The 103223-nt window shown below is 48.9% G+C and overlaps 2 protein-coding genes across 2 annotated transcripts; one reads left to right on the top strand and one right to left on the bottom strand.

The window, feature by feature from the left end:
• Positions 1-9829: 9829 nt before the first annotated feature.
• Positions 9830-24733, bottom strand: LOC132582813 (cytochrome c oxidase subunit 4 isoform 1, mitochondrial). The gene is made up of 5 exons (XM_060254535.1): positions 24534-24733; positions 19954-20033; positions 17786-17950; positions 14045-14176; positions 9830-10144 (listed from the first exon to the last, which is right to left on the bottom strand). Exons 2-5 carry the CDS (start codon positions 20030-20032, stop codon positions 10008-10010), a joined length of 513 nt encoding a protein of 170 aa, XP_060110518.1. The 5' UTR covers position 20033; positions 24534-24733; the 3' UTR covers positions 9830-10007.
• A 3903-nt stretch (positions 24734-28636) lies between these two features.
• Positions 28637-93530, top strand: ZDHHC7 (zinc finger DHHC-type palmitoyltransferase 7). The gene is made up of 8 exons (XM_060254376.1): positions 28637-28853; positions 45419-45518; positions 61635-61957; positions 66177-66301; positions 81863-81959; positions 82835-82916; positions 87637-87767; positions 92934-93530. Exons 3-8 carry the CDS (start codon positions 61652-61654, stop codon positions 93108-93110), a joined length of 918 nt encoding a protein of 305 aa, XP_060110359.1. The 5' UTR covers positions 28637-28853; positions 45419-45518; positions 61635-61651; the 3' UTR covers positions 93111-93530.
• Positions 93531-103223: the final 9693 nt, after the last annotated feature.

The following is a 103223-nucleotide window of genomic DNA, read 5'->3' as shown; positions in this document are numbered from 1 at the left end:
CCATGAACTCTAATGTACCTGTGTGTTTTCCTAATCAATTATTGTCATGATTGTGTGTGATTTATAGATCAATTCTTGTTATTTATCTGGTTTAAATGGCAGTAATGATTTTATGAACTCAACTTTTATTTCAATGATTGTAACCCTGTGTTTTAATACTGTATGCCCTACAATGTTGCCAATGCCTGTTACCCCTGCATCGTAGTATTCAAAGGAAGGAACCTTTGGCCTATTGGGATATTTTTCCAAATTGATTTTTGAATAGTTTAGATAGTGGCTCCAACCTTTTTAGATAGACGGTACACCCCGGTAGACCCCTGAAGCTACGTGGACTCGCTGCCTGTCAACTACAGATATGGACATTGTGTTATTGCAAGACCTCGCCACCAGATGGTGACATAGGTCTTGAGGGGGGGAACTGTGAGGAAAAGCCCCCCTACTTTTCATACATGTGAACATCATGATCACCAGCGTGGTTGCCAGGGTGCCTGGAGATTTGACTCTCACACATCTGCTCTAAAAAGTGGACTTTGCTTACAGTTTCTAAGGCTTATATGGCAGCCTTTGCATTCTACATCTCTGAAGGGTGTGAGCCAGAACTACAGACCTGCTCCAGCTGCTTCTTGTGTGCCCAGTCTTGGCCACTGCAGTAGAAGAAGCCAGGCCACCATGTTTCCAGCCTGGCTCCATGGACCTAAAGCTAACAACAGCAGAATCCATCTTGCTTTCCTGATCCAAGCATACCCTGCCAGGCTAGACTCATCCCTTCTTAGTGGGAAAGTCACACGTACACACCCTGAGCCTGCAAGCAACCCATCTGTTTTATGAATGGATTAATAGCTCAACTGTTGATCCTAATTGCTCAGCAATACCAGAACAATAAATCTTGCCCAGCAGAAGATGAGATAAGAGGAAGGACATCTCCTGTCTTCATCAAGTCTTTTGTCTAACTCGGGTGGTACCTAGGCCAGCATTTTCCCCTATTGTCACCTTCCCAGCTAATCCCATTTAATCTTAAGTATCCAGCCATTCCCATTCTCACCCCAGTCTAATACCTTGGAGCCGCCCCAGGCAGCATCGCAGCTTGGAAATTTCCAGCTTCACCAGACTAAGGTGAAGTTCATTGGTCAAAACTGGCATCCAATTAGGTGTCAGCAAGGGATGTCCAGCCTCCTTGGTCATCATAGAGCCTCCCCCTGCTCCTCCCCTAGACCTCCCAGTCCCTTAGGGTCTGAGGAAGCCTATTTAACCTCTGACCCAACTCCACTCATGTGTGCTTCTATTCAGCAACCCACCTTCCGCTGTCTAGATCCATCCCCAATTCTGGCCACAGTGTTGGGTCCATTTCCCCTGTCCTCTTAAGTCGCCATTGGAAACCTTCCTGGAAGACTACGATGGTAAATATGACCCTGTTTGTCTACCCATATATGTTCCCCTATCAATCTATCTGTGTTTCCTAGACCTGTGTGAATGTGTGAGTGTTTTGTATTTTTACCTTGTATGAAAGAAACATTATTCTAAATAAATCACAATTGGTTTTCATTAAATTAGAGTCCCTTTATTGAGCATTGACTCTCTGATCGGTTGAGCCTCGTATACACAGATAATAAAAGATTCCTTTTTAGGGCCAGCTGTCTCTCAATCTAATTCCCCAATCTCATTTTGAGAGCAGTTTCCCTAACAAAATTTGCTGCCTCTACCTCAAAAAATAGCCCCTCTAGATACCTGTGCATCAATTCTCCCTTATACCCTATGGGGATTAGTCTCCATAGGGAATAATGGAGTGCCCAGCAGACATTGAACCCCCCACCTGCTTTCCGAAAGGTATTGTGGCCATCACATTTAAAAGGCCATGCTCCTTTTATTTATTTCAAAGTTTTATTAGTTTTCTGGAGAGTTGTAGGAAACGGGTAAGGGGAAATAGAAGATTATAGTTACAGATAACAATATTATTATAATCTGATCTGCATGTAGTATACTTTCTTAAAATACAGATATTGTCACATATTATTACCTAAATAATATGTTTTAATTATTGTAAGTCTTCTTGTCGAAATGTCTATTTAAGCTTACGTTTCCAATAAAAGTATATTATAATAAAGAGTACAGGAGAAAGGAGATATGTTCACACCAAAGAATCAAGGGTCTTGAGTGTCTAGCCACGCATATAGTTTCACCCAATATTTTCTTGCTTCTTCCTTAGATTTCCCAGCCAGCAACTGGGATAAATAGTCCAGCTCAACCGTTTCCAGAATTTTCCCCACCAAGTCTCCCGAAGTTTCTATCTCTGTGCCAAGAGAATCCCGGCAGCTGTATTAATCTGTGCTAGCATATGTCTCATCTCTTTGGAATAGTCACCAGGATATATGTTCAATAAAAATAGTTCTGGTTTGAATTGGATCTGTGTCTTCAAAATTTTCTGTGATAGTTCATGGACCATCTTCCAATGTTCTTTCACCACCCCACAGGTCCACCACATATGACAGAAGGACCCAACATGTTTAGTACATTTCCAACATTTGTTAGACATGTTAGTATACATCTTACACAATTTCTGCGGAGTTATGTACCATCTATAGAACATCTTATACAGATTTTCTTTAAAGGTCACTGACTTAGTAAGTTTGATACTGAATTTCCACAGCATCTCCCATTCTTCTAGCATAATATTACGCCCCAACTTTTTCGCCCATTGGACCATACAATCTTTTACTATCTCATGGCCATGCTCGTTTTAAATGCCTTCCCTACATTTGGAATAATGAAGGATAGGGGAACCTTCTTTGGGGGCTGATAGAACTGGATTTCCTGGTCCAATCTTTTTGAAACTTGGGGGGTGTTTTGAGGAGAGGCGCCAGACGCTATGCTGAAAATTTGGTGCATCTACCTCAAAGAACAGCCCCCTCCCCCAGAGCCCCAGATACCCATGGATCAATTTTCCATTGTACCCTATGGGGATTGCTCTCCATAGAGAATAATGGAGTGCCCAACATATGAACATATGAATCTGCCTTATACTGACTCAGACCCTCGGTCCATCAAAGTCAGTATTGTCTACTCAGACTGGCAGCGGCTCTCCAGGGTCTCAAGCTGAGGTTTTTCACACCTACTTGCCTGGACCCTTTTTAGTTGGAGATGCCGAGGATTGAACCTAGGACCTTCTGCTTACCAAGCAGATGCTCTACCACTGAGCCACCGTCCCTCCCCAAAGTTCTAGGTCTTGAACGTATGAATCTGCCTTATACTGACTCAGACCCTCGGCATCAAAGTATTGTCTACTCAGACTGGCAGCGGCTCTCCAGGGTCTCAAGCTGAGGTTTTTCACACCTACTTGCCTGGATCCTTTTTAGTTGGAGATGCTGGGGATTGAACCTGGGACCTTCTGCTTACCAAGCAGATGCTCTAACACTGAACCACCGTCCCTCCCCTAAAGTCAGTCTTGTCTACTCATACTGGCAGCCGCTCTCCAGGGTCTCAAGCTGAGGTTTTTCATGCCTATTTGCCTGGACCCTTTTTTAGTAGGAGAGGCCGGGGATTGAACCTGGGACCTTCTGCTTACTAAGCAGATGCTCTACCACTGAACCACCATCCCTCCCCTAAAGTCAGTCTTGTCTACTCAGACTGGCAGCGGCTTTCCAGGATCTCAAGATGAGGTTTTGCACGCCTAATTGCCTGGACCCTTTTTAGTTGGAGATGCCGGGGATTGAACCTAGGACCTTCTGCTTACCAAGCAGCTGCTCTACCACCGAGCCACCATCCCTCCCCTAAAGTCAGTCTTGTCTACTCAGACTGGCAGCGGCTTTCCAGGGTCTCAAGATGAGGTTTTGCACGCCTAATTGCCTGGACCCTTTTTAGTTGGAGATGCCGGGGATTGAACCTAGGACCTTCTGCTTACCAAGCAGCTGCTCTACCACCGAGCCACCATCCCTAAACAGACATTTCCCTCCCCCCTCTCCACTTTCTCATGACCCTGAAGTGGGGAGGGGGGGAGGGCTTCTAAACCAGCTGCCTCATCTTGGAGAAGTGACTTAAAGAGAGAAATGCCTTCTCCAAGCTGGCCAGCGGTGGTGGAGGCTCCAAGAGCCGCACAATATGTATGAAAGAGCCACATGTGGCCCCTGAGCCACAGTTTGGCCACCTCTGCACTACATCAGACTGGTTCTCTAGAAAGCGAAGAATGAGGCTTCGCTCCCCCTCCCTTCCAGAATAGGACGGACACACAAGAGAGGACATGTCCTCTAAAAAGGGGGCCATCTGGTAACCCTAATATAATAATAACAATGCACCCTAAGAGCAGAAAGATTAAGATATCGGAGGGGGGTGGGTGGGTTCTGATAGAAAATGCCCCAGGTAGGCAAAAAAAAAAAGACTTTGTGAATGAACTCCTTTGCATATTAGGCCACACACCTCTATGGAGCCAATCCTTACAGTAGGCCCTGTAAGAAGAGTCCTGTAAACTCTTGGAGGATAGGCTACACCAAGGGGGTGTAGCCTAATATGCAAAGGAGTTCCTGCTACAAAAAAAGTCCTGAACATACATACATACATATATGCCCCGTGGCGCAGAGTGTAAAAGCTGCAGTATTGCAATTGGAGCCCTCTGCTCATGACCTGAGTTCAATCCCGGCAGAAGCTGGTTCAGGTAGCCGGCTCCAGGTTGACTCAGCCTTCCATCCTTCCGAGGTCGGTAAAATGACTCCCCAGCTTGCTGGGGGGAAAGCATAGATGACTGGGGAAGGCAATGGCAAACCACCCCGTAAAAAGTCTGCCGTGAAAAGGTTGCGAAAGCAACGTCACCCCAGAGTCGAAAACGACTGGTGCTTGCAAAGGGGACTTTTCCTTTCCTATCTACACTGAAGGAGCCCGGTGGCACAGAGTGGTAAAGCTGCAGTACTACAGTCGGAGCCCTCTGCTCACGACCTGAGTTTGAACCCAGAGGAAGCTGGTTCAGGTAGCTGGCTCCAGGTTGACTCAGCCTTCCATCCTTCCAAGGTCGGTCAAATGAGGACCCAGCTTGCTGGGGGGGAAGCGGAGATGACCGGGGAAGGCAATGGCAAACCACCTTGTAAAAAGTCTGCCGTGAAAACATTGTGAAAGCAACGTCACCCCAGAGTCGAAAACGACTGGTGTTTGCACAGGGACTACCTCTACTTTATATATATATATAATTTTAAATGCATCTTTCACTGTACAAACGTTGTTTTTTGTTGGGGGTGGGGGTTGTGTGTTCACCCCGATTGGGTGGGAAAGCAGCATAAAGTGTTTTAAGCACATTCTAAAGGGCCTTTGCAGAATAAGTTACGAATGAATGCAATTTCAAGCAGCGCCAGTCACCTGACTAGGTTTGCTTTAGCTGCATAGCTTAGCAACAAGCGGTGAACTTTGAGCGAAGGCGGCACGCCCAGCGCCTTCAACCACCCACGCAGAAAAAACCACAAGCAAGATTGTGCCGGCATCCTGGAAGCCACATGGCGGCTGACTTGCTGCCAGACACTGCTACTGTCTGAATGTAAGTGAAACCATGATAGATCAGATCCCAGTGGGAAGCCGTGTTGGTCTGAAGCAGTAGAACAAAGCAGCAGCCAAGTGGCACCTTTAAGACCAACCAAGTTTTATTCAGAACGTAAGCTTTCGCGTGCTCCGAGCACACTTCATCAGATGAGGAATCCGGTACAGTGAGCAGAGCTACAGATAGCTAGAAGGCAGTGGTTTAGAGTGCAAAATGGTAAATTTTGTCATTGAAGAAGAAGAAGATATTGGATTTATATCCCGCCCTCCACTCCGAAGAGTCTCAGAGCGGCTCACAATCTCCTTTACCTTCCTCCCCCACAACAGACACCCTGTGAGGTGGGTGGGGCTGGAGAGGGCTCTCACAGCAGCTGCCCTTTCAAGGACAACCTCTGCCAGGGCTATGGCTGACCCAAGGCCATTCCAGCAGGTGCAAGTGCAGGAGTGGGGAATCAAACCCAGTTCTCCCAGATAAGAGTCTGCACACTTCACCACTACACCAAACTGGCTCTTTCAGCCACCCTTTCAAGGACAACCTCTGCCAGAGCTATGGCTGACCCAAGGCCATTCCAGCAGGTGCAAGTGGAGGAGTGGGGAATCAAACCCGGTTCTCCCAGATAAGAGTCCACACACTTAACCACTACACCAAACTGGCTCTCCATTGGATCTTAAATTTGTACCATTTTGCATTCTGAACCACTGCCTGCTAGCTATATGTAGCTCTGCTCATTTTACCTGATTCCGCGTCTGATGAAGTGTGCTTGGAGCACACGAAAGCTTGTTCTGAATAAAACTTGGTTGGTCTTAAAGGTGAACTTGACTCCTACTTTGTTCTACGTGATTGATCAGGTCAGAGGCCCATCCATGCCAACACTCTGCATCACACAGCTTATGGAAGAACATTGCTACATTGGATTCCAAGCAACCAGGATTGATTTCTTATAAGAGCTACTGAAGTGGATTTCCTACCGGGCTTATGGAGACAATATCTGAAGTTGGACTGCATTTTTGAACTGGAAAAAAAGGACCGAGCAGAAAGTGATTTATATACACAGCGATTTATGTGGAGTGCTGGATATTTATGAATTCTGTGTAAATCTTGTCGGTTGGTGTGAATTCTATTGTATATTATGTGTATTTCTATGATTAGTGTGTACATTTCAATTATCTGAATATGGGCTTGCACGGTTTACTTCTTTACTTCAACCGAGCTGCAGGAGGAGGAAGCAGACATCGTACTGGACCTTTCTCAGCAGGGCAGTCACTCCGACCGACCAGCAAATATACTGCCAGGACTGCTATTTGTGTTCAAATGTCTGAACGTAAGTGAAGCCATGGTGGATCAGGTCAGTGGCCCATCCAGGCCAACCCTCTGTGTCACACAGTGGCCAAACCCCAGGTACCATCAGGAGGTCCAACAACAGGGCCAGAACTCCAGAAGCCCTCCCACTGTGCCCAAGCACCAAGAATACCTGTCCTAGTGGCCCATCCAGGCCAACCCTCTGTGTCACGCAATGGCCAAAACCCAGGCACCATCAGGAGATCCATCAGCGGGGCCAGAACTCCAGAAGACCTCCCACTCTTGGCTCTCCAGGCACCAAGAATACAGAGCATCACTGTCCCAAACATAAGAGAAGCCATGCTGGATCAGGCCAGTGGCCCATCCAGTCCAATACTGTGTCACACCGTGGCCAAAACCCAGGCACCATCAGATGATCCATCAGCGGGCTCAGAACTCCAGACGCCCTCCCACTCTTGGCCTCCCAAACACCAAAAACGCAGCGCACCCCTGCCCCAGATAAGTGTTCCGTCTAGACCTTGTGGCTATGGACCTCTGCTCCAAATGTTTATCCGATCCCCTCTCGAAGCTGTCTACGTCTATAGCTGCCACCACTTCCTGCAGCAGTGAATTCCATGTGTTAATCACTCTTTGGGGGAAGAAGTCCTTCGCCTGTTCTAAGCCTACTGCGCCTTAATTTCATTTCCGCAAATGAGCATGTCTGGTGTGAAATGAGAAAAGATTATTTTTAACCTGCTGCTGTCCGCAGCGGGAACCCCACGGTGGCTTACATTGTTAGACCGAGAAATCCCTTACTGAGAAATCCATTGCCGAGTAGGGATTTGAACTTGAGTTTCTCAGAACCTAGCCCAGCATTTTAAACACTACACCTCATTGGCTCTCGCCAGCTGGCTCAGCCTATGGTGCTACGTTGACACAGCAGTCCCGCCTCACAGGTGTCCGTCCGTCACGGAAAGCTAGAGATTATTTACCGGGACAGTTTTTTGCTAAGTTCTTGGGCTCCGGAATCCAAAATGCTGACAGCTAAATTAAAATCCATCTTTTTTATGCAAGAGCCAGTGTGGTGCAGTGGTTAAGAGCAGCGGATTGTAATCTGGAGAACTGGGCTTTTTTTTTTTGTTTGGCATTTCAAAAATAATTTTATTGAATAATCAATAATTACAGCAATAAGAAACGGTGGGTAAATACATACAGATGCTAAAACGTTCAGGAAAAATAGCAAAATACAATGAAGAGGGGGGGGGGGAACCCAGATTTTAAAAGGAAAAGAAAGGTCCCCTGTGCAAGCGCCAGTCGTTTCCGACTCTGGGGTGACGCCGCTTTCACAACGTTTTCGCGGCAGATTTTTTACGGGGTGGTTTGCCATTGCCTTCCCCAGTCCTCTACGCTTTCCCCCCAGCAAGCTGGGGACTCATTTGACCGACCTCGGAAGGATGGAAGGCTGAGTCAACCTCGAGCCGGCTACCTGAAAAGCCAGCTTCCGCCGGGGATCGAACTCGGGTAGCGAGCAGAGCTTAGGACTGCGGTACTGCAGCTTTTACACCGTGCGCCACGGGGCTCTTACCAGTTTTTTTAAAAGCAGCAACAATAATAATAAAAAAGAAACAATTCCTCCAACACGTAAAGCCTGTTAGGTGACCTTGGGCCAGTCACCGTTCTCTCGGAATTCTCTCAGCCCCACCTGCCTCACAGGGTGTCTGTCGTGGGGAGAGGAAAGCAAGGCGATCGTAAGCTGTTCCGAGACTCCTCAGATAGAGAAAAGCAGAGTATAAAAATCAAACTGTCTTATTTAAAATACATCCAACATCAATAGAAGAGCTGGTTTTTATACCACACCCTTCACGATCCAGGAGCCTTGGGAGTGGCTTAGCGTCGCCTTCCCTTCCTCTCCCCCTGTAGATCAAATAAATGCGCTTGATCTTCTGCCGCTTCAGCAGATAATAAAAAATGCTCAGCCCATAATGAATCATAGAAACATCGAGTTGGAAGGGACCTCCACGGTCATCTAGTCCAAGCCCCTGCACAATGCAGAAAACACACGAATACCTCCCCCTAAATTCACAGGGAAGAGCCCTGTGGCGCAGAGTGGTAAAGCTGCAGTACTGTAGTCCAAACTCTCTGCTCACGACCCGAGTTTGATCCCGGCGGAAGCTGGTTTCAGGTCGCCAGCTCCAGGTTGACTCAGCCTTCCATCCTTCCGAGGTCGGTCAAATGAGTACCCAGTTTGCTGGGGGGGAGGGGGAAGTGTAAAAGACTGGGTAAGGCCATGGCAAACCACCCCGTAAAAAGTCTGCCATGAAAAAGTGAAAGCAACGTCACCCCTGAGTCGGAAACGACTGGTGCTTGCACAGGGGACTACCTTTACCTTTTTAAAGTCACAAGATCTTTAGGGTTTGTAGAATCTTTCGGGATCAAGTGCCGTGTTCTACTGGAGAAAGTTTTCCTTCCAGACGTTTCGTTCTCAGCTGCGGAGAACATCCTCAGTGGCGTTGCAGCCGGAGCAGGCGCTCAGACCTCAATGCACAGCAGCCAAGAAGGTCTGAGCGCCTGCTCCGGCTGCAACGCCACTGAGGATGTTCTCCGCAGCTGAGAACGAAACGTCTGGAAGGAAAACTTTCTCCAGTAGAACACGGCACTTGATCCCGAAAGATTCTACAAACCCTAATGATGTTACCAGCCGTGAAAACCTGAAATCTTTGATCACAAGATCTTCATTGCTGTCGGATGGCCATCTAGGCTCTATTTAAAAACCTCCAAGAAAGGGGAGCCCACCCCCTCCTGAGGAAGCAGAGGATCGCACTGTGGGTCTTTTTAAAACGCAGCTTTTAATCTCGCGGCGTGTGTTTTGCGCCTAAAGCCGGCAAACACAGGATTTCTACCCCCTCTGACCCATTCCCGAGTACGACTCCACATCAGCCTACCTGAGCCTTGCAACCAGTGTTTCAAAACTGTGCGACTTGCGCTAGCTGTTACAGCCTCGACACACCGAAAGCGTTTTAGAACAAACAGAAGACCCAGAGGTTTTGTTTTTTTTCAAGTAAACCAGACGTTTATTAAGGTTTAAATTCCAATGGAGGGCTTTCGTTTTTGTGTTTTTTTCCCCCTCGCCAAGCACAGAAGCAGCAAAGTCGCGCAAAGACAATGGAACTGTTTCAGAAATGTCAAACCGGGGCAGGGAATAAAATGGCCGGACTGCTGTTCATTTCTTCCACTCGTTCTTCTCGTAGTCCCATTTGGAAGAGATGCCTTCGATCGGGTTCACTCTCATATCCAGCATTCTTTTGGTCTGCATGGCCAGCCATTCGTCCGAAAAAGTGTGGGGTATTTCCCCCAAGACTGGAAGGAGAGAAGCCCCATACAATCAGTAGGACCCACAGCCCTGTCCCCGGGCGAACTAGGCTAGCCTGGTCCCGCCAGATCGCGGGAGCTAAGCGGGGTTGGCCCCAGCTAGGACTTGGATGGGAGACCCACAAGGGAAGGACACTGATTACCAGGACTTTTGATGTAGCAGGAGCTCCTTTACACATTAGGCCACAACCCCCCTGATGCAGCCAATCCTCCAAGAGTTTGCAGGGCTCTTTTTTTGTAAGCTTCAGGAGGATTGGCTACATTGGGGGGGGGGGGGGTGGCCTAGTATGCAAAGGAGCTCCTGCTAGAATTCCACTCCTGGAAGTTACCTTCTACTAAATCAGGCCGCTGGTCCAACCAGGGATGGCCCAAGGTTTTTGGGTCCCCCGTGCAAACTATACCCTGAACCAGATGGCAGAGGAGACCCTGATCTCGTCGGATCTGGGAAGCCAAACCGGGACGGCCCTGCTTGGTGCTTGGAGGGGAGACCACCAAGGAAGCCCAGGGTGGCTGTGCAGAGGAAGGGGAGGGCAAACCCCAGAATGCCTCTTGCATCCAAAACGTCATACGTTGGCTATGACTTGATGCTGCTTTCCAGGCTTTTGATGTAGCAGCTCCCGTGCATATTAGGCCACATCCCCCGGATGTAGCCAATCCTCCAAGAGCTTACAGGGCTCTTCGTACAGGGCCTACTGAGAGCTCCAGCAGGATTGGCTACATCAGGGGTGGAATTCTAGCAGCAGCTCCTTTGCATATTAGGCCACACCCCTCTTATGTAGCCAATCCTCCAAGAGCTTACAGGGCTCTTAGTACAGGGCCTACTGTAAGCTCCAGGAGGATTGGCTACATCAGGGGGTGGGGCCTAATATGCAAAGGAGGTCCTGCTAGAATTCCTTACAGGGCTCTTCTTACAGGGCCTACTGTAAGCTCCAGGAGGATTGGCTACATCAGGGGGTGGGGCCTAATATGCAAAGGAGGTCCTGCTAGAATTCCTTACAGGGCTCTTCGTACAGGGCCTACTGAAAGCTCCAGGAGGATTGGCTACATCAGGGGGTGGGGCCTAATAGGCAAAGGAGGTCCTGCTAGAATTCCTTACAGGGCTCTTCGTACAGGGCCTGCTGGAAGCTCCAGGAGGATTGGCTACATCAGGGCTGTGTGGCCTAATAGGCAAAGGAGATCCCACTAGAATTCCTTACAGGGCTCTTCGTACAGGGCCTGCTGGAAGCTCCAGGAGGATTGGCTCCATCAGGGGGTGGGGCCTAATAGGCAAAGGAGGTCCTGCTAGAATTCCTTACAAGGCTCTTCGTACAGGGCCTGCTGGAAGCTCCAGGAGGATTGGCTACATCAGGGGGTGGGGCCTAATAGGCAAAGGAGGTCCTGCTAGAATTCCTTACAGGGCTCTTCGTACAGGGCCTACTGGAAGCTCTAGGAGGATTGGCTACATCAGGGGGTGGGGCCTAATATGCAAAGGAGGTCCTGCTAGAATTCCTTACAGGGCTCTTCGTACAGGGCCTACTGGAAGCTCTAGGAGGATTGGCTACATCAGGGGGTGGGGCCTAATATGCAAAGGAGGTCCTGCTAGAATTCCTTACAGGGCTCTTCGTACAGGGCCTACTGGAAGCTCCAGGAGGATTGGCTACATCAGGGGGTGGGGCCTAATAGGCAAAGGAGGTCCTGCTAGAATTCCTTACAGGGCTCTTCTTACAGGGCCTACTGGAAGCTCCAGGAGGATTGGCTACATCAGGGGGTGGGGCCTAATATGCAAAGGAGGTCCTGCTAGAATTCTTTACAGGGCTCTTCGTACAGGGCCTACTGGAAGCTCTAGGAGGATTGGCTACATCAGGGGGTGGGGCCTAATATGCAAAGGAGGTCCTGCTAGTATTCCTTACAGGGCTCTTTGTACAGGGCCTACTGGAAGCTCCAGGAGGATTGGCTACATCAGGGGGTGGGGCCTAATATGCAAAGGAGGTCCTGCTAGAATTCCTTACAGGGCTCTTCTTACAGGGCCTACTGTAAGCTCCAGGAGGATTGGCTACATCAGGGGTGTGTGGCCTAATAGGCAAAGGAGGTCCTGCTAGAATTCCTTACACGGCTCTTCGTACAGGGCCTACTGTAAGCTCCAGGAGGATTGGCTACATCAGGGCTGTGTGGCCTAATAGGCAAAGGAGGTCCTGCTAGAATTCCTTACAGGGCTCTTCGTACAGGGCCTACTGTAAGCTCCAGGAGGATTGGCTACATCAGGGCTGTGTGGCCTAATAGGCAAAGGTGGTCCTGCTAGAATTCCTTACAGGGCTCTTCGTACAGGGCCTACTGTAAGCTCCAGGAGGATTGGCTACATCAGGGCTGTGTGGCCTAATATGCAAAGGAGGTCCTGCTAGAATTCCTTACAGGGCTCTTCGTACAGGGCCTACTGGAAGCTCCAGGAGGATTGGCTACATCAGGGGTGTGTGGTTTAATAGGCAAAGGAGTTCCTGCTAAAAAAGAAAGAGCCCTGATGAAGACACCCAACTGTATCTGTTGATGGGGCAGCTGGCCAGTTACTACCCCACTAAATTTGGCTGACGGGCTGGGGGCTGTGATGGGATGGCCAACTGAATCCTGCTAAGATGGGGGTTCTGGGGCTGGGTGGGACTTGGGCTTGGAAGGGGGCAACTCCCTGCTTTTGAACGTAAGAGAAGCCATGTTGGATCAGGCCAATGGCCCACCCAGTTCAACACTCTGTGTCACAGAAGACCATAAGAGAAGCCACGCTGGGTCAGGCCAATGGCCCATCCAGTCCAACACTCTGTGTCACACAGTGGCCAAAAAAGCCAGGTGTCATCAGGAGGTCCATCAGTGAGGGACAGGACACTAGAAGCCCTCCTACCCCCCCCTCCACACCCAAGCACCAAGACGACAGAGCATCACTGCCCCAGAAAGAGAGTTCCAACAATACCCTGTGGCTAATAGCCACTGATGTATGTCTGCTCCATATGTTTTTCCAATCCCCTCTTCAAGCTGGCTATACTTGTGGCCGCCGCCACCTCCTGTGGCCGTGAATTCCACGTGTTAAATCACCCTTTGGGTGAGGAAGTACTTCTTTTTATCTGTTTTAACCCGACTGCTCAGCAATTTCATTGAACGTTCACGAGTTCTCGGATTGTCAGAAAGGGAGAAAAGTCCATCTTTCTCTACCTTCTCTGTCCCATCCATAGTCTTCTAAATCTCTATCATGTCACCCCTCAGTTGGTCAGATGAGACTCCAGCTTGCTGGGGGGAAAGCGTAGATGACTGGGAAAGGCAATGGCAAACCACCCCGTAAAAAGTCTGCCGTGAAAACGTTGTGAAAGCAACGTCACCCCAGAGTCGAAAACGACTGGTGCTTGCACAGGGGACTACCTTTACTTTTAGAAAGAAAGCAACTTTAACTTTAAATGCATTCTCAAAGCTGATGGCTGGGCTTTGAGAAGTGATTTTAAAAGAGAGAAACGCTTTCTCCAAGCTGGCCGACGGGGGCTTTGAGAGCCACGCAATATGTATGAAAGAGCCACATGTGGCTCCTGAGCCACAGTTTGGCCATCCCTGGTCTGAAGCAAAGGTACTACTGGACTCCTACTCTTTTCTAGGAGAGTAAGTACTCCCCGTTCACGAGCTTTGAGGTTTGAGGAGTGGACGGGCAGGCCGGCCAATATCAATTGACCGTGTGATATTTTTGGCCGCAGAAGAAGTTGCCTTCGTTACCCGAGTATGCTAAAAGGCCACTCTTCAAAAAAAAAAAAAAAACCCGCTTCCCCTCCTCCCCGCTGGCTTCCTCAGCGCACGGCCACAAACTTTAAACTGTCCCTCCCCCTCCTTCGCTGATGCCACTCCGCTGGCGAAGGGGGTCCTCGTGGACGGCCGACTACTCACCGTACTTTTTTTGCCAAATTAAAATCAAGCCCGAGAAGGCGAGAAAGAAGAGTACTCCAGCCGTGGCGGTCTTCCATTCATTCGATCCCTTGCTCATTTCGGCGTAAGAATCGTTGAATTTGATGCGGTACACTGAAGAAGCGAGAGAGAGGGAGAGGGTTTCTAGTGCTTTGAGATGCACAAGACGTATAACAAGAGGAAGACTGCAGATTTATACCCCGCCCTTCTCTCTGAATCAGAGACTCCGAGCAGCTTATAAGCTCCTATATCTTCTCCCTCCACAAGACACCCTGTGAGGTGGGTAGGGCGGAGAGGGCTCTCACAGCAGCTGCCCTTTCAAGGACAGAGCCTCAGAGCGGCCTACAATCTCCTTTCCCTTCCTTCCCCACAACAGACACCCTGTGAGGTGGGTGGGGCTGGAGAGGGCTCTCACAGCAGCTGCCCTTTCAAGGACAGAGCCTCAGAGCGGCCTACAATCTCCTTTCCCTTCCTCCCCCACAACAGACACCCTGTGAGGTGGGTGGGGCTGGACAGGGCTCTCACAGCAGCTGCCCCTTCAAGGACAACCTCTGCCAGAACTATGGCTGACCCAAGGCCATTCCAGCAGGTGCAAGTGGAGGAGTGGGGAATCAAACCCGGTTCTCCCAGATAAGAGTCCGCGCACTTCACCACTACACGAAACTGGCTCCAGCTAAAGCAGACAGATGGAAAGCTTCCTCATGCTGCTGTGGCCACAGAGGAGAAAATAGCGCGGCTCTTCTTTTGGTCTCAATGGAAGTTTCCTACTCGTTTCCTGCATCCCACTTTTTCGACGCTCCTTCTGCAGGCACAGCCCTTCCCTGAGGTCACAGCAAACTAGCCAATGATCTTTTAAATGCTAACTCCACCCCACCCCACCCCCCACATTTTTGAACTTTGCTTGAATGAAGAACAAGGCAGGAGCGGGGGGAGGAGAGAGAAAGAAGAAGAATTGCAGATTTATACTCCGCCCTTCTCTCTGAATCAATCTCCTATAAAGAAGCAAGAGAGAGAGAGAAAGGTTTTCTAGTGCTTTGAGATGCACAAGACATACAACAAGATGAAGACTGCAGATTTATACCCCGCCCTTCTCTCTGCATCAGAGACTCAGAGCGGCTCACAATCTCCTTTATCTTCTTCCCGCACAACAGACACCCTGTGAGGTGGGTGGGGCTGGAGAGGGCTCTCATAGCAGCTACCCTTTCAAGGACAACCTCTGCCAGAGCTATGGCTGACCCAAGGCCATTCCAGCAGCTGCAAGTGGAGGAGCGGGGAATCAAACCCCGGTTCTCCCAGATAAGAGTCCGCACACTTAACCACCACACCAAACTGGCTCTGAGCACTGAGCCCAAAGCGATCCATTATGACTTTAAAAATTAAAATTCTGACCTTCAGTGGTCATCTTTGCCATTAGCTCCGTAAAACAGGTCCACAGCTGCAGGGCCCCCTCCTCACAGCCCTTCCTCCCCGCCGCCCCCACCCGAGGGCCACAACCTCCCTCCCCAGCAGCAAGGGAGATGGGCGGGCGCCTTGTGAGAGGTTGGTTCTGCCTGCTCCCAAGAAGGTCCCTGCAAATGCTCCTGCCCAGGCCGCGGTGCCTGGTTTATTTACTTCTTTTATTTCCTTTTCACATTTATATCCCGCCCTCCCCGCCGAAGCAGGCCCGGGGCGGCTAACAGCATCATCATGTCAAGAATAAAACAATTAAAAACAACCACAATCACAAGTCCATGAAAAGTTAAAACAGGTTGCAATTTAAAATTGTTAGCGCCGTTTTAAAACAACAGTTGGGTGCTAACCTCGTGCCGTTCTTCAGCAATGTTGGGCATTTACACACTTTGGCTGACGGCCGTTCGAAATAACGTCGTTTCACAGGCCTTGCGGAACCGGGTAAGGTCCTGCAAGGCTCTAACGTCGTCTGGGAGTTGGTTCCACCAGTGGGGGGCCGCAATAGAGAAGGCTCTTTCTCTAGTAGCCTTCAGTTTCGCCTCTCTCGGCCCGGGGATTACTAATAGATTGTGCGATCCGGATCGAAGTACCCGGTTGAGGAAAGATGAGGCAATGCTGCTGCTGCTTGGGGAGGGGAGGGTGTAGAGCTGGGGGTGTCTGGAGCGCGGCAGCCAGGCTCCCCCTTGGCTCTGGGGCCCGGCAAGAGAGCCGCAGCCCCAATGGCCTGAAGCTTTGCAAGCCCCAAACGTGGCAGCCAAGTTCGCCTGGCTGCCTGCGCGTCTCGTCTGAGAGCCAGCCGGGTCTCCCCGCCCAAGTGTGGCTTGCGAAGGCAGCCCCTTCGGCTGACCGGCCGCAGAGCTTGCCGAGGAGGTGGCGGCAAGGGGAGGAGGACAAGGCAGGACGGACTGCGGGCGGCGGAGCCTGGGATGCGCCAGAAGCGCAGGCGGCAGGGAGCGGGCACTGGAGAGGGAAAGAGGGGCGGAAGTTGCGGTGAAAGGGTGGCTCTTCTCCTTCGGTCTTTTTTTCTACCTGTTCAGAGACCTTGGGGGAAGCGGGGGGAGACGGCACTTCGGAAAGTAAGGAAGCCCCCCCCCACCCCCCCCGTGCCCCGCTGTTCCCAAGGGTAGCCCCGCAGAGGCCAGACAGCCAGAGCGTCAGCGTAGAGTTCCCGGGCAAGAATTAAAATAATTAACTTCTAACCCCTTGAGAAATTAATCCCCCCCCCCCCCCCCATTTGAAATCCTGGCTATGGGCCTGCTGCAGAGTAGGCTAGAGAGCTGGTTTGGTGTAGTGGTTAAGTGTGCGGACTCTTCTCTGGGAGAACCGGGTTTGATTCCCCACTCCTCCACTTGCACCTGCTAGCATGGCCTTTGGTCAGCCAGAGCTCTCTTATCTGGGAGAACCGGGTTCGATTCCCCACTCCTCCACTTGCAACTGCTGGAATGGTCTTGGGTCAGCCATAGCTCTGGCAGAGGTTGTCTTTGAAAGGGCAGCTGCTGTGAGAGCCCTCTCAGCCCCACCCAACTCACAGGGTGTCTGTTGTGGGGGAGGAAGGGAAAGGAGATTGTGAGCCGCTCTGAGACTCTTCGGAGTGGAGGGCGGGATATAAATCCAATATCATCTTCTTCTTCTTCTAGACCAGCCCTATAGCCAGAAATCTTTGGGGTGGAGGAGCCCTGGTTCCAAAAAATGTGGAGGGGGGGCGGGGCATGGAGCTTGGCTGCCCGGCCCCAGGTCTCTCTTGCACACTCTCTCTGGCTGTTGCTCTCCTGCTCGCCTTCGTCGCTCTCTCGCTGCCCCCCCCCCTCTCGCTGCCACTCTTCCCCTTGCTGTCGCTCTCTCGTTCTTGTGCTCTCTCTCTCTCCCCCCCTCAGTCGCGTGCTCTCTCCCCCTCTCTCTGCCGCTCTCCTGTTCTCTCTCTCTGTCTGCCCCTCTCCCTTTCACTGCCCCCGTCTCTCGTTCTCTCACTGCCGTTCTTTCTCCCTCGCGCTGCTACGCTCTCGCTGCTCTCTCTCTCTCCCTCCAATGGAGAGGCCCTACACAGGGAAGCGCCCCCCCCCCCCCAAGTTACAAGCCTGGGCTAGACGAAAAGATTGCGCCTTCCCTAAGACCACCCAGAGAGCTTCATGGATGCATGGGGATTAGCACCCAGATCTTCCTGGTCGTCACTCTAACCGCTGTCTCTCACTGATTTGTGGACTGAGGCTAACCCCTCTGCTCTCCTGCCCCTCTGTCCCCCACCCCCATACGCAGCCACCACCAAAGAACACCTACAGGCAACCTTCTCATCGGCAGAAAGGTCAGCCCAGGATGCCTTCTCCTTTTCCTTCAGGGCCTTCTGATCAGAAGAGAGTTTTTTCGTAAAGTCAGCTGGGGGCAGAGGAACACTGCGACAATCGTAATACGCAGGCACGCTGAAATCCTCCGCTTTCACAAGCCCTGTTCGACAGAGAGAGAGAAAGAATCCCATTATGGTCACTGCACCTCCAAAAAGACATTGTAGCAATGGAAAAAGTGCAGAAAAGGGCAACTAAAATGATTAAAAGGTTGGAACGCTTTCCCTACGAAGAAAGGTTAAAAGGCTTGGGGCTCTTTAGCTTGGAGAAACGTCGCCTGCGGGGTGACGTGATAAGAGGTTTATAAGATTACGCTTGGGACAAAGAAGGCAGAGAAAGAAATACTTTTCTCCCTTCCTCACAATACCAGAAGTCGTGGGCACTCAATAAACTTGCTGAGCAGTCAGGCTACAATGGATAAAAGGAAGTTCTTCTTCACCCAAAGGGTGATTAACACACGGAATTCACTGCCACAGAAGGTGGCTGCGGCTACAAGCATAGCCAGCTTCAAGAGGGGATTGGATAAACATATGGTACAGAGGTCTGTCAGTGGCTATTAGCCACAATGCTCTGTATTCTTGGTGCTTGGGGGGGGGCACAGTGGGAGGGCTTCTAGTGTCCTGGCCCCACTGATGGACCTCCTGATGGCACCTGGGTTTCTTTGGCTACTGTGTGACACAGCTACAGTCAGCCACAGCTACGTTACTGCCTGGAATTGTGTCCTCAAGAGTTACCACCAGTCGGTGATGTGGGGTAGAAAATTCTCCAGTGCTCTATTTTATTTTATTGCATGGAAGATTTTCCACCCCACATATGTAAAGACAGCCTGACTATAGTTGTGTCGGGGCTGCTGGGCTGCAAATCAGTCACACTACGTGAATAAAACGTAGCCTACGAAGCAGGGATAAACCCCAGCGCTTGTATTCCCCTTATTCTCCTAACGTTATTTTATTGGCTGTTGAGTCACAACTGACTTACGGCAACTTTATAGGGTTTTCAAGGCAAGAGACATCCAGGGGCGGTTTGTCCCATTGCCTGCCTCCGCGTAGCAACCCTGGTATTCCTCAGTGGTCGCCCATCCAAGCGCTAAACAGGGCTGACCCTGCTTAGCTTCTGAGATCAGGCTAGCCTGGGCTACCCAAGTCAGGTCAGGTGTGCTAAAGGTTGATACGAAGCATGGACAAACCCTAGAGCTTGCCCATGATGCACTTGCTATATTCTCCTAACATTTAAATTTTATTCTTGGTGCTTGGGAGGGGCAACAGCGGGAGGGCTTCTAGTGTCCTGGCCCCATGGGTGGACCTCCTGATGGCACCTGGGGTTTTTTGCCACCTTGTGACACAGAGTGTTGGACTGGATGGGCCACTGGCCTGATCCAACATGGCTTCTCTTACGTTCTTCTGTGACACAGAGCGTTGGACTGGATGGGCCATTGGCCTGATCCAACATGGCTTCTCTTACGTTCTTCTGTGACACAGAGTGCTGTTGGACTGGATGGGCCATTGGCCTGACCCAACATGGCTTCTCTTATGTTCTTCTGTGACACAGAGTGTTGGACTAGATGCGCCATTGGCCTCATCCAACATGGCTTCTCTTAAGTCCTTATGTCTGGGGCAAGTGATGTTCTGTATTCTTGGTGCTTGGGGGGACAACAGTGGGAGGGCTTCTAGTGCCTAGGCCCTACTGGTGGACCTCCTGATGGCACCTGGTTTTTTGGCCACCGTGTGACACAGAGTGTTGGACTGGATGGGCCATTGGCCTCATCCAACATGGCTTCTCTTAAGTCCTTATGTCTGGGGCAGTGATGCTCTGTATTCTGGGTGCTTGGGAGCAGTAACGGTGGGAGGGCTTCTAGTGTCCTGGCCCCACAGGTGGACCTCCTGATGGCACCTGGGTTTCTTGGCCACTATGAGACACAGGTACATTAAATTAAAAGATTTAAATTTGAATGGGAAAAGTTTCCAGAAAACCCACAGCGCTGCTCCTGACAAAGGCAAAGGAAAAGTCCCTGTTGGGATGAACAGCTGGAAAATACTTCGTACAATGAAGGTCCAACAAACTGGAGGGGAGTTTAAGAGCAGAAGGGGACATTAGCCCCAGACCTACCATGCCCGTGAGCCCTCAGGCAGACTGAAGTGGAAATGGCCCGTTTGCCAATAAGGCTGCATGCCCTAGAAGCCAACATCCTGAAAGGGAAGAGGTATAAATTAATGCATCAGGAATTCTCAGAAACTTGCTGGAGAGCCAGTTTGGTGTAGTGGTAAAGTGCACAGATCCTTATCTGGGAGAACCAGGTTTGATTCCCCACTCCTCCACTTGCACCTGCTGGAATAGCCTTGAGTCAGCCACAGCTCTCACAGAGCTGTCCTTGAAAGGGCAGCTTCTGTGAGAGCTCTTTTGCCCCATCCCCCTCACAGGGTGTCTGTTGTCGGGAAGGTAAAGGAGACTGTAAGCCACTCTGAGACTCTGAGATTCAGAGTGAAGGGTGGGGCATAAATCCAATATCTTCTTCTAAGGTACAAGAGCAATTTGCTGCTACTTGAAACGCATGGACAGAGAAGACTCACAGATCCGGTAACTCTGCAGCTCAGAGAAGTACCGTCAGGCAAGGAAACAGATTCAACAACCGCAAGACTCCACAACAGGCTGTCGACTTCTGTCTCCTGCTGCAATACAGGTCTAGCTACCTACCAGCTGGGAGCTCTCTCACCCCACCTGCAAAACTAAGGGGCAAAGGCAGACAGGACTGTCACAGAGCAAATAACTCCGGATTCAAGAGGGAAAAAAAATGAAGTTGTAGGTACATCCATGCACAATATACCGGCATATTCCTTACGCAGCCAAACTTTAGTGCCTCAGCATTCGCTTAAGCTTGAAGCCCTACTGCGCTCAATGATGCAAATAGAAATGCCAAAAAACTACAGTCTTCGAAAGGCTCCTTTCCAAAAGCCCCTGGATAGAAACCCACCAGGCTCCCCCTCCCATTGAATGCCCCCTGCAGAAACCACTCTCACGGCCATTCATCTTAAAACCTTGAATGACATTTATTTAAGTCTGCACAGGACCTGCTAGGACACCTCCTGGTCGACCGAGACACTCAGCAGAAAAAAAAGGTTTTAGGTGCGCCTGTGGGGTGGGCAACGGATAGCATTATACGTCCAATGGAGGCCTCCCGACGGTGCTTTATGATACCTGTTGAGATTTTTTTTATTACGTTCTGCCATTTTATCACGCTTTTGTAAGCTCAGCCTATATCGGGCAATAACAAGACACGGAGCCCATGACGCTGCCTCGTACTGAACCAGACCATCAGTCCAAGTCAGTCTTGTCTACTGAGACTGGCAGTGGCTCTCCAGGGTCTCAGGCGAAAGCCTTTTGCATCACCTGCTGCCCGGTCCTTTCACTGGAGATGTCAGGGATAGGGCCTTCTGTCTGCCCATCAGATGCGTTACCACCGAGCTTCAAGCCCTTCCCCAATACAAACACGCAAAGCTGCATTCTACCGAATCAGACCATCAAGATCAGCTCTTCACTGCCTCAGGCAGGAGGTCTTTCACATCACCTACGGTTTGGTCCTTTTCTCAGGAGATGCCGGGGACTGAGCCTGGGACCTTCTGCACACCAAGCAGATGCTCTGCCTCTGAACTATGGCTCTCCCCCACGGTGGCTCTTGGTGTCTCTCGCTAGCAGCGCAGGTGTTCGAGACAGCTCTCATCTCGTGTTTGGCGCTTTTTTTTGGTAGCAGGAGCTCCTTTGCATATTAGGCCACACCCTCCTGATGTAGCCAATCTGCCAAGAGCTTACAGGACTCTTAGTGCAGGGCCTACTGGAAGCTCCAGGAGGATTGGCTGCATCAGGGTGTGTGGCCTAATATGCAAAGGAGGTCCTGCTAGAATTCCTTACAGGGCTCTTCGTACAGGGCCTGCTGAGAGCTCCAGGAGGATTGGCTACATCAGGGGGGTGGGGCCTAATATGCAAAGGAGGTCCTGCTAGAATTCCTTACAGGGCTCTTCGTACAGGGCCTACTGGAAGCTCCAGGAGGATTGGCTACATCAGGGGGGTGGGGCCTAATAGACAAAGGAGGTCCTGCTAGAATTCCTTACAGGGCTCTTAGTGCAGGGCCTACTGTAAGCTCCAGGAAGACTGGCTACATAAGAGGCGTGGCCTAATAGGCAAAGGAGTCCCTGCTACAAAAAAAAAGCCCTGAATGTACACATAATGGAGTTTGCTTGCTTGCCCGTGCTTTCGAGCTTGACCAAGATCAATATGCACAGAGTATGCACGGCCAGCAGAATGGTGCAGTTTTCATGGCTTATTGATGAAGTTATCCTCTGTCTGCAAACGAAAAGGCCTCTGAGAGCCACATGCCCATCTTCTTGGCCTATTCCTTCCGCCAAACCAATTTTCTTCTTTCCTAACGCCCAGGCTTGCTCACCAACTTGTGATCTCAGGAGCAATTGCTAATACACAGACATTGTTGGTTTTTCTAACAGCCAAACAAAAACGTTTACAGTTCTGTACTTACTGTTATTATTGCCATCTTTGGTTTTGACTGTCTTTTGTCATTACTGGAACCAAAGATGCTATATGGTAAACACTTCAGAGGGAGGTTAACAGCTAAGGCTAAACTTACCGACCTTTGATGATAAGAGAGGCAGCCTATTGCAGTGTCAGACTGCTGGGCCACGAATGGGGATAACCAGATTAGAGCTGTGAAGGCCCACAGGGGGAAACACACATACACCCCAAAAACCTAAGTTTTTTTGGGGGGGGGGGGAGGGAGTACTTTTTTCCCCTAGAGTTTTTTTTTAATTTCCAACAGAAAAACTGGAAAATTTAGAAAACCACTTTTTAAAAATCTTCTATGAAATATTATATCCTTTAGATCGAGACAAACCTTCTCTTACAAGCATTTCAGCTCTTACAAGTAACTCTTTAAGGGCTTTCTTGATTTTTCCAAATGGGGAAATTTGAGGGACCACTGGGAAAAACAAAACAAAACCTTCTTATACTACAGATAGCACTTCCAGAAATTTTTGTTTCGTTTTAAGTAATTTTGGCAACCATTAACACCCTATAAAGACATTATTAAGAAATTCACTGTTTTCAACATTGCAAAGTTTACTCAGTAGTCCTACCAACTGTAACTTGGGTCTTACTCAGTTCCGCAGGGCCTGTAAGACAACCCTCTTCCAGTTAGCTTATGCCGACTAGATAAATGTAGCTTATCAGATTTTAGTGAAATATACTGGATAGTTTTAATGTTAAGATTTTAATGTTTTTAGGTTTTTTAAATGTTTTGACTTTTAAATGTATTAACTTTGTACCTTGTTTTATTGTTTTGTCGTTGTTGTGAGCCGCCCTGAGCCACTCTGTGGGAAGGGCGGGATATAAATTATAGAATAAATAAATAAATAAAATAAACTCTGAGAAAAGTTTGTTTTTTGTTTACTACATAATTTCTGGATTCTTTTTTTTAAAAAAACTATCATGATACTATTATTATTTATTGAATCTTATTAGTTATAATCTTATTAAATATGGTGCTGGAGAAGACTCTTGAGAGTCTCTTGGACTGCAAGAAGATCAAATCAGTCAGTCCTAAGGGAAATCAACCCAGACTGTTCGCTGGGAGGTCAGATGCTGAAGCTCAAATACTTTGAGCACTCCCTGGAAAAGATCCTGATGCTAGGAAAGACAGAAGGCAAAAGAAGAAGGGAACGGCAAAAGATGAGATGGCTGGACAGTGTTACTAATGTAACAAACATGAATTTGGGCAGACTTTGGAGGATGGTGGAAGACAGGAGGGCCGGGCGTGACTTTGTCCATGGGGTCGCAAAGAGTCGGACTCGACTGTGCGACTGAACAACAACATTAGTTATTAAATTGCTACAGAAGAGAAAAAAATATTTTGTTTACTACAGAACTTGTTTTCTACCTTCTGCATCCCCCTCCTCTCAAAGGGCAGAAATCAGGATTACCAACTCCAGGTTGGGAATTTCCTGGAGATTGGTGGGGGGCATGGTCTGGGGAGGGCAGAGACCTCAGTGGGGTACATCACCACAGAGCCCATTCTGAAGTAGCCGTTTTCTCCAGCGGCGCCGATTTCTGCAGTCTGGAGACCAGCTGTAATTCTGGAAGATCTCCAGGCCACACTTGGGAGGTTGGAAACCCTACGCCAACAATAGCAGTTCGCTCTTTCCCAAGTCCAAACGTCTCCAGCACCACCATACACAAAACACGAGGGCCACAGTTATCAAAAGAATCCAACCAAGACCTTCAAAATCATCAAACCCAATAAAGATAACCAGAATGGTATTTGTGCAGTTATGATGTTGGATTACAGTTGAACAAAACAATCACACAAATACGACACACACACACACACATATGGGGTGGGGGCTTTAAGAAAGAAAGAGTACAATAAAATTTAGAGGTTCTGGAGCTCCTGCCCAAAAATAAAGCCTGCATTGAAGTATTTCGTGCGCCTCCACCACAGAAGCTCTCTTTGCAGGACCCTCGCCAGCCTCCGTAGCGTTTCCAGCCTCTCCACAGGGCCTACCTGGCAGGGCTGTTGTGAAACGGCCACAGAAAAGACCTTTAGGGCACCGCCCCCCTTGCAGAAGGAGACCCTCCCCACAAGGCTGCCCCCTTCCCCGGCCACCTGGGGCTCGGGCCCGCCTCACCTGCCGCCGCCAACCGCCCTCGGAGCCCGCTCGTGCCCTCTAAGGCCGCACTCGGAGGACGGAAAGAGGAAAAAAGGCGAAACCGGAAACGCGGGGCACGATGGGAAGGAGGTAGGGCGGAAGCGCCTCAGCGCGCTCCGGACGAGAGAGCCACTGAAGCGGAAGGGCTAGAGCGGCCCCGTTTGGCAGCTTAGCGGGAGAAGAGCCGGCTGGAAGGACGTTGCGCTTTATTGCAGCCCGGGTTTCCAATCCCCAGGTGGGGGCAGGGATCTCCCGGTTTGGAGGCCCTCCCTTCACTTCAGGGTCATTAGAAAGCCTTGGGGGGGGGGGGAGGGAATGCCTGCTGCACACTCCATTGTTTCCTATGGAGACCCGATTCCCATAGGGAATAATGAAGCATTGATCTGCGGGTATCTCGGCTCTCAGGAGGCTGTGTTTTGAGGTAGAGGCACCGAATTCCCACCATAGCATCCAGTGCCTCTCCTCAAAACACCCTCCAAGTTGCAATTAGATTGGACCAGGGGGGTCCAATTCTAGGAGCCTCAAAAGAAGGTGCCCCTATCCTTCATTTATTCCAGTGGAGTGAAGGCATTTAAAAAGCGTCCAGTCCCTTTAGATGTGATGACCACAACTCCCTTTGGAGTTCAGTTATGCTTGTTATGACCTTGCTTCTGGCTCCATCCCCAAGGCTCCTGGCTCCACCCCCCAAAGTCCCCCGATATTTCTTGAATTGGACTTGGCCACCCTAATTGCAGCTGGAGAAGGGTGGGTGGGATTTGAGCCGTTTTCAGAGGACTGCCTAGAGGTGGGAATCCTGTGGATGCAATGCCGAAAGGAGTCCTCGCAGCAAAAAGAAGCTAGCTAGCTTCTCTTTTTGTTACTAATTTTTTATTATGAATTTTCAGTAGGGATACAGAAGGCAAAAGGGGAATGGGGAAAAATATATAATACAGGGGGTGGCAAACTTGCTTAATGTAAGAGCCATGTAGATGTTTGAGAGCCGCAAGATGTGAACGTCAGATGTTTGAGGGAAGGAAGGAAGGCAAGTAAATGGGGGGAGAGATAGGTGGGGGGGAAAGCATCTGTAACTTTAAATGCATTCTCCAAGCCCCTGGCTGAGTTGGAGAAGTGATACAAAGAGATAAATGCCTTCTCCAAGCCAGCCAATGGGCTGGACATTGAGCTTTATTGCAGCTGGAGAGGGGTGGGTGGAATTGAGTCCTTCAGCGGACTGCTCAGAAGTGGGGAAGCCTGTGGATGCAATGCCCAAAGCAGTCCTTGCGGCAAAAAGAAGATAACTAGGGTTTCTTGCTTTCTTTTTTGCTGTTAGTAAATTTTTATTATGAATTTTCAGTAGGGATACAGAAGGAAAAAAAGAGGAATGGGGAAAAGGATGGGGGGAAACATATAATATATGTGCAGTTTTACTAACATGAATACTGAGGATATTACTTATTCAGTGTACAAATATGTAAGAATAGTTTGGTCCAAATATATTAGCATAACAATCTAGCTAGGTTTTCTTGATGGCTGCTTCTTTCTGCTCTGCGAGCTAGTGGCATTAAAGTTGTGAGCTGCTACATAAATTAGTGTGCTCTGGGGTCATTCTTCCTGAGCTAAGACAAAAATGTGGGAGCTGGAGGCTAAAAATCCGTGTGTTAGCTCATGCCAACTCAGCTTAGAGGGAATACTGATCTAGATGTGCATTCCCGTGAAGTCGTGCTCAAAAAGCTTAGCCCAGTGCATTAATTGCCCCTGCAGAATATCTGAATGCAGTGGGCCATCACGTCCTGCTTTTGTGCATTGTCCATTTTCCGCATGGTTTTACTACAATGGCTTTAGGGTTGCCAGCCTCCAGGTGGGGCCTGGAGATATCCCACATTTACAGGTGATCTTCAGCTGGCAGAGATCAGCTTCCATGGAGAAAACAGCTGCTTTGAAGAGTAGACTCTAGGGCATTGTACCATGCTGAGGCCCCTCCCCTCCCCAAAACCTGCCCTCTCCTGGATCCACCCCCAAAGTCTTCAGGTATTTTCTAACACAGATCAGGCAACCCTAGTTTGGAGCCCAGTTCAGTGCCTGTTGCTCCAGAGTCAGGGCTCTGCCAGGGACTCTCTGTTGTAACTGCATGTGAGAGGAGCTGGGAGGGAAGGGAAAGAAAAGGAATTTGGTACACACTTGGCAGCTGGCCCAGCCTTCTCATCAGTTAGCTGGTCTTTGCTTGCCTTCTGTTTCATCACATATCGGACCTCTATTCTTTCTAACCTGAGCTTGCTGCTGTGGCGAGTTAACATTTTTGAAGTTAATCTGTTCACAATAAGTATGTCTATGTGAATAGGTAATGTAAGATGTGCTTCTATTTTTGTAAATAAAATCTATTTCTCTTGTTACTACTGAAGTCAAGTCATCGAAGAAGACTGTAGATTTATACCCCGCCCTTCTCCCTGAATCAGAGTCTCGGAGCGGCTTACAATCTCTTGTATCTTCTTCCCCCACAACAGACACCCTGTGAGGTAGGTGGGGCTGAGACAACTCCCGTGATAGCTATGGCTAACCCAAGGCCATTCCAGCAGCTGCAAGTGGAGGAGTGGGGAATCAAACCTGGCTCTCCCAGATAAGAGTGCACACTTAACCACTATACCAAACTGGCTCCCTGTGATTTGCTTAAAGTGTCTTCCCCTTAACCAGGAAACATAGAGGATCCGGGATACTGTGAAAGAGCTTCTGTGCTTTCAAGGCAAATGATCCTCCTCCACCACCTTCATTTAACCCAATTCTGCCCCTCAACACCCTCTCTGATTCTCTCTCTGTGGCAGGGGTGGAATTCTAGCAAGAGCTCCTTTGCATATTAGACCACATACCCCTGATGCAGCCAATCCTCCAAGAGTTTACAGTAGGCCTTGTACTAAGAGCCCTGTAAGCTCTTGGAGGATTGGCTACATCAGGGGTGTGTGGCCTTTGCATATTAGGCCACCCCCCCCATGTAGCCAATCCTCCTGGAGCTTACAGTAGGCCCTGTAAGAAGAGCCCTGTAAGCTCTTGAAGGATTGGCTACATCAGGGGTGTGTGGCCTAATATTCAAAGGAGCTCCTGCTAGAATTCCACCGCAGCCTGAGTTTACAGACAGGGTTGCCAGTCTCCGTGCGGTACCTGCCTACAGGCTACAAAGATCAATTCCTATGGAGAAAATGGCTCTTTTAGAGAGGGCTCTATGGCAGGGGTGGCCAACGGTAGCTCTCCAGATGTTTTTTGCCTGCAACTCCCATCAGCCCCAGCCAGCATAGCCAATGGCTAGGGCTGATGGGAGTTGTAGGCAAAAAAAAAAGATCTGGAGAGCTACCGTTGGCCACCCTGCTCTATGGCATTGGACCCTGCTGAGGTCTCGCCTCTCCCCAAACTCTGTTATCCTGGCTCCACCCCCAAAGTCCCCAGATATTTCTTAAACTGGACATGGCATCCCTAGTGTGGTCCCTTTGTCATGCTTCTTGTGGCTGTACTGTTCTCTGCCGCATCAAAGGCCTTCTGCTGTGCATCATCAATATATATTCCTTTGCTTATTTTGCTGAAGGATATCGTTTGGTCAAGACCATGAGAAAGCTGGGCAGGGGGATCCGTAATTTCCGGCTGATGTTGGTGTGCTTTTGTTTAAAAATATGCCTTGACCACCAATAAACAACAAAAAAGTGCGTTCCATTTACTACGCATGCGCTAACCGTAGCCGGCCGCTGTCACCAGCGGCGCTCCAGAGGTAGAATTCGATCATAACACGCGCAACACATTTCCGGTTTCCGTTTGAGCACGGCCATTTGCGGGGCAGAACTCCTATGCCGCAGTGAAAGAGCAGCTTTTCGCCGCTTTCTCGCTCTATGCCATGCCGAGCTGCGATTCCACTTTATGACAGAATGCACGCTGCTAGTTTGAAAAGTGCTCGTTTGCATTCGTTTTGGGCGAGTCCAGAGCTACCAGGCAAATCAGCTAGAATTCTCCCGCTGTGCGTACAGCCAGTTGCCCTCGACTCTCCTTTGGAAAACAGCGGGGCGGGGGGGGGGGGCAACACGCATGCGCACAACAGCGCCCTTCAGGCCGGGCCCCGCCTCGCGCCGGGCGCATGCGCCCTGGCCCAAGGCTAGCTTCCTCAGCTGCCGCTAGCTCAGCCTCTCTCACGACGGTGCCTCACGCGGCCTCCGGCGGGGCCCCGCGAGGACTCTCCTCGCCCCGGGAATGGGCTCGGCCCCGGCATGCCCCTCCGCCGAAGTCCGTCCGGACCGTTGTCAGCAAGGTCAGCGCCGCCCGGCGAGCCCTGAAGGGGACGGAGAGACGGTGAGTCCGCTGAGGGAGGGGAGGCCACGCCCCTCGCCCCGCAAGCCACGCCCATGGGCTCGCGGGAGCGCCTCAAGCCCCGCCCCTCGGTCTTCCCTTCTGCTGCCTTTCCAGAGCGCTGCAGGAACTGGCCTCCTTGGTTGCCCCTTGGAGACTGTGCTTCTTGCTCCTTCTCTGCGCCCCAGACCTTATTCCCTCCCCCCAAAAGCCCCCTTCCCTATTGGGAGCTGCTTGCTTGCCCCTCTGCTGATTGCAGCTGCTGCCTTGATCCTCTCCCTTTTTCTCCCACAAAAGTGCAATACAATCAAGGGGCGTTTTGTAGGAAAATAGGTGGTGGAGCTCATTAGCATAACTCATTAGCATATCCCTCTCCCCCCCCACGCCAAAAGCAGCCTGATGCAAGAAAGGAGAGCCCCGGGCAAGCGAGGCCTGCTTGAGCTGGCTAGAGATCCAGCCAGCCCAAGCAGGCCTTGCTCGTCTGGGGCTCTCCGAGTGGCCGCTCTTCCCACAGTCAAAAGGCCAACAAACCACCCACCACCCAAAATCACATGAGAAGCGGAGAAAGGGTGATGTGGGTTTCTCCAGGGGTTAATGAGGGCTGCTGGGGGTGTGGCACAGCCCCTGCTGGCTGGCTGCTGGTTCTCCTAACCCAGGGATTGTTATGCAGCTGCACCTACTATTCAATGGACAAGGTAGGTGGGGACGAAGAGGGGGAAAACTCAGAAAGGTTGAGCTGCGCTTCTGTGAGCTCCTGCTGAATCTGAGGCCTGAAACGATGAACATCTGGAGCAGAGGTCCATCACTGGCTATTAGCCGCAGCGTGTTGTTGGAACTCTCTGTCTGGGGCAGTGATGCTCTGTATTCTTGGTGCTTGGGGGGGGGGGGGCGGTCACAGTGGGAGGACTTCTAGTGTCCTGGCCCCACTGGTGGACCTCCTGATGATCCCCTGGGTTTTTTTGGTCACTGTGTGACATGGAGTGTTGGACTGGATGGGCCATTGGCTTGATCCAACGTGGCTTCTCTTACATTCTTATGATTACAAGTAAATATTTGCATGCATATAAGCAGGGCCCTTGGCCCTGAGAGCCAGGTCAGTTTCTACCTTGCTATACTGTAATCACGGAGCAGAATTCTCTATCTCTTGAGCATCCTCATGCTTCGAGCTGAGTACTTTTCAAGGGGATTGGATCTACATCTGGAGCAGAGGTACATCAGTGTATCTTAGTCACAGTGTATTGATGGAATTCTGTGTCTGGGGCAGTCATGCTCTGTATTCTTGATGCTTGGGAGGGGGGGCACAGTGGGAGGACTTCTGGTGTCCTGGCCCCACTGATAGACCTCCTGATGGCGCCTGGCTTTTTTCAGCCACTGTGTGACACAGAGTGTTGGACTGGATGGACCACTGGCCTGATCCAGCATGGCTTCTTTTATGTTCTTATGAATCAGGGGCTGTTCTCTGACCCTGCTCCCCTCCCTGCCCGTTCTCGTGCCAACCCCTTCACTTAGCATCTTTCTCGTCCCCATTCAGTTTTCTCTCTCCCCCTTCCTGCCCCTTTGGCTCCCATCTGCTTCCCGCTGCTTTACCTGCTTTCCTAGGTATGTTACTTGGGCCGGATTCCAGAAAGCCAATCGCATTAGTGCTTTTCTGTATTTTATTTTCTTCGTTTAGCCCACCTCTCGCCCCAATGTGGCTTACCTCATTCTCCTCACCTCTATTTTATCTCCACAATATAAAAAGTGGGTTAGTCCGAGAGTGTGTGACTGTAGTAATCTGTTGGCATTTAAAAAAAAAAAAAAAAAACCCTGTTAAGCTTTAAGATGCTATAAGACGTTTGGTTTTCATCGACTGGGATTGGGGAGTAAACCTTGCAGAATACATATGAATAGGTTCAGGCTGGGGTTTTCTCATCAACCTGCCTTCACTTCAGTGGTTTTCCCTTCTCCTGCACCCTCTTTCCATCTTTCATGTATTTTAATCCGTACTTCCAAGTAACGTGCATAGGATTGCAGCCTTTAGGTAAATACTAGCGCCCTGCTCAAAGACCTCTGTCTCCCGGGTGCTTACTTTTACAGAGGTAGTCATATGAACATATGAAGCTGCCTTATCCTGAATCAGATCCTGGGTCCATCAAAGTCAGTATTGTCTACTCATACTGGCAGCGGCTCTCCAGGGCCTATATGCCTAGACCCTTTATAGTTGGAGATGCATGCTGTTAGTTTGTAAAGTGGATTGAACCTGGGATCTTCTGCTCATCAAGCAGATTCTCTACCACTGAGCCACCGTCCCTCCCTTAGTCACCTCTGTTTGAACTGTTCCTGTACAAATTGAAGTGGAGACTGACAGGAATAAATGCTCCTTCTCGCAAATCGTCATCATCCTCTGATTTTAGAAAACTAGCAAGTCAGAAAAGAAGGATCCTAGCCTTGCCTTCTTCCTGAAATAGTGATTTCTGTGTGTGCTGGGAATAATAATAAAAATTATTATTATTCCATGAGTAGTCTACATAGTATTCCACGAGTAATCTACATAGCCGGCCCCTCTGCAAATGCGTTGAACCTGTACAGCTTCTAGAACAGGGTTGGCCAAACTTGCTTGATGTAAGAGCTACATAGAATAAACATCAGATGTCCGAGAGGGACGGTGGCTCAGTGGTAGAGCATCTGCTTGGGAAGCAGAAGGTCCCAGGTTCAATCCCCGGAGTCTCCACAAAAAGGGTCCAGGCAAATAGGTGTGAAAAACCTCCGCTTGAGACCCTGGAGAGCCGCTGCCAGTCTGAGAAGACAAGACTGACTTTGATGGACCAAGTGTCTGATTCAGTAGAAGGCAGCTTCATATGTTCATATGAGAGTGGAAGGGAAGGAAGGAAGGCAAATAGATGAGGGAGGGAGAGGTGGAAAGAAAGCAACTTTAAATTTAAATGCATTCTCCAAGCCACTGGTTGGCTTCTTGGAGAATTGGCTTAAAGTGGTGGGGGCCGCACAATGTTTGTGAAAGAGCCGCACAATGTTTGTGAAAGAGCCACATGTGGCTCCCGAGCCACAATTCGGCCACCCGTGTTCTAGGACGTGCTTTTCCTACCCTGCTGCAGACCTTGTGCTCACTCCAGTATAATATAATCCCAAGATTTAACTTTCCACTTTGGGACTGGGGTTGGAACTCATTATTTCCCTGATTTTTTAGGTGGTGTCACAGTTTTTTAGGCGTCCCAGTGATTGTGAGAAGAGCCAGAGCTTTGCACGCTCTTGTGTGCCTCGGACCCAGGTTGGAAGAATGCTGGGTTTAATCAATGCCTCGTCTGGGACAATTTGCCTTTTGGTCTGATGTGTCTGTACAAAAATCATTTCATTTATAGCCACTTTGTCAAGGGGGGGGGCATTCCCAATGCTGAGCCAGGAACTGATGCTCTTGTTGGCTGCTTTCTTTTCTAGCAGAGAAACAAAAGTACATAGTCATTGATTTCATTCCTTCGTCTCTGTTTAAGAAAGACTACTCTGGAAACCGCTTCAGGATGACTCAGAGGTTTGCTCCATCCCCTCTCTTGGGCAGCAATTCTCTTGAATATTTTGCTTGGAAAGACCATGCTCTCTCCTCTTATTCCTACCCTCACCCATTGTCTTCATTTTGGCCACTGTGTGGCACAGAGTGTTGGACTGGATGGGCCATTAGCATAAGAACATAAGAGAAGCCATGTTGGATCAGGCCAATGGCCCATCCAGTCCAACACTCTGTGTCACACAGTGGCCAAAAAAGAAAGGAGGTTCACAAATGGAGCTAGAAGCCCTTCCACTTTGCCCCCCCCCCCCCCAAGCACCGAGAATACAGAGCATCACTGCCCCAGACAGTTCCAATAATATACTGTGGCTAATAGCCGCTGATGGACCTCTGCTCCATGTTTTTATCCAAACCCCTCTTGAAGCTGGCTATGCTTGTAGCTGCCACCACCTCCAGTGGCAGTGAATTCCACATGTTAATCACCTTTTGGGTGAAGAAGGACTTCCTTTTATCCGTTCTAACCCGACTGCTCAGCGATTTCATTGAACGCCCACGAGTTCTTGTATTGTGAGAAAGGGAGAAAAGTACTTGTTGGCCTGATCCAACATGGCTTCTCTTATGTTCTTATGTTCCTGTGAACCCGTGGCTATTTGCTGGCCCTGCTTCCTTTTTCTGGCATTCTCCCTCTCACCCAAAACTAGCTAATTAATGTATCTTGGCCATCCGTAGCCCAAAGAGCATCCCGCTTGCCTCGACCAGGGCCAGAGTTTCTTCAGCCCTGGCCCCAGCCTGGTGGAATCAGGTCCCCATGGAGATTCGGGCCATTCCGGATTTGCTACCATCCCGTAGGGCCTGCAAGACACAGCTATTGTGCCAGGCTGCTCTCCTGTACAATGGCTTATCAATTTACCATCTCGAGTATTATATTTTGGGCTGATATCTTATGTTTTAATCTGCAGTATGTGCCCATGTCTCCTATGTTGCATTTTATCTTCTTGTGCTTGTTTTGATTGTTGTATTTGTTTTATCGTTGGGTTTTAACTGTTGTTTATTATGTCTGTAATCCACCTGCGCCCGCTATGGGAAAGGGCGGAATATAAATCGACTAAAATAAACTAAATAAATAAATTTGAAATTAGTTAGATATTCATAATCCAGTTTTCTCCACGGTGGGGACCCAAAGCAGTGTACAGCATCTTTCTCCATTTTATCTTCAAAATTCCAGCCCTGCGAGGTAGGTTAAGCTGAGTGACTAGCCCAAGGTTACCCAGCACGCTTCTGTGGCACGAGTGGGGATTTGAACCTGGTTCTTCCGGGTTGTTAGAGTCTGCATCTCTTTGTCACTCTCGCCAGTGCACTACACTGTTTGTAGAATAAGGAGGAACTGAAAGCGGGTGTTGAAAATAAAGTTTAGAGAAGGAAGGACTTTGCGCAAACATGATCCTGTATGGTCTGCATATGTTACACTTGTTTCAGAAAGATAAACATTTCAGCTGGTAGTCTTGATTGTTGAGAAAGTCTGAAAACATTAAGGTAAGGCAGCTTCAAGAGGGGATTGGATAAACATATGGACCAGAAGTCCATCAGTGGCTATTAGCCACAGCGTATTGTTGGAACTCTCTGCCTGGGGCAGTGATGTTCTGTATTCTTGGTGCTTGGGGGGTGCACAGTGGGAGGGCTTCTGGTGTCCTGGCCCCACTGATGGACCTCCTGATGGACCTGGGTATTTTTTGGTCACTGTGTGACACAGTGTGTTGGACTGGATGGGCCACTGGTCTGATCCAACATGGCTTCTCTAATGTTCTTATGTCTGGGGCAGTGATGCTCTGCATTCTTGGTGCTTGGGGGTGCACAGTGGGAGGGCTTCTGGTGTCCTGGCCCCACTGATGGACCTCCTGATGGTGCCTGGTTTTTTTTGGCCACTGTGTGACACAGAGTGTTGGACTGGAAGGGCCATTGGCCTGATCCAGCGGTCCCCAACCTTTTTGGCACCAGGGACCGGTTTTGTGGAAGACAATTTTTCCACGGTCCGGGAGGGGGCGGTGTGGGGCATGATTTTGGGATTATACAATTGTGCACTTTGGTGTGGTTTTGGCATGGTGGTTAAGTGTGTAGACTCTTATCTGGGATAACTAGGTTTGATTTCTCTCTCAGTTTGCAGTTGCTGGAATGGCCTTGGGTCAGCCATAGCTATCACAGAGCTTGTCCTTGAAAGGGCAGCTGCTGTGAGAGCTTTCTCAGCCTCATCCACCTCCAAGGGTGTGTGTTGTGGGGGAGGAAGATAAAGGAGATTATGAGCCACTGTGACATTCGGAGTGGAAGGCAGGATATAAATCCAATGTCATCGTCTTATTACTACATTGCAATATATAATGAAATAATTATACAACTCACAGCCCGGTTGCTAACAGGCCATCGACCGGTACTGGTCCATGGCCCACGGGTTGGGGACCCCTGGCCTGATCCAACATAACTTCTCTTATGTTTTGACTGACATATGAATTTTGAACAAATTCATGAACATGAACATGAATTTTGAACATGAACAAGTTTGACTGACATATGAATTTACTACGTATACATCCTGATTTTATCCTCACAACACCGCTGTGAGGTAGGTGAGATTGAGAGAGTGTGACTGGCCTAGGTCACCCAGTGAGCTTCCCTGACAGAGCCAGCATTTGAACCTGGGTGTCCCACGTCCTAGTATGACCAGGGGTGGAATTCTAGCAGGAGCTCCTTTGCATATTAGGCCACACACCTCTGATGTAGCCAGTCCTCCTGGAGCTTACAAAAAAGAGCCTTGTAAGCTCTCAGAGGATTGGCTACATCAGGGAGGGGGTGAGGCCTAATATGCAAAGGAGCTCCTGCTAGAATTCCACCCCTGAGTATGACACTGCACTGGATCCTGAACATAGGTGCCTGGGGAGTTCGTCAGAGAGTGTATAGACTTGAGAAATGTTCTCATTACCGTCGCGGAGTTGAAAATTGGCTCCGTGGAACAGTCTCTGCTTGGCGTGCAGAGTTCAATCCCTGGTATCATCAGTTAAAAGGCAGTAGGCGATTTGAATGACCTCCAATGGAGACCCCACAGAGCTGCTGCCAGTCTAACTAGGCCAGGGGTGTCAAACATGTGGCCCGGGGGCCAAATCAGGCCCCCGGAGGGCTCCTATCAGGCCTGTGAGCAACTCACTGTTGTCTGCTTCTTTCTCCCTCTTTTGCTTCCTTCTGCATCACAGCTTGCTTTGCCGGGCTTGCTCAGTCGCACAGAAGCTACAGAGCAAAGCTCCTCCCTTGAGGCGGAAGTGGGGGAAGGAGAACCAACTTTGCCAGGCTCTCTCAGTCTCACAGCAGAGCTACTGTACCAAGCCCCTATTCCTTCTGTTGAGTGAGGCTCAACAAGCCAGTGACGTGGATTAGGCCGAGTGTGTGTGCCTGTGTCCTTTATAAAGTTTTTATCTCCCCTACCCGGCATTGCATTTTGTGACACACATGGCCCGGTCCAACAAGGTCAAGATCCAGGCCTCATAACAAATGAGTTTGACACCGCTGGACTAGACAGTGTGGACCATGATCATCCGGGGTCTGATTCGGTATAAGGCAGTGTCTTGCGTGGGTGTCCAGCCAGTCTAAACTGTGGCCACAAGGTTGTGTTATTTTGCTCTCTGCAGATCCTTCACATCAGATTGATGTATTCTGCAATCCATCAGCAGATGCACTGCAAGAATTTGTCTGCAGCTCAAACAGTTCCCGTTGGCTGAAGCAAATCAGTCATGAACTGCAGGGAGGAGACTTAAAGCCCCTGAAGACAGCTGGTCAGCCTTGCCCAGTAAGGGGGGGGGGGAGTTCCTCCTCTTAAAAATATGCAGTAAGTCCACACACTCGAGAAACTCTTTCAGCTGCTGCTTATCTGTCCACTTCAGGTTTTTAATGATTTTTTTCCCCAGATCATACGGATTGGTTGTTGACAGTTGAGTATTGCAGCTGAAGGAAGAGAACAGCAAATTCTTTCCAAGTTTCATTAAGACAGTAAGCTGCAGAATATGAGATGTTGTGAGTTGCAGGTAGGAGTAGCGTGTCATGCCATGCGATGCGCCCCAGTTCATAGGGTGCCTCTTCATTCCTGGTTTGCCTTGACAAATCATGGTTTTATTGCTCTTTTTCTGTAGCTTGGGAGTATCTGTGGGCAGTGCTAGGGAATCCAGGCCATTGCCTTCGGATCACAGTTTCAGATCATGGTTCGACCGACCCCGGTATGTATAGATAACGGTGTGGCCTGCATCACCAACCAACAGTAGTTAGCTTAGTTCAGGGGTGGCCAAACTGTGATTTGGTGGCCACTTGTGGCTCTTCCACACATATTATGTGGCTCTTGCCCCATCGGCCAGCTTGGAAAAGGCATTTGTCTCTTTAAATCACTTCTCCAGCCAAGGCAGCTGGCAGCTTGGAGAATGCATTTAAAGTTAAAGTTGCTTGCTTTCCACCTCTCCCTCCCTCCTCCATCTATTTTCCTTCCTTCCTTCCTTCCTTCCTTCCTTCCTTCCTTCCTTCCTTCCTTCCTTCCTTCCTTCCTTCCTTCCCTCCCTCAAACATCTGATGTTTATTTTGTGTGGCTCTTACGTTAACCAAGTTTGGCCACCCCTGTGCCAGAACAAAAAATCTTACTTGCATAAGATGAAAAGGAGATGAGAAGAGCTAATGGTGGCATAACGCTTTTTGAAGCGTTTTTCCTTCAGGATCGCCCGGGATATTTGGTTGCAGAAAATCCATCCCTAGCTGTCATAGAGCAACTGTGACCTTGAGAGCGGCCTACGTGGAATACATAATCAAGAGGGGGTTAATTGGGCGCTCGGAGGTAGATGGGGCCGGGTGCAGCTGCTGTTGCCACAGAAGAGCCTTTCCTGGAACAGAGAATAATGAAATAATGCAACTGGCTTCCTTATGTGAGATGAGATGCTGACTTGTTACTTAGCTGAGACAGTGTTTGAAGAGGATTTAAAAAAAAACAACTATAGCAGCCTTGCTTGCGCTGAAAATGTCAGAAGGGCCCATATCCAGAGCCTTCTGTGAATGCAGCTTCTTTTGTGTCCAAGTGCGACGGCCATAATGAATTTTCCCTGGTTACATCTGCTGTCACAGGATCATGTACGAGTTCTCTGGAGGCGCTAGAAGTTGTGGCGTTACTCCCAAGAGTCTCCTCCAGTTGTCGTCTCACCCTGGCCAAGTCTTACTGTCCTTGTAATGATCATAGATCGGGGGTGGCCAAACGCAGAATAAATGTCCAGTGTTTGAGAGCCGCAGGAAGTGAACGTCAGATGTTTGAGAGCTGTAAATAGAGGGGGAGAGGTTGAAAGAAAGCAACTTCAAATGCATCCTCCAAGCTTCCAGCTGTCTTGGCTTAGAGAAGCGATTTAAAGACGAGAAACGCCGTCTCCAAGGTGATGGGGCCCCCAAGAGCCGCACAATATGCACGAAAGAGCCAGATGTGGCTCCCGAGCCGCAGTTTGGCCATCCCTGTCATAGATCAAGATGTGTTAGTCTGGCTAATAATAATAAACTAGATTAAAGACTGTGTGGAGCAGTAGAAGAGACCCAGAGTCCACTAGCACCTTAATGACTTTAACAAAATTTGTGGCAGGGTAGGAGCTTTTGCCAGCCGGCTCATACCCTGCCATGAATTTGGTTGGTCTTTAAGGTGCAGCTGGGCTCTTGCTCTTTTCTGCTTGCGACGATCAGTAGAAGGTGACTATTCGATCTGAAGGTTCAGCAAGGACGTTGTGTTTAATGTGTTATCAGTGGTTCTGGTTTGTTGCCAGCTACGGTTAAGATCCCAAACATGCACAAGAGCATGCGCAATTATTTATGTTATCTGTTTACATCATTTATAGGCCAAGGTGGATTCCACAGTGTTCAGCCAATGCACTCAATAGGATGAGACAACTAGTGTACGGACTCTTCTCTGGGAGAACCAGGTTTGATTCCCCGTTCCTCCACATGCAACTGCTGGAGTGACCTTGGGTCAGTCAGAACTCTCTCAGATCTGATCTGCTCAAGACCAGTTCTCAAAAGAGCTCTTTCAGCCACCACCTACCTTACGGGGAGCGTCCCCTCTAAATTGAGATAGCGTGAGCTAGCTCACAGTTTCTTAGCCTCCAGCTCACCCATTTTTGTCTTAGCTCATGAAGGAGGACCTCAGAGCACACTAATTTATGCAGCAGCTCACAACTTCAATGCCAGTAGCTCACAAAGTAGAATTTTTGCTCACAAGACTCTGAAGCTTAGAGGGAACGTTGCTTACAGGATGTCTGTTGTGAGGAGGGGGAGGGAAAGGAAAATGTAAACTATTCTGAGTGAAGGGTAAGGTATAAATCCAATCTCCTCCTTCTCCTGCTCCTCGAGAGCCAGTTTGGTGTAGTGGTTAAGTGTGCGGACTCTTATCTGGGAGAACCGGGTTTGATTCCCCACTCCTCCACTTGCAGCTGCTGGGATGGACTTGGGTCAGCCGTAGCTCTCGCAGGAGTTGTCCTTGAAAGGGCAACTGCTGTGAGAGCCCTCTCAGCCCCACTCACCTCACAGGGTGAGGAAGATAAAGAAGATTGTGAGCAGCTCTGAGACTCGGAGTGGAAGGCTGGATATAAATCCAATATCATCATTGTCGTCATCGTCATCTCCTCCTCCTCGTGCTGCTGCTGACTGGGATGGCAGAAGTCAGAAGTAAAGCTGAACAAAACTCGAACACAGCCAGTTAAACAAGCAGTAAACGGTATTATATAAGCAGAAATACACTGACAGTAGAAGGTAGAAATGCAGCAAGGACAAGAGAATGAATCCAAGCGTCTCCAGCAAAAGCTGCTTGGCTGGCTGGCTGGCACCTTGCAACCTGAGAGAGGCTGGAGAGATGGAAAATCTGGCTTAACCCTTTCTTTGATGCAGATAGTTTCGGAGGGTAGCCATGTAGGTATGCAGTAAAACTGTTAGGTTCAAGTCCAGTAGCACCAGGGGTGGAATTCTAGCAGGAGCTCCTTTGCATATTAGGCCACACACCCTCTGATGTAGCCAATCCTTCAAGAGCTTACGAGGCTGCATCGGGGGGAGTGGCCTAATATGCAAAGGAGCTCCTGCTAGAATTCCACCCCTGAGTAGCACCTTAAGAAACTGACAAATTTATGCCCTGAAACTCTTGTTGGTATCTTATGGCACTGCAGGATTGTTTCGATGCAGTTGCGATGCATCATGCCGGTTAATACAAACCCGTGGTTTTAAATCCTCCCCAGGGTTCTGCTGTTTGGGCAAATGTTTAACCGAGGCTGAGAAAGCATGCTGTGGTTGTGTCATTTGGCTGTTAGCTTAGGTTTCTCCGTGGTTCAAGCAAGGGTTGGAAGTTAGTGTCTGGCACCTCAAACTTCAGTGGAGATACGGCTTTCTGTGTCTGTCAAAGTCTGCTTAGGATTGCGCTAGAAGAGAATAGGAACTCCCAGTAAAGTCTAAGTATTTTTTTTATTGTAGCCGTAGGCCATAACGACCCACAAAACCCCCAAAGTATACAGTTTGCTTCTAAAAGTTAAAACATATTTAAAAAATACATATCAAAATACAGTACTATGAGCAAGATTCAAAGCATATATGATAAAACTGCATGACAGAATGAGGCTATAACTTGGCCAAAATTCTTGTATGGGGGTCTGTAATTATCTTCTTTCTTATTGCTAAAAAGAGGAAAGTGGCCACCTTAAGGGGTAACATCTGGAATGGCATCAGCCAATAACTCCCAGTAATATCTGAGTCTAGGCCAGGGGTGGCCAAACTTGCTTAAAGTAGGAGCCACACAGAAAATAAATGTCAGATGTCTGAGAGCCTCAAGACATGAACAGCAGATGTTTGAGAGCTGCAAGACAGGGAGGGAGGGAAGAAGGAAGGAGGGAGGGAGAGGGAGGTGGAAAGAAAGCAACTTTAACTTTAAATGCATTCTCCAAGCCAGCCAACAGGGCAGTGGAGGCTTTGAGAGCCGCAATTTGGCCACCCCTGGTCTAGGCATTTGCTTCTCCCTTCTGCATAGTGTCTGATTTTACATTCTAAGCCAACCTTGTATCCCTATAAGGTAGAAAGGCTGCTAATAAATAAATGAATACTAATAACCTGTGCAGAAATTTGCATTGAAATTAGCAATTTTGCTTCGCTCTTTCCCTAGGCGGCGAAGCGGAGTTATATAACATGTTTGTTGTTAATGTGCTCAGTCTGTTACCCTTTTAATTTTGCTTAGAATCTGGGAGGGAAAAGTCGGATCAGTGTTTTGAGTATTGCGCGTACGGATGTGCAGTTGTTTTTCAGGTGGAAGGAAGGGCCAAAGTAGCATCTGCTTTTTTGGTTCAGAGGCCTCTTCATATTGTCTGATCTGTATTCTGGCAAAAGGAAATGTGACAGATCTTATACGCTCTCATGACTTGGCACACTTATCAGCGAGTAAGCCCCACGAAACTCGATGGGACTTCTCTCCGAGTAAACCAGCTTATGTTGCATGAGGTTTGAGGTGCAAGCTTTTAAATCAGTAATAATATAGACACTTTGGTCTGAGGAACAGCGAGAGAGAGCAGTTTTAAGCCTTCTTTAGGTATCTGGTTGTGAGCTTTAAGGGTAACATAAAGGGACTAAAGCTGCAAATTAGAAACCAATAAACGCATTAGAGATGCAGGCACAGTGGTTTGCATTTTGTTCTCTTAAACGCAGAGGGTTGGATCTTCTGTTTGCAAAAATCTTCTGCTCACAGAACGTCTTGTTTTATGCTGGTGTTGTGTGCCGCAAAGCAAGAGGAAATTTGCAGGTTCTTCCGCTTGCGCCGGAGGAAAACATGGAAGCATGTAGAATTCATCTCTCGTGCTTTGTGGAGGAGCATGCTCATCTGTTTTCCTTCCACTCACAGTTCTTTGGATCCAGTTCAGCAAGTGGGATCCAAAAGGCTGCTTTAGGGAATCATCCAAATAGGCAGCCGTGTCACTCTGAAGTAGTAGAACAAAATAGGAGTCGATTGCACCTTTAAGAACAACTTCGTTTTATTCGGAACGTAAGCTTTCATGTGCATGCACACTTCTTCAGATGTGGAATGAGGTACAGTAAGCAGAGCCACATATAGCTGGTGGGGTTTGGAATGCAAAGTGGCACAAAGTTAAAATCCAATAGCAGAATAGTAAAATTAACAAATTCAGAAAACCTTCGATCTGGGTTGCACTTGCGTTGGAAACCATAAAATAGTAACATGTCAGAATGCCACTTTGCATTCCAAACCCCACCAGCTATATGTGGCTCTGCTTAATGTACCTCATTCCTTGCCTGAAGAAGTGTGCATGCACACGAAAGCTTACGTTCTGAATAAAACTAAGTTGGTCTTAAAGGTGCAATCGACTCCTATTTTGTTTTAGGGAATCATGTATATCAGCGGTCCTCAACCTTTTTGGCACTAGGGACCAGTTTTGTGGAAGTTAATTTTTCCACGGACTGCGGGGGAGGGCGCAGTGGTTTCAGGATGACACAATTGTGCACTTTATCTCTATTAGTTTGGTGTAGTGGTTAAGAGTGCAGACTCTTATCTGGGAGAACTGAGTTTGATTCCCTACTCCTCCACTTGTAGCTGCTAGAATGGCCATGGGTCAGCCATAGCTCTCATAGGAGTTGTCCTTGAAAGGGCAGTTTCTGTCAGAGCTCTCTCAGCCCCACCTGCCTCACAGAGTGTCTGTTGTAGAGGAGGAAGATAAAGGAGATTGTGAGCCACTCTGAGATTCAGAGTGGAGGGCGGGATGTCTTCTTCTTCCTCTTACATTGTAATATATAATGAAATAATCATACAACTCACGGCTCAGTCGCTAACAGACCATGGACCGGGACCGGTCCACGAACTGGGACCGGTCCACGGACCGGGGGTTTGGGACCTCTGATGTATGTCACCACTGTGTTGTAATGCTCCCCATCCAGTGTCACAACTTGCTTATTGAACTTTTCTGTTTCTCTAGCATAGAGTCTCCAGCATGGTACCTGCGTTTCCTGGCACCTGCTTGCTTCTTGAGTCTTGTGGATAAAACACAGAGGAGGTCGAACAGAGCACAGAGGGGGGAACCAAGGTTGCTGGGTTGCTCCCTGGCTGACTAGCAAAGAGCCAGTTTGGTGTAGTGGTTAAGTGTGCGGTCTCTTATCTGGGAGAACCGGGTTTGATTCCCCACTCCTCCACGTGCACCTGCTGGGATGGCCTTGGGTCAGCCAGAGCTGTGGCAGAGGTTGTCCTTGAACGGGCAGCTGCTGTGCGAGCCCTCTCCAGCCCCACGCACCACACAGGGTGTCTGTTGTGGGGGAGAAAAGGAAAGGAGATTGTGAGCCGCTCTGAGACTCTTCGGAGTGAAAGGTGGGATATAAATCCAATATCATCTTCTTCAGTCAGGCCGTTCAGAAGACATTGGAAGAAGAAGAAGAAGAAGAAGAAGAAGAAGAAGAAGAAGAAGAAGAAGAAGAAGAAGAAGAAGAAGAAGAAGAAGAAGAAGAAGAAGAAGAAGAAGAAGAAGACGACGACATTGGATTTATATTCCGCCCTCCACTCAAGAGTCTCAGAGCGGCTCACAATCTCCTTTATCTCCCTCCCCCACAACAGACACCCTGTGAGGTGGGTGGGGCTGAGAGGACTCTCACAGCAGCTGCCCTTTCAAGGACAACCTCTGCCAGAGCTATGGCTGACCCAAGGCCATGCCAGCAGATGCAAGTGGAGGAGTGGCGAATCAAACCTGGTTCTCCCAGATAAGAGTCCACACACTTAACCACTACACCAAACTGGACAAAACAATACACCTAACTCACACCCACACACCCTCATGTCACCATAAATGCAGGTTATCTTATGTCTTTGGGCTTGGAAAATAAAACAGAAGTCTAGTTGCACCTTAAAGACAAAGCACATTTGTTCTAGCAAGAGTTTCCACGAGCCGGAACTTGTTTCTTCAGAGCTAGGAGAACTCTTTGTGTGGGGAAACCCCCCCCCCTTTTTTTGTGGAAACTAGAATGCACTCCTGCAAAGAGTCAATTCTGCCCCTGTGGCAGCTAATCTGTGTTGGCCCCTGCTACCCATTCTCAGGATTCCAAAAAGGCCCATAGTATCAATCAGGCCATAATAAATACAGGGATCCCTATGTCTTTGGGCTTGGAAAATAGAGATTTAGTTGCATGCTAAAGACCAGGGGTGGCCAACGGTAGCTCTCTGGATGTTTTTTTGCCTACAACTCCCATCGGCCCCAGCCATTGGCCATGCTGGCTGGGGCCAATGGGAGTTGTAGGCAAAAAAACATCTGGAGAGCTACCGTTGGCCACCCCTGCTAAAGACTAAGAGCATTTGTTCCAGCTTGAGTTTTTGGGAGGCAGAACTGAAAGCTTGGAGAACTCTCTCTGTGGCCATGCGGGAAATACCTGCCCCTCACCTTTCTTTGGAAACTGGAATGTACCACTGCAAAGAGCTAATCCTGTCCCTATACAGAAAGAGATGGCTATAGAGAAAGTGATATTGTAACAAAAGGGGGGGGGGAACTGTATAAAAGTAACAACTGTTGATACAGGTCTTGGCTTGCTACTCTATATTTTGAAACAAAACAATTTATTATCAATATTATTGGCAGAAAAACACGACACACTAGATGCCGGATTTTAGCAACATTGGCAAAATTACAATAGAAGGTTGATGTTACAGTAGTAGCAGTGGCTGGCCTAGGCAACTATCCATTTCATTCGCCTTCTTCAGGCTGCAGTGCAGTCGGTAAAGCCTTGAATTCAATAATGGAATGCTCAATATTTCCTTCAAATTTATATTTAGACACTTTCCAGCTTTTACAATTGTTGTATAGACGGTTGCAGTTGGACCCTCAGAGATCCAACAGTCTTCCATTAGGGGTTACACTTTGACAGATTCAAAATGTCTCTGTGCTAAGCATTGGGGATTCCATTACCGAACTCAAGGCTTTACCTCGTGTACTGCAGCCTGAAGAAGGCGAATGAAATGGATAGTTGCGTAGGTTATCCATTGCTGCTGCAGTCGCTGTAACATCAACCTTCTATTGTAATTTTGCCAGTGTTGTTAAAATCTGGCATCTAGTGTGTCGTGTCTGTCAGTAATATTGACAATAAATTGTTTGTTTCAAAATATAGAGTAGCAAGCCAAGACTTGGATCAACAGTTGTTACTTTTATACAGCCCCCCCCCCCTTTTGTTACAGTTCTGTCCCTATGGCAGGTAATTTGTGGTAGCCTCTGCTGTCCTTTCTCAGGATCCTAAAAGAGAGCCAGTTTGATGTAATGTTAAGTGTGCGGACTCTTATCTGAGAGAACCAGGTTTGATTCCCCACTCCTCCACTTGTACCTCCTGGAATGGCCTTGGGACAGCCATAGATCTGTCTGAGGTTGTCCTTGAAAAGGCAGCTGCTGTAAGAGCCTGCTAAGCCCCACCTCCCTCACAGGGTGTCTGTTGTTGGGGAGGAAGATAAAGGAGATGGTGAGCCGCGCTGAGATTCGGAGTGGAGGGCGGGATATAAATCCAATTTCTTCTTCTTTTTAAAAGTGCCAGTGGCATCAATGAAGTTAGTGTTCCTGCTCTAGCAGTTTGGGAAGCACAAAGCTTTTGTGCAGGCACAACTCAATGAGGCAGGGTGGCTTCTAGCCGCTAACATTTGTGTTTCCCAGATGCAGAATTGCTCTTGGGAGAGAGGAGCATGGAGGAAAAGGAGGCTGACAGCCGGACAACAGATGGGGAGGGCAAATGGTTTGAGCCTCAGATTTCATGAAGCAGTTGGCAGCAAGTAACTCATAACACCAAGAGCAATCAGGAAAATGAAGAGGCCCCTCAGTCTGTTCTTCTAGAGGTTCAACCTTTCAGAGGAGGACAGTTGACATTTGCGTTCTGTCAGTGAACCGGAGGCCGGAACCGAAGCCATCACAAAATCAAGCCCACGTTTTCGTGTTCTGAAGATGTGCTGTGCTTTCATCCCAAACGATGACTCGCCGGCCATTATCTCTCACGGTCGTGGCTAACGTGTCCCTTTGTTCCGTCTCTGCAGGTTACATCCACTATGCAGGCTACATCGGCTATGACAGCGTGCATCGCGGAAGCCCAAAGGAAAGGCGGGATGTCAGAGTAGCGCTCTCAGTCCTCATCAGGTATGTGTTGGTTTGAACGCTTGACTCAGGCTAGCCCCTGGAGGCTTGGGGCAGGAAATGCAAATGTTTAAATACCTTTACGCCTCTCTAACGGCGAGTCTTTAACCCGAGGCAAGTTCTTTTCAGGATTACTTGAACAAATCAGCAGATGAAGGTGGCAGGAGGGGAGGGCGGGGGGGGGGGGGGAATGCCCTTGAACAAGTCTCAGCAGAACACCTGAAAACGTCCCAGTAGGGAGGCCCTGCTGTAAGCAAGCAGCTTGTGCGCAGCCGCTCAGCGCATGAACTGTGCCGCTCCACAGCACTGGCAGCCTGACCGACACCAGTATACGGATCTGTAAAAGCGCTAAAGAACGCCTAGTAACAACCATGACTGTAGCGCCAAAACAACAACTAGTAACGTCAACGCGCATCTTTACGGAGAGCACCTAGCTGGAAGAGCAAGTCGGCACACTTAAGAACATAGCGCCTGAAATGAAATGTCAGTTTCTATGTTTTAAATTGTTTTTACTGTTTTTACTGTTTTGATGTTTTGTTGTATGTTTATAGCGGCCCCCGTGGCGCAGAGTGGTAAAGCAGTCGTACTGCAGTACTGTGATCTGAACTCTCTGCTCACGACCTGAGTTCTATCCCAGTGAAAGCTGGTTCAGGTAGCCGGCCCAAGGTTGACTCAGCCTTCAGTCCTTCTGAGGTCAGTCAAAGGAGTACCCAGCTTGCTGGGGGGGGGGGGGGAAGTGTAGAGGACTGGGGAAGGCAATGGCAAACCACCCTGTAAAAAGTCTGCCGTGAAAACAAAGCAACGTCACCCCAGAGTTGCAAGCGACTGGTGCTTGCACAGGGGACCTTTCCTTTCCTGTATGTTTATATTCATGCATGTGCATGACCATTTAAGCTGCCCTGAGCCTGCCTCGGCAGGGAGGGCGGGGCACAAATCGAATTAAATAAATAAATAGATAAAAACCGGCCATCGCTTCTGTGTCATCCCGAAGTGGTGGTCCAGCGGACACTGCTGGATGGGGCTGGCAGGCCCACCCCCTAGCAGCGACAGCTCGGTTGCGCTTTCAGCAACTGCCGTGTTGCAGCCTACCAGCTCTGCGGTTTGTTCGTTTTGAAATCCCATTCCGAAATGGCATGCAGCTTAGGCGGATAAAAGTATAACTGGCGTTCGCTGGACATTTTGTATTATTCGTGGGATCTTGAGTCCTCCCCCACCCCCCCTCCAGCAGTCTTTCTGTACATCTATATTGAATTGTGGTACGTCGAGCTGTTTGTGCCCAAAACGCTTTCAGGCTGCGGCTGCTGCGTCTTACGCCAGCTGAGCGTCTGCCTCTTTTGCATTCTCTCTCTCTCTCCTGCGTATGCACATGTATACACGTGCATACAGTTTCGGAGGGCAGCCTTGTTGGCTTGCGGTTGAAGAGCTAGATTCGAGTCGGGTGGCGCTTTGCAGACCAGCCAGATTTTTCAGGAATGAGCTTTCGAGCTTTAACTCAAAAGCCGATACCTCGGAAATCTTGTTGGTCCCTGCAACTGGACTCGACTCTAGCTTAGAGAGCCAGGTTGGTGTAGTGGTGAAGTGTGCGGACTCTTATCTGGGAGAACCGGGTTTGATTCCCCACTCCTCCACTTGCACCTGCTGGAATGGCCTTGGGTCAGCCATAGCTCTTGCCAGAGTTGTCCTTGAAAGAGCAGCTTCTGGGAGAGTTCTCTCAGCCCCACTCACGTCACAGGGTGTCTGTTGTGGGGGAAGGAGATAAAGGAGATCGTAAGCAGCTCTGAGTCTCTGATTCAGAGAGAAGGGCGGGGTATAAATCTGCAGTCTTCTCCTCCGCCTCCTCACAGAATAAACCACACCTCTCTCACCCCTCATCCCCCTGATCTTGTGAATGAAGTTTTGTATGAAGTAGGTTACAGAAAGCTGCCTATGCTAGTTCATGTTGCTTATTGCTGGGTTGGCTGCGTGGCTGAGACACAGGTTGAGGAACCAGGAAGTTCCTGGTTCAGATCTCTCCTCCTCCTAGGTTTGTGAACTCTGGCTTGAGAAATTCCTGGAGATTTGGGGAATGGAGCCAAGGGAGGGTGGAGTTAGGAGAGGTGAGGGACCTTAGCAGGATGTAATGCCATGCAGCCCACCCTCCGAAGCAACCTCTCCAGGGACAGTTATCTCTGTCGCCTGGAGAACAGTTATAATCAGTGCTCCTTCTAAGCTGTGGAGTCTTGTGAGCAAAACTTCTGCTTTGTGAGCTGCTGCATAGATTAGTTTGCTCTACGACCGTCCTTCCCGAGCTAAGACAAAAATTGTGTGAGCCTGAGGCTAAAAAACTGTGAGCTAGCTCACGCTAACGCAGCTTAGGGGAGGGGTGTCAAACTCATTTGTTATAAGGGCCGGATCTGACATAAAGGAGACCTCGTTGGGACAGACCGTGCTGTGTCGGGCCAGGTAGCAGAGATATAACCTTTTTAAAAGACACAGACAAACGACTAAATTTAAAAAAAAAAAAACAAAACCCTTAAAGCATGCTTAGAACATTAGGACTTATTGGTCTTAAAGCTGCTTTCTTTGTATTTCTCCCATGGGATCCAGAGAACTAGGAAGCTCTGGCTCTTTCCCTCCCTCCCCAAGGGACCAGGAAGGGGAGGAGCCTCAGCCAATGGAGAAAATGGAGGTTTTCCTCTGTAGCTCTTGTGCCATTGAACAAGCCTTGCAAAGCAAGCTGTGGCGCGGAAGAAAGTAAGAGAGATGGAGAAGGAAGCAGACGAGCCAGTTGCTCAGGGGCCTGATAGGAGCCCTCCAGGGGCCTGATTTGGCCCCCGGGCCACATGTTTGACACTCCTGGCTTAGAGGGAACACTGGTTTTTAATTCCAGGAGATCTCCAGGCCCCAACCTGGATGTCGGGAACCTCCATCAGCTCACTAGGCAGCCTTAGGCAGGCTTCTCCCTCTCAACCCCACTCCCATCTGAAGATAACAGTGATGATTGCCTTGTGAGGCCATTGTGAAGCTTACTGGAAAGTATGCAGTGATGGCCACAGCGGTTCAATGGCTTTAAAAGGGGATGAGACGAATGCATGAAGGAGAGCGAGGTCTGTCAGTGCCAACTAGTCCTGGTGATTAAAGGGCAGTCGACCTCTGAATGCCAGTGCATTCCAGTGGAGTGCCAGTGGAGTTTGTGGATTATTAATGGTCATTGCTCCAGTGAAACTTTGCACTTACAAAGGTAATAAAGACGAGATGTTGTTGAGCAGAGGTGGCCAAACTTGCTTAACATAAGAGCCACAGAGAATAAACATCAGATGTCTGAGAGCCGCAAGACGTGAATGTCAGATGTCTGAGAGCCGCAAGACGTGAATGTCAGATGTCTGAGAGCCGCAAGACGTGAATGTCAGATGTCTGAGAGCCGCAAGACGTGAATGTCAGATGTCTGAGAGCCGCAAGACGTGAATGTCAGATGTCTGAGAGCCGCAAGACGTGAATGTCAGATGTCTGAGAGCCGCAAGACGTGAATGTCAGATGTCTGAGAACCACAAGAATGGGCATTCGGCCGGTGCTCCACAGTCTGCACTGGCTGCCCATTGAGTACCAGATCCGCTTCAAGGTTTTAGTTCTAACATTTAAAGCCTTACGCGGCCTGGGACCAACATACTTGTGGGACTGTCTCCTTCCATATACGTCCAGGAGGTTGTTACGTTCGGCCTCCCAACATCTGTTGGCCATACCCGACCCAAGAGATGCCCGCCTCACCTCAACCAGGGCCAGGGCTTTTTCAGTCCTGGCCCTGACCTGGTGGAATCAGCTCCCTATTGAGATCCAGGCCCTACCTGGAGAACCTCTTGTTGAGAGTGAAAGAGGAGAGCACAAAAGTAGGCTTGAAATTCAACATCAAAAAAACCCTAAGATCATGGCATCTGGCCCCATCAAACCTTGCCAAATAGAAGGGGAAGACATGGAAGTCATGACAGACTTCACATTTCTGCGATCCAGGATCACGGCAGATGGTGACTATAGCCATGAAATTAAAAGACGTTTGCTCCTTGGGAGGACAGCTACGGCGAACCTGGGCAGTATAATAAAAAGCAGAGACATCACCCTGCCAACAAAAGTACGTATAGTTAAAGCGATGGTATTCCCAGTAGTAATGTTTGGCTGTGAGAGCTGGACCATAAGGAAGGCCGAGCACAGAAGGACAGATGCTTTTGTGCTGTGGTGCCGGAGAAGACTCTTGAGAGTCCCTTGGACTGCAAGAAGATCCAGTCTGTCCTAAGGGAAGTCAACCCAGACTGTTCCATGGAAGGTCAGATGCTGAAGCTCAAATACTTAGGCCACCAAATGAGAAGGGAGCACTCCCTGGAGAAGACCCTGATGCTGGGAAAGTCAGAAGGCAAAAGAAGAAGAGGATGGCAAAAGATGAGATAGCTGGACAGCGTTACTGATGTAATAAATATGAATTTGAGCAGACTTCGGAGGATGGTAGAAGACAGGAGGGCCTGGCGTGACTTTGTCCATGGGGTCGCAAAGCGTCGGACTCGACTGTGCGACTGAACAACAGGAAAGGACCTGTAAACAGAGCTGTTCCTCCAGGCTTTTAGCTGAGGCTGCGGGCATCTATTCTTGATCAGGTTGGCCTCCCCGGCCAGCACTGTCATCTGCGCTAGGAAATGGAATAAAAACTGCAATCTCTGTGAGATACCATGACGTGAGACGGCTAGGCTGGGTGATATGTGATGACATGGTAATGTGAGTGCTGTTGAGTTGTCTGTTTATAGAATGTTTCTATTGTATTTTATTGTTTTATCATACGTTGTACTCCGCCCTGAGCCCTACGGGGAATGGGTGGAATAGAAATATACTAAAATAAAGAAATGAAATAAGAAAGGTGGGAAGAAAGCAAATAGATAGGAGAGAGGAGGGAGGAAGAGGTGGGAAGAAAGCAACTTCAAAGCCAGCTGGCTTGGCTTGGGGAAGTGATTTAAAGAGACAAGTTCCTTCAGTCAACAGGGCAGTGGGGGCTTCAAGAGCCACACAATATGTGTGAAAGAGCCACAATTCAGCCGCCCCCCGTTGTAGAGGGTGGCCTGTTGTTCGGCTGCCTAAGCACAAGTGTGTGTGATCCTGAGCTGAAGCTCCTGCCGCCACAGTTCATCCTAAGCACGTTTCTCAGGTCAGCACATTTCAGCCTCGAGCGGTGCGTGTGGAATTTGTTTTGTGAAGAGTTTGTACCTGTTTATATTATGCGCTGTTGTGGTTTGTAAGTCTGCATAGGCGTTTGTTCTCTGTCCAAAAACCGTTGATATTCAGCGGTTACTGACCGCATTTCTGACTCCCCTTTCTGAAGTGTAGTCTCATTTCTTGAAGAAGGAACAATCTGAAACCGTCGATATAGAACAGGGGTGTCAAATTCATTTGTTACAAGGGCCAGATCGGACATGAATGAGACCTTGTTGGGCCAGGCTGTATTTGTCGTAAAATGTAATGCCAGGTAGTAGAAATATAAACTTTATAAAGGACACAGACAAACACAAAAATTTATTTTTAAAAAAATACTTAAAATATACTTAAAACGTTAGCACTCGTTGGCCTTAAAGGTGCTTTCTTTTAAAGGTGCTTTCTTTGTACCTCTCCCGTGTGGTCCAAGAAATCCAGGCTCTGAGCTTCAGAAGTTCAGTGCCTCTGAATGTGCAGGTTCCCCTCAGTCACTATGGCTAGTAGCCACCGATTGACTTCTTTTCCATGAATCTGTCTAATCCCCTTTTAAAGCTGCCTTTTCCTGCGGCTGTCACTACATTCTCCGGCAGTGAATCCCACATTTTTATCACTCTCTGGGATTAAACACTGATGATTTACACGCATCTTCAACTGTGTTCCCTAGGGGTAACTTCTCTGTTGCACCAACGCATGGCAGAGTCTTCCAGTGGGATGTATGGGTTGCTTAATGGGTGGAACAGTCGGCCGAAGCCTTTCACGCCGTGGACGTCGATATAACCTAACCGCCCATTTGTCCTCTGTAGCAGGGACAGGATGTTTTTCTCCTTCAGGCAGCGGGCAATCTCCTATGCCTCCCAAGGGCTAGCAACGTCCTTCTCCCATTTCTATCTCAAGCAAGCCCTATATGACAGAATGTACAATTCAAACGTTTCTGAAGGATGCGTCTCAAGGATGCGTCTGAAGGAGGCTTGAGAGTTGCCATATTTCAAGGAAAGGGTATCAAAGCAAGAGTTTCCCCCCTTGTGAAGCTGCTGAGTTGGAGATAATTTGCAATTTGACACTCCTGCGCTTGGCTTCATAAGGGACTTGGAGGGTGTAGCTCACCGCAGAAATTGTTCCTCTTTGTGCATTATTTCATATATATGAATATACAGGGGTCGTTTTGTAGAAAAAAAACAGGTGGTGGAGCTCGTTAGCATAACTCATTAGCATATGCCCCCCCCGCCAAAAGCAACCCAACAAGAAAGGAGAGCCCCGGGCGAGCGAGGCCTGCTTGAGCTGGCTAGAGATCCAGCCAGCCCAAGCAGGTCTCGCTCACCCGGGGCTCTCCTTGGCTGCTTCTCCCCCCCCCCCCCCCGCGGTCAAAAGGCCAGCAAGCCACCCACCACCCAAAATCACATAAGAAGTGGAGAAAGGGTGGTGTGGGATTCTCCAGGGGTTAATGAGGGCTGCTGGGGGCATGGCAAAGCCCCTGGTGGCTGGCTGGCTGCCCACTCTCCTAATCCAGGAATTGTTATGCAGCTGCACCTGCTATTCAATGGACAAGGTAGGTGGGAGGAGGAGGGGGAACCCTCAGAAAGGTTCAGGAGCAGCGCTCCTCTGAGCTCCTGCTGAATCCATCATTTTGCTTTGTCAGCGTATCCTCAGTTTGGAGTGTGTCACATCTGTTCCCCTGTTGTCGTTTTTTTTTCAAAAAATCTTTTTGATTGGAACTAATTTTCATGTGTGTTCTGACATACCTAGTACTGTTTTTGTTCTCATTTTGTAATAAAAGCAGCCCTATTCCATTAACGTCCTATATTATAGGTATATCTGCTGACTGAGAGTAATATGCTTCATGGATCTGGTGACTATGGCAGAAGCTTGCATCGCAATAGACCTATTAGTCTGTAATGCGCTCCCTCGTCGTTTCGGCAAGCATTCAACATTGCTGAAGAGCCCCGTGGCGCAGAGTGTTAAAACTGCAGTACTGCAGTCCTAAGCTCCGCTCGTGACCTGAGTTTTATCCCTGGCGGAAGCTGGGTTTTCAGGTAGCCAACTCCTGAAACCGTCCATCCTTCCGAGGTCGGTCAAATGAGTACCCAGCTTGCTGCGGGGGGGAGTGTAGATGACTGGGGAAGGCAATGGCAAACCACCCCATAAAAAGTCTGCCGTGAAAACGTTGGGAAAGCGACATCACCCCAGAGTCGGAAACGACTGGTGCTTGCATGGGGGACCTTTTCTCCTCCTCCTGCATCACAATAGACCTATTAGTCTGTAATGCACTCCCTCGTCTTTCAGCAAGCACTCAACATTGCTGAAGAGCCGCGTGGCGCAGAGTGTTAAAACTGGAGTACTGCAGTCCTAAGCTCCGCTCACAACCTGAGTTCAGTCCCCGGCAGAAGCTGGGTTTTCAGGTAACCAGCTCAAGGTTGACTCAGCCATCCATCCTTCCGAGGTCAGTCAAAGAAGTCCCCAGCTTGCTGGGGGGAAAGTGTAGATGACTGGGGAAGGCAATGGCAAAACCACCCCGTAAAAAGTCTGCCGTGAAAACGTTGTGAAAGCAACGTCACCCCAGAGTCGGAGACGACTGGTGCTTGCACAGGGGACCTTTTCTCCTCCGCCTGCATCACAATAGACCTATTAGTCTGTAATGTGCTCTCTCGTCGTTTCAGCCGGCACTCAGGGCCACAAGGCACCTGCTTGGACGTTGCCAAATCAATGAAGCGCTTTCAGGCGTTTAACAGCACAGGATCAATAGCGATTTCAGGACAGAGTGCGCTTCTAGGGTTTCATACTATTCTTGGCACTTCAGGAGGGCTGGCTGCTGACCCGCCTATAATATACCCTGATTTCTGATCCTCTGTCTAGATAGAAAATGTCGAGACAGTGTGTGACTGCAATAAAAAAAAAGACCAATGCTATGCTGGGAATTATTAGGAAGGAATTTGAAAACAAATCAGCCAGTATCGTGATGCCCCTGTATAAATCGATGGTGCGGCCTCATTTGGAGTACTGTGTACAATTTTGGTTACCGCACCTCAAAAAGGATATTATAGCATTGGAAAAAGTCCAGAAAAGGGGCAACTAGAATGATTAAAGGGTTGGAACACTTTTCCTAGGAAGAAAGGTGAAAACGCTTGCGGCTCTTTAGCTTGGAGAAACGTGGACTGACGGGTGACGTGATAGAGGTTGACAAGATCATGCATGCGATAGAGAAGGTAGAGAAAGAAGTACTTTTCTCCCTTTCTCACAATACAAGAATTTGTGGGCACTCAGTGAAATTGCTGAGCAGTCAGGTTAGAATGGATAAAAGGAAGTACTTCTTCACCCAAAGGGTGATTAACATGTGGAATTCACTGCCACAGGAGGTGGTGGCGGCTGCAAGCTTAGACAGCTTCAAGAAGGGGTTGGATAAAAATATGGAGCAGAGGTCCATCAGTGACTATTAGCCACAGCATATTGTTGGAACACTCTGTCTGGGGCAGTGATGCTCTGTATTCTTGGTGCCTGGGGTGGGCACGGTAGGAGGGCTTCTAGTGTCCTGGCCTCACTGATGGACCTCCTGATGGCATCTGGTTATTTTTTGGCCACTGTGTGACACAGAGTGTTGGACTAGATGGGCCATTGGTCCGATCCAACATGGCTTCTCTTATGTTCTTCTGTCTGGGGCAGTGATGCTCTGTATTCTTGGTGCTTGGCGGGGGGGCACAGTAGGAGGGCTTCTAGTGTCCTGGCCTCACTGATGGACCTCCTGATGGCATCTGGGTATTTTTTGGCCACTGTGTGATGCAGAGTGTTGGACTGGATGGGCCATTGGCCTGATCCAACATGGCTTTTCTTGTTATCTTAGATAAGACAAAAATGTGCCTTTCTCTGTCTGCTTCTGCAATTTGATTTTAACAAGGCAATATGCAACTGAGCCTGTTGTAGCAGCACAAAAGGCACTAAATGTAGTTCAGAGATCCTGCCAGCAAATTGGGGGGGGGGGGGGCGGTGAGGAGTACATTTGTTGGAAGAAGCCCTGTTTTGCAGTCTGCAGAAGTCAGGCCACCTGGATCTATAAAAATTGGCAATTAAAAACTTATTTTTAAATATTATGGTCTTTACTGGTAAAAATACTTTTTATGTAGAAGGTGCTCAGTTTGCAACAAGCAATTATGCTAAAGCTTGCAGTGGTCATGTGAACATATGAAGCTGCCTTCTACTGAATCAGACACTCCTTGGTCCATGAAAGTCAGTCTTGTCTACTCGGACTGGCAGCGGCTCTCCAGGGTCTCAAGCTGAGGTTTTTCACACCTATTTGCCTGGACCCTTTTTAGTTGGAGATGCCGGGGATTGAACCTGGGACCTTCTTCTTACGAAGCAGATGCTCAACCACTGAGCCACCGTCCCTCCCCTTGAAAGTGATGCATGAACTTCTATCAAAGATACTGAGACATAGAATCATAGAGTTGGAAGGGACCTCCAGGGTGATCAAGTCCAGCCCCTTGCACAATCCAGGAAATTCACAAGTTATCTTCCCCCCTATGCACACGCCCAGTGACCCCCTGCTAAGTCCTGAAGATGGCAAGCACACACACACACCTCAAGGATCCCTGGCAAAACTGGCCGGGGGGGAAATTGCTGACTGATCCCATGTGCAAAAGAGAGAGCCATGGTGGAAATGTTAAAGGTTTTATGTGATGTCTGAACTTCTCTTTTCATAGAATCTCTTTTCATAGAATCATAGAGTTGGAAGGGACCTCCAGGGCCATCTAGTCCAACCCCCTGCACAATGCAGGAAACTCACAAATACTGCCCCCTAAATTTACAGGATCTTCATCACTGTCAGATGGCCATCTAGCCTTTGTTTAAAAACCTCCAAGGAAGGAGAGCCCACCACCTCCCGAGGAAGCCTGTTCCACTGAGGAACCACTTTAATGGTCAGGAAGTTCTTCCTAATGTTGAGCCGGAAACTCTTTTGATTGAATTTCAACCCTTTGGTTCTGGGCCTACCTTCTGGGGCCACAGCAAACAATTCTGCACCATCCTCTAGATGACAGCCCTTCAAGTTCTTGAAGATGGTGATCCTATCACCTCTCAGCTGCCAAATTGAGAGTCAGGTTGGTATAGTGGTTAAGTGCACGGACTCTTACCTGGGAGAACCGGGTTTGATTCCCCACGCCTTCACCTGCACCTGCTGGAATGGCCTTGGGTCAGCCATATCTCTGGCAGAGGTTGTCCTTGAAAGGGTGGTTGAAAGAGCCAGTATGGTGTAGTGGTTAAGTGAGTGGTCTCTTATCTGGGAGAACCGGGTTTGAATCCCCACTCCTCCACTTGCACCTGCTGGGTGGTCTTGGGTCAGCCATAGCTTTCATAGGAGTTGTCCTTGAAAGGGCAGCTGCTGTAAGAGCTCTCTTAGCCCCACCTACTTCACAGGGTGCCTGTTGTGGGGGAGGAAGGTAAAGGAGATTGTAAGCCGCTCTGAGACGCTGAGATTCAGAGTAAAGGGCGGGATATAAATCCAATATCATCATCTTCTTCTAGCTGGTATAATTCGTCATGCAAAAAACATGTGGGCCACCTTGCAAAGGGGTTTTTGGATTCTGCTCTTTGCTTGTATAAAGGTTCTGCTTACTAGCAACAATAGTCCTTATGGTTTATCGCCGTCAGTTATTCTACTGTTTGGTAAATAAAATGAATATCGAAACAGGAAGCTCGGCGTAAATCACTCTTAGCTGTCGAGGTGGTTGTTTTCAGCGATTTAAGCGATTGGTTTGATTTAAGCCATTCAGCCCAAGAAGTAGCATCATACCAGCGTTGTGTGTGTGTCGTAAGCAGTTCTTCCTCCAGAAGGCGGAGAAGAAGCGACCACCTCCACCAAGCGCTGCGCTTTTGAAGGACCAAATGTGAGAACATCTGTTACCAGGATTAAATTGCTAGCTGAAATCACCGAGGGGCTTGCGGGAGATTTTGCTGCTGCTGCGTCTCCAGCTCCTTGGCCTTTTTCTGCTGAGTCATTGTGTAAATTGAGACCTTTTTTTTGTTCTTGTTCTTGGCTGTGCCGTACATTAGCAACTGGGCTTGCCAGTGCCATATGGGGTCAGCTGCATTCCCTCCTCTTTCAGCGCCACCGAAGTACATTTTGCAATCAGAATGCAATCGTATTTTGCATTGACTTCGGCATTTTTGAATAGTCAAAGCCTTCACGTGGTGGTGGAAAGGGTTGTCACGTAGCCGCTGATTGAAGGTGAATCCCATAGGGGTTGATGGACAGACAATTTGAAAATAGTCACGGGACTTCGTTTTTTATATATCGTTACAGCGGCAAGGTTACGTCTGTACCCGAGGTGGCCAGACTGTGGCTCGGGAGCCGCGTGTGGCTCTTTCACACATATTGTGTGGCTCTCAAAGTCCCCGCCACCATTTTGGCCAGCTTGGAGATAGCATTTCTCTCCGTAAATCTCTTTGGAGGCCAGTGTGGTGTAGTGGTTAAGTGTGCGGACTCTTATCTGGGAGAACCGGGTTTGATTCCCCACTCCTCCACTTGCACCTGCTGGCATGGCCTTGGGTCAGCCATAGTTCTGGAGAGGTTGTCCTTGAAAGGGCAGCTGCTGTGAGAGCCCTCTCCAGCCCCACCCACCTCACAGGGTCTCTGTTGTGGGGGAGGAAGGTAAAGGAGATTGTGAGCCGCTCTGAGACTCTTCGGAGTGGAGGGCGGGATATAAATCCAATATCTTCTTCTTCTCCAAGCTAAGCCTGCCAGTAGCTTGGAGAATGCATTTAAAGTTAAAGTTGCTTTCTTTCCATCTCTCTCCCCCCCAAATCTATTTTCCTTCCTGCCTGCCTGCCTTCTCTCGAACATCTGACGTTTGTTCTGTGTGGCTCTTATGTTAAGTAAGTTTGGCCACTCCTGCTCTATGTACAGAACTGGAAAGCTATTAAAATACCGACAGTAGAAGAATGGTGGTTGGAGATGTTAGGAGGCTAGGTTGCGTTCGATGTGAGCTAGGGCCTTCTCGGTGGTAGCACCAGAATTGTGGAATGCTCTCCCGGAGGCCATAAGGGCCCTGCGGGATCTCTCCATTTTCCGCAGGGCCTGTAAGACCAAATTGTTTTGACAGGCCTTTGATATCTAACCGGGAGAGAACTGCCACCCGACATCATATAGTACTCTAGGTGATCACCGTCAGAAAAGAACAACTCGCTTATATTGTAGTGATACAGCGCCACGAAATGGTTTTCCCAAGTTTAAATTGTACTTATGTTTTATTGGTTTTTATTGGTTTTAACTTATGAATACGAATGTTGTCAGCAGCCTTGAGTCCGCTTGCGGAGAGGGCGGGATAGAAATTTAAAGTAATAAATATATAAATAAATAAATAATGTTGGAATGAGCAGAAATGGCTAAACTCACTGCTTTAATTAAAGCAAAAGACGTTATCTACCTTAATTGCTTAGTTGCAAGCCCCTAATTGACTTTCTGAACGCTAAAGAAAAAAATGACTTGGTGATATGTGGATTTGAAGCGTAAGGGTTTGTAATGAAGCGTATAGAGGGAAAAGGTTGGGTGAAATATGAGTAAGAGGAATAAGTTGGACTTTGATAGTAAATGATTGTATATTGCTTTGCTGCCAAGCTCTTTTTTCGATTTGGTTAAACTGTAAAGGTGTGCTTCTCTGCTTTACTTTCCTCCCCCCCCCTTCTTTCTATTTTTGTTTTTAATGTTTTTATAATTTTCTCCCCAATTTCTCTTGCTATGGAGCCTTGTGAGCAAAAATTGTACTTTGTGAGCGACTGGCTTGAAAGTTGTGAACTACATTAGTTTGCTCTAGGGCAGGGGTGTCGAACTCATTTGTCACGAGGGCCAGATCTGACATAAATGAGACCTTGTCGGGCTGGGTCATATGTGTGTTTATTTAAGATTAAATACCAGAGATATAAACTTTATAAAGGACACAAACAAACACAATTAAATATTTTTTTTTAAGTATAATATTCTTAAAACAGTAGCAATCATTGGTCTTAAAGGTGCTTTCTCCCAGGGGATCCAGGGAACTGGGTAAAGGAAGCTCTGGCTCCCTTCCTTCCTTCCTTCCTTCCTTCCTTCCTTCCTTCCTTCCTTCCTTCCTTCCTTCCTTCCTTCCTTCCTTCCTTCCTTCCTTCCTTCCTTCCTTCCCCAGGGGGCCAGGATAGGGAGGAGCCTCATCCAACAGAAGGAAGAGAGGCTTGGCTCAGTAGCTCTGGTGTGCGACTGTAATAGCCTGGCAAAGCAAGCTCTTCCTCCCCCCCCTTCCTCCCCAAGGGGGGAGCCTCAGCCAGTGGGGAAAATAAAGGTGTGATTGAGCAAGCCTTGCAAAGCAAGCTGTTACACAGAAGGAAGCAAGCGAGAGGGAGAAAGAAGCAGACGACAGCCAGTTGCTCGGGGGCCTGATAAGAGCCCTCCAGGGGTCTGATTCGGCCCCCGGGCCAGATGATTGACACCCCTGCTCTAGGGGCCATTTTCCCTGCGCTAAGACAAACATGTGTGTGCCAGAGGCTAAAAACCCGTGAGCTAGCTCAAACTAATTCAGCTTCGAGGGGACACTGGTGCCGACCCTTTGCAGCTTCCAAGAAATTGCAGAATCAGGCTAGACTGGGCCATCCAAGTAATTCTTACTCCGCTAATTCTTACAGCAGCTTGTAAGGTGGGTAAATAGGAGCAGCCCCGTCTCGCGAACATGCGGCCGAGTTGAAGGAACCCTCCCTGTTAGTTCACGGCAGGAGGAGATTCAAACGGGGGGCTTCCTCCTCCATACTTCATTGCCGTCGCCGTTGCGTTACTGTGGACGTCCAACTCGACACTTAATTTCTTAGCTTTGCCTCGAAGGCGGGAGAAAATCTTTGCTGCTCCCGGGATCCTAAAAATTGGAAGCAGTTCTGTGCGCTATATCCTGCAGGTTGCGGCGGTAGGAACAAGAGGGGAAGAACGGAGAATCCCATTTAAGAGTTAAGGGAGGAGGAGGAAGAAACACAGTTTTGGATGTTGCTCAGTGATAAACTTCTCCACTAACAGAAAACAGCAAAACTGGCACAGTGTAGTTCAGGGGTGTCAGACTCATTTGTTATGAGGGCCGGATCTTCACCTTGTTAGGCTGGGCCATGTGTGTCATAAAATATAATGTCAAGCAGGGGAGATATAAACTTTATAAGGAACACAAACACACACACTCAGCCTAATCCACCTCGCTGGCTTGTTGAGCCTCAGCCAACAGAAGGAAGAGAGGCTTGGCTCAGTAGCTCTGCTGTGCGATTGAGAGAGCCTGGCAAAGCTAGCTCTCCTTCCCCCACTTTCTCCCCAAGGGAGGAGCTTTGCTGTGTTGCTCCTGTGCAATTGAGCAAGCCCGGCAAAGCAAGTCGTGTTGCAGAAGGAAGCAAGAGATGGAGAAGGAAGCAGACGACAGTGAGTTGCTTGCGAGCTCAATAGGAGCCCTCTGGGGCCTGATTCGGCCCCTGGGCCACATGTTTAACACCCCTGGAAGTTGAAGTCTTTCTCTGTGCTATGCCAGTTTTCTGTTTGTAGGGAGAATGTTTGCGGGCATGTTCTTACATCACTGGCTGTCATCGTACTGTTCTGTAGTAACCATTTGCAACTGGATTAAGAAGACTGCAGATTTATACCCCACCCTTCTCTCTGAATCAGAATCTCAGAGTGGCTTACAATCTCCTTTATCTTCTTCCCCCACAACAGGCACCCCATGAGGTGGGTGGGGCAGAGAGAGCTCTCACAGACACAGCAGCTACCCTTTCAAGGACAACCTCAGGTGCAAGCAGAGGAGTGGGGAATCAAACCCGGTTCTCCCAGATAAGAGTCTGCACACTTAACCACTACACCAAACTGGCTCTTTTAGTTGTGAACTACTGCATAAATTAGTTCGCTCTAGGGGCCATTTTTCCTGAGCTGAGGAGAGGAACGGTGGCTCAGCGGTAGAGCATCTGCTCGGTAAGCAGAAGGTCCCAGGTTCAGTCTCCGGCATCTCCAACTAAAAAGGGTTCAGGCAAGTAGGCGTGAAAAACCTCAGCTGGAGAGCCGCTGCCAGTCTGAGTAGACAAGACTGACTTGGATGGATCACAGGTTTGATTCAGTAGAAGGCAGCTGCATATGTTCATAAACATGTGTGATCCGGAGGCTAAAATTAGTTTATCATATGAGCATATGGCAGTGCATGAAGCTGCACTGTGCGCTCAGGCTGGCAGCAGCTTTCCAGGGTCTCAGGTAGAAGTCTTTTGCATCAATTACTGCCTCGCCCTTTGAACTGGAAGTGCCAGGGATTGAACCTGGAACCTGCTGCATGCAAAGCAAAAGCTTTTCTACTGAGCCACAACCCCTCCCCTCCACACAGGATAATCCAGTTGCAAATAATTGCTATAACACAACAAAAGCCCAACATCCAGCTGTGTGCAATTGCAGCCTGTGTTGCCATTTTAATAAGGGGGTTTGTTTGTTAAAATCCTCTCCCCCCCCCCTCACTCTGTGCCCTGCAGCTTCTTCTTTCCCTAAAGTCTTTCTGCCTCTTTTTTCCTCTCTTTGCCGTTAGGTTCTCTGTACAGTGCACACTCTTGCTTTCCCAAGGTCAGTGCAGCGATGTTGTCTCTCTCAATCTGTAAGAAACGTGCAGGTGGCTCTTGGACCGATTTGAATTGCGCTCCGCTGTGCTTAGCCGCACATGTGTCCCGATGACAGTGACAAATTATGCGCGTGTGTGGGAGAGAAAGGGAAGAGGCGAGACGTCGGGACCGCTGCAGTTGGAAGTTCGGAGTCTTTATGTTAGTCTGTCTCCAAGCAAAGCTTGCAACAAGGAGATAACCTCTGCGCAGAGAATCTCTCGCATCCCCCCCCCCGTAACAAAACGTGACATCTGCTCTCAAAATGCCACAGCGCATCACTGCCCTCTTGTTATTTTTTTCCTCCAGGGCCCGTCCAGAGAATCATGCAGTCATCTGGGCACAGGTTCCGCGACGTCGAGCATCACCCGCTGCTTGCCGAAAATGACAGCTATGATTCGTCGTCCTCGGAGGCCGACATGGCCGACAGGGTTTGGTTCATCCGGGATGGTTGCGGGATGGTCTGCGCAGTCATGACGTGGCTCCTCGTGGTCTATGCAGATTTTGTAGTGACGTTTGTCATGCTGCTGCCGTCCAAAGACTTCTGGTACTCCCTCATCAACGGGGTTCTCTTCAACTGCTTGGCGGTGCTGGCGTTATCCTCTCACCTGAGGACGATGCTGACAGATCCCGTGAGTAGAGGCTTTCCTCTTGCGTCGCTTTACCCTCTGGTGCGTGTTGAGCCCCTGGCAGAGCTGGGAATTCCTTATAGGCAGAACGATTTAACACAGGGGTGTCAAACTCATGAGGGTTGGATTTGACATAGATGAGACCTTGTTGGGCCAGGCCATGTGTGTTCCTATTTAAGATTAGGTAGCAGAGGTAGGTAGAAACTTTATAAAGGACACAAACAAACACAATTAAAGATTTTTTTTAAAAAAAAACCTTAAACTAAAACATGCTCAAAACATTAGCACTTGTTGGTCTTAAAGGTGCTTTCTTTGTATTTCTCCCATGGGATCCAGGGAACTGGGCAAAGGAAGCTTTGACTCTTTCCTTCCTTCCCCAGGGGACCAGGAGGGGGAGGAGCCTCAGCCAATAGAAGGAAGAGAGGCTTGGTTCATTAGCTCTGCTGTGTGATTGAGAGAGCCTGACAAAGCAAGCTCTGCCTCCCCCCCCCTTCCTCCTCGAGGGAGGAGCCTCATCCAATGGAGAAAATAGAGGCTTTGCTCTGTAGCTCCTGTGTGATTGAGCAAGCCCGACAAAGCAAGCTGTGATGCAGAAGGAAGCAAGAGAAAGGGAGAAGGAAGCAGATGACAGCCACTTGCTCAGGGGCCTGATTGGAGCCTTCCGGGGGACTGATTTGGCCCCCAGGCCGCATGTTTGACACACCTGATTTAACACTTCTACAACAGTACAAACACCTTCCCAAGGGAGCAACAACCTGATTAAAGAATAAAACATAGACACATTAAGGAAACGGAATGGAAATTGCACATTTCAAGCATGTTTCTTACTTGTTTGTGAGACCTTTTCCTTGTAACTTACCATTTCCCCCAAACATTCTTATACAGTCTTTGATGTCTTCAGTTATGGGAAAGGTCTATAACTCAGTGGTAGAATGCATACTTTACATTGTTGAAGATCCTAGGTTCAGTTCCTGGGACCTCCCTTTAAATGGCTTTTGAGTAGGAGGTTCAACACCACTCTTACCTTTAAGGAACTTTTCCTAAAACTTGTTTTATTAGCCAGTTTGGTATAGTGGTTAAGTGTGCAGACTCTTATCCTGGAGAGCTGGATTTGATTCCCCACTCCTCCACTTGCACCTGCTGGAATGGCCTTGGGCTAGCCAAAGCTCTCGTAGGAGTTGTCCTTGAAAGGGCAGCTGCTGTGAGAGCTCTCTCAGACCCACCCACCTCACAGGGTGTCTGTTGTGAGTGGGGTGGGGGGAAGGTAAAGGAAATTGTGACCGCTCTGAGATTCAGAGTGGAGGGCGGGATATAAATCCAGTGTCGTTGTCTTCTTCTCCCTCCTCCCTCCTCCTCCTGCTGTCCTCCTACCTTAGGAGAAGATTCCCCGTAGGTCCTAATGCCCACCAGTCTGTTTTTTCCTGGCTCTTTGCTCAGAGCTTTCCGTATTGTGAACTTGGTTGGCAGCTCACTTTGGGATCAAGGGAGCCGATTTACATGCACACCAAGGCTCTGTGCTGGCAGATGAGAAAACAGCTTAGCTGTGCACTCCGTGCGTGCGTTCTCCTGACTCGGGGTCACTTTTTCAGCTGCCAGGGACCGAAGCAGGAGAGCACAACGTTTGTGGCTGGACTTCCAAGAAGCTTCTTCATTATGCAGCTCTGTGCGAGCCCCCTACAGCCGCATCATAAAACCCTTCAAGCACCAATCTTCATTCCTGGCTCATGGGCAGTATATGCACTCTTAAACAAATTGATAAGAATCTGTCCCTTCAAAAAAAAAAATAACGTTTGCAGATCAGCAACATCGTTAAAAAACGTCAAAGCATTGGCCTGAAACGGTAGCTTTGGGGTTTAATAATTGAGGGAATGACTGCTGGAGCAAACTGTAGTTTGTGACTCGCAAATGGAGCAGATTCTTCTCTTTCTTTGCATTTCTGTCTCTAGGCCAATCTCCTATTCCCTGCCTTCAAAGCCCTTCCTTGGCGTGGCCCATCAGACTCCACTGCATCCCTTTCTGTGATCTTTCCTGCCTTGTCTCTGCAACCCACAACAGACTGTGTTCTCCTTTGCTGATTTTTATGCCTGTGAATCGCTTCTTGACCCTTAGCGTGCTGCTCCATTTCTCCCTTCTTCTGTTGTTGGGCTAAATGTTAAAAAAAAGAGTTGGCTTGGAAGCACAAACGCTTTGATCCTCCCTGTTTCCTGGTTATGAGAGAAACTTGGTACTGTTCAACCAAAGTACCAAGAGGATCTGACTCCAATGGTAACAAGAAAAAGGAAGTTTACTTATAAAAACAGAAGCACATCTTACATGACATATTCATGTCAGCACCAACGTTCCCTCTAAGCTGCAGGACCTTGTGAGCAATAATCCTACTTTGTGTGCTACTGGCACTAAAGCTGCGAGCTGCTGCATAAATTATTGTGCTCTGGGGTCATCCTTCCTGAGCTAAGACAAAAATCTCTGAGCTGGAGGATAGAAATTTGTGAGCTAGCTCAAGCTAACTCAGCTTAGAGGGAACACTGGTCAGTGCATTTAACTTGTGAACAGATGAACTTCAACTTGCTACTGCTCCGAGCCCAGGTGTAAGAGAGAGAAGAGGAGAGGTCTTACATAAGGTAAAATGGAAGGAAGCCAAAGAGGTTCAGCATCTAACCATGAGAGGGCGGGGCCAACTGCCAAGTGTACTTCAGGGAGACAATTATGTTAACCCTTTCCCTCCCAGATCCTCTTGCATGCAGAGTTACAATAGCCAGTGAATGTACTTTTTTGTGTGTGCACCTACCTTGTCCTAGCTTTATGTTCATGCACCGTAGAACGTTTTGCTCCTGTCTCCCATCTCCGTATCTCCCCCACTTCTTTTATAACTGTAAAAATTACGTAATAGAATCTGACTTTTTTTTTTAAAGGAATTTTATTGGACGAATGATTTCATTTCATTACAGTCAACATAAAAATATATATCAGGTTATGATAGACAGGATTTTGTAGCAAAATATCATTATTCATAAGATGAGTCACAACTGGAAACTAAGGCATCACAACCTTTTCTTTCCCAAAAGGTTGAGGAGAACAATTTGAAGAATAATGCGCCGTTTTTGTTAAAATGAAATAATCCCATATTTTATCTTTCCAATTACTCAAAGATGGAGGTTTTTTATCTTTCCATTTCGCAGCTAGTTCAGTCTTAGCTATGGATAACAATATAGATATAACATCTCTTTTTACTATTTTCAACCTCATAGTCAATCCAACGATCAAGCAATACCAAAACAGGGTCAATAGGTAAATTAACACTCAGTGGCCCTGTTCAGATGCACAGTATAATCAAATGTCACTGCCTTTTCATTCCGGATTTAAAGTGGCTGATCAGACAGCAACATCTGCCTCCCGGTATTAACTCGTGGTAGCACCCCCCCCCCCCCAGTCCTTCTCAGAACCGGATTATTTTGTTACCTGCTCCTTTGCGGTGTTTTTTGAGTTCTCCGGTTTCACCTCCTAGTTTTCTCCATCTAGATAGTTCTGCTGCGATATTGAACATATGAAGCTGCCTTATACTGAATCAGACCCTTGGTCCATCAAAGTCAGTATTGTCTTCTCAGACTGGCAGCGGCTCTCCAGGGTCTCAAGCTGAGGTTTTTCACACCTATTTGCCTGGACCCTTTTTTGGAGATGCCAGGGATTGAACCTGGGACCTTCTGCTTCCCAAGCAGATGCTCTACCACTGAGCCACCATCTTCCTTTATTAACCAACTTCCGGATGTCTGAAGGCTGTTCCAGAGCAAAAGGAGCCTCAGACATCCGGTTTACGGTCGCCAATTTTTTTTACTACTTAGCGATGTGCGCATAACCGCATAACGTTTTAACCTACGTGCATATGCGCATAATAGCGGAGGGAAAAAGAACTGCATGGTGCCGTCGTGTGGACGGCAGAAGACGGTTCACTGCAGAGTGATTCGAATTGTACTATGGTAGTCGGATCGATAATATCCGGAACAAAGATATTCAGAACAACCGGGTCAGGTTAACCCGGACTCAACACGCTGTGTGAACAGGGCCAACATTTGATTTAACACTGAAGTAGAATCCGACTTGTCGTGAGCTGTGTACAATAGCATAGACTGCAGTCCATACTCATTTATCCAACTTACTTTGTAAAACACTTTGTACAGTGCAACCCTATTGAATCGCTGTCTGTCTTCCCTCCGATGTGCCGCAGGGGGCTGTTCCCAAAGGAAACGCCACAAAAGAGTACATGGAGAGTTTGCAACTGAAGCCCGGCGAGGTGATCTACAAATGCCCCAAGTGCTGCAGCATCAAACCGGAGCGCGCCCACCACTGCAGGTACAGACTGCCGCTGCCTTTGGACTCCAGGGTGCTCTAAAAAACTTTGGAAGCGTCTGCCTGGAAGATATTTCCCTGAAGTGTGCATTTCTTTTGTTTCTCTTGTCGGAGCAGTTCGAGCTGCCCGTTGTTCCCTGCTGCCCGCACCAGCGTGAACATCTGAAGCTGCCTTCTACTGAATCAGACCCTCGCTCAGTCCATCAAAGTCAGTATTGTCCACTCAGACTGGCAGCGGCTCTCCAGGGTCTCAAGCTGAGGTTTTTCGTGCCTACTTGCCTGGACCCTTTTTAGTTGGAGATGCTAGGGATTGAACCTGGGACCTTCTGCTTACTGAGCAGATGCTCTACCACTGAGCCACCGTCCTTCCCCTAAAGTCAGTCTTGTCTACTCAGACTGGCAGCCGCTCTCCAGGGTCTCAAGCTGAGGCTTTTCATGCCTACTTACCTGGACTCTTTTTAGTTGGAGATGCCGGGGATTGAACCTGGGACCTTCTGCTTACCGAGCAGATGCTCTACCACTGAGCCACCGTCCCTCCCCTAAAGTCAGTCTTGTCTACTCAGACTGGCAGCCGCTCTCCAGGGTCTCAAGCTGAGGTTTTTCATGCCTATTTGCCTGGACCCTTTTTTAGTAGGAGAGGCCGGGGATTGAACCTGGGACCTTCTTACCAAGCAGATGCTCTACCCACTGAGCTACCATCCCTCCCCACAATGAAAGATAGGGCCCTTGCAATTCAACTGGTTTTTGTCAGCAGAGCTGGGCATGATCCTGAAAGGTTGTTTCCCTTGGAGCCCACCTTGTGAGTGCAGCTGCTGCTTCAACTTGGCCTAGCCCCCCCCCCCTCTCCTTTCCAATTCCAAGCACTTTTTCTCTTGGAAAGCTAAAGGGGAGCTCCTCCGCACTTACAAGGCCCAGATTCAGTTTTGCTCAGCCTTTTTAGCAAGAGGAGCATCTGTGGTGCGTGCACAGATGGTCATGCTCTCAGCCCCAGTCTGTGCAGCTGTTCATGGAGGATGGTCTCTCTTTTCCCTTTTTATTATGGAACAGAGGTCCATCAGTGACTATTAGCCACAGGGTATTGATGGAACTCTCTGTCTGGGACAGTGATGCTCTGCATTCTTGGTGCTGGGGTGGAGTGAGGGGGGGGACAGTGGGAGGGTTTCTGGTGTCCTGGCCCCACTAATGGACCTCCTGATGGCGCCTGGGTTTTTTTGGCTGCTGTGTGACAGGGTGTTGGACTGCCTGATCCAACAGGGCTTCTCTGATGTTCTTATGGAACATCAGGGGTGGCCATACTTGCTTAACATAAGAGACACGTAGAGTAAATGCCAGATGTTTGAAAGCCATAAGGGAGGGAGGGAGAGGGGATGAATAGAAGGAAGAGAGGGAGGGAGAGAGAGAATGAAGGGAGGGAGGGAGGAAGATGTAGAAAGAAAGCAAATTTATCTTTAAATGCATTCTCCAAGCCAACCGATGGGGTGGGGTGGGGACTTCAAGAGCCACACAGTATGTGTAAACGAGGTCTGATTTGTTATAAGGCCACCTTCCTATGTCTGTTGAAGCTAATCTGCTTTCCTGCTGGGATTTTAAGAAAGCCCCTTGCCACTTGCGAGTAATGAGGATCTTCTCAGCCTGTCTGAATTAGGGGATCAGTGATCATCTTCGTGGTCTCTGAGCCTCACACTCATGGGATAGAGCGCCTGCACCAATCCCTGAATCGGTACCTAGAAAGCCCGGGATTTTTTGCACCTGACACCCAGTGAGCATGCGCAGAAGCCCCAGCATGCATGTTCACGAGGGCCAGCATGAGGATTCCGCCAGTTCTTTCTTGACCGCTGCGTTGGAAGGATCTCTTCTTCACTGCTCCAGTCGGTACTTACCCGTTCTTTTCTTCTCCCGGTTTAGCTGCCCGTTACTCGTCTCCGTTTTTCTTCCACTTCGTTTCCTGTGGGGGGGGGGGAGAGAAAGATTTTAGTTTGGACTTCGCCCTTCAGGGCATTCCATCCCACCACCCCCATTCCTACTGGCGCGCTCTGCTCCGACTTCCTATGGAAAAACATTGGGGATTCTTTAAACGGTGCTTGAAGTGCGGAAGCAAAATTGCACCTCTGGACGGTCACTTTCTCTGCCTTTTGTGTCTGGGCGAGGAATACCGCGTTGACTTGTGCCAGCATTGCTCAAAATTTGCCGAGCAAACACGGAAAAATCGAGCGGCCGGGCTGTTGGCGACCTTAGTCGAATTGGCCCTTTTACCGCCCAAAATGGTTAAGGCTTTTCGGCATCAATGGGCAACCCTACCCAGTCTCGGTATCTACTGTCCTGATGGGATTGTCGACCAAAACCTTGGCTGCTACTCCCGCTGATTGCGATCGTGCTGTGAAGTGGGCAACTGACACTCTGACTGAATCCACCCCGACGAAGCATCGGGATGATTCGGGAGCCAAGTCGAAGCACAAGTCAAAGCACAAGTCGAAGGAAAAGCGCAAGAGACAGGATAGACTCTCTTGCACACCATCTCCATGTCGGGATGCCTTGACGCTGGATCCGGCGGCGGTGCGAGCTGCCCCACCGCAAAAGTTACTAGCTTCACCTGGCAGTCGGAGAAGCCCATTGGCATTGGGGAGACTTGACTGGATCGGAGCACAAGATTGATCTGACCCAGCAAACGCCTTCCTCTCGTTTGCGATCTCATCGGCGAAGTGACAGCGATTGGTATTGGAAGTCGAGGCATCCGCATCGGCCGAATCAGTGGTCCTGCTTCTGAATAAGAGACAAATACAAGATAGAGGGATGGAACTGAGAACTCCTCTCTGTAGACCCCTGCCATCTCCTGTTTGGGAACAGTGACCATGGCCATACTTTTATGGAACTTATCCATATCATTCGCCATACCCATGGTATCCCCCCCCCCCGTGACCCGCCGGACTGGTATCAATGATCAGAAGTTGCTCACTTCTTGAGAGTCTCGCACCACTCATCAGTGTGTCATGCACCGTCGGCATCGGTATCGATCCCGCTGGATCGACGCAAGGAGCAAGCTAGGGATCCCCAGATAACCCCATTGGCATCAATGCGCCTTCCTGATCGCGCTTCTACCCCGCAGTTGTCAGAGCATTCTGATGTGGGAGGGGCATCCTCAACGTTGGACTCTGACGCCAGTGATGATGACTTGGACAAAACACAGACTGAAATGTCGCCTGCCCCTCATATCGCAGATGACCTCCCTATATCCCCCTCGGAGGACTTTAAATCATATAGGAATCTAGTGAAGCACATGGCACAAGCCCTCTTCCTCACAGTGGTACAGCCGCAGCATTTGACATCATGCAGCGGGATACGTCAACAGCTGTAGCGCTCCCCCAGGTTATTTTACAGGCGGTAAAGGAGCCATGCTCGAAGCCCGAATCCACGCCAATTTCCTCACGCTGTTTAGACCATATGTACCGCATCCAAGAAACTGAGGCTGAGTTTCTCTTTACCCACCCCAAGCCTAATTCTGTGGTGGTCTCCTGCTCTTCAAAGGCGCGTAAACCCCACTCCTCTCCTCCGTACAAGGAGGCAAAGAAGATAGACAATGCTGGCAGACGTTTTTATTCTGCTGGGGCTCTAGGAGTTAAAATCTCCAACTATGCTGCCTGTATGGCACGTTATCAGTATTCCATCTGGGAACAGCTCACGTCCATAATAAGAGGACAAGCGATCCGTGGCTCGAAAGCTGCAGAAAGAGGGATTCACTCTAGCCTAAGCAACAGTTAGTCGCATCCAAACATATGATGGATGCGTCCGCTGAGACGCTTATCTCTGCCATCTCGCTACGCCGTCATTCCTGGTTACAGTCAATGACACTAGAGCCTGACACTAGAGCCTAAGTGGAGGATCTTCCTTTTGAAGGAGGTCTATTCAATTCAACTACTGACAGTGTCTTACAAGAAATGGACAAAAGCATTAAAACCTCTTGGAATCTTGGGGTTCTTCCTCTTCTCGTTCAGCCAAATCAAAACCCTGGCACAAGCCATGGCCTAAGAGGCCATATCAAAAATACTCACCTGACAAATCCTGGAGACCTCGTTCTTCACAAACTGACAGCAGGTCACCCTATAGAGGAAACAAGTCAAAGTTCACTTCGGCTTCTGCCAATTCGAGCAAACCCAAGGGGTCCCATCCTCCTAAACAGGGCCTTTGACTTTCCCGATTTGCCCACCAAGTGTCCCCTCCTCGCTTCTGGACCCACCTGTCTCCATCCTTACTTATCTGCATGGAGGTCCATCACCAAAGACAAATGGGCCCTCTCCATAATAGAGGAGGGGTACACGATAGAATTCAATCGGGTTCCAACGCATTCAATCTTTGTCATCACACCTCCCTCCCCTCCTCTGGTGGAGGAAGTGCGCAATCTTCTGGAAAAGCGAGCAATAGAACCAGTCCCCCTCACAGCCAGGAACAAGGGATTCTACTCCCGATATCTTCTGGTCCCCAAACGGGACAGGGGCCTGAGACCAATTATGGATCTGCGGAACCTGAACAAATTCATCATGTACCAAAAGTTTCGAATGTCCACTCTACAAGCAATTTTACCTCTCATCAACAAAGGGGATTGGATGGCCACCCTGGACCTGAAGGATGCCTACTTCCATGTCAGCATCCACTCATCTAGCAGGCAGTACTTCAGGTTTGCGATTGGCTCCAGTCATTTCCAATACAAAGCTCTCCCGTTCAGGCTTTGTACTGTGCCGAGGGTGTTTACCAAGATGATGGTCATTGTAGCCGCCCACCTAAGGCTCCAGGGCATAGTCGTCTTTATTGACGACTGGCTTCTGGTTGTGGATTCCGAAGATCGTCTTTCATACCACATTTCTGTTACGCTTCAACTCCTCCGAACCCTCGGCCTGCAAGTCAACGCAAAAAAGTCACATTTGCTCCCATCGAGGAACCGTGCAGTTTATAGGGTCACTCCTAGATACGAAGCTACATCGTGCTTTTCTGCCCCAGCAGAGAGTGACAAACATTATAACTCTCATCCACCTTCTCCGACTCCGGAAGTGGGGCACGGCACAACAGCTGCAGAGACTATTGGGATTGATGGCAGCAACTACCAATGTGCTGCTGTTTGTGAAGCTTCGCATGCGAGTGCTCCAGATTTGGTTCCTCAAGCGGTTTCGTCCCTTACAGGACTTACCTCGGAAGAGGTTCAGGATCCCCCCCTCAATACTGCAGTCTTTGGAATGGTGGACATCAGGGGACAACATCTGTCAGGTAGCCCCCTTCCACCTACCAGTGACAACAGACACGATCACCACGGATGCTTCCCTTTGGGGGTGGGGTGTGCACTTGGATACCCTGTGTATGGGTGGACCTTGGCCCCCACCACTGACTTCCTGCCATATAAACTATCTGGAGCTGCTGGCAATCCATTTTGCACTCTGTTCCTTTCGTCCACTGATAGTGGGCAAAGCTGTGGCAGTCCTCACAGACAATACTACGGCCCTCTGCTATGTCAGCAGACAAGGCGGGACGGTCTCCCGCAAACTGTGTGCCCTAGCGATCGAATTGTGGATGGAGTGCCTGGACCTAGACATCTACGTGAATGCATCCCATCTTCCGAGGGTACTCAACTTGCAAGCAGACTCCCTGAGCAGGGGCGCTGCATCTCTGCACAAATGGGAGATCCAATAGTGTTATCTCCAACCGGTATCTCTGCAATGGGGACATCCCCAGGTCGACGTCTTTGCAACAGCTCTAAATGGAAAATGCCACCCATTTTGCACCAGGGGAGGGATGGACCCCCCTTCTCTGGGAGATGGCCTGCTGTTTCCCTGGAAAAACCTTTTTCTGTACATGTTCCCACCTCTTCCACTTCTGACGAAGGTAGTCAACAAGCTTCAGAGGGAACGGCCAGAATGGATACTGATAACACCACGGTGGCCCCGTCAGGACTGGTTCCCAATTCTGCTCGAGCTAGCACCGGGAGTTTTCTATCACTTTCCAGCGGAGTCGGACCTCCTCTCAGCTCAGGAGGGTCAACCACCACAATGTTCCTCACCTCAAGTTGACGGCTTGGTTCATCGATCCATAGAGTTTTCAGAGAGGGTTCAGCAGGTTCTCCTGAACAGCAGGAAGTTGTCTACTTGTCTGTCCTATGAGAGGAAGTGGACAAGATTTGTCAAGTTTCTGAGGGGAAAAGACGTTCCGCCCCAGTTGGCAGGCTTATCTGTAATTTTTCATTTTCTCCTGTCTCTCACTGATGCTGGTCTAACTCTTTCTTCAATTAGAGTTTACTTGTCAGCTATATCTGCTCAAGATGTGCCAATTGAGGGTCATTTGGTCTTCGTGCACCCTCATACAAAGCGATTTTTGAAGGGACTTCTCAGATTACATCCCCCATCTAAATCGCCTCCAGTTTTGTGGGACTTACCATTAGTGCTGAATAGGTTGACCAGGCGACCGTTTGAACTGATGGCGACCTGTTCCCTACAACTACTATCATGGAAGACGGCATTTTTGGTTGCGATTTTTGGTCTGCACTGAGGGTGGGTGAACTCACGGCTATGCGTTGCAATCCCCCATAGTTGGCTTTTCATGAGTCTGGTGTGTCCTTGACTCCAGACGTTTCCTTTCTCCCTAAGGTGGTTTCCCAGTTTCACCTTAATCTGGAGGTATGGTTTTCCACGTTTTATCCTCCACCTACCTCGGAAGAGGAGCGACAACTGCATGCACTGGATGTTAAGCACGCGCTTCTCTTCTACTCGAGTCGCTCCAAGAGTTTTCGAAAGGATCCACATCTTTTTGTGTCTTATGCTGCTCCTAGGTTGGGCTGCAGGATTTCCTCCCAAAGACTCTCAAAGTAGCTCACTGAGACTATCAAACTTTGTTATCTGTTAGTGAAGAGGCCATTGCCTGGATGCGTCTGTGGGCACTCTACTAGGGTTATGGCAAGTCGACGGCATTCCTGAAGGGTGTCTCCTTGCAAGATATTTGCAAAGCAGCCACGCGGTCCTCTCCTCACGCCTTCATGCGGCATTATGCTTTGGATGTGCGTACGCAGCAGAGGACTCGCTTGGGAGCTGTGGTGTTGCAAGCTGTTTCTTCTAGTTGACCGTCTGCTCCCACCTAGCTTGCTAATCTCCCACGAGTGTGAGGCACAAAGGCCACAAAGAAGATAATCAGGTTGCTTACCTGTAACTGGTGATCTTGGAGTGGTCATCTGTGCATTCACACTACCCTCCTTCCCCACTGCGGATGGTCTCCCTATTTTAGGGGCTTCCAGCGGTCAAGAAGGAACTGGTGGGATCCTCGTGTTGGCCCTCGTGAGCATGTGTACTGGGGCTTCTGCACATGCTCGCTGGGTGCCAGGCGCAAAAAATCCCAGGCTTTCTAGGTACTGATTCGGGGAATTGGCGCAGGGGCTGTATCCCATGAGTGTGAATGCACAGATGACCACTCGAAGATCATCAGTTACAGGTAAGCAACCTGTTTTTCTCTTGCTCGCCTACCCTTTGCAGTTGTAAGTAGGACAGCCAGATTGGCTGGCAGTTCAAAATAGACATTCATGAAAACACTCATCGGCGTTTTAAGTCCTGTAAGGAAATCAGAATCTGCAAAAAGTGCCAGGAAGTCAGAGGTTTCCTTCATAGTTCTATGACAACTGAGGATTTTTTACTTAAGGAGAAATCTGGCCTGCCTGGCTGCGGTGTTCCCTCTAAGCTGAGTTAGCGTGAGCTAGCTCACAGATTTTTAGCCTCCAGCTCACATATTTTTGTTCTAGCTCTGGAACAGTGCCCCCAGAGCACAAGAATTTCCGCAGCAGCTCACAACTTTCATGCCAGTAGCTCACAACTTTAATACCAGTAGCTCACAAAGTAGAAGTTTTGCTCACAAGACACTGCAGCTTAGAGGGAACGTTGCCTAGCAGTATCTTAGTGTGGCAGTTTTCTGGAAGGAGAACAGTTTTCTGTGCGAGAAGTTTTGTTGGCAGGTTACGCAAGGGTAAACAAATCCTGCTTCCACCGTGACTGTTATAAAAACCACGAAATAAGCTTAGCAGACACAACCCCCGAGGAACACAAAAGCAGGCCTCTTGCTGTGCGATATGAAAAGAACTATTGTGCTTGGATTGTATTGACCATTCCAGCGTAAGACCTTCCCCCACCAGTAGCACTTCCATTTAGGGGGGATTCCATGTCCATTTATTAGCTTGCATCCATCTCAAAGACGCCTCCGGTTCATGGCTTCCTGGGGTTTGCTGGAAGTGCAGCATAGAGCTGAATATTGTCTGCATAGTGGTGACAGCCCAGCTGAAACCTCCTGACAGTATCCTGAGCGGTTTCATGTGTGCAAGTTTAGTGTAGTGTAGTGGTTAAGTGCGCTGACTCTGATCCGTGAGAACCGGTTTGATCCCCCACTCCTCCACTTGCACCTGCTGGAATGGCCTTGGGTCAGCCCTAGCTTGCATAGGAGTTGTCCTTGAAAGGGCAGCTGCTGTAAAAGCTCTCTCAGCCCCACCTACCTTGCAGGGTGTCTGTTGTGGGGAGGGGGGAAGGTAAAAGGAGATTGTTACCATTCTGAGACACTGAGATTCAGAGTATAGGGCGGGATATAAATCCATTATCTTCTTCTGTGTGTTAAAAACTTTGGGAGCAGAATGGAATCCAGTGAGACCCACAGCCAGGGAGTCAGGAGCGGAACAGCAGTCCCTCAGCACCACCATCTGAAACTTGCCTTCCTACCTGAAACCTTATGGGAGTCAAGGGCAAGAAGGATATATCATCGTTTACCTGCTGGAGACATATTTTTTAACATCCTTTAACGTCAGTGGGCTATCTGCAGCATACATTAATTTCCAGAAGTAACGTTTAAGAGGCTGTTTTGGCGTTCGTTAAGGAGCTCCGTGGCGCAGAGCGGTAAAGCTGCAGTACCACAGTCCGAGCTCTTTTACTCATGACCTGAGTTCGATCCTGGCAGAACATAAGAACATAAGAGAAGCCATGTTGGATCAGGCCAATGACCCATCCAGTCCAGCACTCTGTGTCACAGAAGAACATAAGAGAAGCCATGTTGGATCAGGCCAATGGCCCATCCAGTCCAACACTCTGTGTCACAGAAGAACATAAGAGAAGCCATGATGGATCAGGCCAGTGGCCCATCCAGTCCAACACTCTGTGTCACATAAGAACATAAGAGAAGCCCTGTTGAATCAGGCCAGTGGCCCATCCAGTCCAACACTCGCTGTCACAGAAGAACATAAGAGAAGCCATGTTGGATCAGGCCAGTGGCCCCTCCAGTCCAACACTCTGTGTCACATAAGAACATAAGAGAAGCCATGTTGGATCAGGCCTATGGCCCATCCAGTCCAGCACTCTGTGTCACAGAAGAACATAAGAGAAGCCATGTTGGATCAGGCCAATAGCCCATCCAGTCCAGCACTCTGTGTCACAGAAGAACATAAGAGAAGACATGTTGTATCAGGCCAATGGCCCATCTAGTCCAACACTCTGTGTCACACAGTGGCCAAAAAAAATTATATATACACACACACACACACACACTGTGGTTAACAGCCACTGATGGACCTCTGCTCCATATTTTTATCTAACCCCCTCTTAAGGCTGGCTATGCTTGTAGCTGCCACCACCTCCTGTGGCAGTGAATTCCACATGTCAATCACCCTTTGGGTGAAGAAGTACTTCCTTTTATCTGTTCTAACCTGACTGCTCAGCAATTTCATTGAATGCCCACGAGTTCTTGTATTGTGAGAAAAGGAGAAAAGGAGATCTTTCGCTACTTTCTCCATCCCATGCATTATCTTGTAAACCTCTATCATGTCACCCCACAGTCGACGTTTCTCCAAGCTAAAGAGCCCCAGAACAGAAGCTGGGTCAGGGTCGACTCGGCCTTCCATCCTTCCGAGATTGGTCAAATGAGTCCCCAGCTTGCTGGGGGGGAAAGTGTAGATGACTGGGGAAGGCAGGGGCAAACCACCCCGTAAAAAGCCTGCCGTGAAAATGTCGTGATGCAACGTCACGCTAAAGTCGGAAACGACTGGCGCTTGCACACTTTTATTTGGTGTTCTGTATAAACCCAGGACGTGCTGCAGTTTCAAAATCTGCCGTCCTTCTCTTTTCTGCTTTGGGAAACATGTCTTGACTGTTTGGATTGTAAATATTTTAATTTTGTTATTTATTTATTTAATTAATAGCCTTATATGCCGCCTTTTCCCGTAAACGGGCTCAAGGCGGATCTCTCTCTCTCTCTCTCTCTCGGCTTGGCTTTGCGAACGAAGATTTAAGAAGGGTGCAATAGTCCACGTTTGCTGCAGGCTCGCTGGTGGCTGACAAGACCAATGCGGGACAGGCAGATCCAGCCACAGTGGCTGCAGGGAAAAGTCTGATTTAGGGTTGGTCCTGTAGCAGTGCGATTCTTCCTCAATCTCCTTTTGTCCTCAAGACCAGCTATGCGTGCATTCTCAAAGGAAGAGACAGCCTGGTGGATGGTGTGCCTCCATGCTTTGCGATCTGAGGCTAGGTCAGACCACTGGTGATGGTTGATGTGACAGGTGCTAAGGGATTTCTTCAAGGAGTCCTTGTACCTCTTCTTTGGTGCCCCTCTATTTCGATGGCCGGTGGAGAGTTCGCCATACAGGGCAATCTTGGGAAGGCGGTGGTTTTCCATCCTAGAAATATGCCCTGCCCAGCGCAGCTGCGTCTTCAACAGCAGTGCCTCAATGCTGGTAACCTCTGCCCGCTTGAGGACTTCAGTGTTGGTCACAAAGTCACTCCAGTGGATGTTGAGGATGGTGCGAAGGCAGCGCTGATGAAAGCGCTCAAGGAGTCGCAGGTGATGACGGTATAAAACCCACGATTCGGAGCCATAGATGAGGGTTGTCATCACAACCGCTTTGTAAACATTGATCTTTGTGCCTTTTTTCAGATGCTTGTTGCTCCACACTCTTTTGTGCAGTCGGTTTGCCTTTGCCAGCCTGTTGTCAATCTCCTTGTCGATCTTGGCATCTGAGGAGATGATGCACCCCAGGTAGCTGAACTGCTGGACTGTCTTCAGAACTGATTCACCCACAGTGATGCAGGGAGGGTGATAATCTTCCTGGGGTGCAGGCTGGTGGAGAACTTCTGTCTTCTTCAGACTAACTTCTAGGCCGAATAGCTTGGCAGCCTCTGCAAAGCAGGACGTCATATGCTGCAGAGCTGATACCGAGTGGGAGACGAGTGCAGCATCATCAGCAAACAGTAGCTCTCGGATGAGTTTTTCCATTGTCTTGGAGTGTGCCTTTAGTCGCCTCAGGTTGAACAGGCTGCCATCGGTGCGATAGCGGATGTAGACACCATCGTCCTCATCTAGATCTACTGCGGCTCTTTGAAGCATCATGCTAAAGAAGATCGTAAAGAGAGTTGGCGCGAGAACGCAGCCTTGCTTTACACCTGTGCCTATTGGGAAGGGCTCCGAGAGGTCGTTGCAGTGTCTGACTTGGCCTCGCTGGTCTTCGTGTAGCTGGATGATCATGCTGAGGAACCTTGGGGGACATCCTAAACGTTCCAAGATTTGCCACAGGCCTTTCCTGCTAACGGTATCGAAAGCTTTGGTAAGGTCGACAAAAGTCACATACAGAGCCTTGTTCTGTTCCCTGCATTTCTCTTGGAGCTGCCTGAGAACAAATACCATGTCGGTGGTGCTCCTGTTAGCTCTGAAGCCGCACTGGCTCTCTGGGAGGAGTTCTTCTGCAATGGTGGGCACCAGTCTGTTCAGGAGTATTCTGGCAAGGATTTTGCCTGCGATGGAGAGCAGGGTTATCCCCCGGTAGTTGGAGCAGTCTGACTTTTCCCCTTTGTTCTTGTATAGGGTGATGATGATTGCATCGCGAAAGTCCTGTGGTAATTTGCCTTGTTCCCAGCAGGTGACAAGTACTTTGTGAAGTGAGCTATGTAGTACTGTGCCCCCATGCTTCCAGATCTCTGGTGGAATTCCATCAACTCCTGCTGCCTTGCCACTTTTCAGTTGCTTGATGGCTTTAACAGTCTCTTCTAGGGTGGGGATCTCATCCAACTCTGTTTTCACCGGTTGAAGTGGGGTGAGGTGGATTGCTGAATCTTGAACTACGCGGTTGGCACTGAAGAGAACCTGAAAATACTCCGACCACCGGTTCAATATGGCTGCCTTGTCTGTGAGGAGCACTTGGCCGTCTGCACTATGCAAGGGACTCTGAGCCTGATATGATGGACCATATACTGCCTTCAGGGCTTCGTAGAACCCTCTTAAATCACCAGTGTCTGCACACAGCTGGGTTCTCTCTGCAAGCTTGGTCCACCACTCGTTCTGAATGTCTCGAAGCTTGCGCTGGAGGTTGCTACATGCAGCGCGAAAGGTTGCTTTTTTCCCAGGACAGGAGGGCTGAGCAAGATGTGCTTGGTAGGCAGATCTCTTTTTTGCCAGTAATTCTTGGATCTCTTGATTGTTCTCATCAAACCAGTCCTTGTTCTTCCTTGTGGAGAACCCGAGGACTTCTTCAGAGATCTGCAGGACGGTAGTTTTTAGGTGTTCCTAGAGTGCTTCTGGAGAAGGGTCTGTGGGGCAACTGAGGTCCTCAATTCTTGACTGGAGTTTTGCCTGGAAGGCAGCTTTAACTTCGGCTGACTGGAGGCTGCCAACCTGAAACTTCCTCCGAGGGATACCTCCTCTCCTGGGTGTGGGTTTAAAGTGAAGACGGAGATTGCAGCGTACAAGACGATGATCCGTATGACATTCTGCGCTGGGCATTACTCGGGTGTGTAAGACATCTCGAAGGTCTCTCTGGCGCACCAGAATGTAGTCGATAAGGTGCCAATGCTTGGACCGTGGGTGCATCCAGGTTGTCTTCAGACTGTTCTTCTGCTGGAAGATAGTGTTGGTGATGGTGAGCTGGTGCTCCATGCAGAATTCTAGCAGGAGGCGCCCGTTGTCATTGCAGTTGCCAATGCCGTGTTTGCCAAGTACTCCTTTCCAGGCTTCCGAGTCTTTACCTACTCTGGCATTGAAGTCGCCAAGGATGATCACCTTGTCCTCTGTAGGAGTCTTCCGTACGAGGTTGCGTAGATCAGCATAGAACTTGTTCTTTTCTGCAGGATCTGCTTGGAGGGTTGGGGCATACACACTGAAGAGTGTTGCATGCTGCTTGTTTTGAAGTGGGAGGCGCATGGACATGATGCGATCTGAGTGACCTGTTGGAAGGTTTTCGAGTTTGGAGGCAATGGAGTTCCTGACCATGAAGCCAACGCCAGAAAGGCGGCTCTCAGCCTTTGACTTACCCGACCAGTAGAGGGTATAGCCAGCACCGTGTTCTTGAAGACTACCTTCCTCAGGGAAACGGACCTCACTGAGAGCTGCTATGTCGATATTCAACCTGAGAAGTTCGTGGGCAACTAGAGCAGAGCGTCGTTCAGGGCGACCACTGCCTACTGTGTCAAGCATGGTTCTGATGTTCCAACACGCAAGCTTTAGTCTATGCACACTTTGTGAGGCAGGTGCATGCCTTTTCTTTGTTGTTATTTTTCGACCGCAAGTAAGGATGCCCGTTGACCGCGGCTAGCCAACTGGGGTGGGGGAGACGAGCTTTGTTTAGGCCACCTTTTCTAGGCCCCTCTCCGTGTGGAGCAAGCAGTGCTGTCCCTAGATAAGGCTGCTTGGTCGTTCAGGGTGCTGCCGAAAGATGCTTTCGTCTCCAGGTTAGCATCAGGCGACCAATATCCTGAACCGCCTACATGCAGGATCGGGACTGCGGCTTCCAGTGGCACCTTCCACCTGCCGTTTCGCCCCTTGCCTATCGCTGCAGGACTTGATGCGTTGTGGGTTGTGTGTGTGGATATGCCCTTCAGGCCTGCGCAGAGGAATTTTTTCACAGAGTTTGCTACGTCATGGTGCGACCGAAGTGTCCGGCGGTATAACCGGATGGGCAGGCTGGGCCCACCAACCTCGTCAGCCTAAGAGAAGGAAAACTCTAACATCAAACCCGGGCAGATAGAGCTCGTTAATGTAACACCTACCACCTGGAGGACTCACTGCCGGCGTCCCGGCTTACTGGGCCATGGCAGATGACCCCCAGGTGAAAGGGTGGAGCCAGTACCGCGCACACTGCGCTTCACCTAAAAAAAAAAATTCAAGGCGGATCACAACATATAAAAATAACAATAAAAACTGCGTATCAAAGTTAAAGCGCCAATTTAAAATTAACAGTAAAAACAAATAAATAAAACACACCACCGGCTGACAGGGCACAGCGTATAATAACCAGTTGTAAGCCCACCTTATACGATGGTATTAACAATAGGATAGCACTGTAGCAGAATCATAGAATCCTAGAGTTGGAAGGGACCTCCAGGGTCATCTAGTCCAACCCCCTGCACAATGCAGGAAACTCATAAAGACCTCCCCCTAAATTCACAGGATCTTCATTGCTCTCAGATGGCCATCTAGCCTCTGTTGAAAAACCTCCAAGGAAGGAGAGCCCACCACTTCCCGAGGAGGAAGCGTGTTCCACTGAGGAACCGTTCTAATGGTCAGGCAGTTCATAGAATCACAGAGTTGGAAGGGACCTCCAGGGTCATCTAGTCCAACCCCCTGCACAATGCAGGAAACTCACAAATACCTTCCCCTAAATTCACAGGATCCTCATTGCTGTCATATGGCCATCTAGCCTCTGTTGAAAAACCTCCAAGGAAGGAGAGCCCACCACTTCCCGAGGAGGAAGCGTGTTCCACTGAGGAACCGTTCTAATGGTCAGGCAGTTCATAGAATCACAGAGTTGGAAGGGACCTCCAGGGTCATCTAGTCCAACCCCCTGCACAATGCAGGAAACTCACAAATACCTTCCCCTAAATTCACAGGATCCTCATTGCTGTCAGATGGCCATCTAGCCTCTGTTTAAAAACCTCCAAGGAAGGAGAACCCACCACCTCCCAAGGAGGAAGCCTGTTCCACTGAGGAACCGCTCTTAAGTCATAGAATCATAACATTGGAAGAGACCTCCAGGGTCATCTAGTCGAACCCCCTGCACAAGGCAGGAAACTCACAAAGCCCTCCCCCTAAATTCACAGGATCTTCATTGCTGTCAGATGGCCATCTGGCCTCTGCTTAAAAACCTCCAAGGAAGGAGATGATAGTAAAGCATGATGTCACCACAAAGGAGGCCAAACGATGGAATAATAGGACGCCCGCTGCCTCAACCATAGGCCCGGCAGAACAGCTCCATCTTGCAGGCCCTACAAAATGGCAGTAATTCAGGTAGGGCCCGGATCTCCACAGGGAGCTGATTCCACCAGGCAGGGGCCAAGACTGAAAAGGCCCTGACCCTGGTTGAGGCAAGTTGGACATCCTTAGGGCCAGGGGTGGTCAGGAGGTGTTGCGAAGCCGATCGCAACGACCTCTGGGGCGTATATGGGGAAAGCTAATAAGAAAGTTAATGTGTACCACATGTGGCAGTAGCCTTGATCTTCAGGCGGATGACCTCCCCCCCCCCCACCACCAAGGGAAAAAATATGCAGAGCCCATAACAAAACTTTTTCTTTCTGTTTTTCTTCCCGCTAGTATCTGCAAGCGATGCATTCGGAAGATGGACCATCACTGCCCTTGGGTCAACAACTGCGTCGGGGAGAGAAACCAGAGGTTCTTTGTGCTGTTTACTGTGAGTGGTGAATTACTTATTCCAGACGGAAAACTACCTCTGTAGCTGAGCTGATGTAGGGATAAAACCTGCAAACCTGGATATATGAACAGCCAGGGGTCGTTTTGTAGAAAAATAGGTGGTGAAGCTCATTAACATAACTCATTAGCATATGTGCCCTCTCAGGCAAAAGCAGATACAAGAAAGGAGAGCTCCGGGCGAGCGAGGCCTGCTTGGGCTGGCTAGAGATCTACCCAGCCCAAGCAGACCTCACTCACTTGGGGGAAAAGTCGCTGCACTCTGGGATGGCAGCTGCTGGAATGGCCTTGGGTCAGCCATAACTCACGCAGAGCTGTCCTTGAAAGGGCAGCTTCTGGGAGAGCTCTCTCAGTCCCACCCACCTCACAGGGTGTCGATTCCCGACTCCTCCACTTGCAGCTGCTGGAATGGCCTTGGGTCAGCCATAGCTCTGGCAGGAGTTGTCCTTGAAAGGGCAGCTGCTGTGAGAGCCCTCTCAGCCTCACCCACCTCGCAGGGTGTCTGTTGTGGGGAAGGAGATAAAGGAGATGTGAGCCGCTCTGAGACTCTCATTCAGAGAGAAGGGCGGGGTATAAATCTGCAGTCGTCATCTTCTTTGGGAATTCTGGCCATGACATATATCAGGGGTGGCCAATGGTAGCTCTCCAGATGTTTTTGCCTACAACTCCCATCAGCCCCAACCATCAGCCATGCTGGCTGGGGCTGATGGGAGTTGTAGGCAAAAAACATCTGGAGAGTTACCATTGGCCACCCCTGACATATAAGAAGGATCGGAGGAGAGATGCTTTTTGTTTCTCTGCCTGTGGCATCACCCTGCCTCTTAATACTGACCAGAGAACTGTTTCTCTTTCTTCCAGATGTACATAGCTCTAATTTCCGCTCATGCTCTCATTCTGTGTGGGTTTCAGTTCTTCTCCTGTGTCAAAGGACAGTGGACTGGTAAGTGCATTTGGAGCGTGTTTATTTTATTTATGCAACGATTATATGGGGTTTGCTTTTGCAGAAGGGCCTAGAAGCTTAGAAACCCTGAACCGCATGAGGAAGAGTTCACCGAGTTCAGGGCTTTCGGACCAAACCTAAGTTTTCAGAGTGGCTTATAGTACAAAAAAGGGTCAAAACGCATGCAGGAAAAAGCACTGAAAGCCATAACAACAGTATGAATCTATATAAGCGAGTGGGAAACTGCAATAAAACCCGATAACCCTAAAAGCCGTCTTAAGAATTTAAAAAAAGTGTTTGTTTGTTTGTCTGTTTGGGTCAATTTATATTCCGCCCTTTCCAAAGCGGGCTCAGGGCGGATCACAGCCATGGTAAAACAGTTAAAATACAGCAATAACTTAATAATATCCAAATAAAAACATAACTCTAAAAACATACACAGGCGGGCAGGCACGTATTTCAGGTGAAAACAGTTCTTCCATTCATTGTAGTTTTTCAGTCCATTGTGGGGGAGGGCAATAGATGGCATAGACAGTGGAATGAGAGGACGTCCACTTGCCTCAAACGAAGGCCTGGTGAAACAGCTCCATCTTGCAGGCCCTATGAAACGGAAGCAAGTCCGGTAGGGCCCGGATCTCATAAGAACATGAGAAGCCATGTTAGATCAGGCCAGTGGCCCATCCAGTCCAACACTCTGTGTCACAGAAGAACATAAGAAAAGCCATGTTGGATCAGGCCAATGACCCATCCAGTCCAACACTCTGTGTCACAGAAGAACATAAGAAAAGCCGTGTTGGATCAGGCCAATGGTCCATCCAGTCCAACACTCTGTGTCACAGAAGAACATTAGAGAAGCCGTGTTGGATCAGGCCAATGGCCCCTCCAGTCCAACACTCTGTGTCACAGAAGAACATAAGAAAAGCCATGTTGGATCAGGCCAATGGCCCATCCAGTCCAACACTCTGTGTCACAGAAGAACATAAGAGAAGCCCTGTTGGATCAGGCCAATGGCCCCTCCAGTCCAACACTCTGTGTCACAGAAGAACATAAGAGAAGCCATGTTGGATCAGGCCAATGACCCATCCAGTTCAACACTCTGTGTCACAGAAGAACATAAGAGAAGCCATGTTGGATCAGGCCAATGACCCATCCAGTTCAACACTCTGTGTCACAGAAGAACATAAGAGAAGCCATGTTGGATCAGGCCAATGACCCATCCAGTTCAACACTCTGTGTCACAGAAGAACATAAGAGAAGCCATGTTGGATCAGGCCAATGGCCCATCCAGTCCAACACTCTGTGTCACACAGTGTCCAATATATGTGTGTGTATATACGTACATACATACATATATATACACACACACACACACATACTGTGGCTAATAGCCACTGATGGACCTCTGCTCCATATTTTTATCCAATCCCCTCTTAAAGCTCCACAGGGAGCTGATTCCACCAGACCAGGGCCCGTAATGTAGTGTAATCCTACCCGTTGAAATAAGAAAGCAAATAATGCTTTGCACACCCGGGCTCACAGAAGGGACATGCAACACAATAGCAACCACAGGAGGGGCCAACAGTGAGGAGCAGGAGAGAGAGAGTGGAGTTTATATCCCACCCTTCACCACCCAAAGGAGTCTCAGAGTGGCTTGCAATTGCCTTCCCTTCCTCTCCCCACAACAGATGTGCATAATTTTATCAGCCTGGCCTTGGTCAAGGTAAGCCGGACGTCCCTTGGGCCGGGGATGGTTAATCATACCCCGTTAAACATAAAAGCTAACTCAGCGATAACAGCACAAAGCACCCAGTCAAGATGAGGAGGCCGTCTCTTGTTATTGTCAGAAATGTTTTTGCTGCCACCAAGAGGTTTTGTGTTCTCTTGGTGCAGGTGTGGCCAGACTTGCTTACCATAAGAGCCACGTAGAAAAAAATGTCAGATTATGGTACATGGGATGTTACAAAAGATATTGAAAACTCCTATCTAGTTTAAACTGGAACTTTTCTTATTGAGTTTTCTACCAATGGATCTTTCGAGACGGGATAAACGCTTGATGATACATATTATCACCGCAGCAAGACCTTTGATAGCACAAAACTGGAAACATCGTGAAACTCCGAAGAAGCAGGACTTAATTGATGAAATACTAGAGGCAGCTGAAACAGATGCCCTTGCGCTTCGTCTTAACGGTGGACTAACACAAGATGAAGAGAACCCTGTGAAACCTTTTTATGAATGGTTGAAGACACAAATTTGACTCTTACATGACACGTACTTGCAGTTCCTCAATTTTGATATTTTAGTGTTGATATTAGCAAATTATTAGTTTAATCTAAAGATCGTAAATCTTTATAGACTGTGAGAAGCATTTGTAAACTAATGATACAGAGTTTATGTCGAAATAATGTTATTTCCCTTTCCCCCTTTCCCTCCCCTACTCTGTATTTCCTTATCCTGTTCCTTAAAATTCCAATAATATATATATATATATAACCACGAAAAAATGCCAGATGTTTGAGAGCTGCAAGACATGAATGTCAGATGTTTGAGAGCCACAAGATGTGAATGTCAGATGTTGGCGGAAGAGAGGGTTGGAAAGAAAGCAACTTTAAGTGCAAATGCATTCTCCAAGCCACCAATTGGCTTGGCTTGGAGAAGTGATTTAAAGAGAGAGCTGCCTTCTCCAAGCAGGCCAATGGGATTATGGGGGCTTTGAGAGCCACACGATATGTGTGAAAGAGCCGCATGTGGCTCCCAAGCCACAATTGTGGTTGATTTCAAGGGCTCAAGAACTCTCCATCAGATTGGATGTTCCATTCGTCCCATCGAAACTTGGGGCTGTTCTGACGTTTTTACACTGTAATATTTTTTGGTGGTTTTGATACAGCTGCTTTTATGGTTCGGGGTAGTTTTGTAAGCTTGACATGCCTTGAGCTTGCCAGTAGGGAGAAGAGAGTTGGAAGCATCTTAAGTCAAGACACAGAACCTCCTTCAAAGGCAGCTTTGTAATCCTGGTATCCATATATCCCATTTTATCCCTCCCTTCCTCCTGGGAACTTCACGGTGACACGCTGTAGTTCTCCTCTCCTCTATTTTATCCTCACAATATCTCTGGGAGGAGGAGGAAGAACAGGAGGAGGAGGAAGAAGAAGATGATATTGGATTTATATCCCACCCTCCGCTCTGAATCTCAGAGACTCAGAGTGGCTCACAATCTCCTTTATCTTCCTCCCCCGCAATAGACACCCTGTGAGGTGGGTGGGGCTGAGAGAGCTCTCCCAGAAGCTGCCCTTTTCAAGGACAACCTCTGCCAGAGCTATGGCTGACCCACGGCCATTCCACCAGGTGCAAGTGGAGGAGTGGGGAATCAAACCCGGTTCTCCCAGATAACAGTCTGCACACTTAACCACTGCACCAAACTGGCTCTTTCAACCACCCTTTCAAGGACAATCTCTGCCAGAGCTATGGCTGACCCAAGGCCATTCCAGCAGCTGCAAGTGGAGGAGTGGGGAATCAAACCCGGTTCTCCCAGATAAGAGTCTGCACTCTTAACCACTACACCAAACTGGCTCTTTCAACCACCCTTTCAAGGACAACCCCTGCAAGAGCTACGGCTGACCCAAGGCTATTCCAGCAGCTGCAAGTGGAGGTGCGGGGAATCAAACCTGGTTATCCCAGATAGCAGTCTGCACACTTCACCACTGCACCAAACTGGCTCTGGTAGGTTAGGCTGTGAGGGGGTGACAGGCCCAAGGTCACCCCCTGACCCTTTATGGCCTGGGACCTGTCTACCTTCGGGACCGCCTCTCCCCATACGTACCCCAGAGAGCGCTATGTTCAGGGTCCCAAAATCCTCTTAAGATCCCTGTACCGAAAGAACCTCGATTGTCCACCGCCAGAGCGTTCTCGATAATAGCTCCCCTCTGTGGAATGCCCTCCCTGAAAACATCAGGGCCCTGTGTGACCTGCCACAGTTCCACAGGGCCTGTAAGACCGAACTGTTCAAACTTGCTTTTAACGGTTAAGGAGGGGTGGTTATTATTCCACAGCACCAGCAGTCTCACTGAACTAACGGAACTGAAAGCAGAAGCATCAGAATAACTAGAACATTAACGTGCATCTTGGACTTTTAATGGCTATCAAATGTATGGAAATGATTTTATGGTATATTTTGTTTCTTAATATTTTACGTTGCTTTTATTTGTTTTTAGCCACCCTGAGCCCGTCAGGGGAGGGTGGGATAGAAATCTGATTAAATAAATGAATAAGCTACAGATAGTCCCTAGATTCTAGGATTCCCCGTGCCCTTTTTCATGGTGTTTCTGTCGCTTGTATATATGTGAAGTGACAGCTTATAGCATGTGCTGTAGAAGTGAAAGTAGATCTGGAGGCTAGATGATCTAGATGACAGCAGGTGGCTGGGTGCCAGAGGTATTGCATCAGCCAGCACAGTCAGCATGACACAGCAAGTTGCTGATTGGCTGTCCAATGTATAAATATACAGAGTAACTATGGTGTGTGTGGGTTAATGGAGTTGGAGTTGCAGCGGAGCATATTGTCGGTGAGAAGAGTGATTGGTGTAAATAAATGTATATAATGGTTTTACAGCTACTGTGTGCAGCCTTCATTTTTGCGTCGCTAAGAATCACCCTCTTGGACTCTGAGCGCATCGACAGTTTCCTGCAGTGTGCTTAGATATTTTATTTTGTTCCCTCCCCAGAGTGCAGCGACTTCTCCCCACCCGTGACTGTGATCCTGCTGATTTTCTTGTGCCTTGAGGGTTTTCTGTTTCTTACGTTCACCGCAGTGATGTTCGGCACCCAGATCCACTCGATATGCAACGACGAAACGGTAAGACCCCGACGCTGTGCTTGGCGTGGGCTTTGAGCTTTGGTTCTGTTAGGATTTCCCATGCAAACTGAAGCTGATAGACAGGCGTAGCACAAGAAGAAGAAGACGACTGCAGATTTATACCCTGCCCTTCTTTCTGAATCAGAGACTCAGAGCGGCTTACAATCTCCTCGATCTTCTCCCCCCACGACAGACACTCTGTGAGATAGGCGTGGCTGAGAGGGCTCTCCCAGCAGCTGCCCTTTCAAGGACAACTCCTGCGAGAGCTATGGCTGACCCAAGGCTATTCCGGCTGCTGCAAGTGGAGGAGTGGGGAATCAAACCCTGTGAGATAGGTGGGGCTGAGAGAGCTCTCCGAGAAGCTGCCCTTTCAAGGACAACTCCCGCGAGAGCTGTGGCTGACCCAAGGCCACCCCAGCCATTGCAAGTGGAGGAGTGGGGAATCAAACCTGGTTCTCCCAGATTAGAGTCCACACACTTAACCACTCCACCAAACTGGCTCTCAAGGAGGGAACTCGCAAGGGCAGCAGCCAACCTGGTTCATGTATAAGTAACACTCCCTGTTATTACCGTATCGGGGAGGGACGGTGGCTCAGTGGTAGAGCATCTGCTTGGGAAGCAGAAGGTCCCAGGTTCAATCCCTGGCATCTCCAAAAAAGGGTCGAGGCAAAGAGGTGTGAAAAACCTCAGCTTGAGACCCTGGAGAGCCGCTGCCAGTCTGAGAAGACAATACTGACTTTGATGGACCGAGGGTCTGATTCAGTATAAGGCAGCTTCATATATGTTCATATGTTCCCCCAGATGGATCCTGGTTTATTCACAAAGTCTGGAAGGAGCCCTTGTTTTGTTTGTTTATTCCATTTCTTTGCCAGTGGTGTAGTAGTCAAGAATCACAAACTCTAATCCGGAGAACCAGGTTTGAAGAAGAGGAGATTGGATTTATACCCCACCCTTTACTACCTGAAGGAGTTTTAGAGCGGCTTACAATCTCTTTTCCCTTCCCCTCCCCACAACAGACAACCCTGTGAGGTAGATGGGGCTGAGAGAGCTCTGACAGAAACTGCTTTTGAACAGGACAACCTTGAGAGAACTTGTGGTAAATATCAACAGGTTCCAATGTAAGTGAATAATTAAAGTCAAAAATCACCGGAATAACAACACTTTTACACAAATAGTGTAGATGCAACCTACATTTATCAAAATCCTTGCACAGCAGTAGTCATCGTTAGTAACTTGTTAACCACTCATGATGCTTAATTCACAAGCGCTCATAATACATGATACAACAAAAGCGACTGGGAAAAAAGTTCCATTCGCTCCCCCACACTTATAATAATAAAGTAAATAAATCAGGATCCATCTGGGGGAAGCATGAACCATGTTGGCTGCTGCCCTTGCATCTACACTATTTGTGTAAAAGTGTTGTTGTTATTCCAGTGATTTTTGACTTAATTATTCACTTACATTGGAACCTGTTGATATTTACCACAAGTTCTCTCAAGGCTGTCCTGTTCAAGAGCTGTTTCTGTCAGAGCTCTCTCAACCCCATCTACCTCACAGGGTTGTCTGTTGTGGGGAGGGGAAGGGAAAGGAGATTGTAAGCTGCTCTGAAACTCAGGTAGTAAGGGGTGGGGTATAAATTCAATCTCCCCTGTAATAATAAAGGCAGTTTATTTACTTCCCGCTATTCTCCCTTATGTTCAGCAACTTGGGTGGAGTCCTCAAATTTCCGGCAAAGCTTGTCTCCGAGAGGGTAAGGGACCGCTGGGCCGGGATTCCTCACGGTTTCAGTCCTTCGTCAGCCTTTTTCTCTCACTATTTTATCCTGGAGTCTCAGTACAACATTTAACAACTTGGATCAATGCACGTTAATTGCTCTTTCTGAACTTGTGGCTGACCGATGGTCACATCAGCAGGTGCATGTGGAAGCGTGGAGAATCAGACCCGGTTCTCTCCGATGAGAGTCCGCACACTTAACCGCTATACCAAAACTGGATTCCCCAGTTTGCTGGGTGGTATTGGGCCAGTCACAATTCTGTCAGAACTCTCTCAGCCCCACCTGCCTCACAGGATGCCTTTTGTGGGGAGACGAAGGGAAAGGTCATTGAAAGCCACTTTGAGACTCCTTAAAGTACTTTGGCCCCCAAATGAGAAGGAAGCACTCCCTGGAGAAGATCCTGATGCTGGGAAAAACAGGCAAAAGAAGAAGGGGACGGTAAAAGAGGAGATGGCTGAACAGCATTACTGATCTAACAAACATGGATTTGAGCAGACTTCGGAGGATGGTGGAAGACAGGAAGGCCTGACGTGACTTTGTCCATGGGGCCGCAAAGAATCAGACTCGACTGTGCGACTGAACAACAGCAACAAAGTCAAGTGGGCTATAAAAACCAACACTTCTTATTCTTATATATTTGTTTGATTTCTTCTTCTATTAAAATGTTTCTATCCCACCATTCCTCATGGTCTGAAGCAGCTTACAATAATAGTTTGAAACGTTTCCAGTTAAAATTAACAATAAAAGGTAAAAAGGTAAGGTTAGTCCCCTTTGCAAGCACGAAGTTGTTACCAACCTGTGGGGTGATGTCACATCATAAAAGTTTTACGGGGTGGTTTGCCCTTGCCTTCCCCAGTCGTCTACACTTTCCCCCCAGCAAGCTGGGTGCTCATTTGACCCACCTCAGAAGGATGGAAGGCTGAGTCAGCCTTGAGCCGGCTACCTGACCCCAGCTTCCACCGAGCTCAGACTCGGGTCATAAGCAGAGCTTGGTCTTCAGTGCTCCAGCTTACCACTCTGGCCATGGGGCTCCTAAAAATAAAACAATAAACTCCAAATCCCCCCCCCTCTTAAAAGATGCCTGCCATTCAACACCCCCCCCCCCGGCAAACAGGCAGGCCTTGCAGCATCTCCTGCAGATCCCCAAAGAGCCCCCCCCACACACACACATCTGTTCCACAGAGACCATTCCACAGATGTGGACCCATCACAGAACGGCTTTGGCTGTGGTCAGTGCCAGACGGGTCACCCCTAAGTAGTGAGAAAGCCAACAGATGTCCGAGCGATGACCATCACTGGTGCACAGATGGTCCGTCAGATACGTGGGTCCCAGGGCATGGGTCCATCTGGCAGCTTATTGTCTAAATAGATCTAGAGCAGGGGTAGGGAACAGTGGCTCTCCAGATGTTGTTTGCCTACAACTCCCATCAGCCCCAGCCAGCATGGCCAGTGGCTGGGGCTGATGGGAGTTGTAGGCAGAAAAACATCTGGAGAGCCACTGTTCCCAACCCCTGATCTAGAGTTACCGTTATTGTGGGAGAAAATGTAAGAACACCGAAGCCATTGGATGCGAAACAACCGCATACGATATCAGCACCAGATTGTTTTAATGATTGTTTAATGATTGAATTTTAAATTGTCGTATTAATGGTATGCAATTTTTAAACTGATTGTTTTTATTTTATTGTTGTGAGCCGCCCAGAGCCTGCTCCGGCGTGGGGGGGGGGGGCGCGAAAGAGGTCAAACTGAAAGTCACCGGAGACAGGGCCTTCTCGATCACAGCTCCCCACCGGTGGAACCAATTACCAGAAGAGGTGCGGGCCCTGCGGAGCCTTACCCAGTTCCGCAGGGCCTGCAAGACTTCCCTCCTCCAGCTGGCTTTTCCTTAATGTGGAATCTACTGCAGAAGAACACCGCCGCCATGGGAAAAACTGAAAGAGGCATAACATCAAGTTTTTAGCATCAAATGAAATTAGATGGTTTTAATGTATACGGCAGGGGTGACCAGCGGTAGCTCTCCAGATGGTTTTTTGCCTACAACTCCCATCAGCCCCAGCCATTGGCCATGCTGGCAGGGGCTGATGGGAGTTGTAGGCAAAAAAACATCTGGAGAGCTACCGTTGGCCACCCCTGGTATATGGTTTTAAATGTATGATTTATAATATGTATGTATGACTTATGATGTTGTTTTGATATTATTATTATTATTATTAAATCAAATACAATAAATAAATAAATTGGCACATGGCCCAGGGTCTCCCTCACCCATCTCCAACCTCCCCCCGCCCCCCAACACACACGCATACCGCACATGTTGGACGAGCCCAGTGCAGTCTCTGAGCTCCCCAGCTTCCCCTTTTAGGGGAAGGGGTATGCATATCTTCGGGACCCGCCTCTCCCCATATGAACCCCCCCCCCCCTCGGGGCTCTGAGGTCTGCTGCTCAACATCTTCTCATAATCTCTGGTCCTAAGGACTCCCGGCTGGCTTCAACGAGAGCCAGGGCCTTTTCGGTCTGGGCCCCTACCTGGTGGAATGAGCTCCCCCTGGAGATCCGGTCCCTGCAGGTTTCGCGGGGGCTGTAAGACGGAGCTCTTCCGCCAGGCTTTTAATTAACCCAGCGGGCGTCCTTTGAAAGTCATCACTTCTCTCAGCATTTCACCATTATGGAGCGAATAGGAGTCAATTGGACCTTTAAGGCCAACTTAGTTTTATTCAGAACGTCAGCTTGCGTGTGCTCTAAGCACACTTCATCAGACGAGGAATCCGGCACAGTGAGCAGAGCCACACATAGCTGGGTAGGCAGTGGCTCAGAATGCAAAATGGTACAGATTTAAGATCCAGTGAGAGAATAGTAAAATTATCTGGTAGGCAGCGGTTTAGAATGTAAAATGGTACAAATATAAGATCCAATGAGAGAATAGTAAAGTTATCTGGTAGGCAGCGGTTTAGAATGTAAAATGGTACAAATATAAGATCCAAGGACAGAATAGCAAAATTAACAAATTGAGCAAACCTTTGCTCTGACGAAGTGTGCTTGGAGAGCACACGAAAGCTTCCGTTCTGAATCAAACTTGGATGATCTTAAAGGCGCGACTTGACTCCTGCTTTGTTCAACTGCTTCAGACCAACACGGCTGCCCGCTTGGGTCTTCTGTTACGGTGTTCTGTTATGCTGTTAGCCACCAGCCGCGTGCTGTTTGCCGCCTGTGTCCGTGAGACCATTTCCTGTGCTGCTCCTGTTTGGAATGTCTTTCTTTATGGTATTATTTTAACTCTGTTGTTTTATTATTGTAAGCCTCCCTGAGCCCGCTTGCGGGAGAGGGCGGGATAGAAATCTCAAAATCGAATTAAATTAAAATGTTGAAGATACGTCCCTGTCCCTTTGCAGGAGATCGAAAGGCTGAAGAGCGAGAAGCCCACCTGGGAGCGGAGGTTACGCTGGGAAGGGATGAAATCCGTCTTCGGGGGCCAGCCTTCCCTGCTGTGGATCAACCCCTTTGCAGGATTCCAGATCAAGCGACTGATGCTGAGAGCCAAGAAAGGGGGTCCAGAGTTCTCCGTCTGAGCCCGCCCCCAAAGAAACCACACCGGAACTGACACCCACGCAAAGAAGTATATCGTATTTATTTTGAGGCCAGGAGAGAAGGCCGCCCTCCTCGAACCTGTGACCGGTGGAGGCTAACACAAGTGAGACATTTTGCTTGTAGCAAGCAGAATTTTATACGTTTATAGTCACCAACATCTCATGAACTCTTGGAAGCGTCAGCCGGATGCTCCCCGCACGTGGCTTTTGAGCAGGAAGCAGAAATGAAACACCGCCCCACCCCCCCCCCGGAGAAAGATGGACGGTCGCACTGAAGAAGCCAAAATATCATCTTACTACTATAACTTATTATTTTACAGGACTAATTGTGCTCTTCCCCCCCCCCCTTTTTGTCAGTCCCCTTTTATTTGATAACGTCTTTTTTTTAAAGAGTTGACCTCCGCTGTTTTTATAAGACTCGTGGGCTGAAGTGGTCAGTCGTGACGCCTAAGGTACCAATTGCCGGAAACCATCCGCCGAGCGCGATTCTCCCTTTTTGTCCCCTGACGGTTTCGAGGCAGAACTCGATCCCGTCGCGTCATTTTTTCTGTTCCGTCTTTTGAGTCCAGCGAGCTGCGTTTCACATCCGAAAGCCTGCAATCCGCAGCTGCATCGCCAGACTGGCTAAGGGGTGACGAGCGCTGAATCCTTTGGGGGATGTCATTTGAAATGCTTAATCGTGCAGCGGTCCCAACGTCTCTCCCCCACCCCGCTTAAATGTTTGTGCCAGTTTTCACATTATGATAATTTAAGGGAACTCTGTGTCTGCCTCTTGGGTGTATCAAGAGGAGGGCTTTGTCGCCTTGCAAATCAAATTGGGGGGAGGGAGGCAGCTGGGGCCAGAAGCTTCTCGTAAAGCAATCTTCTTGCGGGTCAGAAGGCTCTCGATGCAGCTGACCACCTCCAGTTTCAGTAACGTATTTTTTTTTCCACGGATTTCTCCAGCGCAGGGCTTTTTTTGGTAGCAGGAATTCCTTTGCATATTAGGCCACGCACCCCTGATGTAGCCAATCCTCCTGGAGCTTACAGGGTTCTTCTTACAGGGCCTACTAGCTGCATCAAGGGGTGTGTGGCTTAATATGCAAAGGAGTTCCTGCTACAAAAAAAACCCCTGCTCCAGCGCATGTTGTCAAAAGCTGTCCACGCTTCGGGGTGGGTGCCGGCGGGGTTGCCGTTCAGGCAGCGGAGGTTAAGGATTTCAGCCGCACGCCGTGACCTGCAGAATAAAATTTAAGCTGAAGTGGGACGTCTCTTTTTTAAAAAGTTGGCTTCTTTTGCCAAAAGCCTGTTAAGAAATGAGCCATCCTCGTTCTGTTGGGTCTTAAATCGTTCGCCTTCCGGACCTAGTTCTAAACTTTGCAGGAGCACGGTTCTGTGTGCACGCCCAGCTCATGCATGTATAAGCTTCTGCGTCCCTTTGGTGGGGCCTCTGATACTTCCCTGCTTTTTCAGTGGTGCTCTAGCACATGCGAGCACACCTGGCGTACATCATAGCTCCCACCAGGGGCAGAATTCTAGTAGGAGCTCCTTTGCATATTAGGCCACACCCCCCCTGATGTAGCCAATTTTTCGAGAGCTTACGAGGCTCTTTTTTTTTAAGCTCTCGGAGGGTTGGCTACATCTGGAGGGTGTGGCCTAATATGCAAAGGAGCTCCTGCTATAACTCCACCCCCACACATGCAGAAGGTGAGGTTAGGGATTCAGCTGGCAGCGTGCTTGGCATCGTGGCGTTCAGTGTGATCTCAATGGCACGGCGCCACCTAGACTACATTGCGTAGCAGTTAGTATAGCTGCATTTAACTTAGCATGACCACTAAGAGAGGCAGGCAGGTCCCTTTAGCAGTGAGGTGTGCAAAGCAGGCCTGTAGCTACAGGGGGAGCCAGGCCACTCCATTCAAACCCCCCTTCCGTATATATAGCCCCTTCATCGGAGGGCCTCCAATCTATCCCCTTGGCTCACCTCCACTCGCCACCACTCTGAACAAGCGCAGCATTGTTAACTGTAGGGCAGGGGTGGCCAGCTGTAGCTCTCCAGATGGTTTTTTTGCCTACAATTCCCATCGGCCCCAGCCATTGGCCATGCTGGCTGGGGCCGATGGGAGTTGTAGGCAAAAAACATCTGGAGAGCTAGTGTTGGCCACCCCTGCTGTAGGGGCTTCAGATTGGGTTGGGCGGGGGGGGGGGGGGGGAGAAGCCTACTTGTAGCCATCTGGAAGGTTGAATGAGTTAGACAAATGGGGGGGGGCACCATAACTTTACTTGAGAAGCAGAAAATGTTTAGGGCCAAATCGGGTGGCCTCCTGACCCCCCCCCCCAAAAAAAAACCCCGAAATCCCGGCTACGTCCCTGGTGCAAAGCTTAACCCAACTGGTTAGGGGGCAGAAAGATTGCCTATGGCGGATTTGGAGACCCCGCCCCCCACTCACACTACATACAAAAAGAGTGCCGGCAGTAGTGAGTTGCACGTCAGCAACGCCGGCTGCCTTTCGTAGAGAAGAAAAAAGGCACCACGTTTGAGTGGTCTTAAATCAGCGGGGAACAGAGCAGAGCCAGAGGAGAGGACATGCTGAGTAAGAGTACAAAGTTCACCTCTTTTTTTTTTGCCCTCCGTTCTTCGAATGGCCTGCCACTCAAGGCCTGGAACGGAAGACCTGGGTTCAAAACTGGAGTTTTTTGCGCCTGGAAGGGAGGGAAATAAAACAAACAAGAACTTCCTATTGTAGAACTTGCCTTAAAACTGTCAGGGGTGAGCTTTTGCTTCGGCAGCGGCGCCCAGCACGTCAAAGCCGGAGGTTCTTCTTCCCCCATGGCTGGAGTCCCCCCCCCCTAAAAAAAGATGTCCATGCGCACATCTGTGTGAGTGTGTGTGTGTGTCTCGCAGCACCCCACGCGTTGCTGAAGCACTGCTTGCCAGTTTTGGCACTGGCGCTTCTCCCCACCGATGAGATGAGCCATTCTTTTTCAGCAGACGGCTTGCCTTTTCTGCAGCAGCAGTCGCTGTCGCGACAACTGTTAAGCAAAGCGGCCACTGCTGCCCATACCGGTGTTCTAGCAACGCCGCTCCCTTCCTCGTGCATGCTCGTCATTTTGGGATCCCAGTCCGTAGGCTGATGGTTCACCTGCCATATTAACTTTGAATCCCTCGTGGCTGATTTACCCATCATCGTGCCCCGTAGCATCTCAGCGCGCGGTTGATTTGAATCGGGTCTCGTATCGGGGCCGGGAACAGTGTCCCAAGACGGATCCCCACAGGGGCTTCCTGATCTCCCGGCTGGCCCGTCAGCGTTAAATCCTGAAGTGCGCAGAATGGTACCAGGAGAGAAGGCTGTGAGGCAGGAGACCCATTCATGCTGCATATGTGGCCATCTGTCTGCTTTGCATGGTACATAAGAACATAAGAGAAGCCATGTTGGATCAGGCCAACGGCCCATCAAGTCCAACACTCTGTGTCACACAGTGGCAAAAAATTTTATATACACACATACACTGTGGCTAATAGCCACTGATGGACCTGTGCTCCATATTTTTATCTAAACCCTTCTTGAAGGTGGCTATACTTGTGGCCGCCACCACCTCCTGTGGCAGTGAATTCCACATGTTAATCACCCTTTGGGTGAAGAAGGACTTCCTTTTATCCGCTTTAACCTGTCTGCTCAGCAATTTCATCGAGTGCCCACGAGTTCTTGTATTGTGAGAAAGGGAGAAAAGGACTTCTTTCTCTACTTTCTCCATCCCATGCATTATCTTGTAAACCTCTATCATGTCACCCCGCAGTCGACGTTTCTCCAAGCTAAAGAGTCCCAAGCGTTTCAACCTTTCTTCATAGGGAAAGTGCTCCAGCCCTTTAATCATTCTAGTTGCCCTTCTCTGGACTTTCTCCAATGCTATAATATCCTTTTTGAGGTGCGGCGACCAGAACTGCACACAGTACTCCAAATGAGACCGCACCATCGATTTATACAGGGGCATTATGATATATGGTCTAGGTTTGGGCCTATATTCCTCCTACACACACCATGCACTGTGCAGGGCACGTTGCCCTTGCCCCAGAAGCCTGTATGGACCAATTTATTCCATTCTTTCTCCCCCTCCCCCCCTTTTTTTTAATTTGGGAAGCAAGAATCTGACCCGTACACAGAGCCCCCGTCCCCCTGATGTACCCGGTGCAGGGGAGAGACTTCCGCTCAAACCTCCATTGCGCAAAGAGGCAGAATCAGTTCAGAGATGGACTTGCCAGTAAAGGCGGTCTTCCCCAGCAAGCTGGACGTGGGCCACCTTCTGCGGACGGAGCGTGCCTCAAGGGACTTTGGGTTTTTTTTTAAAAAAAAAATAGTTCTACACAAGCAATGCCAAAAGGTATCTTGTCAGCCTACGAACAAAAATACTGCAGTTCTTCAGGGTGTTTTTTTCCTCTCCTTATTTATGTATTTGCTATTTTTTTTAAAAAAAAAATGAAGTCTGTGCACATATTATTGGGGGAACTTCTAAACAGGCGTCGCGAGCGGCCGATGGAGGCATCACGGGATTTATATACAGGGTGAGAACTGCAAAATACGGAAGATGATCGCGTTAAACCCTTTTCTGTCGGGCCCCTTTGTCTCCTTGGGTATCAATTATAGCCGCCCCGATCGTCTGTGTGTCCTCCGTTTGTCGAGCTCTACTGCTGGAATTCAGCAAAATCCCTTTGGAAGCAGCCAAACCTATATGTGATTTAGCAGGCGTGCGCGCGCCTACGTGTGAGTGGCGTGTAAGGAACTCCAGGGGAATGGAGCTTCTTGGCTTTTGGATCCCTTGTTGTAAAAAAAATTTTTTTAATGTAAAATAAAAGTGACTAATTGAAGTGTTGGTTGTACAGTGTTGGTTGGGGAGGGACGGTGGCTCAGTGGTAGAGCATCTGCTTGGGAAGCAGAAGGTCCCAGGTTCAATCCCTGGCATCTCCAAAAAAGGGTCCAGGCAAACAGGTGTGAAAAACCTCAGCTTGAGACCCTGGAGAGCCGCTGCCAGTCTGAGTAGACAATAATGACTTTGATGGACCAAGGGTCTGATTCAGTATAAGGTAGTTTCATATGTTGGGGAGGGATGGTGGCTCAGTGGTAGAGCATCTGCTTGGTAAGCAGAAGATCCCAGGTTCAATCCCTGGCATCTCCAAAAAAGGGTCCAGGCAAATAGGTGGGAAAAACCTCAGCTTGAGACCCTGGAGAGCCGCTGCCAGTCTGAGAAGACAATACTGACTTTGATGGACCAAGGGTCGGATTCAGTAGAAGACAGCTTCATATGTACAGCTTTCCCACCCTCGCCTGCAGGGCTATATGTATGTGGGGCTGGAGGGTCACCGATCCCACACTTGGCTTCTTGCATCCTTTGTATGCCTAAGAGGAACTTTCTGCTCAGAAAGACGCAGCCAGCCACAGAAACCTGGGCTGCGCAAACCACAATTTTCCACCAAGGACTGAGGCTTAATGGTAGAGCAGGGGTGTCAGATATGCATCCTGAAGGCGGAATCAGGCCACTGAACAACTGGCTGTCATCCGCTTCCTTCCTCTCGCTTCCTTCTGCATAACAGCTTGCTTTGCCAGGCTTGCTCAATCACACAGGAGCTACAGAGCAAAGCCTGTTTTCTCCACTGGTTGAGATTCCTCCTGTGGGAAGGAAGGGGGGGTGGAACTTACTTTGCCAGGATCTCCCAATCACACAGCAGAGCTACTGAGCCAAACCTCTCTTCTTTCTGTTGGCTGAGGCTCCTCCCCCTCCTGGGGAAGGGAGGAAAGAGCCAGAGCTTCCTTTGGACAGTTCCCCAGATCCAATGGGAGAAAGACAAAGAAATCACCTTTAAGACCCAATGATTGCTGATGTTTTCAGCATGTTTTAAGAGGGTTTTTAAAAAATTATTTAATTTAGCTCTCCAGCAGCCCTGGCCTCACTGAATGCACAGCAGCCAAGAAGGTCAGAGCGCCTGCTCCGGCTGCAACGCCACTGAGGATGTTCTCCGCAGCTGAGAACGAAACGTCTGGAAGAAAAACTTTCTCCAGTAGAACACGGCGCTTGAGCCCAAAAGATTCTACAAACCCTAATAATTATTTAATTGTTTTTGTCTGTGTCCTTTATAAAGTTTATATCTCCGCTGCCTAATCTTAAATAGGTACACACATGGCCCGGCCCAACATGGCCTCGCCTGACAAGCTCTCATTTATGTCAGATCCGGCCACCGTAAAAAAAAAAATGATTTTGAAACCCCTGTAGGTAGAGCGTCTGTCTTGGCGTGCAGAAGGTCCCAGCTTCAATCTGTCTTCATCGGACGAGGAGTCCGGCACGGTCAGAGTGCGGAATGGTACAGATTTAAGATCCAATGACAGAATAGTGAAATTATCCGGTAGGCAGGGGTTTCGAATGCAAAATCTGTACCCTTTTGCATTCTGAGCCGCTGCCTACCAGCTATGTGTGACTGCTCACTGTGCTGGATTCCTCGTCTGGCGAGGTGTGCTTGGAGCACCCGAAAGCTGACGTTCTGAATAAAACTAAGTTGATCTTCAAGATGCAATCGAATCCTATGTTGTTCTGCTACTTCAGACCAACACGGCTGCCTACTTCCGATCTATCTCCCAATAAGGATTAGGTCAGAAATGCTGGAGGCCCGCTGCAAGTCCAAATAAGCAGTACTGACTTTGGTGGAGCAAGAGTCTGATTCAGTATAAGGCAGCTTTGCTCTTCCTTACTGCAAAGCCTGTATCCTTTTGGGGGTTTTTTTTTTTTTTGGTTTTCTGGCAGAGCGAACAGGTGTGAAACGATGGTGGCTTCAGGGGGTGTGGCCTGATATGCAAATGAGTTCCTACTGGAGGTTTTCTACAAAAAGCCCTGCATCACTGAAAAGTTTTTTTTCCCCTGCAGGAATGCTCTCCCCCAAGCGATCGGATTTGTAGTCCACAAACCTCTGCCTCATCTATCAAGGGATGTTTCTCAGTCATAAGAACATAAGAGAAGCCATGTTGGATCAGGCCAGTGGCCCATCCAGTCCAACACTCTGTGTCACACAAGAACATAAGAGAAGCCATGTTGGATCAGGCCAGTGGCCCATCCAGTCTAACACTCTGTGTCACACAAGAACATAAGAGAAGCCATGTTGGATCAGGCCAATGGCCCATCCAGTCCAACACTCTGTGTCACACAAGAACATAAGAGAAGCCATGTTGGATCAGGCCAATGGCCCATCCAGTCCAACACTCTGTGTCACACAGTGGCAAAAATTTTTATATATACACACACACTGTGGCTAATAGCCGCTGATGGACCTCTGCTCCATATTTTTATCTAAACCCCTCTTGAAGGTGGTTATGCTTGTGGCCGCCACCACCTCCTGTGGCAGTGAATTCCACATGTTAATCACCCTTTGGGTGAAGAAGGACTTCCTTTTATCCGTTTTAACCTGGCTGCTCAGCAATTTCATCAAATGCCCACGAGTTCTTGTATTGTGAGTCAAAATCTTAGGATGCTCTTTTTCAGCGCCTGACGTGGCTTACCCCGTGTGCATGCACGCATGCGTAAATACAGAGCTCCAAGTCAGCTTAATGATGCGTGGCATTCTCATCTTACATCTTTCACGTATGTATGGAGAGCCGGTTTGCAGCCGTTAAGAGGGTCAGGTTAGTCTCTGGGAGACCCAGATTGGAATCCCTACTTGTGCCATGGAAGCTCACTAGGTGACCTTGGATCGCACACCCTCAGCACCACCTACCTCGCAGCGTCGTGAGGACAAAGCGGAGAGGAGAACCATGTAACCCACTTGGGGTCCCACTGGGGAGAAAGGCGAGGTGCCCCTGTATAAATCGATGGTGTGGTCTCATTTGGAATACTGTGTACAATTCTGGTCACCGCACCTCAAAAAGGATATTATAGCATTGGAAAAAGGCCAGAAAAGGGCAACAAGAATGATTCAAGGGTTGGAACACTTTCCCTGTGAAGAAAGGTTAAATGCTTGGGGCTTTTTAGCTTGGAGAAACGTTGACTGCGGGTGACATGATAGAGGTTTACAAGATGATGCATGGGATGGAGAAAGTAGAGAAAGAAGTCCTTTTCTCCCTTTCTCACAATACAAGAACTCGTGGGCATTCAGTGAAATTGCTGAGCAGTCAGGTTAAAATGGATAAAAGGAAGTCCTTCACCCAAAGGGTGATTAACATGTGGAATTCACTGCCACAGGAGGTGGTGGCGGCTATAAGCATAGCCAGCTTCAAGAGGGGATTGGATAAAAATATGGAGCAGAGGTCCATCAGTGGCTATTAGCCAAAGTGCATATATATATTGGCCACTGTGTGACAGAGAGTGTTGGACAGGATGGGCCAGTGGCCTGACCCAACATGGCTTCTCTTATGTTCTTCTGTGACACAGAGTGTTGGACTGGATGGGCCATTGGCCTGATCCAACATGGCTTCCCTTATGTTTATCTGTGACACAGAGTGTTGGACTGGAGGGGCCACTGGCCTGATCCAACATGGCTTCTCTTATGTTCTTATGTGACACAGAGTGTTGGACTGGATGGGCCATTGGCCTGACCCAACATGGCTTCTGTTATGTTCTTCTGTGACACAGAGTGTTGGACTGGATGTGCCATTGGCCTGATCCAACATGGCTTCTCTTATGTTCTTCTGTGACACAGAGTGTTGGACTGGATGGGCCATTGGCCTGACCCAACATGGCTTCTGTTATGTTCTTCTGTGACACAGAGTGTTGGACTGGATGTGCCATTGGCCTGATCCAACATGGCTTCTCTTATGTTCTTCTGTGACACAGAGTGTTGGACTGGATGGGCCATTGGCCTGACCCAACATGGCTTCTCTTATGTTCTTCTGTGACACAGAGTGTTGGACTGGAGGGGCCATTGGCCTGACCCAACATGGCTTCTGTTATGTTCTTCTGTGACACAGAGTGTTGGACTGGATGGGCCACTGGCCTGATCCAACATGGCTTCTCTTATGTTCTTCTGTGACACAGAGTGTTGGACTGGAGGGGCCATTGGCCTGATCCAACATGGCTTCTCTTATGTTCTTAAAGGAAATACATTTTAGGTTGCCCATCCCTATCCAGGGAATTAACAATTAAGCCAAGTAGGCACTAGCCTATGGGCCTCTGTGACTTTAGGGGCCCCAGGCCAGCTTCCCCCCGTGGTTTCCCCCCCTGCTTGCAGCCCCCCCAGCCTGCATGTGCAGCTAGCAACTGAGCTGCTCTTTGCCCGACTTGCCTGCTGCGGCTGCTGCTGACGTCGTCGCCAAGTTTACCTCTCTCTGCCTCTCCCCCGCAGCTTAGTCAAAGGGGCTTTTGAAAAGGGGTCTGCAGGCCGCAGTGGGGGGCAGGGCAGGCGCTCCATTTTACTGACCTCTGAGGTAATTTGCACAGGGGCCCCCAAGATTTCGGCTCCGCAGGGTTTGATCTGGTACTGTCCCTATCCCTATGTTACCTTGAAGGGTTCCACCCAGATACTGGGAAACAGTGGGGATATCAAGACGTTAATCGGATATTTTTGCCTGATACGCCTTATTAATTCATTTACTTTCAAACACTTTGTGTACTAAATATCAACCGCTTCAAAGCTATCGATACAAACCGTGGTCGGTCCTATTGCAATTGGGGGGAAATGGAAGAGAAACCATTCAGTGAATCACAAGAATAAGCGGCAGATGTTTAGAAATCCCATTTTTTAAAGAAATCTGTGTGGAAGGAACCTCTTCCTCCCTCCCCCCATATACTCTGTTTCGGATGATCTCCCGAGCAGTCCCCGATTCTGTTTCGACAACTACACAGCAGACGGGAGCGTAATTGAATGTTCAACAGAAAACAGGCTGCACACTGTCGATCTTTGATAGAGAGCATTCTCAGTTGTAATCTAGCAAAGGTCAAGGTAGTCCCCTGTGCAAGCGCCAATCATTTCCGACTCTGGGGTGACGTCACATCACGTTTTCACAGCGGACTTTTTAACTGGGTGGTTTGCCCTTGCCTTCCCCAGTCATCTCCGCTTCCCCCCCCCCCCCCAGCAAGCTGGGTTCTCATTTTACCAACCTCGGAAGGATGGAAGGCTGAGTCAACCTGGAGCCGGCTACCTGAACC

The sequence above is a fragment of the Heteronotia binoei genome, chromosome 14 (assembly GCF_032191835.1).
Source record: "Heteronotia binoei isolate CCM8104 ecotype False Entrance Well chromosome 14, APGP_CSIRO_Hbin_v1, whole genome shotgun sequence".
Lineage (NCBI taxonomy): Eukaryota > Metazoa > Chordata > Lepidosauria > Squamata > Gekkonidae > Heteronotia > Heteronotia binoei.
The sequence above is the reverse complement of the archived record's forward strand: the minus strand, read 5'-3'. Positions and strand labels throughout refer to the sequence as shown.

Coding starts and splice junctions, on each gene's coding strand:
- ZDHHC7 (XM_060254376.1), top strand. CDS start 61,652: ATGCAGTCATCTGGGCACAGGTTCCGCGACGTCGAGCATCACCCGCTG. Junction 61,958..66,176: donor GGACGATGCTGACAGATCCC/GTGAGTAGAGGC, acceptor GATGTGCCGCAG/GGGGCTGTTCCCAAAGGAAA. Junction 82,917..87,636: donor TGTCAAAGGACAGTGGACTG/GTAAGTGCATTT, acceptor TTCCCTCCCCAG/AGTGCAGCGACTTCTCCCCA.
- LOC132582813 (XM_060254535.1), bottom strand. CDS start 20,032: ATGTTGGCTTCTAGGGCATGCAGCCTTATTGGCAAACGGGCCATTTCC. Junction 17,951..19,953: donor CCTGAGGGCTCACGGGCATG/GTAGGTCTGGGG, acceptor TCTGTCGAACAG/GGCTTGTGAAAGCGGAGGAT. Junction 14,177..17,785: donor TGCCGATGAGAAGGTTGCCT/GTAGGTGTTCTT, acceptor TCGCTTCTTCAG/TGTACCGCATCAAATTCAAC.